General features: G+C 36.1%; 6 protein-coding genes, 3 long non-coding RNA genes and 2 other non-coding genes across 16 annotated transcripts in view; 6 read left to right on the plus strand and 5 right to left on the minus strand.

The window, feature by feature from the left end:
• Window positions 1-1,374, minus strand: part of LOC113311862 — a 3,163-nt gene extending 1,789 nt beyond the window's left edge. For 3 of the 4 annotated variants that reach the window (XR_003341614.1, XR_003341611.1, XR_003341613.1), the window contains exons 1-2: window positions 1,109-1,374; window positions 453-569 (exon numbers count right to left, since the gene is read on the minus strand). This is a non-coding gene — a long non-coding RNA (uncharacterized LOC113311862). The remainder of the gene's footprint in view (window positions 1-452; window positions 570-1,108) is intronic. The other variant, XR_003341612.1, reaches the window with a different exon arrangement.
• A 5,376-nt stretch (window positions 1,375-6,750) lies between these two features.
• LOC113335199 (protein SELF-PRUNING-like) lies at window positions 6,751-8,100 on the minus strand. 2 transcript variants are annotated; one of them, XM_026581327.1, is made up of 4 exons: window positions 7,655-8,100; window positions 7,482-7,543; window positions 7,326-7,366; window positions 6,751-7,158 (listed from the first exon to the last, which is right to left on the minus strand). In XM_026581327.1, exons 1-4 carry the CDS (start codon window positions 7,865-7,867, stop codon window positions 6,974-6,976), a joined length of 501 nt encoding a protein of 166 aa, XP_026437112.1. In that variant the 5' UTR covers window positions 7,868-8,100; the 3' UTR covers window positions 6,751-6,973. The 2 variants fall into 2 exon arrangements, with proteins under 2 accessions (XP_026437112.1, XP_026437108.1); XM_026581323.1 differs by having other exon boundaries at window positions 6,751-7,231; window positions 7,655-8,098.
• Window positions 8,101-8,455: 355 nt separating this feature from the next.
• Window positions 8,456-11,657, minus strand: LOC113357737 (uncharacterized mitochondrial protein AtMg00810-like). The gene is made up of 3 exons (XM_026601187.1): window positions 10,961-11,657; window positions 10,092-10,207; window positions 8,456-8,584 (listed from the first exon to the last, which is right to left on the minus strand). Exons 1-3 carry the CDS (start codon window positions 11,655-11,657, stop codon window positions 8,456-8,458), a joined length of 942 nt encoding a protein of 313 aa, XP_026456972.1.
• A 43,505-nt stretch (window positions 11,658-55,162) lies between these two features.
• On the plus strand, window positions 55,163-60,235 carry LOC113311874 (protein SCAI-like). Of its 2 annotated transcripts, none has more exons than XR_003341615.1 (9): window positions 55,163-55,827; window positions 56,564-56,770; window positions 56,906-57,148; window positions 57,592-57,658; window positions 57,748-57,909; window positions 58,105-58,200; window positions 58,766-58,951; window positions 59,047-59,183; window positions 59,493-59,705. XR_003341615.1 is itself a non-coding variant. In XM_026560669.1 (9 exons), exons 1-9 carry the CDS (start codon window positions 55,282-55,284, stop codon window positions 59,677-59,679), a joined length of 1,827 nt encoding a protein of 608 aa, XP_026416454.1. In that variant the 5' UTR covers window positions 55,164-55,281; the 3' UTR covers window positions 59,680-60,235. The 2 variants fall into 2 exon arrangements, 1 of the variants encoding a protein (XP_026416454.1); XM_026560669.1 differs by having other exon boundaries at window positions 55,164-55,827; window positions 58,105-58,196; window positions 59,493-60,235.
• Window positions 60,236-61,894: 1,659 nt separating this feature from the next.
• TRNAA-CGC lies at window positions 61,895-61,967 on the plus strand. Its single transcript has one exon. It is a non-coding gene; the product is annotated as a tRNA-Ala (tRNA).
• A 4,840-nt stretch (window positions 61,968-66,807) lies between these two features.
• Window positions 66,808-66,880, plus strand: TRNAA-CGC. Its single transcript has one exon. It is a non-coding gene; the product is annotated as a tRNA-Ala (tRNA).
• A 4,032-nt stretch (window positions 66,881-70,912) lies between these two features.
• Window positions 70,913-71,934, plus strand: LOC113335209. The gene is made up of 3 exons (XR_003353223.1): window positions 70,913-70,979; window positions 71,093-71,205; window positions 71,811-71,934. It is a non-coding gene; the product is annotated as an uncharacterized LOC113335209 (long non-coding RNA).
• A 9,434-nt stretch (window positions 71,935-81,368) lies between these two features.
• Window positions 81,369-82,493, minus strand: LOC113357751. Its single transcript, XM_026601206.1, has 2 exons — window positions 82,109-82,493; window positions 81,369-81,904 (listed from the first exon to the last, which is right to left on the minus strand). The coding sequence occupies exons 1-2, from the start codon at window positions 82,491-82,493 to the stop codon at window positions 81,369-81,371; spliced, it is 921 nt and encodes a 306-aa protein (XP_026456991.1).
• Window positions 82,494-105,010: 22,517 nt separating this feature from the next.
• On the plus strand, window positions 105,011-105,466 carry LOC113335216. Its single transcript, XR_003353224.1, has 3 exons — window positions 105,011-105,081; window positions 105,254-105,308; window positions 105,415-105,466. It is a non-coding gene; the product is annotated as an uncharacterized LOC113335216 (long non-coding RNA).
• A 16,132-nt stretch (window positions 105,467-121,598) lies between these two features.
• On the plus strand, window positions 121,599-126,844 carry LOC113311883 (O-fucosyltransferase 7-like). Its single transcript, XM_026560678.1, has 12 exons — window positions 121,599-122,259; window positions 122,404-122,496; window positions 122,668-122,767; window positions 122,875-122,942; window positions 123,318-123,406; window positions 123,499-123,679; window positions 123,757-123,885; window positions 123,973-124,106; window positions 124,325-124,538; window positions 125,401-125,585; window positions 125,680-125,775; window positions 126,111-126,844. The coding sequence occupies exons 1-12, from the start codon at window positions 122,095-122,097 to the stop codon at window positions 126,268-126,270; spliced, it is 1,614 nt and encodes a 537-aa protein (XP_026416463.1). The 5' UTR covers window positions 121,599-122,094; the 3' UTR covers window positions 126,271-126,844.
• Window positions 126,845-127,066: 222 nt separating this feature from the next.
• LOC113311891 (F-box/LRR-repeat protein At4g14103-like) lies at window positions 127,067-130,210 on the minus strand. The gene is made up of 5 exons (XM_026560685.1): window positions 129,084-130,210; window positions 128,168-128,332; window positions 128,013-128,054; window positions 127,588-127,908; window positions 127,067-127,396 (listed from the first exon to the last, which is right to left on the minus strand). Exons 1-4 carry the CDS (start codon window positions 130,074-130,076, stop codon window positions 127,588-127,590), a joined length of 1,521 nt encoding a protein of 506 aa, XP_026416470.1. The 5' UTR covers window positions 130,077-130,210; the 3' UTR covers window positions 127,067-127,396.
• Window positions 130,211-144,179: the final 13,969 nt, after the last annotated feature.

A 144,179-nucleotide genomic window follows, 5' to 3' on the forward strand; every position in this document is an offset into this window, starting at 1 on the left:
GCAATCTAACCGCATTAAAAGATAATGAATGGTGTTAAGAAGTCTATCATCTGACTTTAGAGACGGTGGATGCATCGACGGTGATGAAGTCCACAGTTGGACCAATTAGGTCGTTTGTGTTATGTTGATTAAGCAAAGCTTCTTTGAGATAATTTTCGACTAGATTTACTCCTAATAGTTTTATGTCTTCAAACTTAAACAGCATCGGAGGACACGTGGGGATTATGTTATCTCTAAGTTTATACAAGATAGTAGCGTTTCTTGTTGAGAACTGGATCCAGGATATGGAAGTTCGATTCTTTAAAGCCCTGAAACTAAACCCCAAGACTTTAGGGTTTAGTTTGTCTAAATGTTCATTCAACCATGTAATTAAAACCTTTTCCTCCTTAGTCTCAGTAAATTCTAAGGAAATTTTATCATCATAATCAACAGCTGTAATTTGAATGGAATACCTGACAAATGTTTGTTTGGGACAATGAAATTCATCATTAATTTTGATAGCTGCTGCTCTCTTCACAAGTTCTTTAACCGGAGCTGGATCTTTGTCCTTCCTCCCAGTAGACATTCTGCTGTAATATCAAGAACCTCAATAATGATTCCAATATAGTATCAAAAAGAATGCTGAATGAAGATGGAATTGGGTTTGGCCGTTTGAGTTTTGAATCTCAGGAGGAGAGAAATCTTCTTTGTTGAAATTGGGTTTTGAGAATGCAAGACTCGGTAGTAGTAGAAGAAGAAAGTGATGAAATTAGGATGATTTCTGAATCAAACTTTAAGCATTGAAGTATCAAAGAGATTGCTAAATTCACAGTATGAAGAAGGAGAAATTCTTCTTTTGATGTAATTAGGTTTTGATTTAAGTATGATCTCTAAGAGAATTCAAGAACTACTCGGGTAGTATATTTTGTGAAGAAAACAGACATGGAAAAAGGTGGCGCTCTTTTGTAAAAACACCGTACAAACACAGAATTCATTAACTAAAGGCTAATTCACGTTAAGGGCCACTTTTTTTTCTGACTTTGAGGGTCAACTATTTTGACCCCCAAAATCAAAACCCTAATTTTCAATTTTTAATATAAGAAGAAGGATTGAGACAGATGCATCATACCTTGTCGATGTCCCATCAGCATCATCATCTTCTTCCTCCTCACCTTCTTCATCTTCTTCGCCAATTTCCTATCCTTGGATGGTTCAATGGTCAAATCCCTCCTTGATATCATCATAACCATTCTTCTTCTTCATCTCCTTCTTCTTACGGGATCGATTCGGTTTCTTCTTCCATGAGAGTGGACGAATCTGAATCGGCTTAAAGACCATAGCTGATCGGACTGATTTCATGGACGGATTTTGATGGACGGAGAGCCAGAGACTGAGAGAGCCTGAGAAAATTAAAAATGAAAAAGACGGCTTCTCAATGACCAAGTTTTAACTAGGTGGATAGGTTTTTTTGGACCGCAGCGCTAAGTGGTTGGCCCAATATCCTGGCCTGTATAGGCACGCTCCTAAAAGTAACTTTTGGACAAATTCCGGAAGTAAAAAGTCAAAAGTTTCATTGATAATTTTTTCACTTTTCGCATAGGGAGAGGGTTCTTTTGGATCAAGTGAGTGGAAAATTCGTACTCATATTCAACCAATTAAATAAAACCGACTCCAAGCTATTTATTGAGTCGGATAAATTTGCCATTAATTACTTGTACGGATGTATTTCATGATTCTTTTTAACTCAACCAAAGGTCCACAAGAGTAATCTTCTTCCTCGTATCACTAATCGTGACACAAAATCCTAAAAGTATTTTTGAACTTTATTTTGAACAATTTCACAAAGCATCTTGGCGTTATCTCACACGTTGGACGTGATTTTGCGAATAAAAACACATAACGGATTTGAAGCTACTATATTGGGGACATGTTTCTCTTACAAAACTCGACTTTCCTGCCGAAAATGAGGTATTATGAGACATATAACAACAACATCTACTACTTTGAAAATGAGTCGTTGAAAATCAATTGATTTTTAGCCATTCAAATTAAGATCGGTAGATTGTGAGATTTTATGTTTCAGAATGTGCTTATTTTTGGTAGGCATGTAAAACTTGATAAGAGAACATGACGCTAAGATATTAGCTTCAAATCCTTTATGGTTTGATTTTTATTCACAAAAAATGAGATAGTGTGAGAGTAAAAGTGTGAAGGGATCCTTCCCCTTAAATAAAACCGAGTCTGAACTATTTATTGAATCTGACAAAATTACCCTCAACTACTGTACGAATATATTACGCGATTCCTTTTAGCTCAACCATAAAACCAATCTTCTTCCTCATACCTTTAACAGTGATGAAAAAACCCTAAAAATATTTTTGATTTTTTTTTTTTTAACAATTTCAACCAAAGCATCTTCAGATCATGTTGTTCAAGGTTTTCTCTTATCATTAGATAATCTTGATAAGAACACTAAATTATCCTAACAATTATATTACAGTTGGTTTTGCAGGTGGCTTATGCACTCTCTGGAAACATGGTATTGATTTTAAATTTCAAAGCTCTGGCTTTAATGTTTTGAACTGTGAATTCAATAATAATGATAGGTCTAAAGTTCTTATGACTTGTATGTATGGAGCTCTTCCAAATGGTAACAGGGAAGAACAACATGATTTTTTTTTAGAAATTTTAGCAAAAAAATAAGCTTGTCATGGTTTCTAATTGGTGATCTGAATTTCATCCTTAACAATAATGAAAACAAGAACTCAAATAGAAGCTATTCAGGATCCTACAGGTATATGGATTATAGATAGGGAAGGTATTGCTTCTAATCTATTTATGCATTTCTCTAGAATGGATAAAACTAGCAATCCTAATGTTGACAACCAGTTTTTTGAAAATATTAGCCCATGCATTAGTGCAGCTAACAATGCTAATCTTCTTAAAACACCTTCTAATGATGAAATCAAGTATGTTGTTTTCAAAATGAAACCTTGGACCTCTCAAGGTCCTGATGGATTTCTACCTGGTTTTTACCAGCAAATGTGGGATTTTGCAGGGAAAGATACAGTTATGATGGTTCAAGCTTTTTTCCATAGTAAATTTTTGCTAACTGTCCAAAAACTATTGCTGATTTTAGACTCATTAGCTGTATCTTACAAAATCTATTGCTGATTTTACAAAATCATCTCAAAAATTCTGTCTCATAGACTTGAACCTATATTGAATAAGATCATTAGTCCTTACCAATTTGCCTTTGTTCAAAATAGAGTTATGACAGATAATATAGTCATAGCTCATGAATTAGTTGATACTATGAAAACATAAATCTATTAAATGATTAATAGCCTTAAAACTGGATATGAGTAAGGCTTTTGATAGGATTGAATGGTTTTTTCTTGATAATTGTTTGAGATGTTTAGTATTTGATAATGGTTTTTGTGATATAATTATGCAATTTGTGCCTACAATGTCTACTTATATGTTGTTTAATGGTACACCGGATGATCAGTTCAAACCTACAAGAGGTCTGAGACAAGGTGATCCCTTGTCTCCCTATCTTTTCATCCTCTGAAATGGATTTTTTTTTTCTAGAGCTCTCATTAAAGCTGAGAGTACGTAACAACTTTATAACAAGTATTAAAGTTTCTATAACTAGTCCATCTATCTCTCATTTTTCTTTGCAGATGGCTGCTTGATATTCACAAGAGAAAATCCAAAAGAGGTAAGGCAATTAAACCAAATTATTGAAATTTTAGTAAAATCTCTGGTCAATCCATAAATTTTGACAAGTTTGGACTAGCCTTTAGCCCTAAAACTTGTAATTATGAAAAATAGTTATAACCAACATTTTGAACATCAAAAGAATAGGACTTCAAGACAAATATCTTGGAGTCCCATTGTTACTGTAGAGAAATAATTCTAAATTTTTTTCTCATATGCTTGATAAGTTTGATAATAGACTTCCTACTTGGAAATCTAAGCATCTTAATCAGCCGACTACAATAGTTTTAACACAGACAGTCCTAGGCTCTCTTGCAACACATCATATGTCAGTTTTTCCAATGCCTAAAAAACTTACAAATAGAATGAATTCCATCCAGAAAATTTTTTGGTGGAATAAGGACTATATTGCTATAGGTCTTTATTCTAGGAAATGGACAACTATTGCCAATTCAAAAAGTAATGATGATTTAAATATTAGACAGACAACTATTTTTAATCAATCTTTTCTGATCAAGTTGGCTTGGAGAATGTTGAAAGATCGAGAAGCTGTGTGGGCCCAAATTCTAGAACACAACTACTTCCCTAATGTTTCTCCTCTTTCAGATGATGTTAACACTGATGGAAGCTGGATTTGGAGAGGTGCGTGTCAGGGACTGGAGATCGTTAAGTAGAATTATTGTTGGGAGATGATTGTTGATAGAACCCAAATCAATATTTGGAAAGACAATTGGATACCTGACAATGAAGAACACGTCCCTTCCAAATTTTGGTCCAATAACCTAGAAACTGTATCTCAAGTTATTGATCATATACTAATAACAAGCTTACTGTTATTTTTCCTCCTAATGTTACTGAGAAGGTTTGTAGGATTAAAGTTAAAATGATAGGCAGAGATCAAATTAGGTGGAAAAGGACTGGGAATGGAAATTTTTATGTTAATTCTGCTTATAATATTCTTTTACAGAAATCTCAAGAAGGTGTTCAACAAAGTAACCCAAATTTCTCATGGAAAAGACTTTGGAATATGAAAATGCCTCCTAAAGTCCTGCATTTCCTATGGAGAGGTCCTTAGGATTGTTTGGATATTAGAGACAATATTGTCATATTTTTGAAAATTACTGATGATGTTTTCCATTTGCGTGGGGCTTGTAAGGAAAATATGCAACATCTACTTGTTGATTGCTCTGTGGCTCACAGAATATGGTTTGCAATGGACTCTTCCATTTTTCATATGCTTTGAAGTACAAACTTTAAGGAATGGATATCCAATAGTGTGGAATCTAATAATTTTTCTAGTGTTTTGATGCCGGAAAAGATCGGATTTGTGAGCTGTGTGGCTTGGCATATATGGAAGCTTAGATGTTCAATAATATTTGAAAAAACCCAATTCAGACTCAATGAATTTATTCATACTGTGAAGCAATTCTTGTCAGACATTGAGAAATCTAGTGAACCCATACAGGCAGACAACACCAGTTTCATAAGTACTGTAGAATGGAAACCGCCTAATGGAGATGCTATTAAGTTTTATTTTTGGATGTCTCATTCATTAAAGGTTGTATGCCTATTGGTATTGGAATAATAATTTGAAATGGTGCAGGTACTTACATTGGAGCAAAAGGGAAAACATCATCAGCAGTAGATAAGGAACAAGAAGAGACTATTGCGGCAGTGAATGCTAGTAAATGGGCAAAGGAGATGAACATTAGCTGGCTGCACTTGGAGGGAGATAACAAAAACGCGGTTGAAGCTATCAATTAATGGTTCTTTTAGTCAAATAAAATGGACGACAAACAGTGTCGTACAAGAATGTCTTTATTTACTTGGTAATTTTAATAGTTGAGAATGCACTCATCTAAAAAGAGATGTGAATGAGGTAGCTGATGACCTAGCAAAATCTGCAAGAGTCGGTGTTAATTCCATTTGATGGGATCAACCTCCAGAATTTATCAAGAATAAATCGGAGAAAAATAATGTAAACTCTTAAGCACCCATTAATGAAATTTCTTTCTTATCAACAAGAAGAAGAAAAAAAAAAGAACAATCATAAAATTCTGATTTAAATTCGAAATGAGCAATTTCATCAACCGCTAAGCATTGCTGCTACCATTGTAAAATTTCGGGGTAATTTGCGTTACTTCCCGTGTAAAGATTTGTAATTTGCATTACCTCCCTACAGAAATAAAATTAGCAAAATCTCATCTCGTCAATAATTTCGTTTATTCCAAGTTAGCTGACTCAATACTAACTTACACGTGATTTTTATTTTTGAGGGGTAATTTGCGTTATCTCCACTGTAAAGACTGGGCCTGGTAGCACACATAAGATATTACCTTCACACTCCACCAAAAAACTCTTTCAAATAAACAAACATTTAGGCCGGCTTACCATGGCTAGAATTTCCCAGATACTGTCATTGGCTAATTAAATACTCCCAAGGTTCCGTTAAGTCTAAGCAATGAAAGCTCCCCGGCAGAAAACTGGATTGTGAAAGTATGGCTCAAACTCTAACTTAATTCTTATTGGGAGGTAAATAAGAATAAAGTCGTGTCTTTAAAATGAGCAACCAGTCATCCTTGGAGAAGCAGTGTACAACGAAATACAAAAAATGCTCCACCACATCCCCTGCATTTTTACCTGATGGAAGAGGTGATTGCAAGGAAATTACCGAGAGGACGTCATTCAGTCTGTGGTCAATGGTGTATTTCAGTAGTGATGGTTTATATACTTGGCAAAAATTTAGTTTCTTATCTTCGCGTGGTAATCTACATGCACACTAGTCGTCTCTACATTGAAATTAATAGATATGAATGTATATAGTCATATTGGTGATCGTGATTAGTGATGCTCTGCGAAAAACAATATCAAGGACACTATAGATGAGCAGTTGTACTTGTCTATGGGGTTTAACTGTCAATCAATCATAGGTGTCTATATATGGCTTGGATTTGCTTGAAAATTAATTCTATTAGAAGAAACTAAAACTACCAGACAAGATAGTACTTGATTCAGTTCCCTACCAATAACCTAAATTTGTGGACAGGAGAAACTGAAATGATGTTTGCAGTCCGAAAGGGAAAAATACACACGAATACATACCCATGTCCTTTGATTCCATAATTGGAAAAAAAAAACAATCAACCCTAGCTAGGAATAAGTAGCTAGATCTCATCATGACAAGACAATTATTAAAACAACATTTAATCTAAAGTTATTATGGGAATCAAGTAAATCAGGAGGATTAATCTAGTTAGACAATGCTAACTAATTAATTAACGACGTCTTGAGGCGGTTTCTCTCTGGGAATTGAGGAAAACAGCAGCAACAGGAGTGCCAAGTTCATTCTCTTCTGCAAATTTTCTAACACTGAATTGATCTCTTGATGCTGAAGCTGACGCTGATGAAGAAGAACCAGTACTATTGATTGCGAGTGATTGTTGTCTGTTTTTTTGTCTGTAAAGAACAAATACAAACCTATGAATCCCAATATACGGCCTTGGCATTTCATAACTTATCACTTCTCTTCCTGCATATTTATAACCACAATAATATATGTAAAACCCACCAATATTATTTAAGTTAATTAGTACACGATCTCGCTTGATATTTATATCACCTACCAAATGAAGCATCTGTTGTTCCTGGAATGTCTGTCACAATCCTGCAGTCGATATAGTATTAATTCAAGTAAGTTATTGTATCAAAAAATTTAGATCAAACTGATAAATTATGGCTAAATCTAACCGAAAAAAGAGAAAACTAATAGAGAAAACTACCAGTGGAGATGTTCCCTCAAGTATGGATCACTAGGACCTGGAACATCTGGGTCTGTCATGACCTGCACTAACGTAGAAATTAATTAACTAGCCAAAATGCTAATTGACAGCATTTGCTATAAGAAGAAAACTATATATATAGTGAATGGTGATGAGATAAGTGTATGTATTACCAGAGTAAAGAAAGATCTCAAATCACCACCTTGAATTTCAACTCTAGGTTTAGCAGTTAAGGAAGAGGGATAAAACTCTCGACCATTCTGAACATGTTTGTTCTGGGGGTAAGTCACTACCATCTTTATAGTTGGGGAGAATGAATCATCAATAACATCTCCAATCACTTTTCCAACTACTAGAGGATCCATTATATATCTGCAGCTTCCCATACTTGCATGCAATAATTAATTAGGATAAAAAAAAATAGATTGAGGAGAACTTGAATAGAAGATGGAATAGTAGATATGTTTTGGGAACTCATTTTTATAAAGAACATGTATCCTTTTTGATCTATATATGGAATCCAGTAGTAGGGTGATTAATTAAAAAGACACTCATCAGGAGAACTGGAACATCTTTGTCCTTTGTTGCAAATCCAACCACATAGTGTTGGTAAAAATCTTTAAACAGATGAAGTAAGGCGAGTACAGGTACCAGAACATCGCACTAGCCTGTTAAATAGTTATATTGCACGTGGTTGCTTGCTTGGATTTCAATTATTCGATCGTAGGCCATTTTAGCATTTTCCGAGAAAAGGCAAATTACCTATTGCAATTCCCACTAACCTTATAAAGTGCTGCATTATTTGGATGCCCCTACTTCCTTTTTGAAGCATTTGCCCCATTTGCATTGGACCATTACCGACTTGATCACATCTCATTGAAAGGAAACACAAATTTTGCCATGCAAAAATTTATAGGCCCTACTAGCAAAATGTTTTTTTTGCAGATGTGGTCACTGGCCTTTTAAGCACGCTTTCATTTGTCACGTTCAAGAACAAAATTTTCCACGGATTCATCTGGATTCATGATAATGTAAGGGAAATCTAAAGGTGGAGTTCTTGATGTGTTGTTGAAAAACATTTTTCCAATCTTGTATTTTCTCATCTGCAACCACAACCACAAGATAAAACCACTTTACAGTCTTAGTTTGGTCACGATATCGATAGGTGATAGGAAGTTGACTGTCTTTCTACACCATACTTTTTATCGCGGGGATTCTCACCCACCGAATCAGCCACAAGAAACCCAAACTAATATCTTTACCTGAGAGGTCCTAAATACTGTCTAACTTGATGAAATATATCTCGAGTTGAAGTAGCGTTCAAGTGGATATCAAAAACTATCTATCCAGTTCCATAAAGCCAATGCGAATATAAAATTTATCGGTTGTTGATCAAAAATAAAGCCACAAGTGAAATAATTTGCAATAAACTCCTCAACATAGTTAGAGATACATTTGTAGTATCCGTGTCCAAATAATTAGCAATCAAGTACCTAAAGACCAGCACGGCACCAATTGTACCGCCAAAAGAATGTGGTTTTCCTAAATGTTAAGCCAGTCAAGATATTGATCGGAGGTCGTCTCAGAACAATTAGGTTCAACCCAACTGCAAATTAAGAACTCTTTCAAATTACCATAATCTTTAGCAGAATGCTTACACCCAAGACAGTGGTACAAACCTGTATCAAGAGAGTAATATAAAATTCCATCTTCGTGCAACCTCGGGAAGTAGATTTTGTTCTCCATTTGCCTAGTTGGAGCAATTGCTGATATGCTGGATGTATGGCTAATAAACAACATATGCCTCCCCAAATGTTTAACTTCAACCCAAGCCGTTTCATTGTTGTTCAGTCTAAAAATACGAACCCATTTTCGCAATCGGCCTAATAACACACATAAGAGATTACCTTCACACTCCACTAAAAAACTCTTGTAGATAAACTCACAATTAGGCTGAGGTACCATGGCTAGAATTTCCCAACTAGTGCCATTCTCCAATTTAAATACTCCCAAAGGTCCGTTTAAGTCTAAACAGTAAAAAGCTCCGCGATGGAAAACTGGATTGTTAAAATTTGGCTCGAACTCCAAGTTGTTCTTATTGGGAGGTAAATAAATGTTATCGCACTGATAATTTGTCCAAACTATATCTCCACGTTTAATGAAGGAAATTTCAACCGTTCCTGGTATAAATCTATTGATGCCAAAAACTATGCAATCTGAAGTTGGCAAAGATGAGAATGAGATACCTGAGAAGTGACAATTGTCAGGTAAGTCTGGAAGTGTAACAATTGATTTCGAGAAGGGATTGTAGAAAAACAAGGTCTTGTCTTTTAACATGAGCAACCAGCCATCTTTGGAGAAGCAAATTGTTGAACCTTTTAACAATTCAGGTATGCTCATGAGGTAATTCTCATTATTGTGCATTGGGCTTACAAAATTGTAGACTTGTTGATCATATTTGATAAAAACCAGCCAAGGGGATAGATCAGTCGTCCGCAAAGTCCCAACAGAAAAAGACCTTCTGAGATTTAACATTGATCGATATTTTTTACTCACTGCACGCAAATATATGTAATCCACTGAATGGAGTCGATCAGATATCAAGCTTACCATATCATCGTCATCTATAAATGACGGTCTTGCTTCTCCAATATCATCTATATCGGCATCCTTCCCTACTACACTAGTACTGGTTGCAGTTGCAGTTGCCTTGTCTGCTTCCTTTCCTAACACATGGTTTTCTTGTAATCATCAGCCATTCAGGCGAGGACCACGGGGTTGGTATATCAGGACATGGTTGATGAACATGAGCATAGAGATTCTAATGTAGTTGTGAGAATAATTCTCTGTATATTCATTGATAGGCAAAAGCCTGATTTATACATGTTTGCACAACACTACAAAACAAAAGGCTTCTTGGGACGTTTAAAAAGCGTCCCAAGAGGCCCAAATCCGTCCCAAGAAGATATTAGTGACGTTTTTCTAACCGTCCCATGTTCCACCGTCACTAATACTATTTGGTCGTCATTTCTTTTAGGGACGGTCATATTATTTGCCTTAATTTAAAAATTTGATCACTAATAGGGACGAGTACTCCATGAGCGTCCCAAATAACCCTCTTTAGGGACGGTTTTGAAAAAACAGCCTGTCCCTAGAAGCTACTTATTTTGTAGTGCAACTAGATAAGGCAAATAAAAGATACACCTAACAACTAGATAAGGCAAATAAAAGATACACCTAACAATATCTAGGATATATACAGAAAGAATATATATGCAGTTACAACCAAATAACAAACACAATAATGTCAAGATATATCATATCTTGATCATATCTTAACACCCCCCCTCAGACTCAAGGTGGTGGAGTACACATCTTGAGTCTGGAAATTAAGAATCGAAAACGAGCTGCAGAGTGAGTCTTGGTGAAAAGATCAGCCACTTTAAATTCTGATTTAACATGTGGAAGAGTGATTGTACCTTTCTTGAAATGATGACGAGTAAAATGACAATCTATCTCTATATGTTTTGTACTCTCATGAAAGACATCATTGTGTGTAATTTGAATAGCATCCTTTTTATCACAATACAGTGGTGTAGGAGCAGAAATTAGAACTCCCATATTACGAAGTAGCCACCATAACCAAATGAGTTCAGATGTGGTGTGAGCAAGTGCTCTATACTCTGCTTCAGCACTTGAACGAGAAACCACACTTTGTTTTTTACTTCTCCATGAAATCAACGAGTCTCCCAAGAACACACAATAGCATGTAATAGATTTTATATCTGTAATATCCCCAGCCCTATCGGAATCTGAGTAAGCTTGAAGAGTGAGATCAGACTTTGATGAGAAACACAGACCTTGATGAAGAGACCCCTTGATATATCTTAGAATTCTGAGAACAGTTGCATAATGATTAGATCTTGGAGCAGACATAAACTGACTGACTATGTGAACTGCATGACTTATGTATGGTCTCGTAATGGTCAAGTAATTTAGACTCCCTACTAGTTGACGATACAGTGTTGGATTAGACAATAGAGTCCCATTTGTAGGACTGTATTTTACATTCAATTCAAGAGGTGTGTCAGTTACCTTATTGTCAGATAGCCCTGCACGCTGTAGAATCTCAGATGCATATTTGACTTGTGATATGAAATAACCAGTGGGTGACATGCCAACTTCAATGCCAAGAAAGTAACTTAAAGATCCAAGATCTTTCATCTTAAAACAATCACTGAGATATGATTTGAGTTCAGTAATACCTTGTAGATCACTGCCAGTAATAACCATGTCGTCAACATACAAGAGAAGAATGACAATTCCTTTTTATGACGATCTGACAAACATAGCTGAATCACAGAAGCTTTGTGTAAAGCCATACTGGAGAATTGCATTGATAAATTTCTCAAACCAAGCACGAGGTGCTTGTTTGAGTCCATATAATGCCCGTCGAAGATTACATACTTGATTAGGTTCATGAGGCAAACCAAGAAGAGGTTGCATGTAAACCTCTTCTTGTAACTCACCATGAAGAAACGCGTTTTTCACGTCCATTTGATGAAGTCCCCATTGTCGTGCTGCAGCAACAACAAGTAATGTACGAACTGTAACCATTCTGGTCACTAGTGCAAATGTTTCTTCATAGTCAACACCATACTCTTGTGTATAACCTTTTGCAACAACTCGTGATTTACATCGTTCAAACTCACCATCTGACCTGGTCTTAACTTTATAGACCCATTTGCTTCCAACAACTGATTTTCCAGGAGGAAGGTCCACCATTTCCCATGTGCCTGCCTCTGCATGTGATTCCAATTCATCATCCATTGAGTCTTGCCATTATGGAATGGTTGCAGCTTCTCTGTATGTTTTTGGTTCATAAAATGACAAAATAGAAGACAAGGAACAGTGATACTCTGCATACTTAGCTGGTGGTCTTCGATAGCGAGGTGGCAAAGAATTTTCTTCAGAATCAGGATCTTGTTCCTGAGTTGCACTGTTAGGTTGAGTCGTAGAGTGGTCTTGGTCATCCGTATTTGGTGGATCAACAACTAGAGGATATGGACTTTCAGGAGTAGATATAGGAAAAGTGCTAGGATTGGATTCACTAGGAAATGGATCAGAATAAGTGAAAGACTCAAAAGATGATGATTTGCTGCTTGGAAGTGACCAGAATGGAACTTTCTCCCAGAATGTGACATGACGAGAGACACGAAACTTTCTATTAACTGGATCATAACAACGGTACCCTTTTTGTTCAATACCATAACCAAGGAAGACACACAAGACATTCTTTTGACCAAGTTTATGACGTTAACGTTCTGGAAGGAGTACAAAACAAGTTGAACCAAAGACTCGAAGCTCAGAATAGTTTGGTTTCTTACCATAGAGACGCTCATAAGGTGACATTCCTCCTATGACAGTTGTTGGGACTCTATTGATGGTGTAGACTGCAGTAAAGACTGATTCTCCCCAGAAATTTGAAGGAACTGAGCCAGAAAGTAACTGAGTTCTAGCTGTCTCTATAATATGACGGTGTTTACATTCTGCAACTTCATTTTGTTCTGGAGTTTCAGTACATGACAGTTGAAGAATGGTGCCTTGGGTTTTAAGAAATTCTTTGAATGGATTGGAAATATATTCCCCTCCTTGATCAGCACGAAAAAACTTTGATCACTTTACCAAACTGAGTTTTTATCATGGTTGAGAAATCAACATATAACTTAAGAAAATCTGCTCTAGAGCTGAATAGATATAACCATGTATAACGCGAATAATCATCAATAAAACTGACATAATACAAAGCACCTCCCTTTGACATAATTGGATATTTACCCCAGACATCAGGATGTATAAGAGCAAAAGGTTCAGTTGAGACAAAAGTGCTAAGATTAAAAGAAAGAGCTGGTTGTTTTGCCAGTTTACAAGAGATGCAATTTGGTTCTTTATTTAACCGAGTATCTCCTAGTAAACCCTTATTGATCATATATGAAAGACGATAAAAGGAAGCATGACCTAACCTAGAATGCCAAGACATGAAGGGAGATATTGACACGGGTACAGTGGGAGTAACAGCTACGACATGAATTTTAGATTCCACTGAGAGAGCAAGAGATTGAAGGAGATACACCGACCAACTCTATGGCCTATCCCAACTAGCTTCCCGGTTTTGAGATCTTGTATAGCACAACCAAAAGGAAAACAATATGTGTTATAACCTTGATCACACAGTTGACCAACTGAAATAAGATTCATTGTAATATTTGGAACAAGAAGCACGTCTGGTACATAGAAGTTATTTGAATTGTTGACCAAGCCTATATGACTTGCAGTTACTGTTGATCCATCAGCAGTATGAATCTTAGGGGTGATGACAGGATGAAGACTTTCAAAAAACTTTTGATTAAAAGTCATATGGTTTGATGCTCCTGAGTCGAGAAACCATTCTGTTGAATAAATACCTGAGGATAGAGAAGGCAGATGCAGCTGTAGGGTTGTTACCAATTGAGAGTGCTTGTTTAATCATCTCTTGAATATCAGCAAGGTTTGGTGCTGAACCACCACCAGGTACAACTAATGCAGATGAGGTTGTCGATGTTGCATATGGATCTGTTGCAGATGAAACTGGAGCTGCCGTAAATCTGGTAGGTGTATTGAATTTGTTTCCTCCATTAGCATTGATCCTTCTCATGTTTCTTGAGGTTGGTGAGGTGCAGAATCTAGATGAGTGACCAAATTCCTTACAATACCCACACTGTGTTGTGGGTGTGTCAGGTATTGTGGCAGCAGGTGATGTATTGGCCGATGGGAGATTGCAGTTCCTTGCCAAGTGTCCAAAGGTCTTGCAGTTATGACACTGTACTTGAGACATATCACGTTGCACTTGAGCATTTGAGTTTCTTGGAAAATTGTTAGGGCTGGATCGTGAGGGCACACAAATACTCCTGATCTCCGGTGTGATTCTTTTCCTTGTTTCTTCTGTAATAAGTTCAGACAAAGCAACTTCCACCGTGGGAAGAGGTGAACGATGAAGGACTGATGCCCTAACAGACTCAAACTCATCACGCAAAGCCATTAGAAACTGAACTAAACGTGTTTCCTCTCTATACTTCTGCCACAATTCCAAATCTACGGTCCATATTGGTTCCATGAGTGCTAATTGATTCCAGATTAAAGACATCTCAGAATGAAAAACAGAAATAGACTGATCATGCGATTGTTTCATAGATCTAATATCTTGTTCGAGTTTATACCTCTGAGCAAAGTTGATTTGGGTGTACCTTTTCGAAAGAAAATCCCATGCATCTTTGGCTACCTCAAAACTTGTGAGTTGCATGCTTATGGAAGGAATGACTATGTTTCCAATCCAAGTGAGAATCCTATGATTGTTAATCTCCCATTCTTCTTTTGGATCATTTTTCTCTGTTTCATTTTCTTTCCCTTTTTCAACAGAACTGCTTGTTGTAGGTTTCTTTTCTATACCATCGACATACTTCCACATATTTTTTCCTTTAAGAAAACTCCTCATGAGGAATGGCCAGTGATTGTAATTGGTTCCATCAAAACGGACAGTGATAGGTTGAGAGTCTTCTCTTGACATGATTACTATGTTTTCTCTGGGTTGTATTTTCTCTGGATTGTATTGCAGCGGAAACTGGTTCTCAGATTTTCCAAGCTCTGATACCATGATGAACATGAGCATAGAGATTCTAATGTAGTTGTGAGAATAATTCTCTGTATATTCATTGATAGGCAAAAGCCTGATTTATACATGTTTACACAACTAGATAAGGCAAATAAAAGATACACCTAACAACTAGATAAGGCAAATAAAAGATACACCTAACAATATCTAGGATATATACAGAAAGAATATATATATGGAGTTACAACCAAATAACAAACACAATAATGTCAAGATATATCATATCTTGACCATATCTTACCAATGGTAAACAATGTAAAACACTTTTATCTTCAAATTCATACCTGTACAAGCTTATTTCCCCATCCAGTGTAAAATACACACAACCCTTAGGAAAACCCAACTCTCAGGCCAAGCAAGACAGATGATTATTATCACCTAGAAAAAACACATAGTTGTCCAAACTGTTTACTTCCTCCCAAGCCATAGAAGAGAAATCCAGCTTTCCTATTTCTATGCTGGTTAAAAAGTTTCGGTAAACACCTCTCGGGATGTAATATCTATTAATCATAAAAACTTCACCATGAGACTCCATAACAATACTTCGACGCGAATAACCCAACGCTCCAGCCACTGATACAGACCTAACATTGTAACGGGTGGGAATACCTTCGCTTATCTTGAGGGATTCTTCAATATCAGAACCATGTTGTATTGCTATCTCCAGCAGGATCCGCACATTCCCATTATAAATAACTTCCCTTTTAAGGAAAAATATTGACTGAGGATTAAGTGATTCGTCAACAAACTCATGTTTTCTCAATTCTTTTTCACCAGGGTGACAATAAATAAAAAAGTTACATCCATCATCTCCTATAAGGAAAACAACCATGGACTCTTTTCCTACATTATCATCATCACCTTCACCATCGTTGCAACAACTACTAGTACCACTACTGCTATTACTACTACTCTGAGGAGGTGAAGACAGGACACAATCTATGATGAAATTTGGTTCTGGTTCGATAAAACGATCTAAATTAGGTAACATGATAGTTTCTAGTGATACAGGATTCCATAGGAAACAATCTCCAGGATTGAAATTTGGATCATCATTCCAACGAGTAAGAATGACCACCCATCCATGATGAGATGGTTTCTACCAAAACTGTTTTTCACTTAATTCTGGTATGAATTTGTTGACAGATATTTTCATGGGATTACTTATATCATAAAAACTATGGAACTTACCTTTCTCTTTTCCATGTGGGAAAACAAGCCAAGGTGCTAGCATTGGTGGTGGGGGAAGTTTACGTTTACTTCTTTGGGATGATATCGCTGGTTTTCCCATGGTAGATCAACGGATTTGATTGAAATTGAAAAAAGTTTCTTCTGTTCACTACTTTCAAAAGTAGTTTATACAGGCGAACTGGTTTCTAAAAAAGAGCCATTCTGAGTTTGGTTTGAAATCGGAATGCCAGAATGGTAATTCTAGTTTGACACGAATAAGATGGATGATTATAGATGAGGGCTGAAGGATAACGGGAGTAAGGATAAAAACATCATACACTAATCTCAAGCCTCTGATTGTTCCATAGTTTACTTCTGCACTAATACTTTTAAGTTTTAATCACTGAACTTTCTTTATTTTGCCTGCTCTAGTTAAGTTTTTTGGTCTCACTTCCTGGTTTTGATTTTACAAACATATTCTGAGTTGTACATTCAGGGGGAGGTATGACAGTTATCATTGTAGTTTCTCCTGAATTGATGAAGAACTTTGAGGTGTGAGTTGAGCTGGTGACCCACCTAACTTGCACTTATTCTTTGTTGTTTTTGTATTGTGCAATTTTTTCCTTTTTCTTCTCATATCTATCTTTACTTGTTTCCCTCAAATTATATCATGTTGCATTACAAGTGACTTTATTAACTGGCTGAGTTTCAGATTATTTAGAGATGGACTAATGTCTAATTGGTAACTTCATTTTTGTGACACTTTGTATGCCTAGTTCTCTTCTTAAAATCTTCATACCCAGAGTTGGGCCTAGTGCCCCTAGGATGTCAGTTTTGTGGAAAAAAAAATTGCTCTTGTGAATTAAATTCCTCTCTCAATACTTCACTGTTGACAAAAAAATTCACGAGTGGAGTAAAATTTGGTACCCCATCTTCCATTTTCTTTAGGGAATGTCTTACATGGGCTTACAATATCAAAACTTCTTGAACTGTGTCAATGTATATCCCTCAGTCCCAAGCATATTACAAAGTCTTCTGAATGACAATGTATTTCACAGACAAGAGTAAGCAGGAGTGCAGTATTAATGTAAAGTAATACTTATAATTGAAATTGGATGTTAAATTATAACAAAACACCATGAAATAAAAGTAACCAACCTTCAAATGATGCTTCTTCTACCCTTGGAACAAGGAAGATACAAAGATTTGAGGTTCTTATCTAATAATCTTCAAATTTCTACCCAATTCTAAGATTGGAAATTAGAAGATAATAGATGCATCTCTTACAAATTGAAATTTCTACCCAATTACAAATTGGAAATAACAAAGTGTTGGAGGCTCTTCTCTAGGAAGGATTTTAAGGTTCTTACACCATTTTTCTAAACAAACCAACTTCCAACTAGAAGAGCTAGGGTTTAAACAATAAGTAGTAAACGAAGATGAGAAATAAGGGAAAGAAGAGGATAAAAGAGTAGTTGTGAAATAAAAGGGGCATAAATGGTATGTTTGAAATACCATTATGCATCATCCTTCCCTCCTTAAGTGAAATTCGCCCTCGAATTGTCCATCTCTTCATCCATAGCATTGTCACCCCAATATGGAACCAAGTGCTTAACATTAAACACGTCGGGCGTACGAATTGAGCTTGGTAAGTTGAGTCGATAAGCATTATCATTTACCTTTTCTCCAATTGGAAATGGTCCAATCTTCCTTGCCTTGAGCTTGTTGTACGCACCCATGGGAAAACGTTCCTTAGTAAGAACCGCATAAACAAGATCTCCTACTTCAAACTCAACCACGCGTCGTCTTTGATCAACCTTGTTCTTGTATTTCCTTGATGAAGCTTCTAAATGCTTTCGGGTGCTTTCATGGATAAGGTGAAGTTGAGAAACAAAGTCTTCCGCCTTAGCATTTGGCCTTTTCAAATCCGGTACTAAGGACAAGTCAAGTGGTACTCTTGGATTGAACTCGTACACCACCATGAATGGTGAATAACCACTACTTCGGTTCACCGCATGGTTGTAAGCAAATTCCGCCTTGCATAAAACTTGGTCCCATTTCTTCAAACTCTCTAAAAATAAAATGAACTCCCTAGTGCTTGAACTACTTCCCTTCTTGAAAACTACTCGACCACGATTTCTTCCTTTATAATTACTCACCAAGTCTAACCTCTTGTGGTGATAGTCAAGTGCACACTTAAGAAGCAAAGAAACACCAAGTAGTTTCTCCAACTTTGAATGGTGACTAGCATTATACTTGTCTTCAAAGGAAGCCCAAGTTGGGTCAACATAAGTTAATTTCTCATTTTCTTTGCTAATACTTGATAAAGAGCTTGTTGTTGGGTGAATTTTTCTCTCAAATTTCATCTCTTGAATGACATTTTTGGATATGGCATAAACATAACTATTGGAATCATTAACAAGCTTGCTTACCTTTCTTCTCATGGTACAAATGGTATGGAATGCGTCATGCCTTGTCCTTCGATCATCGTTGTCAAGTTCAACCATGGAGTATTTTTTTATGAAACCCAATCTTTGTATTTGATAACCGGTGATAAAATCTTCTTCCATTTCTTCATTAGGTTCTTCATCAAATATGGGTGGCGACGTAGGATCAAAGTAAACATCATTACCAATCTCACCTTCCTCAAAATTTGAAAAACTATCAAATTTTGGTGGAGACATTTTATCAAATACCATGTGGGCAACATCATTATCAATATCACCTTCCCAACAACTTGAGAAACTATCAAACTTTGGTGGAGACAAATTATCAAACATCTTGTGGGAGACCTCTTGATTCTCATACCTACCGATGGAAATTGAATTCTCTAACTCCATTTCATCTTCATAATCATTAGAGAGTTCAAATGAGTCCATATAAAGACTTTCCAACTTCTTAATTTTCTCTTCTACTAGTTGACACATTTCATCAAACATCTTATATCTCATTTTATTCAATAATCTCATCACTTGAACATTACTTACTTTTACTCCTCCATCCATTTTCATTCTTCTTTTTGATGTCATGATAAAACACCATAAAATTGAAATACCCAATTTAAGAAAACTACCAAGAAAAAGAAACAAAACCCAAAATACTTGATGATGATATTAATAGAGTTGCACATAAGCCGGTACAGTCGGGGTATCTTGTGAACCCGGTACCTATATCTGGTGTTGACCGGTTCCTCACTTTGAGGACCGGCACATGTACCTGTACCTGGAGTTGTACCTGTACCGGTGAGACTGGCCGGTTCCACTCCGGTACCGGGTTTTTACCCAATTCAGATATTATTTCTTCTCAATACACCATCACAAGTCAAAATACTAATCCCAATTCCATTCATTACAACTTGAAACAAAGTAAATTATATATGAAGTAAACAAAGTAAATTACATATGAAGTAAATGATGAGTTTACTTGAGTTTATCAGAACTTGAGTTTCACCGGCATCTCTTCCTTGACCTGAAGGACCAACACATCAAACCTTTCTTCCTGTTACTCAAATCAACATGCAAACCCTAACTACATAAACCAAACTGAACAAACCCCTTCACATGTTTCGATTCCTCACTCAAAATCCTCAAACCCTAATACCCCTGAGATATCAATCCACTGACTAAGACTTGATTTCACATGTAATCTCAAATCTAATACCTTTAATTAACTCAATACCAAATTCTAATTTCAACTTACATCCACTTAAATCAAATCCCATTTTTCCAATTTCTGAAAACACCCCAAACACATTTAAGAACCCTAATTTCTGATAATACTTCAATCAAAATCAACAACTGCAATTTCTTCATCAGCTTACAATAATAATACCAATTCAGAAATAGAATTATACAAACCCTAATTCTATTCATTCTGATTTACCTTTTTCTTTAATCTTCTGAGTTCAATCGATCTCGTCACCACCATCGATTCTTCTATGTTCATCAACATCCCGATTATCAGCTCTCGGTTCAACTAATTCCTTTGAAGCATCTACGAAAATATCTCCATCTATTTTGAATTCTATGAATCGCTAAAGTCGTAGAAGAAAAAGAACATAAGAGAAGGAAAGAGAAGAACACGAGACTGAAGAAGTGAAGAGTTTTTTCTTAAGGAGAATCGAGTGATATTGATGCTTAGTGGACGGTTAAGATTGAAGGTGATCTAATAATCTATGGCTCAGGGTACTACTGGGTACTACCGGTCCGGGGTGGCCGGGAATAAGGTAAGAACTGGTACCTGTCCCGTTCTACACCGGTTCTTGTATTTCATTCCCGTTACCTGTCCCGGCAACACCGGTTCCGGTTCGGTTCCGTTCCGGGTTTTCCGGTTCCAGACCGGGTCACCAGTTTCGGACCGGGTCTTGTGCAGCCTTAGATATTAGTATCTTTACCAAACCTTCCCCAAAAATCAAACCAAAGCTCTTGATACCAACTAATGTAAAGTAATACTTATAATTGAAATTGGATGTTAAATTATAACAAAACACCATGAAATAAAAGTAACCAACCTCCAAATGATGCTTCTTCTACTCTTGGAACAAGGAAGATACAAAGATTTGAGGTTCTTATCTAATAATCTTCAAATTTCTACCCAATTCTAAGATTGGAAACTAGAAGATAATAGATGCATCTCTTACAAATTGAAATTTCTACCCAATTACAAATTGGAAATAACAAAGTGTTGGAGGCTCTTCTCTAGGAAGGATTTTAGGGTTCTTACACCATTTTTCTAAACAAACCAACTTCCAACTAGTAGAGCTAGGGTTTAAACAATAAATAGTAAACAAAGATGAGAAATAAGGGAAAGAAGAGGATAAAAGAGTAGTTGTGAAATAAAAGGGGCATAAATAGTATGTTTGAAATACCATTCTGCATCAAGTATGTAGCTAGGGTGAGGTCTAGTCCTCATCCATCATCACCATGAAACATCTTCCTTCTGGAATGAGTTATTTTGGATTTCCTGATACAATAGACGAACTTCATTAGTATCCAGGGACCAGGATATAGTACTGCTAGCGGAAGATGGATATCTAGCTATGGAGTGGTTTCCTTCTTGAAGGAAAAGATGTTAGGTCTTTCAAGTTCATCAAGTCTCTGAATATTTTGTTTGTTTTTTAAGTTTTCATTATGGTTATCTTAGCAATAACCAATTCTCTTGCCCATTTGCCCATCTTACAGGCAAATGTGCCCATTGTCATTGGCTTCCAAAAAGTATTTGTGTGAAAAATTCCTAAATTTGTATTTATTTTGCAATTTTTATTCTACTAACTTGTATGTTGAATCTTTAATTCTGGCTTCGTCACTGGTCAGATAATAGGATTTATAAGAAGTTGAGAACAAGCTCAAGTGATTTTGGACCATTGAAGGAGTTAAGCTCATAAAGAAATGATGGGAGAATCCACACTATTTCTTTCATGATTAGACGCTGCCTTAATTATAGCTTTATAAGAACACGAGTTCTTTTAGAAGTTAAATGATTCTCAGGAATAAAAGCTCTCATCGATGACAAGAAGATTTTAATAAGTGATTTTCTTTTGTTCTGGGTTTTATAAAAAGGGAATCAGCTCTTCATTAGTGAGTCTAATTTGAAGAAGCATTTCACTAATCATAGATTAGTGAATGCACTGAATTTCAGATTAACATTTGAGCATATTGATTCCTGGAAATCACCATGCACTAATAGAAGCCTCAAAAAAAAACACCATGATCTGTCCGATTCAACTCGACAATGGCACATCCAAATTAGTACTTTGAGGTCCAAAACTTACAAACATCCTCCACTAAAGCTAAGACTTTTAGGTAAAATGAAACGGTAATTATCCCCTAAATCTATTTATCATATCATGATTATCTGAATTTTATACTGATTTTAAGGATAAAAAATGTTAATAATAATTTCATGATAATCTCTTACCGTGTTGCATAATTGCATACCTACTCTCCATTCTTATTGCATCATTGCACGTCGTTCCTGAATTGATTAACGAATGACACCTTCTAATCCCATGTCATAATATAGTATAATGCCAACGACTAAAACCATAGGATTAAAGACAAATATGAGATTAGTAGTATTATATTAGGCAATTGATGTATTTTCTTTTCAAGATATGACTGACATCAAAGAAAAAGAGAGGAAGTCCTTCCACCTGAAAAAGCAAAATCATAAGTTAAAAAAGGAAAGACTTCAAAAGAAGAAAAATGACATTTCATTCGTTGAAAGCTTTCTGGGTAGTGTAAAAATGAGACACCATGTCACGCCTTGGACCCGGTATGGTTTTCTTATTTTCCTTTTTTTTGGCTAGTTGGCTTCATGTGATGTACAAGCTTGTTATGTAAAGTTGCAACTGGTGGTTATCAGATACTATATTGAATCATCAAACTCCATATAATTTGGTTGGGAATGAAAATTCATGACTAGCCGTGGAATTTGACTACACTGATGCACGAAATTTCCATGCCTTTGTGAAAGGAACAACCTTTTACACCTTAGCCCATAAACAACTGTTTTTGGTTGTAATTTTCCATAGTAGGGATCTCTGATTGTTTTCTTGTTTCTTGTCGACGACATATTTTTCTTGTCCCCCTCGTCTTAATAAAGTCAAATTCATCCGGTAAGATTGTATAAAAACAATTAAGGAATTAACCGGCAATTCCTAAATTTCTAATGACAACTCAATCGCACCATCTCTTTCTCGTTTGTCTTCATTTTGTTTGTGAATACTCACAAACTAGAATGTGGCAAAATAACAAAAAATTGCAAGCACAAACTTGAGCCATCCGCACCAAAATATAACGTGGTCCCCTGCAAAAGTAAGTGTTCTTTTATGCGCGACAAATATTCTGGTGCCTTCAGTGTACTACTGTGCTTTCTTTTTTATTTATCCTGTTTTTTTATGTACCAACTATTTCACGGGAGAGTCCTAGCGGCCGGTAACACCGCTGACAAAATTCAAGCAATAATAATCTCAATGTCCCATTGTTGCCGTTCATTTCCTGACTGCACTCGGTGTTAGGTTTTTTTTTGTTTTTTTTTTTTTGAGAATTGGTTGACTTATATTAAATAACCTTGCTTGATTGGGGGATATATCCAATTTTAAAGAGACTCTTTTTAAGGGTTTTAGCGGGAGTCCTAATGGGTAAGTTACAAAACTACCCTTACCCTTTAAAAACCTATTACTCTAAATCAGTTTTAATCTTTTCATTTCATCTTCCCCACCACCATCAAAACTCGTCGATTAATTCATTGAAATCATCGATTCGAAAACTCCGATTAATCTTCATCAATGGATCCACCACGGCGGAAGGGAACTCTTATGAAAGAAGCTAATCGATAATTCAATGAGTATAATCCTGGAATTGCAAGTTTGGTTCAAAAGAAAGTGAAGAAAAAAACCGTCGAAGAAGGAGAATTCGCAACCGCTGAAACACGAGAAATGGTGCGCTAAGAAAGTAAGGGCTTACTTAAACTCACTCTAATATTTCGATTTCATGTGTTGCATGTTAAATTAGGTCAGAAAAATCGAAATTGTGAATTGGCAATTGCGACGCCGGCAAGGTATTATGTTATCGACCTTGCCGGATTTTCATAGTTAGGGTTGGCAGGCAGGCTCTTAGGTTGAAGAGCTTGCCGACTGTTGAATACTTGTAACTGGTACTTGCAGGGCCGGCAAGTTATTCAACTTAGACCCTGCCGGCGGCAGTTTTTTTTTTAGCCGGGTTGGTTATAATTTTTTTACCTTGTCGGCTGTATTTCAAGTTTTTTGTGTCTCCTGATGCCTTGAATTTTTAAAACCGGAATGGTATTTGTATAAAATCATGCCGGCTGTTAGTTGGCCGACAATGTATGGGTAATGGACCTTGCCGACTGGTTTGGTGAAAAATCCTTGTTTCTACTGTATTCATATTTGTTATAAGCCGGCAGGTTATGTGAATAATACCCTGTCGGCTGCTCTTTAGCTGGCATGTAATTTGGATATCGACCCTTCCGGTCGTTGTTCCGCCGGATAGGTTATATACGTCGACCCTGCCGACCTGTAATTTTTTTTTCTTAATTGTTCTTGTTCAGGTTGGAAAAGGAAAAGAAGAAAGTTGTGAAAGCTCTTAGTCCTCCTTCAAGACCTCATCGTGTTGGTGATAAACTCTTGACTTCAACACATCGAGGGGCATACGTTGTGCCGGGAACGCTCAAGATCCGTGTACTGAATGATTCTCAACCACCATCGGAATCCAGTGATTCAGACGAGACTCCAGATGTAGACCAATCAATCCCATCTGGTAGAAGAGGTGATGATGATGATGTTGATGAAAGCACTCCGGCTGCTGGAGGAGGTAACAATGATGATGATGATGGTGATCAAGAAATTCCTAATGTTGGAGGAGGTGATGATGATGATGATGGTAATGGAGATAAATATAAGGATATCGAAGATGAAATTGTTGAAGAGGAAGTGGAAGAAGAAGAAGAAGATGATGGAGATAGAGATGGAGATGGAGAACAAACTCTATATATTGTTCAACAAACTGCAGCTTCAACTTCAACTGAAACCGGAAAGAAGAAGAGGGTGATCACTAAACCAGCTAATTCCCACATGCCTCCCCCTCACTTGATGGTTACACTGAAAAAAGGTGAGCTTCCAAGGGGGACCCCAAGAGATGGTGGAAATGTTCTTTTTGGATACAAAGACTCATGGGCATGTACGATCCATAATACTGTCGTAAGTAATCTCAATCAGTATTTGTTCTTTATTCGAGTGTGCAACTATCTTAAATTTGCGTCAAGTGTTTGTATTTCTTTTCATTTTGTTTTTTTTGGTATTTAGGATCACAAGTATGTCGTCCGTCTCATGAGGCGCCAAGCTTCATGTTCAGTGACTAAGAGTTGGAATCTTGATCTAGAATGTGAGGAGATGAAAGTTATTGTCAAGAACTCCAGGTTGTGGCATGCGGTGGAGAGTTCGAATATTGATCATGATAGAGTTACCGTATATGCATTCTGTGAGAGGTTCTACGGAGAGACTGATACAATATTATTCCCATTCGGTGAGATGGCGATAACTCCCGATGATGCTCATCAAATTCTAGGCCTCGAGGTTGATGGAAAAGCAGTCAATGAGGGATTCAATAATAAGTTTTCTTTCAAGGATACTTACAAATGGAGCCAAAAATTGTTCGGTTGGAATCAGATTGAGGCGGAGTCTATGCTTGAGAAGAAGGATGGTCGTCTAAGCAAGAAGTTTAATCTGAAGAAGTTGAGGGACACATTATGGGAGACAAAGAAAATCTTTGATAAGGAAGGAAGGGTGAACCCGGTGCGAATCAATGCTACCGCGTCAGCTTATTTGTTATACGTCTTGGGAAAATGTATCTTCCCCGACAGTTCCGGAAGCTTGGTCAATGCCAGTTACTTGCAACTATTGGATCCCTTAGATAAGATGCGTGAGTATTCTTGGGGTACTGCGGTGGTCGCCTTCTTGAACAATGAGTTGAAAAAGGGTTCTAGGGCACTCACTGCGCAAGTTAACGGAAACACATGTCTCTTCCAGGTAATTTTATTGTCTAAATTATTTATATTTGCAAAATTCTCGTAAGATAAGATTCTTACTAAACTTTTTTTTTGCATAGGATTGGATATATGAGCACTTCCCTTCTTTGTTCAAAACCAACTCCTACGTCAAAGTGGATGCGAATGTTGTTGTTGATAAGCCAAGAGCGCAAAGGTACAGTTTTAAGGGTACTCAGGATAAGGACATGCCGTAAAATCTTATCAAACTTCGAATCGCCATCGACAAATTGACTGCGGAGGAGGTGATATTTGATCTGTATCGAGATGCTAGAAAACAAGGTTTAATCCAAAGGAGAGATGAAGTTGCATTATACTACGGACCCTTGTTGTGCTCACCGGGATATTCAATGTACGATCCACATCGGGTAATGCGACAATTGGGTTACGTCCAACAAGAATGATAGGATTCTGGGAGAATCCTATATATAATAACCGCAATCGCACGGTGTCTAACTAGTAGACAGAGGCAAGTACGGGTCGAATCCACAGAGAGCGGTGGAAATACTATAATCAATATCTCTAATAAAGCTAATAAATTAACCAGGAATAATATTTTTGGATTTTTAGAATAATAAAAACAAAGAAAATAAACTAAACTAATAGAAAGAATCCAATTGAAAAGTAAGCAACCAGGGTTATATTGGTATCCACCATTATTTCCTTGCAACTACTGAAATGAAACATAATTATGAATATGTGTTTATTGTTCGTTTTATTGACATCACCTATTATATATATTAGAGTCACAAATATCACTAGTATACCCTAAGCATGGCACATCAAAAGACCAAATCCAAGCATGAACCATCAAATTGCATCAGCGAGAAACTTATATGAATCTAAATATAGGTTCACAAGCATAACTCATCAAAGTTTTTAACAAAGCATGGATCATCAAATAATAAGACAAATATATTTGTAAGACTATCAATTACGCACATAGGTTTTTAAAACCGGTGGAGCAATAACTTATTTATTCGATCAATCAATAAACATTATTCAATAATTAATCAAATCAAATCATAATGGTTTAATGCTATATAATCATTTCAAATTAGCCTAATATCCAAAGTGATTTAAACCATAAACCCTACTTACATAAAGTCTAACAAGACATGGCTTTCTCAAAAGTCATAAACATATAAAAGAAAATCCCTCGCAAATCGAAACGGAATCGAAAAGTAAAAGATTGCAAACCCTTCACTGTTTCTCCCTATAGAACTGCCGTCGTCGGCCTCAGCAAAAGAACTCTCAAAACCGACCTCCCCTTTATCTCTGTTTGTTTTTGCTCTTTATAGTGCTCCGAAGAAAACCCCATAAGACCTAACATCCATCTGCCTAATTGCTAAGAGCGTCCACAGTGGGAGAGTAAACCCAAATATTTGGTCTTTTGAACAGACGTAGTGGAACGTACTATCGATCAAATTTTGATCAACGACTAAAACCCAGAGTATATTTGGTCTGGGACCAAGACTAAACCAGATATAGTCGAGCATTGATATACTTCACGCCCCACCACCAGGCGGACATATAGTGCACGTCCCACATCAGGCATTGGTATAGTCTATGCCCCACACCAGGCGTTGGTATAGTTTACGCTCCACATGGGGCGTACGTAAAGTCTACGCCCCATTTTTTTTTTTAATTATTTTGTATGGGGCGGGCATTATACCCCCGCCCCATTCTTTGTTTTCAAAATCAATTTTGTGGGGCGGGCTTTATACCTCCGCCCCACTTCTTTCATTTTTTTTTTTTAGTGCACGTCCCAATCAGGCGTTGGTATAGTCTACGCCCCACACCAGGCGAACGTATAATGTACGTCTGACCAAATTTAGTCTTTCCACCGTAGCGTCACACACCATACTAAACCCAAAATTTGATCTTTTTTTCCCTCTTTGGTCTTTGGTTATACTCGCACCACTGCAGTTGCTCTAATGGGCCCAATCCAAATCCATAAGTTAACTTCCATTTTCTGGCCCTCCACGTCCAGCTCATTCCCCAGACTGACACAAGCTGCAGAGTCCGACCACAACACCTGCCTTCCGGCCATAGTTCGACCAAGCTTGGGCAAAGAACATAATACGAAACGGAACGAACATAACTCCTCCATCTTCTCATGCGCCAGTTCTTCTAAATCGAGCTCCAATTCTGTCAGTCGAAACCTTAGCTTCATGACTAAACTCGAGCACCAATGACCGCAAACTCTGGTCACATCACCACTTCTTCTCTTCATCTCCGACACCACCACCGACTACACATCTCCATGATCATCCCCAGTTCAAGCCATACACAACACTTTCTCTACCTCGCTACAACTCCATTAGCCCTTAAATACGAAGTGTCTCTCAGTACCAATTCATACCTGGATTCGATCACCTCTAGCTTCACTCAAGCTTGGCCACAGCAACAACCTTTGCCTGCAACCAATGTTTCAGCTGAACTGATGATGCTTCATCTCCTCTTTCATGATCAGCTTCATATTCAGCACAATCATTATCCATCATCACTGCACCAGTCCTTGGCAGACAAAATCCATCACTGTCATCATCCAGTTCAGTTAAGCCCCATTGACTCAACAGTGTCCTGCGAAAACCCATGAAATCCCCTAAGTTGCATCTGTAACTCCACTGGCTGCAAAAACAGCACCCTTTGGACCCTCACCAGCAACCATTATGTTCGTCTGTTTCTCATTAGTTCTTCTCTGTGCATAAATGATGTCCGGCACACAATTCAGGCCATCATCACCAGCAAACCCCAAAATATGCTTGCATTGTTGCAAGTGTTGAACATTTCAGCCATTAGGACAATCCGATACCTTCACTACCAGCACCCTTTCTTCGCCAACTTCGTCGCCTTCAGTTTGAGAACAAGATCGATACCACCTCCATTCTCGTCTACAATCTTTACATAGACACCACTGACGAAACCGACTCAGCCGACACTCATTTCCGACAATGGTTACTAGATAATAATCACCAGTGAGATTGGTTCCATGTCGAGAACCCCTAAGAAGTGTTGTCGTCGAATCATCACCATTGCATGCACTACTGGATTTTCTGTCACAACATACTTTCTCCAGCCTCACTTCCCGTTTATCCAGCCATCACCATCTCACGTTCAGCCTTCTTTAATTCTTAGTGGACTTGCATGAATATCCACTAAACCATCTTCTGTGTGACCTCCAGTGGGATTGACGTGCTAGCTTGATCCATTAGCTATCTTCTAGCCGTGAAATAGTTGGTTAATGCCGCCACATAATTTGTAACCTTGGCAGCCAAATTAAGCTCCAGACTCCCTTGATGCAGCAAGTAACTTTGGTGATTTTGTAGCAGATTAACTTAGATTCACATTTTTGTTGTTTATTCTTTGGATGATCATATTCACTTGTACTTTCTACAAAGCACTAAAATAGCGTCATTCGCCAAAATATTGAGCCCTAGCTAATATAAATATGGGTACAAAATGTAGCACTACGTGCTTATCAAAGAACCTCATTTCGATGAAGAAAATACGTTCTTTACTTTGTTAAAGGATGACTGCTCCACGTCCCAAAAAACTATTAACGTCGCTTACGCTCCACCGCCAGCTCTAGAACATTGGGACGATAGACGTGGCCGTAACATCGATGTGAGTCTTCTGGACGAGGTGACCACCGGTAATGAAGCTAGTGAGAGATACATGGCGTGGTACTTGGGTTGGGCTCGTCCTACTGTGATTAGGTAAATGACTGCTGAAGAATTGGCTCGTAAGAAGAAGATGGCATCGAAAGACCCAACAACAAGTCTTAAGTTCTTTGTAAGTATTTTAGAGTTGCTCTTACTATTTTAAGATTACATTATCGAATCATTCTATTAATTGTTTGTTGTTTAATTGAAAATAGAAGGAGCAGTTGAAGACCTTTGTGAAGGTGTTGTGTTGCGCGAAAGACCGAGGAGAGCCTTTGTCGACTGAAGAGCAAAGCAAGCACATTGACTATGCTTGCAATATTGACAATGAGGATGCCCATGAATTGTTCAAGCAAGCTGATGTTGAAGTAAAGAGGGAAGAAAAATCCAGGAGGGAAGCACAAGCCAAGCTGAATGCTGACAGAAAGAGGGCTCGTAGCGGTCGTGGTGGTGAAGGTAGTAGTAGTGGTAGTGTTCCTAAACGGGGACGTGGTCGTGGTCGTGGTCGTGGTGGTGAATGAATGCTTTCCTAGTTTATTTCTTTATGTTTTGGTGGACAAATGTTTAAGTTAATGGTGTAGACAAATGTTTCTTTAAGGTTTATGGGACATGTTTTCGTATTTTGGACAAAAAGTATTGGATTTCTAGTTGTTGAATGAATGGTTTGTTTAGCTATGTAAAGTTTCAATCTTTATACCGGCATGCTTTTTTTAATATACAGTGCCAACCGCACCAGGGACGGCATGGTTTTGAACTGTCATACTGTCGGCCCTGACACCCGTAATTATTTGCATACCAGGGTCGGCAGGGTATTCACATCACAACCTTCCCGGTTGTTACGCAGCCGGCAGGGTTTTACATTATCTACCATACCGGCTATTTGTTGCAGAAAACACCTTCTCCTGATGTCTAAAATCATCATAAAGTCGGCATGCTTAAAAATATGTTTCTTGCTGACCACATCATGGTCGGCACCCTAGTGACCAAATATCGTTCCAACGGTTTAACAGAAAATTGCATGTTCTCTTGATGCCTAATAGGCATAAAGTCGGCATGGTAATAACTTTCATACCCTGCCGGCCATATCAAAACCGGCATGCTAATGACCAAATACAGTTCCAGCGGATACACAGAAGAAACTGATCTCCTGATGCCTAAAATCATCATAAGGTCGGCAAGGTAACAAAATTCCGACCATGCCGGCCTGACTTAGTCGACATATTGGGGAAATAAAACAGTGCCGGCAGATTTAAATTTCAAATTTTTGCAAGTACAATTGCATTGATTGACTTGTACTTATACACTATAACGGCCAAATTTGGGCACCATCCTATAAATACACTATTTATCTCCACAAAACAACACACAACTATTTGCATATACTCTCCAAAGCTCATGTCATCATACACTCCATATAACTCACCCAATACCTCTCTACATACATATAACAATGGCTTCATTTGATTCTAATGAAGATTTGGCAATCACGCTTAGTATGCGGAAAAACAACTTAGACGTCAATCCTCTGAAGGGGTGGATTCCACAACCTTTTGGGCAAGGGTACACAACAAATTTAGCCAAGAGTTTGGGAATCCTAATGCAAGAAGTGTTCAACAAGTCCATGAGAGGCACCTAGTCATCAAAAACGCGATACTTGCTTTTTTAGCTCTCCAACCTCGGATTTTTAACACTCGCCCCTTCACCTTGTCCATTGCATAATTTTTAAGTAATTTTGTGGTTTATTTTACGTGATCCATGTTGTTTTATCTTCCAATGAAACACCACTAATAATGTAAGTTTGTTTTTTTGTTTTTGTAGCACGAAGTCGTAAAAGCGCGCTACTTGGAGGAAAAGGGGGAAGCATTCGCATTCGATGCAAGCTATCACTTCTTGGCAGAAAGAATCCTGGAGGATAACCCGGACTACTTGGATGTTGTATCGTCTTCGGAGGAGGAAGATTGATGGATTTAGAAGTTTTTGTATAGGTTTTGTGGGTAGACCTCTATGTAAACCCTCACGAGACTATAACTCGTCCACTAGGGTCGCATAGGGGTTCAAAGGCTTGATGCACATGCTAAGTGCATTCGTTTTTCCGTCAACAAGGAGTTGTATTTTATGTTTCAATCAATGTATTAACCAAAATTGCATGAATAAAGTGAATTGCATCTATTAGAATTCAGTTTTTTTTTTTTTTGGGATAACCAAAGTCGACAAGGTTATAAGATTACTACAGTGCTGGATAAATTCTAGTCGGCAAGGTAAGAAAGTTAATAAATGCCGACTAAAAAAATCCGGCAAGGTAATAAATCAATACCATGCCGACTACCTACGCATTTATAACAGTCTCCTTTGTGTCAAAAAAATATTGCAGTCGACTTCTTCTTCATTTGTATACCTTGTCGGCCATACTAGGTCGGCACTTATTTCTTCATTCGTCGACCTTATCGGCCTAGTATGGTCGGCATGATCTTCATTAGTCGACCTTGCCGACCTTTCAAACTTTCAGAATTGAAAGTGTGGATTTTTTTTTTTTTGATTTTAAGTATGATTTCATACAACAGATTTGCAATCACCTTTTAGAAGTGTTTCGTTTATGTACTTCATTTTCGTTGCAAGTGATATTCTCAAAAAAAAAAAAAATTCTCACCAAAAATCATCCCACAAAAGTTCAATCAAAAACAAAATTTCATAACTTCAATTCCTAAGTTTTAATCTATTCAATCAATCTAAACTCAAATAATTAACCTAATCAAAAAATTTAGTGTTAATTAAACAAGGGCATATTAGCCATTTAGAAAATATAAGGTTAAGAGGTGGCTTGGTTTTACTTCATAATGACCATATTTTGTCTTACTGGGTATACCCCAACTAATCTGGGTATTACCCCAATCAAGCCAGGTTAAAAAAACCAGCTAGATGATTAAAAGCTCATTAGAGTTTGCCCCGGACAGGGATGGTCTCCAATAAGCTCCCAAATCACCAACTTCAAATGAAAAACATAAAAAGTAGATGTAAAGACCTCGGGGAAAAATTGGACTTACACATGTTGCCTCGTTAAAACCTTGACAAGGAAAACCCACTGTGGTAAAGCCCTGACCAAGGAAAGAGTACAACTCTCCAAAAAATATGACAACATTAAAACTACCTAAAAAGAAAAATTACATTTATAATCCTTCAGAATCATAGGAATTCGTCGTTCTCCATCGGTGTCCGATGAGCTGTCTTCTATGGTTGGCAATATGTATGTCGCCACAAGTAAATTGTGGAAGTTGAGCGTCCTCACTCGTGATAGAACTATCAATATATGGTCCTGAGCCTTTCTATTAATAGCAAGACTAATAGAAATGTCACGATGGCTTATCCAGGATAAGAAATTCGTCCTCTTGGAGATTGAGAATGACGGTATAGCCTTTTCTGCAATCAAGAACTTATAAGATAGTTTCGCTGAAGATTTGGGTGTTCTCTGTGTCAACAAGTTCTCAACTCCCTCACTTCCTGCTAGGAGTACGTTAAAATGAAAAAAAATTGGTTCAGCAGTAGTAGTACTACTACGCTGGGCACTTGCAATGGCAACACTATTTTCCGATATCATACGGCGGATCCAACTCTATGCGATTGCGCGTTCTTCATTTTTAAAGTGTTGTGTTTTTCTGAATCGAAAGGGTGTAATTTCTTAAATAAGTTTTTTGGTGACTATGATTTTTTTCTGAGGGGACCATGATTTGATAAGGCCATCTAACCTATAGTTATAAGGGATGTCCTAGTAAGTATTTTACTTATTTGTTTTATCTTTTTTTAAAAAAAAATTAAATTCTTTTTTTTTTAATAATGGTTATGTTAAGAGAAAAACAAACAAATCTAGTCGAACTTGAGGTTCTGCTAGGAGAAAATAAATAAAAAAGTAGTCGAACTACATGAATAGAAAAAAGTTCAGCTAGCGAAAAAAATGTGCACTATCCGAGCTCAATATAAGAGTTTACAGAGAATAGTTTATCCAAAGAGAAAATATTTGTGAACTATTTGTTATGGTCCTTATGCTTCTCTCTGGATGATGGCAAAAGGAATCATTAGCCAAATATTTTTAGCTATAATCTTGTGTTGATTTGATCTTTATTCTTCCAGTTGATCTCTGACATTGCAGTTGATTAGGAGGTGATCCACAATCTCAACTTCACCATTGCATAGGCTGCACATAGTGTCGCCAATCTCAAACCCTCTTTTGAGGAGGTTATCAATTGTTGGTATTCCATTGTGAATAAGAAACCATACAAACATGTGTGCTTTAAAAGGGATATGTTTTTTTCTCCAGATATACTTGAAAGAAAAAATGCTTCATGTTTGAAAAAATTGTACATGCTATTTGTAACCCTCATTGGTGGATGATAAAATTTTAATTGTTATAGAAAAAGGTTCGTTGAGACTTGTGAAGATTTTCGATTTTAGACTTAAAACTAAAAATAAAGAAAAACTAAATTCAAAATTGATATCAGGATTTTAAAACTAGACCAAGGCTCCAGATTTCACTATAACACATGATAAGATGATGATAAAAATTTCAAAACCCTAATTATCTTTTAAGTCCTTTTATTCCTTAATTCACAAATAATCAGGAAAATCCTCAAATATTAATTGTATTCCTTAAGCATAAATTATCAATGGTTAAACAAAGAATAAACTATCAAGTTGAGTCACAAGTAATTTAGAAAATTATGCAAACAATTAAAAACTCTGCAAAAGCAGTGACTGAGTGAATTATAAATTAAAAATTAGAGAAAACAAAATAGTTACCATCATTCATGCGTAAATTGCTTCCTCCGTCGCCTTGATTACGTGAGAATTAACTCATCATGTTGGAAACACGCTCAAAACTCATATTTATTGCTCAAAGTGCTCAAAATTCATGATCGAAAGAGAATAAAATAATTAAAACTGGAAATTTGCAACACTTATATTCGTTGCAAAAGAACTATTACAAAAAACGTAAAAAATAAACTGTCGCAGAATTAGCGACTGTCTTCATCAGCACTTTTTTTTCGTGTTTTTCCTCCTTATACAGCAGCAGAAAAATATTTTTTGCAACACTGGTTATCCCTATGTTCTTCTCCCAACTCCCCTTACCCTCTTTAGACTTCCCCAGCACCTTATAAATACTCGTCGGACCAAGAATAATGTCTCATAACTCAACAAAATCACCCATAACTTAACAGTAATGAAAAATCTTCTCCAGAATGTATTATTCATTAATTTATCTCCTCGATGTATTCTCGTGCCAAAATACTCCCATCGCGTTCAGTAATCTTCCAGAAGTGGTCAAACACGCAGCAGGCACACAAAAACTTCTCGATCACACACTCAAAACTCGGAATGGAACCCGAGATACTCTGTTTTCTTCCACGCGAGAATCTTATCAATTTTAACCAAAACAATCAACCATACCATGCTTGTTAAGACCAATCAATTCATCCCAACAAGTCTCAGCTATTGAGTCTCCTTCAATCCTGTCCAAAATACGAACCCTAATTCTGCCCCTTGACTGCATATTTTCCCGCCAATTTATGTATTCAAATGAAAAAGATGAAGGGTGCCCCTTATCCTCAGAAGGGGTCCCTTTAGCAGTTGTACTGCAGTAACCTTAGTAATTCGGTGGGTTCCTTTAACACTTTTGGGGGTGCCCCGAGTACTTTTCTGGGTGCCTTTTAACATATTCCTGGGGTGCCTTTAGTAATTTTCGCGGGGGGTGCACAACATTATTTTTTTCGAGCCAATTTTTCCACAAGAGTGTATTTCTCCGGAAAACACCTACACATACATAAAACACCATAATAAGGACATAATCGGGCACTAACATTACATAAAATTGATAACAAATCAGATACAAAAAAGTGTCTATCAGTGGAGTAACCTGCATGTAAAGAGGATGATATGGTATTCTCTATGTCATTTAGAGTCGGAGGCAGTCCAATTACACTAAGTATGTCATTCAGTTCAGCTACAACCTATGGAGAAGGACTCTCTCTTAGTTTGGTTCTCCACGCACCCTGATGTATTAAGTCAGCCGCTTTGGCTTGCTTTTGGTTTTTAGCTTATAAGCTTTCCTGTGAATTTCTATGAAGGGAATGGCTCCCTTCCATGCATCTTGATAGAACTTGACCTATGTCCCTCTGCAAATAGAGAATTTGGAGTTCCATTGCATAATACCCTCTGCATTTTGTATACCTTTCCAGAAACCTCTCACATGAGTAGATTGGTACTCTTTATGACAAATATCATCCTTATCGGATCTAGTTTTATGTTGTATCGACCACCTTTCTCCACAAGCTTTGTTTTCCCTATGTGTACTTCCAACTCCACTTTGCAACATAGTGGTTGTTTTTAGACTTCTTGTCTCTAAACCTCCCAATTCTTTAGGCACACAGATTTTTACTTTGTTGTTTGGAGTACGATCCAAATGAATTATTATTCACATGCGTGAATCTAGAAGTCGAAGGCGCACGGATACTAACGAAACTAAGTAGCTAGGGGTAGTCTGCTTGGTCTCAACTATACGAAGTTTGGTATTAGATTTTGTATAGCTGCTTAATTCTGAGAGTATTCAAAACTGGATTAGGTCTCGTGGTTTTTCTACATTTGCGGTTTCCTCGTTAACAAAATCTTGTTGTGCCATTTACTTTATTATTCCGCAATTATATTTAATTTATATAATTTAAAGTAAATTGTACTTGTACATTAATTCCGTAACACTTTATATTGATCCTATAGAGTTTCGGTTTAACACTGTACCTATTATCAAGTGCACACTTTGTTGTCGTATCGTCTCGATCTTGTATTCATAGTCAATCACACAAGTGATCTTGTTGTTGTATTGTCTCGATATCGTATCCATAGACGATCACATGGAGTGTGAACCGAATCTGTTGTATTGTCTCGACTATGTCCGTAAACGATCACATTCGGTAAAGGACTTATATGTGGATAATTAAATATTGTGGTGTATTTGGGTACCCTCGTCTTTTCATGTCGTAATACAATCTTTTATGTGCAATTGAATAAAAAATTGGTTAGATCTTTTTTGTTGTGGTGTATTTTTCTTTTTTTTTTAAACCCCTTGGAATCCTGGCTCCGACTCTGACTGTGTGCATGTTGGTGAAATGACCGTAATTGGTTTGGTTCTTTTATTTCTTAATATATATGACAAAAGAACAAGTTCTTCACTATAGCTTTCTTTGTCTATTTTGCAATGATTGTTGTTGCATTTTCAGAATGGCTTTATATGTTGAGATGACTGTGAAATTAGTAAAAGACCATCTGATTTTATCTTCATGGTTGGTTGCAGATCTTATGTTTTGTTTATGTTGTTAACTGAAGGTGGATTGCATACCAGAGTTTAGTACGAGGGTCTATAAACTCATCCACTTTCATATTGAAGTTGTTGTTGGAGTTGGTTCCTAATTTTACATCTTTAAGAGTTATACCTTCTATCAATTTGTATCTAAAAGCTTCAAAAGTTTTGTTATTTCCAATCCGCCAAATATAAAACTAGCCCATTCAAGACAACAACATATCTTGTTCAAAATCCAATTATCTTTGCGGCTGCTATCATCAAGCATAAAATTTGAACCCACATTGATTCCTCCTCATTAATCGTTCTCCAAAAAAGCTTTGATAACATGGATTCATTGAGAATTCTAATATTTTAAATTTCAAACCTCCCTTCTCTTTGGTAAGCATATAGATATCTAAGCTTTGAAATAAGGACCTTTACTTGAATATTTTATCCCACCGGTATTTTTTTGAAGGCTTTCAAACTTGTTAATAGTTTGTTGAAGCATTTTAAAACAACTCATCTGGAATCGAGACATTGTACTCTAAGCTACATGAATTTCAGTACTCTCCTTCCTGCTTGGTTGATAAGTTGATTCATCCTACCACTGTTGGAGTTTGTTTTGCATCTTTTTATAAGTTTGATGAAAAAATTTATTCTTATCTCTGCCAATGAAAAGGTTGATGCCAAGGTTTTTTTTTTCTCTAATTAATGGCATAACTTTCAAACCCATGGTTCCTCTAACATCTTTGTTATCTTCTTCATTTAGATTTTTACTGAAGTGTATACTGGATTTACTGAGGTTAACCATCTGATTAGAGGCTTTGGTAAATCGTTGAATGATTTTTCTAAGGTTATTGAGAGAATTTCCCGAGGTTGAGTTGAAAAGGATGCAATCATCTGCGAAAAATGTTGGTGTTACATCATGCATGGAAAAACTCAAAAATATATTGATAATGTGTTAATATATTTTTTAGTTTCTTCATTAGTATCATAAAAGTGAGTTTTATGTGTTAATAATACAGTGTCTCGTGTTGCAAATATGTGTTTTTGCATAATATTAATATTTGCAAATTAATATCGTTATATATATAATTCTTCTTATGCAACATGATTTTTTTTTTTTTTGCATATGGATTCTTTCTTTCGCATATGACGATAATTAATCAAACAAATTTTTGGTTAGTATTATTTAATTGTATAATGTAGACAAGTAGATAGATCGTTGTTATTCAATGATGATTAATTGGGGTTATGGTTATGATACATTATCTTCGTACTTAATATGAACCTAAAAGTGTGCTTTTCGATTTTGAGATATCTAATTGTTCATTGTATTTTGTTGTTAACAACTTGAATTCAATATAATGATTAGTTCAGTAATGTAGAGATCATTACAAGAGAAATTTCCACATCTATGTTATGAGAATGTTATGGTATCATTCTACTTGTTGTATAAATGTGACCGAAAAGTGTGTCTGTTAGATTTTGAGTTCAACTTGGATTATCTTATGTTATGGTATCTCTTAGATTTCTACTTATTCTCTTATAAATGTTATGGTATCTTTTACCGGTCATTATCTTGTGTTGTGAACAACTTGAATTCAATATGTCTTTATGCTTACTTAGGTAAAAGAGATAGACTATCATTTGATTGTTATAAACATGGTATTAAAAGTGAGATTTGAGAGTTTTGAGTTAGTTTTGTTGTGCATTCTCTAATTTATACATTTATTACCAGAAATCATTTGACCGCAGGTTGGAGGAACAAAGGGACTGGTGTGTTGAAAGATTGTCCAGGAAAAGAACCAGACTCTCTCATGTTGATACTTACAGGGATTCTCTGGAATTTCATAGGTGGGAGCACGAAATAAAGATTAGGGTGTTGCTCGATATATTCTATAGTGTTAGAGTTTAATCATGTGAAATATAGAAACATGTGTTTTGGGTTGCTTGGTTATAGTTTTTGATTCTTACAATTTCTTACGATCACTGAATTATATTGAATTGACTAATGATTTACAAATTCTGATCCCATGTCATATATAATAAAATTCCAACGACTAAAATCATAGGATTGTAAATAAAAAAAATGAGATTAGTATTATATTAAGGATGGGTGTATTTTGTTTTCAAGATACGACATCAAAGAATAAGTTAGAGATAGGAAGGCCTTTGACCCGAAAAAACAAATGGAGAATTTAAAAGAAATAAAAGACTTTAATTGAAATTTTCAAATGAAGAAATGATATTTTACTATTTTGATCGGTAAGGAATCTGGTGCTGAAGATCTTCGAACTCAGATTACTAGTATCGTCGCCCAATAACTTTACTATTATATTATCATGATATATGCTGAAATGACATTTCATTCATAATTTTTAAATGACATGTAACACCCCGTGTTTTTAGAATGGCACATGCTGAAAGATGCGCCATGGCATGAGATGAAGCTTCATCTCAAGTTTCTGTCGTGTTAAGAGGAATATTGGCCTAGAGCCAATATTGAATCATGATGATGCATTAGGCCAGTTGGACAGGTGGCCTTGAACGTTGCAGCGCAATCATTGCGGATTATGAGGATGATTGGCTTATGGCCAATATTGCTCAATCAGTGTGCATCAGGCCAGAGAGGGCTAGCCGAGTGAATATTGCACCATCATCGTGGAATAGCCAGAACGAGTATTGCGTAATCGTGGGGCGCAATCATTGTGCGCAATCATTGTACACAATCATTTTACATGAATAGTGAAGCAAGCATATCAATCCTCTCCCCTTTTCTAAGTTGTAGAAATTGCAAGTTAACATATATAGGGAGGGGTAGCTGGTTGAAGGTGCATATGCGGACTATGCGCCAAGTAAGCTTCATAGCTTAGCCGAAAGAGTATAAATGATGCGTAAGCCTAATTTATAGCTGTGTAGCCTTGTGAAGAGGGCATTTGATGCTTAGGCATCACTATTCCATGTCGCGTACCCGATAATGCATAATCATTGTGCATTATGACGGAATGGCCTATACGGACTAGGCCATTACCATTTTTGCTAGACCACATCCTTGCAAATGAGTTTTCTTAAGTTTTTGTCCCTTCCTTGATGAACTACGGTCTGTGTTTGATCCCTTTGGAATAGGAAAGGGTACGTAGGCAGCCACAATGAGGTGCTGCATTGCCAGTCCAGCACGTTGGCCCCACATATCATCTAAGCTCGGTAGCTCGATGCAAGAGATGATTATGGACAAGCTTGATGACGTTTAGTTGCATGCCATCAAGTGGATGCTCATACTTCCTATCAAGTTACAAAGAGTTGTAAGCGAGGTAAGGTATGGAATGGAAAAAGGCTTAGAGAGGCCTAAGCATAAGTTCAAGACATATCCCTTATGCTTGGACAAGACTCGGCATTATGATGGTTTCTCAGCTAGATAGAAAATTCAGTAATGAAATTCCTACGTTGAGACAAAGCCGGTGATGCATGCAAGATGCACTGGCCTTGGCCTTATGGCCTTATATCCTTTTGTGGACAAGGGTAAGTTTGGAACGGTGTGGAAGCTAAGTTAGTTGCGTCATGATTGCGGAGCATGCTTGCAAGGGAAAATGGACGTGCATTTGCCTAACTCTAAGGCCCGGACTGTAGCATCACCATGGCGCATTGGGGAAGTTATGGCCTGCGTGCTTAGGCCACTAGGCGTAATTTTCCGGTCCGTCATAGTTGGTATCAGAGAAAGTTGCGAGATAACTCTAGCGACTGTCCGGAGTGGACTCATTAGCGACTATTTTCCTTGAATGGAAACTTTAAAGTTGGAGAGTATGCCAACTTTTGTGCAGAAACGGTTTGTAACTGCTATGCCAGTTACTTTGCAAATCAAGTAGAACTTGTTTATCCGTTGTGAGTTTGCCAGAAAATTCGTCTGGGACAGTTGGCTGGTATCATACTACCACTGGCATAGGGATTGACCACCCCTCATCCGTCTGGGACGGCGTTCATTGTCATGTTGAGCTAGCAGCCCATTATGATGGTTAAATGGAAATCCGTAAGGGACGGTGGCTTGTATCCCACTGCATTGGCATTAGAGTTTGGTCCTCACAGTGTTACGTTCAATGACACATTCAACCTCGTGAACTTCAGGTATTCCTGAGTGTGTAGTATGTGATGCACATTTAGGATTACCTTTGTTTATGCATTCATGGTGATGCATTCATTGTTGAGAGTTTGGTCTTCGAAGGACATAACTTTCCTGATGCGTCATGGTGATGCATTCAAAATGCATTGGCCTTGGCCTTATGGCCTTATATCCTTTTGCGGACAAGGGTAAGATTGGAACGGTGTAGAATCTAAGTTAGTTGCGTCATGCTTACGGAGCATGCTTGCAAGGAAAAATGGACATGCATTTTCCTCTCTCTAAGGCCCGGACTGTAGCATCATCATGGCGCATTGGGGAAGTTATGGCCTGCGTGCATACGCCGCTAGGCGTAATTTTCCGGTCCGTCACATGACATTTCATTGTTTAAAGATTTTTAGGCAAAACAAAAAATGAGACACCATACGTTACCTTAGACCTAACATGGTTTAATGCACGCAAAGATAATTGTTCCCACTGGCTTACTTATTTTTAGAGTTTACGGATCTACGCACAATTTTCATAATTTTTTTATTTTTTTTCTTCTTTTTGTCTATATTCAATCCTAGCTAGCTTTGCTGGATAAGGGTTTTATACGTGGGTATAAAATATTTAAGGACATTACCAAATCCCATTGAATTGGATTGTTGAGTTTTTCGAGTTGGGACATGGTATAACACTAACACCTTTGACAGAAAATTAATATCAGTTAATTGTATCAAAAATAAAATAAAATTGATATTGGAAATATTTCCTAAGCTTCAAGAGTGGGAAAAAGATAAAATCATATTCTTGCACTTAGGAATGCCTTTACGGGTTAAAGCAAACTCTAAAGCTATTTGGAATCCTATGGTAAGATTCGATGAGAAACTCTCAAGTTGGGAGCATGTCATGTTGTCGAAACGGGATAAGCTGGTCTTGATTAAATGCATTTTAGCATCACTGTTTTATACTCCTTCTCGTTATTGAAAGCTTCAATCTTAGTAACCAACGTTCTTGAAGCAAAGACGTGTAGTTCCTTTGGAAAATAGGCTTAGTGCTAAGAGCTTTTATTTAGAAAATTGGACAATTATTTATTCATGTAATAACCTTAGTGGTCTTGGTGGGTTAAATGTATGATTAGTAAATCAAGTAATGTTGAATAAATGGTATTGGATGTTTGGAATTAAGAAATCGCACTTGTCGTTCAAAATTTTATTGCATTTGTTAACTCTGAGTCTATTCACAATGTCAAATGTCAAAAAGGATCAACTTTTAGTTAAGTATTTGGTAAAGAAAGTCACCCCTGTTTATTACGTTGATGAATTTCCACGCCTCAAGAAAAGTTTCAGAAGGTATATTATTCTTTTAAGAGTTTCTAACGTTGGGTTTTTCGAGTTGGGACATGGTATAACACTAACACCTTTGACACAAAATTAATTGCTATTGGAATATAGACCTAGGAATATATGATCTGTAGCATAAAATTAGTTGAAGGATAGGCATGTAGTTGGCTCCCATGCCAGAAAGATTAATACCAGTTAATTGTATCAAATATAAAATAAAATTGATGTTGGAAATATTTCCTGAGCTTCAAGAGTGGGAAAAAGATAAAATCTTATTCTTGCACATAGGAATACCTTTACGGGTTAAAGCAAACTCTAAAGCTATTTGGAATCCTATTGTAATATTCGATGATAAACTCTCAAGTTGGGAGCATGTCATGTTGTCGAAATGGGGTAAGTTGGTCTTGATTAAATGTTTTTTATCATCACTGCTTCTATACTCCTTCTCGTTATTGAAATCTTCAATCTTAGCAACCAACTTTCTTGAAGCAAAGACGTGTAGTTCCTTTGGAAAAAATAGGCCTAGTGATAAGAGATTTTATTTAGAAAATTGGACAATTATTTATTCATGTAAGCACCTTAGTGGTCTTGGTATGATTAGTAAATCAAGTAATGTTGAATAAATGGTATTGGATGTTTGGAATTAAGAAATTGCACTTGTCGTTCAAAATTTTATTGCATTTGTTAACTCTGACTCTATTCACAATGTCAAATATCAAAAAGGATCAACCTTTAGTTAAGTAATTAGTAAAGAAAGTCACCCCTCTTTATATCGTTGATGAATTTCCACGCCTCAAGAAAAGTTTCAGAAGGTATATTATTCTTTTAAGAGTTTCTAACGCAGGATACATTACAATGGAATTTACTGAAACTGTTAAGGAAGATGGTCCTATCAAATGAATGAATGACAGTTTAAGAAAACTAGCTATGTTGGGTAAATTGGCACCCCTAGCGCAGCGGAGCACATGATCACAAAGGGAAATTGGTGTTTCGAACTAAATACGGGAGAAATAATAAGAGAGACGAAGGTAAACACACAACCACAACACAAGATATACGTGGTTCACCTTAATATGCTACGTCCACGGCCAACACCAACAGAAAGACTTTCATTATAATCAAAGATCATTACATGCTCTTTCCGCGATCCATATTAGAAACTAAAAAAAAAATAGTAGCAAGACATACCTGAGAACACCATTGATGAAATCATAGAACCAAATCTCTAAACCATTCTTCAAACCATCCTCATGTCTTCTCTTCTACACCTTCTTCATATCTTCAAGTAACAAAGGAGAGACATGGAAACACTAGAAACTCAGTTTAGGGAAAATCCCTAAACCCTGGACACTAGATCACCAAAATCCTCTCTCTACAAGTTTTTCCCTCACATCGATATCCACCCATAAAGAGACCAAAATCCTGACCACAAGGATTCACCATTCGTCTAGGTTGGATTAATTTCAACCTCCAATTTTAATCCTTTATATAGAGAAACAAACTTGGCCCTTAAGGAAACTTTAATTTGGAAACAAGTTTTCCTAACTCGGATACTAAGTTCCTAAATTTTAGGAACAATATTTGCACGTTGGTCAAACTCACCACCGACTAATCCCATAATTCTCCACTTCGGATCATGCTTTCAAGCATGAGACGATCAAACAAAGAATCACCTTTATCCAGCTGCACATCATCTCTATATACTCGTAGAATTACTTTTGAAACTCATATCCGAACTTCCATCTTCGTAGAACCATCTCTTCGACCAAAAATACCATGACGTTGATAAAATTATTCAAATCATATTCTTTAGAAAGAACACTTGTGAAACTGGCCACGCTTCACAAACACCGTGAAAATCATCAACAACCATCAACGAATCCTCGCACAAACTCCACTATTGATCACCAAGAGAACCGTTCAGAAGAATCACCATTAAGTCTACCTAATCCGTAAAATCTAACAAATTATTAAAATCTAACCCAGAAAGAAACAATTAGCTTCAATATCATACTCCACCACATGTCATGATTATCATGTATCTGAAATAAACCATGAGATATCTCCAGTGTGATTAATAGGCTTAATCCTTTGAGCGATTCCCAAAGCGATCACCAATCTGACATACTCTACACGACATACTCGCTCAGAATATATACCATGAGAATTCCCATATTACTGTGGTACATGCTTTCGAGATCGGGATCATTCTTGATATTACGTGAAAGTCATCAAGAGTATTTTAACATTGACTTAAAAACATAATTCTAAATATCTCATGCATAAATTCGAAGCATTGCTAGACTTGCTTCTACATGATAACTCACGACCTCATCCTTTCTACAATCTTAATTTGTAACCCATTCTTTCTAGTGTATAGTTACTAACACCCTTCAAGAAGTACATATGGATTCTACCTCATTCGTCCTTATTTTGCATCATAAACTACATCATAAAATCCGAACGAAGAATATACACTTATACCAAGTTGAACCTTCGATTTGTAAATCACATCACAAATCCATCTTTGTGTAAATACAGGTTGAAACATTTTATCTTCAAAAAATATATTTCTCCAACCGAACAATTGTTGGGTAAATTGGCACCCGAGCGCATAGGAACACATGATCACAAAGGGAAATTGGTGATTCAAACATATGGGATAAATATAATAAGAGAGACAGAAGGTAGACACACAACCACAATAAAAGATATAAGTGGTTCACCTTTATAGGCTACGATCACGGCCACCACCACCAGAAAAACTTTCAATATAATCGAAGACCATCACGTGCTTTTTCCGCAACCCACAGAAGAAACTAAACAAAAGAGTTAACAAGGCATACCTGAGAACACCATTGATGAACCATACAAAGCAACTTTCTAAATCATTCTTCACAACTGCTAGTAACATAAGAGAAATATAGAAATACTAGAAACTCAGTTTAGGGAAAATATCTAAACCCTAGACACTATATCACCAAATTCCTCTCTCTATAAGTTTTTGTCTCACACCGACGTTCACCTTCATGGTAGCACTCGACCCTCCCCACAAAGGGACCAAAATCCTAACTGTAACGATTTACCATTCTTCGACGTTGGATTAATTTCAACCTCCAATTTTAATCATTTATATAGAGAAACAAACTTGAACCTTAAGGAAACTTTACTTTAGAAACAAGTTTTACTAACTTAGCCACTAAGTTCCTAAACTTTAGGAACAAGCTTTGCACAATATGTAGTTTGACCAACGGTCAAATTCACCACCGACTAATCCCGCAAACTAAATCGTAGTTTCTTTGGGTTTAGTTTTCGGGTTTTATGACTTGAGACATGCATCCAGAGAAGAGACCAATAATGGTAGGTCGACCCATCTTCTTTTATTACTACATAAGGATTGTTAGAACACTGCCTGGTTGAACCCATCAGTATTAGTATGCCGAACTTGTTTCAGTGTTAGATAACCAAAATTATTTCTTGATTTATTGTAAAATCAGTCTTTCACTGGAATTATACTTAAGTAGTTGAGTTTCAGAAATCACCAAATACCCTTGAATACTGAAGATCACGAAGACATTAACGAGAAGTTCATCGACAAATGTATGTGGAGAATGACTATCCTATTTTACTCATTGTTTTTACATATCTATTTTCTGAGATAAAGTCGTATAGCTTTAGTAAATGACATACAAACAAGAAGTTGCGTGTTCAAACTTGTACTTGACTAATTTTGAAAGATAAACTAGTTAAATAGTGGATGCTTCACGGACTAATCGCATTTGAGGTTGAGAACAACTTGTTTGTTCAATAAAATATGCTTGGACAAGAGGTACCTTAAACTGAAAATTGCCTTGGAATTCGCGAGCAACTTTCAGAAGTCCGTAAATTTTGCAATTTTAGAGCTTTTCTATTTATATACAAAATTTCCTGGAGTTTGCAAAATCATCTTTCGTAGTTCACAAACTGAGCATTCAAGGAGTTTCCTGTCGACATACCAAATTACCTATAGTTCGCGGACTACTTTTAGAGTTCACTAACTATGCAATTCAAGGTGTTTTCTGTTGACATATATATGGTAGTTGGATTATAAAAATGATGTTGTGACCATTCTTTGCAGTATCAAGATTGATCATTATCCAAGTAGTGTCGAATATTCTTGCCCATTGTAAACTCTTTCATCGAACTGGAGGCAGTGACAAAGTCAGAATTGGACAAACGATCCCATAGTCGTTGTCATGTGATTCTCAAAGTGTATTTATGTATAGATTATGTTAAGATAACGTCCAATCATTGCATTGGGAATGTGCAAAAACGATTACAAAAATAAGAGAGATGTTTTGAACTTGCATTGGAGAATGACCTTGGGTCTTAAAGCCACATCATCATTTTTGTCTCTAAATTCAAATAAATTTTGTTAGATAATATCTTGGAGATTGGAGATCAACTTAAGGTAAAAAGTTTTGCAGTTATCTTTCTTTGTCATTTAGTAATGACTCACACATAAAAATGTGTTAATAAGACCTCCACGTAGGATGACCTTGACCCTTTACAGATGCTCTAAGACGACCAACACTAAAGTGATTTGTACCATTTAAGTAGCTAGGCTCGTAAAGAAATGATGGAAGAATCTACAAGGCCGCTCTATCTTACATAATTAGATTTCTTTATTGTGCTTTACCTCTTTATAAACCACTTCTCAACAACATTGTTTTTTTTTACTAAGAAAGAAGAAAGAAAGATTCCCAAGATAAAAGCTAATGAGAGCTTTGATTAGGTTTTATAAAAATAAAGGGGGTTGTTGTTACTTTTCCACTGTCAACTAATTGGCTCTTCATTATAATTTTTGAAGAAGCATTTACATATTCTTTATTAACTGAATTCTAACATCATAAAGTTGTGATTAGTTTGATAAGTAGTTTATACACTGAATTTCAGATTAACATATGAGCAAAATGAGTCGTGGGAATCAACATACACTAATAGAAGTTCTCAAAATTATGCCATGATTAGTCCGATTCAAGTCTGTCAACCGAGTCTCGGACGATTCTCCTAGACAATGGCGCACATCCAAATTAAATGGTTTTTGTGGTTCAAAAATCAAGAACATTCTCCGCTACAGTTAAGACTTTTAGGTTAAGGGGTAACCTAACTAAAGGGTAATTATCCTCTAAATCTATTTGACTATTTGGGCCGACCAACCGGAGGGCCCGAAGGAAGGGAGTCCCTTTTATGACCACTTTTTTGTAAATTGAAACCTAACAAAAATGTTTAATTTCATGAAAAGATTTTGGTAGTGTGCCCTTTATAATACCAAAATATCCCTCCCTTTTAGTCCAATTACTATGACTCCTCATGTATCATATTCTTTAGGGTATAGTTGGCAACCAAACTTTAATATAACAAATCTAAAAATCCGTGCCTTAGAATTTTACAAATTTTATCTCGTTGGAAAGATTATAAAATAATCTAAGCAACGAGTACAAACAACAATATCAAATTTATAGTTTTTATGAAAATTCAGAGATATTTATCATTTTAGGCATAATTTTAGAAAATTATATGTATATATCTATTATGCAAACTACCACAAAGGATACATAATACTTTATGTAGCCATATTTTGATTTATGCATCCAACTAATTTTCCGTTGCAACTAATAAAACGATGTACTTTCCACGTTTCAAGAAAATTGATACTTTCACTTTAGACATAATTCTCGAAAATTGAATGCATAGCCATTATGCAAACCACCACAAATGATGCATAACACATAGTGCAACCATATTTTGGTTTATGGATCGACTAATTTTCCGTTTCAGGAAAAATGATACTTTCATTATGTTTCCGAAAAAGTGATACTTTTGCTACCACTTTTTCTGAAACGAAGCGAAAGTATTACTTTTTTCCCGAAACGGGGCGAAAGTATCACTTTTCCAGAAACATGACGAAAATATCACTTTTCCCGAAACAGGGCGAAAATATCACTTTTTCTGGAATGGGCGAAAATAATCGCAGACAAACTATATCTTCATATTCTTCTTCGGTCGGCCCTCCCAGATGGCAACCGTTGTGCTAGTTATGATATCACAATTATTTTCATTTTTTATTGATTTTAAGGATACAAATGTTAATAATAATTTTGTTATATTCTCCTAAGGTGTACAATAATTGCATGTCTGTACTCCACGCTTGTTGCATCATTGCACGTCGTCTCGTCTCTATGAATTGATTAATGAATGACAACTTCTAATCCCATGTCAAATTACCATACAAATCCAACAACTAAAACCATTTGATTAAAGACAACATGGGATTAGTATTATATTAAATGATGGGTGTATTTTCTTTCAAGATATGCATGACATCAAGAAAAGGAGAGGAAGTCCTTCAACCTGAAAAGGCAAAATCATAAAAGGAAAAGACTTCCGTTGAAGTTTGCAAAAGAAGAAAACGACATTTCATTAGGTTAAAGATTTTTTTGGGTGGGAAGTAAAAATGAGAGATGCCATGCCAAACCATAGACATAGCATGGATTTCGTTGTTTATCTTTTCTTCCTCACCTGGGAAGGCGTTTTTCCTCGCTTGCAAACTGGTTTTCAAATTTTATCAATGCATAATAATTTATATGTAAAACTTGTTCCAAACATTGAGTTTTCCCAGTTTTGGGTGTCTATCATTTCTCTTGGCTCAACCAAGTAGCGTTGTTACAGGAATTACCAAATTTTTCAGGAAAAGACTGGTTAAAAAGAAAACTGGTAATCCTGTACAATTTCATTCTGATCCACACACAAACAACTGTGTTTTGGTTGTAATTTTCCGGAGTAGGTATCTTTGTTTGTTTTCTTGTTTCTTGTCGCCATATTAATAAAGTCAAATCCATCCGTGAAGATTCATCCATAAAACAACAAATAAGGAATTAACAGCTATTTTTCTAAATTCTAATGACATCCCGATCACCACTATCTCTTTCTTTCCCAAACCATCATCTTCTTCTTTTCATTTGTCTTGATTTTGTTGAATTCTATGGACATGTTTAAAGATAGGGTATGCTATTCACAATCTAGAATGTCAATCCTACTAGCAGACACTAGTATTCCAAGAGGCGGGAATACCCTGGCCCGTCAATACATACAAGATAAAATTCTACTCCCTCCGTCCCACATTAGTTGAGTCATTTGTAATTTGCACAATTTTCAAGGTAATGAAAAAAAAGGAGTATGTTTAAGTATTTATTACAAGTATGCCATTATAAATAATAACTTGTAAAACTTTAAAATGATTTATCTCTTAAATTATACCACGGTTTTCTGTAAACTTTATACCGTTGAAAATCATTTTAAAACACCTACACAACCAATATAAACATGACTATTAAATTATACATATTTCTTATAATAACAGCAATCAATTAAAAGGGTAGTTTTAGAAATACCTCCTTGATTAGTGAAATGGCTCATCTATTTATGGGACAAAATTTAAAACCAAATAGCTCAACTAATCAGGGACGGAGAGAGTATAATTTATCTTTTAGAGATTATTCAGGTGCTCTAAGAGGCCTGAATATCGTGGCAGTCATGTCAAAAAAAAAAAAAAAATCTTATAATTTTAGTCGACAAAGAACATGATAGCAAGCTCATACAAGGGCCGGATAATACAGGTACACACCAACGCCAAAAAAACCGATATTGATTTCTTTCGATACTCTGATGAACATTTCAAATCAGAATTATATACGTTGGAGTTTGCTGTTCAAAAATAAAACGCATACTTAGCCCAGTTTGAGGAATGAATGAAACAAAAACAACGTGGTCCTGAAAGCTAGCACGTTGTTTCAGGCGCGACAAGTATTCTGATGCCGCAGTACAAATTCTTTTAATTATCCTCCTTTGTTTTCTTTGTTCCAGTACCAACAACTTTTTCACGGGAACTAAAGTCCCAGATTTGGCCGATTATACCGCTGACAAACCAGCGACAACTTATATATGTATCATCAGCACCGTTCATTCTTCAACTAAACTCTTTTTATTTGCGGCTTTCCGTAAACAACGCAGAAAATAGAATCTTGACTGTCTGTCACGGTTGTTTGGCTTTCAAAAATCCATCATCACACACTACACCTGGTGTTGGGTTTATAGCTTGGCTTAAAAAGATGCCTGGCTTGATTGGGGTATACCCAGATTAATTGGGTATACCCAATTTTAAAGGGACTCTTTTTAAGGGTTTTAAGTGGAGCCCTAATGGGTAAGTTATAAAACTACCCTTACCCTTTATATACCTATTACCCTAAATCAGTTTTAATTTTTTCATTTCATCTTCTTCTTCTCTTCCACAACCATACCGGCTCCATCACCCCCACCACCATCAAAACTCGTCGATTCAAAAACTCTGATTAATCTTCATCAATGGATCCACGATGGCGGAAGGGAACTCGTATGAAAGAAGCTAATCGAAAACCCAATGAGTATAACCCTGGAATTGCAAGTTTGGTTCAAAAGAAAGTGAAGAAAAAAACCGTCGAAGAAGGAGAATTCGCAGCCGCTGAAACACGAGAAATTGTGCGCTTAAGAAAGTAAGGGCTTACTTAAACTCACTCTAGTATTTCGATTTCATGTGTTGCATGTTAAATTAGGTCAGAAAAATCGAAATTCGCAATTGGCAATTGTGACGCCGTCAAGGTATTATGTTATCGACCTTGCCGGATTTTCATAGTTAGGGTTGGCCGGCAGGCTCTTAGGTTGAAGAGCTTGCCGACTGTTGAATACTTGCAACTGGTACTTGCAGGGCCGGCAAGTTATTCAACCTTAGACCCTGCCGGCGGCAGTTTTTTTTTAGCCGGGTTGGTTATAATTTTTTTACCTTGCCGGCTGTATTTCAAGTTTTTTGTGTCTCCTGATGCCTTGAATTTTTAAAACCGGAATGGTATTTGTATAAAACCATGCCGGCTGTTAGTTGGCCGGCAGTGTATGGATAATGGATCTTGCCGACTGGTTTTGTGAAAAATCCTTGTCTCTACTGTGTTCATATTTGTTATAAGCCGACAGGCCGGCTTTTCTTTAGCCGGCATGTAATTTGGATATCGACCCTTCCAGAGGTTTTTCCGCCGGATAGGTTATATATGTCGAACCTGCCTACCTGTAAATTTTTTTTCTTAATTGTTCTTGTTCAGGTTGGAAAAGGCAAAGACGAAAGCTATGAAAGCTCTTAGTCCTCCTTCAATACCTCTTCATGTTGGTGATAAGCTCTTGACTTCAACACATCGAGGGCCATACGTTGTGACGAGAACGCTCAAGATCCGTGTACTGAATGATTCTCAACCACCATCGGAACCCAGTGATTCAAACGAGACTCCAGATGAAGACCAATCAATTCCATCTGGTAGAAGAGGTGATGATGATGATGTTGATGAAAGCACTCCGTCCGCTGGAGGAGGTAACAATGATGATCTCCTGATGCCTAAAATCATCATAAGGTCGGCATGGTAACAAAACTCCGACAATGCCGGCCTGACTTAGTCGGCATACTGGGGAAATAAAACAGTGCCGGCGGATTTAAATTTCAAATTTTTGCAAGTACAATTGCATTGATTGACTTGTACTTATACACTATAACGGCCAAATTTGGGCACCATCCTATAAATACACTACTTATCTCCACAAAACAACACACAACTATTTGCATATACTCTCCAAAGCTCATATCATCATACACTCCATCTAACTCACCCAATAGCTCTCTACATACATATAACAATGGCTTCATTTGATTCTAATGAAGATTTGGCAATCACGCTTGGTATGCGGAAAAACAACTTAGACTTCAATCCTCCGAAAGGGTGGATTCCACAACCTTTTGGGCCACGATACACAACAAATTTAGCCAAGAGTTTGGGAATCCTAATGCAAGAAGTGTTCAACAAGTCCATGAGAGGCACCTAGTCATCGAAAACGCGATACTTGCTTTTTTAGCTCTCCAACCTCGGATTTTTAACACTCGCCCCTTCACCTTGTCCATTGCACAATTTGTAAGTAATTTTGTGGTTTATTTTACGTGATCCATGTTGTTTTTATCTTCCAATGAAACACCACTAACAAATGTAGGTTGGTTTTTGCGTTTTTGTAGCACGAAGTCGTGAAAGCGCGCTACTTGGAGGAAAAGGGGAAAGCATTCGCATTCAATGCAAGCTATCACTTCTTGGCAAAAAGAATCCCGAAGGATAACCCGGACTACTTGGATGTTGTATCGTCTTCGGAGGAGGAAGATTGATGGTTTTAGAAGTTTTTGTATAGGTTTTGTGTAGGGTTGTTCATGGTCGGTTTTGGTTCGGTTTCTAGCCAAACCAAAACCGAAACCAATACTATTGGTTTCTAAAAATCTAAACCAAACCAATCCATTAACCATTGGTTTGGTTTCCAAATGATTCCAGTTGGTTTCGGTTTGTCCCAGTGGTTTTTGGTTAACCAATAATTATGTCAAACCAAAAAAAAAAAAAAAACACAAATATACAGATAAAAAAATCGTAGTTGCCGATAGTATTGGTTTACACAAATTTACAGACAAAAAAAATACAAAAAATATCAAGAATAGTTAAAGCTTACTCTAATTCTAGAGATCAAAAGAAGATATATAATATATCTTAATTTAGTTATTGAAAAATAAAAAAGAAGGAAGACGGGAAGAAAAAAGTCGAGTAGCAGCGGCTGTAGTTGGGGGTGGAGAAGGGAGGCGACTGAGAGAAGGAGAAAGAGAAAGAGAGAGAGTATCATAATGAAATATTAGTTTTAGGTTTTCTATTTATCCTCTAAATCAATGGATAGAATCTAATACTTGTAAATTAAAGGTAGAAACTAAGTTTAAAAATTAATCGGTTTTCTAATGGTTTTTGGTTCGGTTTTAGAGGTCAAACCAAACCAAACCAACATTATCGGTTTTCCACTTTCTACACCGTAACCAATCCATTAATAAATGGTTCGGTTTGGTTTCTTCCTAATTGGTCTGGTTTGGTCCGGTTCCAGCGAAAAACCGAAACCATGTTCAGCCCTAGTTTTGTGGGTTGATCTCTATGTAAACCCTGGTGAGACTATAACTCGTCCATTAGGATCGTCTAGGGGTTCAAAGGCTTGATGCACATGCTAAGTGCATTCGTTTTTCCGTCGACAAGGAGTTGTATTTTATGTTTCAATCAATGTAGTAACCAAAATTGCATAAATAAAGTGAATTGCATCTATTAGAATTCAGTTTTTTTTTTGGGATAACCAAAGTCGGTAAGGTTATAAGATTACTACGGTGTCGGCCAAATTCTAGCCGGCAAGGTAAGAAAGTTAATAAATGCCGACTAAAAAAGCCGGCAAGGTAATAAATCAATACTATGCCGACTACCTACGCATTTATAACAGTCTTCTGTGTGTCAAAAAATATTACAGCCAACATCTTCTTCATTCGTATACCTTTCCGGCCATACTAGGTCGGCACTTTCTTCATTCGTCGACCTTGTCTGCCTAGTATGGTCGGCATGATCTTCATTAGTCGACCTTGCCGACCTTTCAAACTTTCATAACTGAAAGTGTGGATTTTTTCTTTGATTTTAAGTATGATTTCATACAACAGATTTGCAATCACCTTTTAGAAGTGTTTCGGTTGTGTACTTCATTTTCGTTGCAAAAGATATTCTCAAAAAAAAAAAATCTCATCAAAAATCATCCCATAAAAGTTCAATCAAAAATAAAATTTCATAACTTCAATTCCTAAGTTTTAATCTATTCAATCAATCTAAACTCAATTAATTAACCTAATCAGAATTTTCAGTGTTAATTAAACAAGGGCATATTAGCCATTTAGAAAATATAAGGTTAAGGGGTGGCTTGGTTTTACTTCAAAATGACCAGATTTTGTCTTATTGGGTACACCCCAATCAAGCCAGGAAAAGATGGAGCTTACCTCAAAGGCTTTCATTTACGTGGCATAAAACAAATAAAAAAAAAAACAGAAACTCTTAACTGACTGAGAAAAAAACAGCGCAAGAAAAACCGCCTTTCACAACCCACCCCTGCACGTCTCCTGAGTGGGCACAAAAAATAAAAATAAAAAAGGAAACTGTGAGAGGCGGTTTTAGCCTGGTTTTAGAGAAGCAAGATTACAGGACCCAAGCAGGCAATGTCACTGTAATGCAGTGTTAAAATAACTGGGAGATGATATCATGGTTTAAGTTTGAAACTCGCCTGATAAAATAATTTAGTTGAGTTAATCTTAATCTAAATTAGAATTTTTCCTTTTACTTATAGCACGTTTCTAGAAGCACAACACAAACTCAAGAATCAGAAATAAAAACATTTTGCTTCACAGAAAATAAACTTTACTTCTAGAAATCGTTTTAAAATGATATTGATTTATTGCATTTTGACTTCTAAGATCCTAAAAACTATTACTTTTCAGTGTAATCCGAACGCCCTATTACAAATCAACAATTAGATTTTTCTTCAGATTATGTTCTGCATCTCTGTTGTTAGATGGCGTAAAATTGTATGTTGTCTAATTGATCTTGCTAAGTCAGATAAAAAGTATTCGGATCAGTCGTTTATTCCTACGCAGTAATAATTTTTCACCGATGGGTGTTTTGGTCAACAGTATATGCCGATAATTACCACTGTAGTACGCTGCTGTACAAAACCAACCAACAAAAGCAGAAGTTGGTCAAGAAAATCAGCATCTTGTTTTTCATTTTACAACCCAACACCTAGGAAGAATATGTCAACGCCGCCATTATTAAACCCCCCTCAAAAAAATAATTATATTTCCAGTCATTTATTCACTCACACTTTACTCACACCTCCCCACAAACAGCTCATTCATATAATCTCCTCCTCCTCCATCATGGCAGGCAGAGCCTACAAAATTCATCATAGAATAACTGTCTGCACAAACTAACGTGCGCCATGGGCGGCGACGGCGACAACAACGACTCCGACGACAGAGTCACGGTCGCGAGGAAATTCCGTCTACTCGTCGAGAAAGCAGATCGGAAATTCGTTCGAGTTCGTGATATACCAATAAACCCTAATAAATTCCCAAACCATTACTACCGCAAAGTATTCAAAGTGTACACACAGTTATGGAGATTTCAGCAGGAGAATCGGGCGAAACTTGTTGAATCGGGTTTGCAGAGATGGGAGATTGGTGAAATTGCGTCGAGAATCGGACAGCTTTACTTTAATCAGTATATGAGGAGTAGTGAGACGAGGTTTTTGTTAGAGTGTTACGTTTTTTATGAAGCTATTTTGAACAGAGCTTATTTTGATGATCAGAGTAAAGGAGTGATGAGGAGTGTGATGAAGAAGAAGGATTTGAGTTTGAAGTATAAGGAATTGAGGTTTTTTGCTAGGTATTTAGTTGTTGCTTTGATTTTGAATCGGGTGGATACTGTTAAGCTTCTGGTTGAGAGGTTTAAGGCTCTTGTTGATGACTGCAAATCTACTTTCAAGGTAAATTCTTCTTCTTCTTCTCTTTCTTTGAATTTGTGTAATAATGGTAAATTCATTTGAATTTTTTTTGTTGTTTTTTTTTTTCATTTTCGGATGTTTCATAATTGCATCATTAGTAGTGAAATTTGATTGAGAATTTAGGAGAGTTGGTGGAAAACTGGGAATTTGGAATTTGGAGTTAATTTGTTCAATTTGTGTTTGGGTTGTATGTTCTGTTGAATTAGATTGATTATGATCAATATTTTTATTACTGAAATTTGTGATGGTAGACGAAATGGAAGAAGCCAAAGTATATATCTGTTAAGTAATTTTGGTTTTCGTGGATTGGTTAATAAGTGAACTTGTTTGATTAGATTTTCTTACAGTAGGTTTAACAGCAAAGGAATGTCCCAATTAGAAATTTATAGACTTTACTACCTACATCTTTAACCGAAGCAGCAAATTGAAATTCTTTCTTGAGATGTATTTACCATTTAGCTGAGATGTATAATGACGTGTGAGTCTGGCGCCATGCTTTTAGCACTCTGCAGAGTTCTAATGAGTAATAACCATTTATACTAGCAAACTACATTAGTCAGCATATAATGGAGCTATCGACATAACCACTGTACAATGATTTTCTGTTTTGGTTCTTTAATCTAATTTGTTCCATTTGTTGTATTTATTTGTTCCATTCCTTCAATGTGAAGTATTTGATATAAATCGAGTCTCTTAGTAGTGATGTTTTTTCTTCCAGGAGACTAATTTCAGAGAATGGAAACTAGTGTTGCAAGAAATTGTCCGCTTTTTGAAGGTTGATACAACGTTTATGGATGCCAAGCCTTTGAGATACTGTGCTAAATTTGACACTTATCCAGCCTCACTATCACATGTTGCTCGTTTTCATGCAAAGAGGGTTCTGAAGTTGAACGATGCATTACTGACGAGTTATCATCGTAATGAGGTACTAATCTATGCTTACACTGAATGTTAATGAACGACACATCAAAAAAAGGAAAATACTTATTGTTGTATGGCTGAAACATTTCGTTTGTGCAATAGAAAAGTTAACTGTTGACATTACATTTTCCACTTTCAGGTGAAGTTTACAGAACTTACCCTTGACACTTTCAGAATGCTGCAATGTTTAGAGTGGGAGCCTAGTGGAGCTTTCTTTCAGATGCGTACAACAGAACCAGACAATCATGTTAACTCAAACGGTCATACTGAAGCCTCTGGTCTGATAGACATAAATCTTGCTATGGACATGACTGATCCAACTTTGCCATTGAATCCAAGGAAGGCAATTCTTTATCGCCCAACAGCAACACATCTGGTCTCGGTATGTTTCGCAAAACTTAGATTTCTGGTTGATGGGTTTGTGCCTACAGCCCACTTTCTGCTAGACATCAATATTTTACTTCACCTCCTCATTAAACAGTTTGAACTTCCAATAGGAATCCCCGGAACTTAGGGATTCCCTCCATATAATTCACCCGTTTCACTGAAAGACTGAATCAATTTGTGTGATAGGATATCAAGTTTAAGATTTATTTCTAGTTCTCCACTCACTTATCCGGAACAAACCCAAAGCGTTTTCTTCTTGTGAAACACATTTCTGTACATATCTCAATGTTGAAAGTAATCATCGTGTTGTCCTAGTGACAGTTCTTTAGGTTCATCAATTTACTTGGAAATAGCAAACAAAACAAACATCTATTTTATTTCTGTCGAGATTTCAGTTCTTATTGAAGTTCATTCTAAGATTTGATGCTCTATTGGCAGGTCATTGCGACAATTTGCGAAGAGTTACCTCCAGATAGTGTTTTTCTGATTTACATATCAGCCTCAGGTTTGTTTTTCTTTCTCGATATCCAATTTCACAAGCTCTTAAAGTATTCGAGCAAGTTTTGTTGACTCACTTGGATGAGTTTCTTGTAGGAAAATCTGGAAAAACTACTACTTCTCACATTCAGACTGTTGGAGCTTCAAGAAACTCGCTAAACAACAAAGTTGACTCTCAGTCCTTCCGTGGAAGTGATGAGGGAGACTCCTATGACTCCGGTGAAGATTACCTGTGGTTAGGTCCTAAAGGAAGTGCTGGTATGATTCCTATACTGTGTGTATGATTTCTTTTCAGAACACGAAGTGCTTGGTTTTAGAGGATTCCGATTTTCACATTTTTTGTCTGGGTCACACTAAGAATAGAAATTCCAGAATGAAATTTAATTATTGAAGCTACATGTCTCATGTTCTCGCTTTTAACCGCCTCTAATGAAGATGAACTTTAATTTTCAGGTTCAAACAACCTCTACCCTGGTGATTTAATTCCATTTACTCGGCGGCCACTTTTCTTAATAGTGGATAGTGAAAATAGCCATGCATTCAAGGCAGGTTTGTTAAAACTTATTTATTACTTTTTAGACTAGTTCGGCTGATTGTATATGTTGATATATTATAAGCTTGTTTTCTGAGTTTTTCTGAGTTTTGCGAAATCAAACTTGTTTTCCTTTCTATGCATCCATTTATACTTCATCTTCTATTGCCTTATTGAAGATGTTATCATGTTTTTCGTGCAAAATATCTCATCTAATAGAGCTACTTGAGAGGGATTAGTGATTTGATTCTTGAAACACTTGGTATTATCATGTTGTTACGAGTAAACACGAGATTAAAATTTGAAATGCACCTTGATATGAAACTCATGGCTACTACTGTCCCAGCCACTGGGGAAAAACTTGGGAAACAAAAGAGGGAGATAGATGAGTTTAGTAGGCAAAATGTCGTTACTTCGAAGATTTCAATCATGACTTCTTAAGATTTCGAGCACATTCCTAATCGATTTTCCACGAAGATAAGATTTTCAAGGATTCTGAAAACGTAGAATTAATTAAGAAATATGTAAATGGCGAACCTTATAGATCGGACCTTTTCATTTATCGTGGTAATCATTTTCCAGGCTTTACATGGGGCAGAACGGGGAGAAACAGCTGCACTACTTCTTTCTCCTCGAAAACCAGCATTCTGGGGTTCATCGTCTGCTGGTGAGCCTTCGAAAGACGGGAGTCAGTTTACATTATTCTTGACAGCTCCTTTACAAGCATTCTGCCAATTGGTTGGCCTCTCTTGTTCAGACATTGATAAGGTTAGAGACTGACGAACTCTCAAAAGTTGCTACCCATTATTGTCTCCTGTTAATCTGGTGTACTCATGTGTTCTGCCATGTGTTGGTGATTGCAGGAGATCTACAGCCAGGCTGATGAAATACTATCCTCTGCATTCTCTAAGTGGGAAATAAAGCTCTGTAAGCCATATAGCCTGGATTTGGTTTGGGCTCAAGTGTTACCCGATCCCTTTCTGAGGAGGCTTATTCTTAGGTAAAAAATTTCACCTTTTTAGAATCTTGCATATCAAAATTGTGGTCAATTAGCATGCTATACACAACTCAGTATCATTAATTCTGTTTTAACATTGGTAGAGAAATCCAGTCCTGATAGGAGCCCAACCCAATTCATTATACATTGCACATATGCTATCTTTTTCATATCTGGTTAGGTTCTTATAATGAAGTTTGGTAATACCCTTTTTCTAGTCAGTGAAGGGATAGAAAATGGTCATTATCATGTACTTTGATGGACTGAATTTTCGTAACCGTTTCAGATAACCTAATTCATGTTACTCTTTAGGTTTATATTCTGTCGATCTTCCCTGTACCTATTTTGCCTTCGGGAAGACGGTGAAGAATATCTGCCCGATTGCCTACCCAAGCTTCCGGATGACGTTTCTCCAAGTTCTGAAGCCATGCAATCTAATATACTTCAACTTGCAGAATGCCTTGGGGTGACCAACCATTTTAACTTTGATATATGCTGATGTGTATTATACTCCGCAAGGGTGAGATTAGGAAGATTGTATGGAAGATTGTAGATAAAATGGTGGTCCTTACAGAACCCTGGTTTTCTCGACTCAGTCGATTGATCCTGGTTCGCGGACGGCTCCAAATCGGGAACATAATCCAGTGTAATTTGTGAGATAAATTTAGTTCTTATGTAGCAGAGTCATCCCACGACGGTCTTCACTCTCTTTTTTTCTTCTATTCTTTTTTTTTTTTTTTTTTTTTTTTTTTTTTTTTTTTTTTTTTTTTTTTTTTTTTTTTTTTTTTTTGATTTCATGCTAGTTTGCTGGTAGACGGTTTATGTCGAAGCTGTGCAGGATCTTTGTGGTTGTGACTGTGAGAGTCCTATATTTATCCGCGTGTTAGTTACCTCCTAAGGAGCTTCTGCTGTATAATTAATTTGATTGCAACTGCGTACCTGGTAGGTAACTGCTGGTTGTAACAGAAAATAGAGCTAATTTTATTTATTTTTATGTATACCCTTGTAAAAGAACTCAAGTAATACAATGATGAAAAGTAATGATTTTTTTGTCACCCAGTTTTCGCTATCACAGATGAAATTCAGTTCCGACATGTTTTTATTGGTCGGTGTTCTCGATCTTACTTTCTTCCTTTTGAGGTTGTATTGCATCTTTTGGCTTTAATTGGACAACTCACAGGTATCATCATTGGGACCAAGTTACTCCCGGTTCCACACGGTATGACAGTCAGCCTCCTAGTAGGGACAATGTCAAGTATGAAATGGAACACTTGAAAGTTGAAACAGAAACGATCAATTTGCAAAGACAAAATATATGCAGACAGAGCATAGAGCAGAGACAAGTATAGCATAAATGATAATACTGCATTGTTCACCGTCAGTTTCACTGACTAAACATCAAGTGTCCCTTTGTTTCAGGAAAAGCGATAGTTTTTCTTTTTCATCTTGGCCTATTTTAAACCAAAAAATGAAAAAGTTTTGAAAGTATCACTCTTCTTGAAACGGAAGCTGTATTATGTTAAGCTAGATTCCAGAACAACAAAAGACTCAAAAGCAACTTGTAAATAACATCATGCACTTTTTGTAGCAACTAGCAATGGATTCAAACCTCTAACCTCAAGTATGAGACTTAGGCCACTGGCCTTATTACATTGTTGGCTATCCTTGGTTAACTTGATTGCTTACCATCTATGAATTTCGTCTTGCACGTCCTTGCCGCATCTTTTGCAGTTCAGGATCATATTCAATGTGGTCAAGTATTAGAAGTCTTGGTCCAGGAGGGACTCCCACTTCTTTAAGAATAGTTCCTGTAAGCAAAGGCATAGTAATGTCTGTCAACAAGCCTTTCTCAAAGTTCTTCTCGTAATTCTCAAGGCCAAGGTTCGATAACATGCATTTTGTTCTGGTATACTCCACTGGCAACTGAGATTTTTTTCTACCTAGCTGAAATATAACACCTCCAATAAGCGCACCGACAACCCCCATTACGGCTTCATTGGATAGGACACAAGGATATCCCCATCCGAGAAACCAATCTACACATGACTCCAGCACCAAAACCTGCTGCCATTCGAGTCTGGACATCGTCTTTCCCTCTATTGTTTCCCATGATAAAATGTATGCAGGCATGGGTGCCTAGCACAGCAGCGAACATACGAGCTTCTGCCATAGGACTAGCGAATTTAGCCTTAATGGCAAGTGAATAGTGAATGCTTTGGAAAGATATGGGCAGCAGCCAGAGCTACGGCTCCGACAGTACCACCGAGAGCAGCTCCGTGGATTCCAATGGCAGTAGTAACAACAGTCGCTTGAACAGGAATAGATTGTTTGGAAAACCAATTACCGAATCCGTTTCCTAATTCAGTTAATTTTCTTGAGATTGTTTGAAGCTGATTTATCATTTGATTATTGTTGTTTTTTCTTTAGATATCCTCACCACTTCTCCTCCTCCTCCTCCTTGTCCATCCATCCTTTACTAAAATCTCTAATCTCTCCTTTCTTTCTGCCGTAGCTGCAGTAGACAATATTTTGATCTCCGTAGGGCAGTGGTCTTTCGTTTCTTTTCGGTCATTCATCAACTGTTTCGGCCACCAAGTTGTTTTTGGGCCACAAAGCCCATTTCGGATCCCTAAACAGTAATGGGGCTATTGGCTGGGGAAAATTATGGGAAGCAGCAGATTTGTAAGACCACGTGGCCAATTAAGGTCAATAGAGGGGGTGTAGCTCATATGGTAGAGCGCTCGCTTCGCATGCGAGAGGCACGGGGTTCGATTCCCCGCACCTCCATTTTATTTTTTAAAATTTTACCTTGAACAGTACCAGAGCTTTTTGATTTCATGAACCACACCTTTCTGTCTATTTATTTTTCCTTTCGCAGTTTTACAAAGAGAATCTTCATTTCCTCTAAATAGATGTTTTTAACACTACTAGAGCTTTCTGATTTTATGAACCACACCATTTTGTTTCTTATTCTTAAGGTGGATCATCATCTTTCTACATTTTTCGATTTTAAAATAATAAATTTCACCTTAAACAGTACCAGAGCTTTTTGATTTCATGAACCACACCTTTCTGTTTTTTTATTTTTCCTTTCACAATTTTACAAAGAGAATCTTCATTTCCTCTAAATAGATGTTTTTAACACTACTAGAGCTTTCTGATTTTATGAACCACGCCATTTTGTTTCTTATTCCTAAGGTGGATCATCATCTTTCTACATTTTCCGATTTTAAAATAATATCTCTTTGCAACTTTAATTAAAAGATTATATGTAAAAAGTTTGTGAATAGAATGGTACAACTTTGGTAAAATAATTTTAACTTTTCAAGCGATCTATGTGTCAAATAGGCATGTCTCTAATATGTGATTGATAGACATGAAATTGTTCGCACCATGAAGAGGAAGAAAGACTAGATGGGCATCATGGGCCTTAAACTTGACATGTCCAAGGCCTGATAAAATATAATGGTATTTAGTGTTCTAGCAATTTGATGTCTTTGATTGATGCGCTCAGTGCTTGTTCAGGTCAAGACATAAATGTGGAAAAAAATAAATTAAACGATTATTTAGTCAAGTCAAGAAAATATACGCTTGTTCAGGTCACCCTGAACTTGTTGTCTCTCTCATCAGATTCCTTAAGTCAGGAAAGTTGACCTTAAAGATAGATATCTGGGCACTCCTCCTTTTATTGATAGATCTAGGACTAAGTCTTTTGAACATTTACTTTGTGTGTTTGGCAAAAGAGTCGCCAGATGGAAAGGAAAACAAGTTATTCAAGATGATACATGAGGAGGTCGAACAATTTATCACATTATGGTCCAACATGTTCTGAAATCATTTTCAATTTATCACATGAATACATGAGGAGGTCGAACAATTTCAGTATTCATGAAGTATCAAGGGATCTAGGTTTTAAAAATCTGAAAAGATTAATCATGCTTCACTTTTTAAGTTGGCCTAGAATCTTGTTCACTCTCCCGATGACCTTTAGGTTGGATTCTTAGATGCAAAAGTTTCAAAAATATTCGTCCATTGCATTACAAGAACTCGTACAATTCATATTATATTTGGAGAAGCATCTGTGTAAGTCTCTAGACATCATAAAAGACAATCTCACTAGAGAGTTTAAGAATGGGAAAAACATAGATGCATTCAATGATAACTGACTTCATAAATTTTGACACTAAAAATTGAAAATATTTTTAAGTCTCTACCCTTATCTTTTCAATATGCTTTGAAAATATTTTACCTTCCAGGGTTAAGCTGAACCAATACGGTACAACCCCTATAAACCGCGATAAATTAATATCCATGATAAATTAATATATTTCATCGGTCCCGAGTCGACCAAGGACAACGTGCTAAATTAATATTTCGATTAATTTATAAATTAATTAGAAAATTAGACTTTATATGTCTGTTCCGATATATAAATTAATAACTCCCTAATTTCATTGCGATAATTCAGTCATTTGTTAAATTTTATAGTTCTTTAATGCCTTCGTTATCTAACACTTCACTTGAATTTGTTGACGCGGTGTCATCCACTAAACGAACACATATTTTCCAATACGGAATGGCAAGGTTTATCGTGTCTAAAACATTTATATTCTCGTGATTTGTTTCTCCTACTATATAACCCTCCAAAATACTACAATAGAACCGTCAACAATAATGCATCCACAAAGCTCTTATAATGTATGTGTCTCAAAGGTTGAATTTTTGATGTAATGGTTGGTGGAAAGAATATTATACAATATTTTCATAAATTAATTATTATTATTTTATTCATGATTTAATATCGCGATAAATTGATAAAGTTTACCGGTCTCTACATCGTTATTTTATACAGGTTATACTGTACATAAACTTCCAAGAACCATGTTGCTTATGTGATAAAAATGCCCTTGAAACTACAGAGCACCTGGTATTACATTATCCTTACGACAGGGATGTCTGGTCTTTTTTTTCTGTGAAACAAGCTAGTCTTAGGTGATTCTGACTCTAACATCTCTATCAAGGACTGGATTATCAAGTGGTCGAATAAAAACCATAATTCCCATTCTTAACAGATTGTCTTCACAGCAGCATAAGTGATAGATGTTTCAAGGTGTTTTAAAACATATTTGTAGTTTCAGCTAACACTATTAATTTGTCTATGAAACTCCCGATGGACCTTGAACACCAGAATGATTCTCCCTTTATACAGATCATTGATCCCGACACTACTTATACTGCTTCTGTCTTTAATGATCTACCTAATAATTGTTATATTTTGAATTGTGATGCTTCCTTTGATGAAAACACTAAAGCTAGGTCTCATTCTTACTGACAAAATAGGAAACTTTCAAGGATGTAAGCGTGTTGGAGGAGTATCCTGAACCCCTGAAGAAGCTGAATGTCTTGCTATATATGAAGGGATACATCTAATAAGAAGTAACAACATATAATGATTGTGCCTCTGCATTAATGCCAAAAAAAAGTTAATTTTATTAGGAACAACAATAATAAATTATGATGGTTTAGCGATACCATTGTAGATGATTGTAATTAGTTTTGAAATTCGTTTTCCTTAGTAAGAGTCGAATTTGTAAGAAGAAATTAAAACTCTTGGGATGATGTTGCAGCCAAACATTGTAGAAGACACAATATCTATGGAGAATGGGGGTAAATACCACACTTCATTTCTTATGGCATGTAACTGATTTCTTTGGATATAATCTATTTTTCATAGCAATTTACTTTTTGAGGTCAGTAAAGTCAATATCGACGATTCTACACTGGCCGGGAGTTTTTTTGTTGTGTAAATAAGTTATGGAATAAACCTAAAAATTGTTCGGAAGTGATTGTATTATTTATATCTGAAATTTCCACCGGAACTAACTCTTTGTAAATCTACCATTTAGATAATAGATTTTGGATTACCAGGTAAAATTTAAATTACAGTGCAGAATGTCGGTCACATGGAATAAATAATTTGAGTTTGTTACATGAATGTTTTATTTCGTTTCACGGGAACTTACAAAATTATGAGTCACAACTCGTGTAGTGCCTTGCCAAATCTTGGGCACAATGACAGGATTTGAGTAATGCCAAATACAATCCAAAAATTCCTAACGTACCGAGTGAAAAACAACTTAGAAACCGGGGCTCTCACAAATCTTGATATGGCGGGGCCCAAAACTAGGACCCCTGTTAACTCCCCAGGGCACAGGGCCCACCATCATGTGAGAGACCCGATTTTTGCTTTTTGCTTTGTTTTCTAACGCGGTTCGTGTAGAATCATTGAATGCAATTTGGGTTCCATAATTCCACCTAAAACTTGGGATCTGGATCCTGTACTGCCGACATTTGACCCTTAGATGAGTGCATCCGCTGTCATGAAGCATATAATCAGTCTATCGGGTTAGTGATAAGACTGACTGATAATTGTAGTGTGAGATCATTTATTGATGATGGAATTCTTTAGTGCTACACTGGGATGCATTCATTTTTATTATTTTTCGGTTAAAATAGGATTGGTAATATCTGCTGATATCTTTCTTATTCTTTGTTTATTCATAATACGGAGATTATATTAATGTCGCGAAAAAAACATGCGTGACGGATGCACCGACATGTCAAAGAAAGAAAAGATGAACTATTTAGACAAAAGTCTGTCTGTGTCTCTGCATTTTTGGCACAGCTTGTCTCATCCTGTGCATAATCGTGAGCTCGACGATTCATTTCCCGGCTATCTAGTTTGTTTGAATCAGATATGTAAGTTCGATACCGAACCAAAGTTATTCGGATCGGACTTGAACTCGGTTTGGTGATGCTGGGTTTTGTTGAATGTCTCATCAAAAAATTAATATCGGTATATTAGGATTTGATTTGATTTATTTTTTAATTCGTTACGAATATTTGGATATAGATGTTATTACATGAAACTAGTTGGAAGCCTAAAAAGCTAAGCTCCAACGACATACTACTACATTAATTGAACAGGTTGTTGTGTTAGCCTATCAGCGAGCTTCATGACTCGAATTTGGGACCTCCTGGAACGCATCAAATTTTGAGAAACGGGGATGACCAGCTGACCAGTCGGTATATGCATCAAGATATTTCTAAAATAACATTACCCCAAGACTCAAGTTATAACACCTCGCAAATATCGTTGGAAGGAGACTAGGACATTTCCCCTAAACGTCAGTCACACCACGGTCAAGATTGACGTGCTGATTTTGGTGAACCTGAATATAGGATTTCTGGTTGACGGTTTCTGATAACAAGAATGAGTGAAACTTGTGGATTAGTCTTCCAAATATGCATGAAGAGATTAGTCTTCCAAACTATGACCAGCTAGTGTTAAGCCTACTAGCAACATTTTTTTTGGAATTGTTCCCTACTACTCTCGTAAAATGAGGTTAATTTTAAAAGGAGTAACATGCTGTCTAGATGCAGAACAAGGTAAACATGTTTGGTGACTTTGATACGGAAGAGATTTTTTGTTTCTTTTCGGTGGTAATATTCATCAATTGTTTCGGCCACCAAGATGTTTTTGGGCCAGAAAGCCCATTTAGCTCATGGATTTTTTTTTTTAGGAAGCCGTATATTTAGTGGCATGTGGCTAAATCAGGTCGGTAATGGGGGTGTAGCTCATATGGTAGAGCGCTCGCTTCGCATGCGAGAGGCACGGGGTTCGATTCCCCGCACCTCCATCTCATTATTCATTTTTCCCTTCGAGATTTTTGCAAAGAAAATCTTAATCTCCTCGGAGTAAATGACTTGAACACTATTACAGAACCAAAGTTTTTTGATTTTATGAGCCACACCTTTCGGTCTCTTATTCCTTATCGTAATTAGAGAGATTTTAGAACATATATTTCGAGTTTTCGAGTCATTGATGTGATCTTATTTTACAACGTATAAGATCTACAAGTATTTTTGGTTTATGAAATAGTTCGGCTTGTAATACATATAAACATAGTATGAGGTGTCAGGAAGGGAGATCCCTTCATATTTTGATTTTTGGTTTCGCGACATTAAGTGATGTGTCACGAAGGGAGATCCCTTCATATAAACGTAGTAGAGGTGTCATGCTGTCCAGGGCAATCTCTAGATGCACAACAGGAAGGGAGGATCTTTAGTGACTTTGCTAAACCGATTATATTTGTACAATCGGTTTAGCAAAGGGACTAAGGTGTTTAGTTGATTTTTGGTTTGCTAAACTAAAATGGAAAAATTGTTTCGGACAATTGTTTCCTTGGTAACACATCAAAATAAAACTACTTGTAATTTCGGTTTTTGATATTGGTTTTCAGAACATGGTGTGTGGAACCCTCGTGCCTAACTCTACATATTGCAAGTCTATTTTGAGATTTGTAAGATTCTTTTCGTGTTGTCCTTTATTTTTTCGTTTCTTTGTCATTTTGTGACAAAAAGGGGGAGAAATATATGGAGTGAACAAGTGATATTGGCATTGATTTTATATTGATTGGTATCGCTAAGGAAAAGAACATTGGTGCTTAAACGTTTTATCTACACGAAAAAGTGAAAGCACAGACTAAGGGGGAGTAACATATCATATGAATTGGTATTAGAAAGACGTGCGGATTGAATATCTACCTATCTTCCTTAGGGGGAGTATTAGCTTTGTTATTATAACGTCAACAGTGGCATTTTCAAGGATTGAATGTAAGCAGTTTACTGTGCTGTTGAATCGGAAATCAAGCGTATGTGTAATGAATTCTTGTAATTTGTTTATCCATATGATGTAAGAGTTTTGTCACTAAATTGACAAAGGGGGAGATTATTAGAGCATAGCTCGGTTGAACCCACCAAGCGTTGGTATGTCAAGTTTGGTTGTCATATTTTAGTGAATCAAAACTCACGCTTGATTATGTACTAGAGCCAATTTCGTATAGGTTAGCTTGAAAGTATTAGGATTTGAGACTTTACAAGTATTGCGAAAAATTGAATATGTGAAGAAGCAAGGAGCTACAACGACAATAATCATCCTTCCACTTGAGGTTAGTGATATTTGACTTGAACTGTTTCATTCCCTAACATATCTTTCAAGTCGTGCATATTGAAAACAAAACTGCGAAGCATATTTGAACTCTAGATAGACATAGTATTAAGGAATACAATACGAGGTTTATTGCTTAACCATTAAACTTTGTAGATAAGACATCGCCATAATCATTTGAATGCTATTGTGATTATGTATGTGTACGAGGTGAGGATTTCATCCTAGGGAATAATGTTTTACATGTGTTCTAAGGAAGTAAGTTCATAAACTTGTTTGTGAATCGAAAAGGAAATCGCCAGGCGTTATTGGTTTTGTTATTCATTGCATATCTTATGAACAACCAATATGTGTGATTGAGTATAACCGTTCACGACTTGTTGTGTTCTTGGTAGAACTATTCACAAAGGCCTAACTTATGTATTGGTATGACTTTTATTAGTGAAACCGATCTTAAGTAATCACCTGAGATGGTATGATCGGGTTTGTGATTTTATGTCTGACCAAATATGGGAAAGGGGAACCGATCCTAGTAAGAGGCACTACACCAAAATCAGGATTTTGTAACAGCGCAACCTGTCACAGTTTATTTTTCAGTCACAGATACACCTGTGATAAGTCCTGCAACAGTTATAACTGTTATTAAATTTTGTTTTCGTGATAATAATTAGGAATATTAAATTCTTTTATTAGTCTTAATAATATTTATTGACAATTTTACAGACAATCACAATTATAATTCAAAGTGATAATTCCACCCAAATATTTCACCACATCTAAAACAACCCCAAAATTATAACACTTTGAATTTTACTTGTCACTAATTTTCCCACATTTGTACAAACTAACAATTATTTTCATTTCTATAAATCAAAATACATTTTTCTTTTTCTTTTTAATTTTCTTAATATTAGAAAACAGGATCAAGACCAAGTCAACAAGTCATGACTTTATAGAAATTTGACTTTGACATATCTGCTTCTTTCGAAGACGGTGAAAATTACCAGACTACCCTTATCGGAATAAATGCAATAAAAATTCTGAAGATTGTGAAAATGACCAAACTACCCTTATCGGAAATAAGTAAAGTAAATATTACAGACTGTTAAAATGACCACATTACCCTTAATGGAAAAAAGAGCAACAAAATATTATGCATGACTACCCTTATCAGAAATAAGTGAAGTAAATATTACAGACTGTGAAAATGACCATATTACCCTTAATGGAAATTAGTGCAATAAATATTATGGAAACTGTGAAAATGACTAGACTACCCTTATCGGAAATAAGTAAAGTAAATATTACAGACTGTGAAAATAATCATACAACGCATATAAGAAATAAGTAAAGAAAATATTACAGTTTGTGAAAATGACCATTTTACCCTTACTGGAAATAAGTGCAATGAATATTATGGAGACTGTGAAAATGACCAGACTACCCTTATCGGAAATAAGTAAAGGAAATATTACACATTTTGAAAACGACCATATTACCCTTACTATGAAAATAACCATATTACCCTTACTAGAAATAAGTGCAATAAATATCATGCAGACTATGAAAATGACTATATTACCCTTACTAGCAATAAGTGCATTAAATATCGTGGAGACTGTGAAAATGACCAAACTACCCTTATCGGAAATAAGTGAAGTAAATATTACATACTATGAAAATGACTATTTTACCCTTACTGAAATAAGTGTTATAAATATTCTGGAGACTATGAAAATGACCAGACTACCCTTATCAGAAATAAGTAAAGTAAATATTACATACTGTGAAAATGACCATATTACCCTTACTGGAAATAAATGCAATAAATATCACGGGGACTATGAAAATGACCAAACTACCCTTATCAAAAATAAGTAAAGTAAATATTACAGACTGAAAATGACCATATTACTCTTACTGGAAATAAGCGCAATAAATATCATGGAGACTATGAAAATTACCAAACTATCCTTATCAAAAATAAGTAAATTAAATATTATGAACTATGAAAATGACCACTTTACCCTTATTGGAAACATATGCAATAATATTATGGAGATTGTGAAAATGACCAGACTACCCTTATCGGAAATAAGTAAAGTAAATATTACAGACTGTGAAAATGACCATATTACCCTTACTGGAAATTAGTGCAATAAATATTATGGAGACGGGGAAATGACCAGACTATCCTTATCGGAAATAAGTAAAGTAACTATTACAAACTATGAAAATGACCATATTACCCTTAATGGAAATTAGTGCAATACTGTGAAAATGACCAGACTACCCTTATTAAAAATAAGTAAAGTTAATATTTCAGACTGTAAAAATGACCATATTACCCTTACTAGAAATTATTGCAACAAATATCATGGAGACTATAAAAATGACTGAACTGCCCTTATCAAAAATAAGTAAAGTAAATATTATAGTCTGTAAAAATGACCATTTTATGAAGACTGTGAAGCAGGAACAATTAGAGGTTTATTTCTTCGATTGCATAAGTCTGTCTAATTTATTTGTATTTGGTCTCTGAAATGTTTGTTTTTTGTTTTTGTTTTGGGTGATCCAGCTCTTGGAATCGGCAGTAAATGATGCTAATGACTCTTGGGTTTTGAGATGATATGGTACATTTGACTAATTAGCGTTTTATTTTCTCAAAATGTATGCTACAAAATCATGTTAAGATAACTGTGATTGAATTCCATTCAGGGTTCTGGTGATGATGGTGTGGTGGTGCTGATGAGAAAAAAGAGTAATCTGTTTTAGTTGAAAGATCTGAGGTGAGGTTAGTTTAATAAGTGGGTTTTATTTTTCTGGGTTTTAGTTTTCAATTGAAAATTTGGTTTTTTTTTTGTTGATTGGTTTAATTGTGTGTTAGTTTTCTCTTCTGCAGTTTGGCCTCGTACTTTAAGGAAATTGAGGTGTGGAAACAAAAGACAATCTTGAACAGAAGACCAACATAACTGCACATTAAGTAGAGAAAAAGCCTGAAAGTACAGAAAAAGGGTAAAATTCTTATTGCATTCTTTATTTATTTCAGTAATGGTAGGGCTGCGATGTTGGTGTTGCATGATAATCTTGCAGGCTTTGGTTTAGTCTTGGGACTTGTTGGTTTTAACTTGATTAGGTTATTTGTTTTAAGAAAGAAGTTGCATTCCTAATTATATTTTTTTTGGCAGGTCATCCTTGGATTTCAGAACTACAATGATATAACAGTACCTACTGATATTCTAATATTTAGGCTCATGAAATCATGTATGTGCTCATCATATCTATATAAAGTTACATTAAGAGTGAGTACTTTAATATTCTCGAAATTTGCTTTATTATTGATCATGTCTCATAATTTGGTTTGTCCACTACCCTTGCTTTTCTGGCATTGTCCAAGAAATTGACTGTAGATGAACTCTGAAGGAGTAGTTTGCACTGTTAGAACATAATGTTGGGGAATATCTGGACGGTAAGTTGAAGAAAGAAAGAACAGATAGAGCACTTATTTGGTTTATGATTACCGGGTCTCCTTTGAAAGATAACACCAATCATTATTGTCCACCTGGATTGTAAATATGCATATGTTAACTAACGTCTTGTGCTTCTGTAATTTGAATCAGGTGTGGATGAAACAGGACATGATGTTGCACCATAGATGTTACTAAGTAAGTTTGTTTTCTTTCACTTCGTATTTGTGTGCTTACAAGGTGACCAAAATGCCCAGAGTGGTTTAGTGCAATGATATGCTAATAGCGCACTCTTGCAGTGGCATGCTGTGGCTTAGTGCAATGGATCTGCTGTTGTGTGTCTGTAAGAGAGTATGTAAGAGGAGTAGAGCATTAACATGTGTCTGCAGTTAACCATTATTCTTGCTTATGTTCTGCAATTCTCTTTTGCTCATGTAATTCTTCATGATTTTCCCTATTTCATATCCCCACTTTTCCTATTTCCCATCCCTTTCACAATTTTGAAAGTCAATTTATTTTTCAATCCTAGTTTTTCCTATGTACTATCTATAAAAGTCAAATTGATTATGACTATTATATTTGTCTTCTTCTTCACTAAACTCTCTTTGTTACTAAAAAAAGACAACGAAAACTACCGAGATATAAATCACGGAAGACTCTGTTATTGAAAATTTAGGATAAATATCTCAACCCTAGATGAATCGAATATCTATGAAGATTACGTTAATTATATTCATCTGTTGAACAAGGTTCAGTGGTTATTAATCAATTTAATTAATCATTGATTTCCAAACTATCCCACAACCCTCATGTTATAAATGAATGATCAACCAAATTATCATGCATTTTTCGATTGTGAAAAACTAATTTGGATCCCCAACATGACTCTCTAACCTATATATGTTCTATTGTGTTAATCCTCTTAGTAAAAAGCATAGCTTACTAACTTAAAGCCAACATGTTACAATCATTACTGATGGTGCGGCCAACGAACACAAATGTGCAGGTATCGGAGGAGTCTTGTGGAGAGATGAGGCACTCATAGTTTGCTGTCTTAAAATCCATAAAAATTGTATTCGCCGTAATGTCTCCACGGTGATGCATATTTCAGTAACTTTGTTTATTTATTTATTATTGACTTATAAAAGAACTGGTGATGATCTATTGAGAAGGAGCAGAAGAGATAATGGTCAATGGTGGAAACGGAGGAGATGGAAATGTGAGAGCGTGGAAGGGATTCTCAGTACAACTTACCGAGAGTAATCTCTGTTAACTTCAAATGAAAAACAAAGATTCATCTTCATTAGCTTCTCGTCCTTATCTCCCAAATCTATCATGTTATGTTATCCACCTCGTTGGAAGAATTTCTTAATTATTATGTTACCCATCTGGTATCTAGAGATTAAATGTTTCTTGTTCTGATTGTTGTACCATTCTTGTGCAGTTTTATGACAAGTTCAACATACGTCATAATATTACTGAACTTCTGGAGTACTTGTGGCAGGTTGTTTAAAATCATATATGTATTCTCTTTTTATGCTATATATATTGGATTGAGGAGTTTTACCTTCTGTTGTTGCACATATTTTTGCTTTCTCACTTTTTCTTGTTATTGTTATTTCAGATTGCCAAAAAAGAGGAGAAGGGAGGTGGATAGCATAACAGAAAGAAGGTATCACTTGAATAGTTTTTCTTTGGCTACAATACACAATCTTGTATCCGTCATATAAGTTTATTGGATGTTGGTTTGGTGTGTACTGGTTCATCTTCAACAACTTTCCTTTTTGAGGGTCATTAATTTGTCGTGGAGTATCTTGTCAGGAATCTTTTGAAGCTTTACGTTGACATTGAGTTTACTGGATCACATACTCAGGGTAAGTGTTATATATATCTTATTTTGAGAGCGTGGAAGGGATTCTCAGTACAACTTATCGAGAGTAGTCTCCGTTAACTTCAAATGAAAAACAAAGATTCATCTTCATTAGCTTCTCGTCCTTATCTCCCAAATCTATCATGTTATGCTATCCACCTCGTTGGAAGAATTTCTTAATTATTATGTTACCCATCTGGTATCTAGAGATTAAATGTTTTCTTGTTCTGATTGTTGTACCATTCTTGTGCAGTTTTATGACAAGTTCAACATACGTCATAATACTGCTGAACTTTTGGAGTACTTGTGGCAGGTTGTTTAAAATCATATATGTATTCTCTTTTTATGCTATATATATTGGATTGAGGAGTTTTACCTTCTGCTGTTGCACATATTTTTGCTTTCTCACTTTTTCTTGTTATTGTTATTTCAGATTGCCAAAAAAGAGAATGGAGTGTATTTGAACTTTCTGAACTTCCTGGTCAGCCAAAGTATATTTCTTCTAGCCGAAAGTCTAAACAGAATTCTGGAACTGAAAGAGATAGAAAAAGAGATGGCTAATACCGTGGAATGGGAAAGAAGATCAGCTCAAGAGAGGCAAAAAACAACCCGGCAGTTCCATTCTCAAAAGAATGTGAGTTTAATTTATTTTTCCATGTGAAAATTTCATTTTCAACATCCACCAGTACTGTCAATTCTCAGTCTGAGATAATTTAATTTTTGTAGATCATCCTAATTGGCGATGGAAGATGTAGGCATGCTAGCACTTACTTCAGAACAGATTACAATGCCTTTTCTTCTTCCAGAGATAGTAAGGTGTCTTTTCAGTAAAGCATATTTCCTCTTTGGAAATTAGGATATATAAGTTGTCAAATGTCAAGCCTCATTCCTCGTCTCTCTGCATTCTAGGTTGAAAGAGTGGCAAGTATGCTTAATTACTTTTTGCTACAACTTGCAGGCCCTCAACGGAAATCTCCTACTCTAAAGGGCCCTAAGAAGTACGAGTTCCATCCAAAGATACTGCTTAAGCGGGTTAGTAACTACATCGAGTTTCACTTCTTGATGCATTGTTTTAAGCTTTCCTATAAAGCTGGCTTTTAGTGATTTTGCTCTCCTTTTTCTCTCATGTATGCATTATAATTTACTGATATATTGCATATTTTTCCTGATTACATGTGTTTGGCATGAAAATGTCCAGCAATAACTATATGTGGATTGATTGGCATCTGCTTGTCGCTGACGAATGCCATAATTCTCTAATGGAGAAACTGATGTTTTGAACATTTTTTGGTTTCTTTCCATTCAAACAGTCTCTTTCCCAAATGATGTGTTGATTGTTTAAGTGGTTTGTTTTACAGGACCTCAAAATTGATCCTAGTGATGCAGTTGTACTACCTCATAGGAGTTTGTGTTATGTCTACTGAAAATGTATGTATCCTGTTAGTGGTTTAAAGCTTCAAAGTGAGTTTGGTCATTTAGATCGTCTAAGGAAGATTCTCAACAAGGAAGTGGTGGCAGAACCTTTCTTCTCAATTGAGCGAGTTAGTTAGCGATTGAAGATATGAATGGTGAAGTGTGGCAGGTAACATTCTAGACTGTATGAATAATTTTGAACTTTTTTCTTTCAGATTGAGCATTGTTCTTTTTTTGCTGAGCATTATTCAGATTGAGCATTATTCCAGTGCTGAAAATGTCAACTTGTTTGCAGGTGCTGTTGGTAAGAAAGGTGGTGGTGAGCATCAAGTGACTTAACCCATGGAAGGAAAGACCAAGTAGAGGCAACAAGTCAAACAACTCTCAAAAATCTACTGGGTCATTTTCATGGAATTTTTGTAAAATAAATAAATTTATTGTGTTAGTGGTGATTATTTTGCAGAGTAAAGACATATCAATAGAACTTGCAAGTTCAATGCCTTCACTAATTTTAACTAGTGTCTGACATGAGTGTTAAAATATGGATAGTTTGCGGATTGAGAAGGCGTAAGGCCTGTATTTAAGGTTTCATTGTATTGCAGGCCTGTGTTTCTGGATAAATTGTGTTGCAGGCCTGTAATCTGGAAGTCCAGGCCCGTGATAATGGACCTGGACTATCAATTTTTTTTAATTGTAATTCAAAGAACTGTCACAGAAATAATTGTAACAAAAAGTGTGAGTTAAAAAGAATACGTGTCGTCATCTCAGTGTTGATGTAAAAGGATGACACGTGTCATTCAAAGATTCGTTACAAGAATAGGTAACACTTATAGGTGTTATTGTAGCCGTCACAAAAACAGACATGTGTCCTCGACAGAATCGTTACAAAATTCACTCACACCTAAAACTGTTGGAATTATTGTGACAAATTGGACACGTGTCGCCACCTTAAAATTAGGTCAATCGTTGTTGTTTCATTATGTAACGGTTAGTAAGTGTGAGTTTAATTAGTTACTGTCACACAAAAAACTGTTGCAAAAGTTTACAACAATTAGTTATCACAGCGTTTCTCCAACGGCTTATATGTGTTACAAATGTTTTTAGTAACAGATATGCCCTGTGACAAAAACTTGGATTTGGTGTAGTGAGGTGCAGTACATCACAAAGGGGAACCAATCCTTGTATGAGGTGCAGCAAGGTTTATAGCAGAAAGGGGAACCGATCCTATGGACATGTGCAACACATATAAGTTAGATACCATATATATGTGGGGAACCGATCCTAATACCTAGTCAACCGAATTTTGGAAAGCTAGTGTGACTATGCACAGTACTCACATGGAAGGTAGAACCGAAACTTGTTTTGGTAGAACCGTTAAACCCATGATTTGTGATTGAGTGTTATTTGATCAATCGCATAGCTCTTGAAAGTCAGATGAACCAATTCTAAACTTGTTTGGAAGTGTGGAAAATCGGTTTCAAGGTTGGAAGTGTGAAAGAGAACTTACAAAGTTAAGATGTCGACATACTTTGAACACGTGCTATGAATGTTTATTTATTTAATTGTTCAAAGTTATTCCTTAATAGCTAAGGGAAGAGAATTCCAGGACTGAAACGTAAATAAGTTAAGAATCTTTTAATTAAGGTATTTAACTTTATTTTTAGGAAAATAAGAATTAGTAATGTGCATTTACTAATTAGATATTTTCTGAGAGATTTCGGTCATTATTTTAGGACAGAGCGTTTCCAGGAATTATGGAAACCGAATTTGTGCTTTAATGAATATCTTGAGAATATTTTCGGTTTTGAAAATTCCTTGGTGTCCAAACTTCCTTGTCTATAAATACTTGAAGTTTGTCTTTCTAACAAACTAATCCTTCGTAACAACAAACTTCCTCTTTGTTGTGTTGTTACTGGTGTATCCGCCTATTCGGAGAGGAGAGTAACTTAATTAGGCGAAATCTCTTACGGCCGCTCAGTTTAAAGTCTTCTTTGGGATTGAGAAGCTCTACGAGTACCGTTGGTGGGAAACTTTTTTTTTTTAACCAAAAAACCTTTATTTTATTAATATTAAAAACGGTTACAAAGGAAACTGAAACAAAACTAAAAAGAAAGCTGAAACTGCACAAAGGAGGACAACATGTCCCAGGCCCAATAAAAGAGAACAGCAAACTAATATTGGGCGGAAATACAAAATATCAAAAGTAAGAGCAGAAGTAGGCAATGAAGGAATTATGCAAATTTATAGTATGTAGTGTCTTGTAGCTCCATCCTCTGCATATTTGCAGATCTTGCTGAGAATTTTACTACTTGCTTTCTTTGAAGATGGCACTAGAGCTGGCAAACGGGCGGGTCGGGGATTGCCCGTTACGGGTTACACGGGTTCGGGTTAATACGGGTTAAAACCCGCGGGTCAGTTTTCTTAACGGGTGGTCAATTCTTCAACCCGCGCCCGTAACAGGTTAATCTTGCGGGTTCGCGGGTTACTTAGCCCGTTTCTGGTTACTCAACTGAGTGACTGAGTCAACTCACCAGAAACCAATTTGACAGAGTTTCCTCCGATATCTGGTCTATTTCCGGCCATATTCAGGCCATCTAAAGCTCCTTCTCTGCAACCTAACAATAAGCTCTAATTCATTTGATATTTAGATTCAATTCAATCAACTTATCAACACTTCAACCTAATTGTCGCACCAAAATTTAAGATCAAGAAAATTGAAATACTTAAGTAACTTAACCACATTAGTTTTGTAGTTCTGCACTTTAAAAGGAACACAGTACAGTAGTACACTAATCATTAGTTCATGATATCTTCAACAAAGAAAAACACCCTTCAAGACTGTAGTAATACCATTGTTTGTACTTTGTGACTTTCCAACAATAAAGATATTAATAACCACTTCCTGCACAAAATATATATTGTGTTCAATCAAAAAAAGTGATAACTGTCCAAAAAAAACATCTCCAATCTCTTTTCTATACAAATTGGAGAGACTGTGATAACTTTCTGTCCAAAAAACATTCTCAATTTCTCATTTTCCATGTCTATCTTTGAGTTGCTCCAACTATTCAATATGAATATGTCACTTCAAGCAAAAATAAATCAAACAAAAGAAAAGATTCAAGTCAAAAACATGAAATTTGCATATTTACCCTGCTTTATATTGAAGAAGTACGCATACTAATTAGACGCATAAGAACTTACTTCGCCATCCTCCACAGCTCCATCCTCCACTGCACCAAGTTCAAATCCTAATACATCTTCTCCAATAATCCCATTGTCCTCATCCCAATCTTATTTTCCTACATGGATTAAAAACAATCAAAGTTATATCTGAAATTTAGACATTCAACTAAATGAACTATTACTGACTAACGCGGCGCCACGTAGGCACACTTACCAACTCCATGGTCCCAATCACGAGTTGTTATCACCGCCTCAGCATTTTCAGGTAATAAAGAACTACGAAATCGATCAATTACCCTACCACCAATGCTAAATGCAGATTCTGAAGCGACGGTTGAAATAGGAATTGACAAGATATCCCCTGCCATTCTTGAAAGTACTGGAAATCGTTGTTCGTGGCCTTTCCAGTACATTAGGATGTCGAATGGGACATTTCGTTGACATCCATATTTCTCACTAAGATATAAATCTAACTCTGACAAGTCATATTGCAGATCACCACCATTTTCCTGTGCTGCAGCATATTCCTGCATGAAACAAGCAAGAAGTTAGAAATGAGTACAAGGAAGAACATCACAGATTCACAAACACACTTGGTTAAAACACAAAACAATACAAGACCACATGTACTCCATAAATAAGCTTTAAAATTACCTGAAACCACTCACTTCCTTGATGGGAAGAATTCCCACCAGTTTGAAGAGTTCACATCAAGTTATCCAAATAAGAACCAAAACCAGAATCAGCTTGATTCTGAACAAACATACAATAACCCAAGTTGTATCTCATGATTCTCAATTTCTGATCAAAATCAGATAACCCCAATTATCTCAAAAGATTCAAAAGAACACAGATCTACAAATACACAACATTAACTACCAAACTAAGTAAAACCCACTTATGAAAACACTAGATAACAAACATTTAAACATCAAACGGTCAAACCCCAAACCATACATGAATGATACACGATTAAAATGAACAAAAAAACAACAAAGTGACATACAAACATCAAAATCAACTAATTAACTTACTTGTTGCTAGTCTCCAAACATTGTTGTTGTTGTTAATTTTAATTCTCGAACAAGAAGAAGATGAAAAAGATGAGACGAGAACTGAACTACAACTGCCGCTGCGGAGAAAGAAAAGATTAGATTTAGTTAGAGTTTTTTCTTTTTATACCTAGGAGACACATATAGATGGGAAGGACCACGCGTCATTAGCATAGAAATTCTGGGTTTACGGGTTTTACCCGCGGATACACTGGACGAGTCGGGCTTACCCGTTTTTTCACGGGCAGGCATTTTCCTAACCCAAACCCGACTTGTTTAGAAACCAGCTGATCCGGGTTCGGGTTTTAACGGGCCGGGTCGGGTGAACCCGCGGGTTTTGGGCTTGTTTGCCGGCTCTAGATGGCACCCTTTCTTTGCAAAAAAATCAACACAGAAGTTTACTTTCCTGTACACATGGTTAATGGATCTTCTTGAATGCTTTTCATACCAGTTCCCATCTAGCCAATGCAAACCAGGGAAAGTTGTTGTTTGTGAAAACTGTTATGGAATCCTTTGAATCAACATTCACAATTACCTGAAGCTTATTGTGTTGTACTGCCCATTCTAATGCACAAAGGGTTCCCATTACTTCAGCTACAAAGTTTGTTGTTATGCCAAGACCACCACTTTCAGCAGCAACAAAATGTCCATAACAGTCTCTAATGACAAAACCATAACCAGAGATGCCAGGATTACCTCTTAAAGCTCCATCACAGCATAGCAAGATGTAATTCTCCTCAGGCAGATGAAAGAAGCATTCAATGATTTTAGGCAGTTTCATTTTCCTGTAATTGATCTCAAAGAAGAGAAAGATTGAATTATCATATCTGGAATTATTTGTATAGCCCTTAAGCCTCACTTCACAATATCTGATCATTCTGAGTATTCTCTTTTTGGAATTTACCACATTGGGAGTTACACTGTCAAAGAATGCTCTGTTTCTTGTGAACCAAATATCCACCATAAAATTATAAGTAGCAGTGAACCATATCTCCTGCACCACTGTACTTTTTAATTTGATGCAATCTAGAATGTCTTCAAAAGATTTTGGATTCTTGAAAGCAAAAATGCCACCAAGCCAATTCCAAAGGATCTGACCATATTTGCACTCCCACAAGAGATGATTCATGGAGTCTTGATATTCATTACAGATATAGCATCTTGAGACTAGCTGAAAACCCCTTTTATTTAAATTTTCATCTGTGGCACAAGCACCTCTAGTGATCTTCCAAACATTACTACAGGTTGATGGGTGTACACATTTTTTCCAAATATGCTTATACCATTTAAGTTTGGGAAAAGTAGTTCTAATAAAAGAGATTGCACTAGCCACAGAAAATTTACCATTTTGAGCAGCAGTCCAAATCAATTTATCTTTACCAGGAACAATAATTGGAAAGTCATAAGCATTGAAGAACTGAAGCATTTCCCCAGGGATCATCCATTTGTTGTTAACAATTAAATCACTTACCTTCATATGGATATGATGTCTGATATATGCATTATCAGGGAAGACTTTGATGATACTATGTTCCATAATCCAATTATCCCTCCAGACATAAATTTGCTCACCATTGCCCACAATCCATCTAGTATGCTCATGGAAATCCTGTAATATCCATTTGATTCCAAGCCACACAGAAGATTGTTTATAGTATGAAATCCAGCAATCATGTTTATCTCTATATTTAGCAAGAAAAAACCTGGCCCATTCTTCATTTGAATTTAAAATTCTCCATAAAAGTTTTATCAACAATGCTTTATTTATATCTTCAAATTTTCTTAATCCAAGAGCACCTTCTTCTACAGGAGAGCAGACTTGATCCCAGGAAATAGTTACACACTTCTTGTCTTCTGCATTTCCACTCCAAAGAAAATTGCGAATAATTCTTTCACAAGCTTCCATTACAGAAAATTGTGAATAATTCATCCATTAGGCCACTTGTAAATAGACATGTTATACAGGGGAATGCTACTTAACACAAATCTTATAAGAGTTAGTCTTGCTTGAAAAGCTAATAAATTACCAATCCATGCAGCTAGTCTTTTTTATAACATTGAATTAACTCCAGGAGGAATCACTTGAAATTTCCAACAGTATCTTATAGCTTCAACCAAATCTTCTTGAATAATGTCCCATGCAAATCTATAAAAAATACCAGTCAACCCATCTGGACCAGGGGATCCATCTTAATTTAATTCAAAGACTGCATTTTTAATTTCCTCTCCAGAAGGGATGCATTCCAATAGAGCATTATCATCATCATTAATAACTTGGGGAGTAGCATTTAATATAGTGTCAGAAATTTCTACTGGTTGCTCTTTGAATTTGTCTGAAAAATAGCTGATAAGATTAGAAGCAATCTCATTTTTATTAGTTATCAAAGTACCTGAAGCATCCTCCAACTCAGCAATGGCATTTCTAGTTTGTCTCAACCTTATGGAAGTGTGAAACCAGTTAATCCTTGCTTTCTGACATAGCATAGTATGATAATTCTGAGCTGCTATATCTCTTACACCCCTAGCGGTGACATAGTCATTTAGAAGTTCTAAATTTTGAGGATCTGCATCAAAAAGTATATTTGTTTCAGTAACCTTCTTCTCAGCTTCACTTAGAGTAACCTGAACATTTCCAAATATCTCCCAATTCCACTTTTTTAGAATACTTTTCAAGTGTTTTAATTTGGACATGAAAATCCATGCATCAATTAAAACTTGTAAGAAACCTGGATGAGTAATCCACATTTGTTGAAACTTAAATGGACAATTTAAGGGCTTCTGGATTTCTGAATTAGATCCAATAAGAATACTATGATCTGAAATTCCTCTTGCAGTTACATGATATTTCCACCCTGGATATTTCTATAACCATTGTGATTTAAATAGACATCTATCCAGATTACATAAAATTCTCTTCCTCCCACATCTACCATTTGACCAAGAAATCTGAAGTCCAGTTTTTGCAGCATGTAAAAGTTCACAATTATCAATACATTCATTAAACTTTGCAACAGAAGAATTAAGAGGAACTCTGCCACCCTTTTTTTCATCTAAACTAGAAATAGTATTAAAATCACCCAAAATTATCCAAGGTTTGTTTGAAGTACTGAAAGGAGCTAATTCAGCCCATAAATCTCTTCTGTTGATACATAAGACATCAGCATGAACTCCAGTTACCAAGACACCCCCCACTTCAACTGTAATACTTTGTCTAGAAGAATGAATCACTATAGAGGCATTTATTGAGTTATTCCAAAAAATCCATAAGTTGGCTTTCCTACCATCAACAATATTATGTATAATTTTATGTCTCATCCCAGGGAGCTTTATTCTATTCTTAGAATTACAATGTATTTTGGGTTCTGCTATAAAAACTAAAGAAGGATTCTGATGTGTAACTAAAGCTCTTAGTTTATCTTTGGCCTTCTAGCTCTCAATGCCTATGATATTCCAAAAGACAAGTCTCATATTGAGAAGAGGGATGAGGAGGTGTAGGACTCCTCTCATTTGGCACAGGTTTCAAAAGATCTCTTCTAGTTTTTCTAGTAGTTGGAGCAGCCTTAACAATCTTAGCTGGAGGTTTCTTCTTTTCAATGATTGTGTGTTTAGTAAGAACAGTATGTTCCACAGAGGAAGAAGGTTTCAAAATGGTAATAGGTTGTGAAATTGAACTAATATTAAGAAGAGTAACAGTATTCACCTCTTTGATTTCTCCATCCTCAGAGCTTGAATAGTCCATAGATTCTTCTACTTCAGCAATAAGGTCAAATTTATTGAAAGAAATAATAGTTGTAGACTCAGAGTGTAACTCACCAGGTTGTATAATATTCTTGATAACACCATTATGTTCCCCAATATCAGTAACTGTAGTAGGAACTTCAACTGGAGCTTGAGAGATTTTAGAGGACTGAACCAAATCCACAGAAGAAGGAATATCTGAGTTAACTGTATTGTCAGTTGCAGTTCTTTTTGGAGATGGACAAATATCAAAACCTACATTAGTTGTCTTCTTAGCTTTAACTCTCCAAACATTCCTTTTAATAACATGAGTAAATCCATCAACATCTACATGAGATTATTCATGAAGATCTTTCTTCTTTGATCTACATTCAACCACTAAATGACCCACCACCTTACAATGATCATAGAATTTAGGAATTCTTGGAATTTGGATTTCCTGTTCAAAGCTACCATACTTTGTATTGATTAAAATGTGATTTGGAATGTGTTGTGCCAAATCAATTTCAACAAGAACACTAGCATAATATCCAAATTCTTTCTTCAGAGTAATTTCATCAACCTTAATAGATCTTCCCAATCTTTCACCTAAGTCTAGAAGAATTTTTTTCCTTCCAATATTCCATACCTAGACCAGGGAAACGAACCCAAATAAAAGTAGTAGTATATTTTTGATTAACTGGATTAAAATTTGGTTCCCATTCTCTCAATTTCAGGGTTTGTGAATCAACCATCCAATACCCTTCCAAATATAATTCATACCAATCTCATTATCTAGCTTTATGATAAAAAAACCTTTACCAATAGGAATTAGATGAACTGTACCTTTACGCTTCCATTGATTCTTCAGAGAAGTAACTGCAGTTTCAAATTTTAACTTGACGAAATCCAGTCTACCAATCAAGCTAAACTTTCACTCATTTAGGCCTTCATCAATATCTTCATCAGAAATGAATAGAGTTGGTGTAGGGTAAACCTTGTTCGATTCATCAGATTTGTCCGCAGAAGTATCAGATGAAGACCTAGAATTATTTTCAGCCATTGTCGAACCAAAATTAATTGAAGAACTAAAAAATGATGATTTAGACATTAAAGATGTCCAAATACCATTGGAATTTAACTCCAATCATTGAAATATTAGATAGAAATCGAGATCTGTGTATAGAAATTAAGAAGAAAGAGAAAAAAATAACTGATTTGAACGCCAGTTTGATCGCCGAGTTGTCGCCGATCCGCAGAGCCAAACCCTATGGATATCAGCAAACCAAAAATCAACTAGTGGGAAACTAGATAATTGCGTTTTATCTTTTGTTTTCAATGATTTGGTTGACTAACGGTGGTTGATCTTTGATTGCACCTAGTTTGTTTATGCTTGAGAATCTTCTCTTCTGATATAAGATTCACTCAAACTAGTTCAGAGTTTCGTCAGGGATCTTTAGACTGTTGTTAGTTCTAAAGACGATCATGTGATAATCCATTGTTAATAGACTCCGTTCTGCGCATGATTGATCACAAGAGATTCAAGTGATTGTGTACATGTTTTTATTGAAGATATAAGAAGATCTGAAGACGAAGAAGATATTGAAGATTTCTGATTTGTTGGTTCATATTCTTTGGTATGCATAATACTTGTTTCGTTAAAAGAGGATCCAATTAATAATCGGTTTATCTTTATGATAGATTGGATTGATTAATTAAGTAGATCAGCATCAACAAAATTCTTTGGATTAATAGTGTTGTTGGCTTAATCTTACACGAGTACTTCCGTAATTGAACATAAGATAGATCTAAGGACCTGACGAAGGAGTTTCTGTTAAGATAAACAGAAGAGCCTTTTTCCAACTCATATCACTTGGTTAAATAGAGTTGATACCAAACAGATTTGTTGTTCCTTTACTGTTTGGAATACGAACCAAAGGAATTGTTCCAAGTACGTGATTTATTCATAGGTCGGAGGCGTGGGAATACAAACTGAACTAGGTGAACTATAGGTTTAGTTGATTGGTCTCAATTATACGAAGTTAGGTGTAATTTTGTGCAGCGGCTTAATCCTGAGAGTATTCAATTCTGGACAAGGTCCCGGGGTTTTTCTGCATTTGCGGTTTCCTCATTAACAAAATCTTGCTATGTCATCTACTTTATATTTCCGCATTATAATTGTTTTATTATAATTAAAGTAAATCACACAAACGTTAATTCATATTTACTTGATAAGTGAATCCTATTGTTTTTGGTTAAGTCCGAACCTTTTTATCAAGTAACATACTTCGTTGTTGTATTGTATCGATCTCGTATCCATAGACGATCACACGAAGTGTGAACCGATTAGTTGCATTGTCTCGACTCAGTCCATAGAAAATCACTTTCGGATAAAGGACTTATAGGTAGGAAATTTTTTAGCTTGAGGTATATTTGGGTACCCTCGCCTTCTCACTTTGGTTCATCATTCTTCAATGCAAATGTTTCAAAAATACTCATCCATTGCATTACAAGAACCCGTATGATTCATTTTATGTTTGGAGAAGCATCTGTATAGGCCTAGGACTCTATACATCATAAAAGAAAATTCCAATTCGAAGGTTAGGAATGGGAAAAACATAGATGCATTCAGTGATAACTGATACCCATTCATGTAAACCAATTACAATATCCACTTCCTAATTCAGTTAGTTTTCTTTAGATTATTTGAAGATGATTTATCATTTGATTATTATTATTTACTTTAGGTATCCTCACCACTTCTCGTCCTCCTTTTTGTCGATCCATCATCCTTTACTACTACAAACCCTAATAATCATCACTTAACTCTTTTTTCTTTTTGCCTTAGTTGTGGTAGAAAATATTGATCTCCAGAAGTAAGGAACTGATAAATTTCTCTATTGAGAGCATTTCATAGCCAGGTTGAACATCTTTCCTCAAATCTCTACCTGGATAACTTGTCCAACTGGTATCTCGTCGACTTTGGTCGATTATCATATTATGCAAAATGATGCAGCTGAACATTTCTTTTTGATTAAACGAACGACATGGTCCAAATATTATATGAAATTCTTTTTCAGTATTCCAAATGCTCTTTCGACATCCTCCATACACTTCATCTTTTTCTGGTTAAAATACCTTTTATTATGGTTCATCTCGTATTTGGGTATCTCAGTGTATGCTTGAACTACAACTGACCATGATGGGTAATTAAATTCCACCCGTTAGAAGATACCATGTTATAGTTATTGCCATTTTTAGAGCATTCCAATCTCAATGTTATATGTACAAGAGTATATCTTGACTTCAAGTCTACTAAAGTTAAATCTCATACTAGGATTATAATATGGCAGTTGAGTATCAGATATCACCAAGTATCTTCAAAGATTCAAAATTGAAGAATAAACGAAGATATTTATGAGAACTTCATCAACAAATAGGTATGTGAAGACTGACCTACCCTATACTCATTGTGTCTACCATTGTATCTTATAAGACTGTTATGTCGTATGATTTTAGTAGATTTAATATTTAAAAGAAAAAAATTTAGTTCAAGTTTGTCATGTTTAAAATCTCGAAATATGATATTCAAGCAATGGATGTTCGTAGATCCTTAACAATCTTAGTTAGAACAATTTATTCACAAACTATTATTTCCTAAGCAACAACGCATACTGCCTATGCTATTGGGATTGTTTCATGAATTGTGAGAAATATAAAACTACTAGGTCCAAGGTACACATATACTTGTATGTTTTACCTAGCCAGTCTGAATTCTGTGAAATGTTTATATAGGTTTGCAAACCCGGTTTGCGAACCCCTACCATTAGACTTCGCGAACTTCCAATATTTGCAAACTCCTATGGCCTAAATTCTTGAACTGCCAAAGGTTTGCACACCTGTCCAGTTCCAGTTGAGCAGAAAGAACGAACTACTCTATATGACTATATTTTCTTTTGGTACAACTATCATAGAGACTAAAAAGCCACCTTTATTCACAAAATTACTTTGGACTTGTGGATTATTGTTCAGTCTTGAGTATCATTGAACACCGCTATTGTTAGAGCATAGCTCGGTCGACCTCGCATGCGGTACTATCTCAAGCATGTTTGTCAATGTTAGTGATCAAAACTATGAGCCTTGATTTCTAGCCTACATAGCTAAGTCTCAGACTAGGATGGAAAAGTGTAGTTGAGCTCAAGGACTTCATGGAGATTCATCATACAACGACGAAGATCTATTCATTGAACTGTGGAACTTCATCAACAAAAAGGTATGTGGAGACTTGAACTTATGTATCACTCAAAAGTCTATCTATTCTATCTCCTACTTCTTATGAGACAAAAAGTCGTATGCTATATAGACTGGATCAAGTTTATCTTCACCTAGTGACGAAAGTCATGAAAAGTTTCAATTACTTTGAGAATTGCTCTGACGCGAAACGGTCTGTGAATAACGGCTATATAACGTCCTCTGAGAATGTCTCAATGATTGGAATGAGAGTTTAGATTACATAACCATGTATTCCTTAATCCGAAGTTTTCGAACTTTGTTGATTAAGAGAAACAGGAGGAATTGGCTTTTCCAAGTCCGCGAATTCAGTTTGCGGACTCAGTCCGCGAAATGACGGAAGTTCTTGTACCGAGAATTTCTGCTGGGATTTTCCAAAAACTCGTTTGCGTGTAAGTCCGCGAACCTAGTCCGCGAACTGGCGAAAGTCTCTTTGCCGAGATTTTTTGTTGAGTTTGGAAAACTCCACCTGTTGTCCTAAGTCCGCGAACTTGTTTGTGAGCTTAAGAGGTTATGATCTAAAGATGTGCTCTGAACATGAAACTTAAATTACTAAGGAATGCTTTATGCAAACCGTGGCTATAAAGTTCATGAGCCGATTCAATCGAATCGAATCATCTTTGTTTCAATTGTGTCTTGTGTAGTTACATAAGATCTCATAGCAATTGAACAACTCTTTAACTAGTCCATTTGAGTCAATTGAACTAGTTATGGTGAAGAAGAACAAGGTTGATATGAAATGCTCATATGGTTAACCTTTTGGGTTACTATGTTGAACCAACATACACGTACACGTTTGGACATGGTTTTCACAAACCCAGTAAATGTCTACCCAAGTGTGTGTGACAAGCTAAGTTTTCGATCTAACGGTTGAGAAATATTAGCTTGAATCTAAATCAGGTTTTCATCTAACGGTGAATATGGATTGCTTTGTAACTAAGGGAAAACCCTGATTTGAAGACTATATAAAGGAGACATCTAGCATTGTGCAAAACTAATCCCCACACGTTTGTGTGATACTAGTGCGCTCGCTAGAGTCCATTCTCCTTTAACCTTTGGTTTTCTTCTCTAAAACCAGGTTAACGACTTAAAGACTTCATTGGGATTGTGAAGCCAGACCGATACTACTTTTATCGTAGTTGTGTGATCTGATCTTGCATCTTCTATTGTACTAGTACAATATTTAATTGGCTTGAGATCGTGAGAGTTCTCCGATAGGCAAGATAAAGAAGTCACAAACATCTTCGTCTCACTGTTTGTGATTCTTCGACAAACCGCCTGTGTAGTCAGGAATTGATTAATCTAGGATGTTCTTCGGGAATAAAAGACCGTATTATCAATTGGTTCATGTTCACCTTGATTTCATATCTTAAGACAGAACAAAACCTAGGGTTTATCTGTGGGAGACAGATTTATCCTTTAATAGACTTTTCTGTGTGAGACAGATTTGTTTATTATCAAGTCTGCGATTTTGGGTTGCAACAACTCTTGGTTGTGGGTGAGATCAGCTAAGGGAATCAAGTGCGCAGTATCCTGCTGGGATCAGAGGCGTAGGAGTACAACAGTACCTTGGATCGGTGGGAGACTGATTGGGGTTCAATTATAGTCCAGTCTGAAGTTAGCTTGGAGTAGGCTAGTGTCTGTCTCGGCTTAGTACAGTGTGTATTCAATCTGGACTAGGTCCCGGGGTTTTTCTACATTTGCGGGTTTCCTCGTTAACAAAACTTCTGGTGTCTGTGTTACTTCTTTTCCGCATTATATTTTATATAATTGAAATAATACAGGTTGTGCGTTCGTGATCATCAATTGGAAATCCAACCTTTGGTTGTTGATTGATATTGATTGATCCTTGGAAATTGGTATTTGGTACCCTCCAAGTTATTCCTTGTATTTGATAAATACTCGCTATTGATTTTAGCTTGAGTAAAAATCAAATCAAGAGAGAGATATTAACTCCTTGAGATACTTTTATCTAGATTGGGTCTGAATGTCTAGTTGATTCTCTAGCAATGTATTTCGGAGTTAGTCCATACAGATTGCTAAGCGATATATTAGGTGGTGTTGTTAGACCCACTTTTTCAATTGGTATCAGAGCAGGAAAACACGCTAAGACCTCATCAGTCTGTGTTTGTAGCGATCTGACTCTATGGACAGAGGTGTTATCTCTATTAACGTACCACCAGTCTTCGATGGCTCCAATTACTTATGGTGGAAAATTTTTATGCGATCTTTACTTCAATCGCGTGATTTTCAATCATGGGTATATGTGGTTAATGGCTATGATGATCCCGTTGTGGCAGTCGGTGATGTAAACGTTCCCAAACCTATTGGTGAATACTCCGTTGTTGAGATAAATGATGCAAAGAAAAATTCCGACGGTTTGAATGCTATCATACATGCCATTACCCCAAATCTTCAGCATCATGTGACAAACTGCACTATATCTAAAGATACTTATGATATCTTAGAAACCGTATTTAAAGGCAACTCCAGTGAAAATGATGCTAGACTTCAAAACCTTAATTCCGATTGGGAGAACCTTCGTATGGCAGGTTGAGAAACATTTGATGAGCTTAATCACAAAGTGTCTGAAATTTTTAATGCATCTTTTGCATTGGGTAAGACTATTCCTGAAAAGGACATTGTGATGAAAATTCTCAGATCGCTGCCATCTAGATACGAGTCTAAGAAGCATGCCATCGTTGAGGGGAATAACCTCGATAATCTTTCCAGAAACACCTTGGTTGGAAAGCTTAAGATCTTTGACCATGAGCATACATCCAAAGTCAGTAAGGATGTTGCCTTTAAAGCACAGAAGAATACTAAACTACTGGTCAAAGGTAAGAGTGTTCATGTCTCTGAGGATGATCAGTCTGAGAATTATTTTTCGGATGAAGATCTTGAAAAATCAGTCTCCTTGATTACAAGACAGTTTAGGGATCTTCTGTTGAAGAGAAGTAAACGGTTTTCAAGAGACAAACCTAAGTCATCAGACAAACCTCAAGGTCGCATACCTCCTAAAAACAGGGATGCTAACGAGGCTGATGACGAGGACATGCCTCTGTGCTTTAAGTGTAAGGGTTCTGGCCATTTTGCTAAATAATTCCCAAATCATAGAAAATACACTGGGAACAAAGGTCTAGCTGTAACACTTGATGAAATGGCTGAAACCTATGATTCCGATGAAGATAGGAAATCAAGTGTAGGGCTTCTTTGTGAAAATATCGATTTTGATACTTGTAGCAATACATATATCAACCTCAATGGGTTCGGAGAAGAGGGAAACCCAATCAAGATAGAAGATTCTTTGAATCCGATAACTGGAAACCCTTTCAGTGATGTTTCAGGATCAAATATATGTCTGTCTTCTTGCACATCTCAGATGCCTGAATACTATCCAAGTTTGACGTGCTCGTTTTGTTCGATGAAGGGACACGAACTATCAAGGTGTAACAAATACAAGCACCAAATAAGACATGCCAGCAAACTTCAACGAAGAGCTGATCGATTAGCAAGGAAGCTGAAACTTTCTCAGAAGACCGCCGAGGTATGTAGGATCTTATCTTCGTCTAAGAAGTTGGTTTCCAAGGATAGAATGATACCATTTGAAAAGAAAATATGGTCAAATCGTTTTGATAGACAAAGATCAGAGGATTCCTCCCATGAGGAAAAAGATGGACAAATCGTTGTTCATCGCAACACAACTTGATTGTGTTGTTGGGAAAATCTTGTCTCATGTGCCTGTTCGAAAAGAGACAAGATTGAGTGTTGATCCAGGCTTCAGAAGAGTTTTTCCTTCTTTTCTTAGTTTTGTTATTTTTTGTCTATCAAATAAAAGAAAGGGTTATTATCGACAATTGTACTCTTTATAGGGTTTCAGAGTTGGGCGTATACGAACCTGTCAATAGGTTTCAAACCCTACATTCATTTTTCCTCTTGACATCCTATATAAGACTGCTTGTTGAGTTAAGCGATTCAATCACACAAATCCAGTTGTTTATAACTGTTCTCAAAGCACTATGTCGTCAGATAGAAAGGATGTCAACATGATTGTTAAGTCTTCAATCAAGGAAAAAGAAAAATCTCATGTTTCTAAGTCCCTGAAAAGAAAATAAGGAATACAAGAAAACCCAGGGCTGTTCCTTCTAACTCTCAGATGTTTTCCGATGTTCTTGATGAGTTAAAGGAAATAAGAAGAGATATTTATGAAATAAAGACGTTCGTGTCTAAATCTTTGGAAATTCAGAGGACCCTAATTCGACCTCTTCATCCAAGACAGTTCGTGGGTATCGATACTTATCTTCGTGAACCTTATGTCCCGATGGTTTTCGATAACAACGAGTCGGGAATGATAAAGAATTTCTCAAAGGAATTGTTGCCTAGTATATCTTCTTTTTGGTTTAGTTGGAAGAATAACAAGTGCTTTGAATACCGATGATTGTGACTACACATAGCTATTTTTGTTTCCATCTTCTTATGTTATTTTTTAGGTTTATTGTTTTTTAAATTCTAAAAATATTTGGAGGATGATATTATTGCAGTATTAATCTGTTTTGAAGTATTGCAATATTTTTATGGGATATGTATTGTTTGCATCCGTGAACTTGAAGGTCACATATTGTGTCAAAACTAAAGTCATTCATAAATTGATATTCGTATTGATGAAAGGACGAATGGACTTTTGACAATTAAAAAAGTTATGCCTATGCAGTCAAGTATTTAATGGAAAATAGGATAAAATCTTTTGTTTGACAAGGATAAAGTCTATTATGTTGTTATGATGGAAAATAGAATAGATCCTTGTATGTTATCCACGGTATTGATCTTCATTGATCCATTTTGTTATGTTTTACCGTGAAGGCTCCATTATGTGTCTTATGTTGAGCACGATACAACTAAGTCGATTATTCTTATTGGCTTTGTTGGTTGTTCCATAAGATGCTATATGTTGAGCATTATGAACTAAATTAATCATCTTGGTTGGTTATTTAGTTATTTGCTCCAAAAGTCTTCTTTTGTTGAGCAAATCCTTTGATAATTAAATTGATTACTTTTGTGATTAGTTTGGTTGTTTGTATTACAATTAGATTAATTATAAGTTCTCTTATAATTAGTCTAGTTGAGTTTTCATATATTCCACAAGTTCTTGTGTTGAGTATATGAACGGCTATACTAATCATGTTCTATTGGTTGATGTAGTCGTATATTCCGTAAGGTTTTCCTTATGTTGAGTATTTGAACGATTAAGGTAGTCATCTCCGTTTAGTTATCTTAGTCGTAGCTCCGTAAGTTTACTTATATTGAGCACCTTCAATTAAATTGATCACTTTTGTGGTTTGATTTAGTTGCGTATTCCAATTAAATTAATCGTGGGTTTTCTTGTGATTAATTTGGTTGAGTTTTGGATATAGAAAATCATTTCTATGGTTTTTGGTGTCCAATTTAATAATCTTTCTTTTCTTTCGAAATTAAGGTCGCTCTTGTTGTTCTTTCGGGAATGACATCTAATGGGGGAGCGTTCTTTTGAACTTGTGCTTAATGGTAATATCTTGCGGGGTGTGCGGCTGTGGAATTTTATAGGGGTTATCTTGTATCTTAAAACTCCTTGATAAATGCATTTAGCTTCGGCTTTATGATTGCATCTAAATTAAGTTGTTATGTATTTTTCTTTTAGTCCATGAAACGTCTCTTGTGGAAATTTCATTATGATCCCGTTCTTGTACCTTTGCCAATTTTATTGACAAAAAGGGGGAGAAATATTTTAGTTCACACTACAAATACATATGGTTTTTGGATCATTGTGTAAGGGGGAGTGGTTTCCATGATCGAGATGGAGTATTGACTAAGGGGGAGTGATACATATCACCATAGTATTATTTTTAAATTCGTGATACAATTGGACTTTGATTCTACATAATAATACTATGACACCGTATAATAATGAACGAGAATCTCGATTTCTCTCATTGTTATAGCTACGGATCTTCAACAACGGTGATGCTAAAATTACAACCTTTAGGATCATTGGAGTACTTGGAAGGACGAAGATTTCAGGGAACGTTGAAGATTATACTATGGAATAGGAGCCACTAAAGTTTATCTTTTTTGTATTCCATATGTATTAATAGTTTTGTCACTAAAATTGACAAAGGGGGAGATTGTTAGAGAATAGCTCGGTCGAACTCGCATGCGTTGCTATCTCAAGCATGTTTGTCAATGTTAGTGATCAAAACTATGAGTCTTGATTCATCATACAACGACGAAGATCTACTCAAGGAACCGTGGAACTTCATCAACAAAAAGGTATGTGGAGACTTGAACTTATCTATCACTCAAAAGTCAATCTATTCTATCTCCTACTTCTTATGAGACAAAAATTCGTATGCTATATAGACTGGATCATACACATTTGATATTTCGAGCCGAGTATATCTCGCCTATCTATATCTCGAAATCATGTGTTGGTAAAGCGTTTCGCTTTGATCAAATTTATCTTCACCTAGTGACAAAAGTCATGAAAAGTTTCAATTACTTTGAGAATTGCTGTGACGCGAAACGGTCTGTGAATAACTGCTATATAACGTCCTCTGAGAATGTCTCAATGATTGGAATGAGAGTTTAGATTACATAACCATGTATTCCTTAATCCGAAGTTTTCGAACTTTGTTGATTAAGAGAAACCGGAGGAATTGGCTTTGCCAAGTCCGCGAACTCAATTTGCGAACTCAGTCCGCGAACTGATGGAAGTTCTTGTACCGAGAATTTCTGTTGGAATTTTCCAAAAACTCGTTTGCGTGTAAGTCCGTGAACTCAGTCTATGAACTGGCGAAAGTCTCTTTGCCGATATTTTCTGCTGAGTTTGGAAAACTCCACCGGTTGTCTTAAGTCCGTGAACTTGTTTGTGAGCTTAAGAGGTTATGATCTAAAGATGTGCTCTGAACATGAAACTTAAATTACTAAGGAATGCTTTATGCAAACCGTGGCTATAAAGTTCATTAGCCGATTCAATCTAATCGAATCATCTTTGTTTCAATTGTGTCTTGTATAGTTACATAAGATCTCATAGCAATTGAACAACTCTTTAACTAGTTCATTTGAGTCAATTGAACTAGTTATGGTGAAGAAAAACAAGGTTAATATGAAATGCTCATATGGTTAACCTTTTGGGTTACTATGTTGAACCAACATACACGTACACGTTTGGGCATGGTTTTCACAAACCCAGTAAATGTCTACCCAAGTGTCTGTGACAAGCTAAGTTTTCGATCTAACGGTTGAGAAATATTAGCTTGAATCTAAATCAGGTTTTCATCTGACGGTGAATATGGATTGCTTTGTAACTAAGGCAAAACCCTGATTTGAAGACTATATAAAGGAGACATCTAGCGTTGTGCAAAACTAATCCCCACACGTTTGTGTGATACTAGTGTGCTCGCTAGAGTCTATTCTCCTTTAACCTTTGGTTTTCTTCTCTAAAACCAGGTTAATGACTTGAAGACTTCATTGGGATTGTGAAGCCAGACCGATACTATTTTTATCATAGTTGTGTGATCTGATCTTGCATCTTCTATCGTACGAGTACAATATTTGATTGGCTTGAGATCGTGAGAGTTCTCCGATAGGCGAGATAAAGAAGTCACAAACATCTTCGTCTCACTGTTTGTGATTCCTCGACAAACCTCCTGTGTAGTTAGGAAGGATTGTAGAGAGGTGATTGATTAATCTAGGCTGTTCTTCGGGAATATAAGACCGGATTATCAATTGGTTCATGTTCACCTTGATTTCATTTCTTAAAACGGAACAAAACCTAGGATTTCTCTGTGGGGGACATATTTATCCTTTGGTAGACTTTTCTGTGTGAGACATATTTGTTTATTATCAAGTCTACGATTTTGGGTTGGAGCAACTCTTGGTTGTGGGTGAGATTAGCTAAGGGAATCAAGTGCGCAGTATCCTACTGGGATCAGAGGCGTAGGAGTACAAGTGTACCTTGGATCGATGGGATACTGATTGGGGTTCAACTATAGTCCAGTCCGAAGTTAGCTTGGAGTAGGCTAGTGTCTGTAGCGGCTTAATTCAGTGTGTATTGAATCTGGACTAGGTCCCGGGGTTTTTCTGCATTTGCGGTTTCCTAGTTAACAAAACTTCTGGTGTCTGTGTTATTTCTTTTCCGCATTATATTTTATATAATTGAAATAATACAGTTTTTGCGTTCGTGATCATCAATTGGAAATCCAACCTTTGGTTGTTGATTGATATTGATTGATCCTTGGACATTGGTCTTTGGTACCGTCCAAGTTATTCCTTGTGTTAGAGCACTGCTCGGTTGAACCCACTAGCGTTGGCATGTCAAGTTAGTTGTCAATTTTAGTTTCCAAAATGCATTCTTTATTTAGCATACTAAAGATAGTTTCGGACTAGATTAGGTCTAAGAAGTTGAATCGAAGCTATCCTTAAAGGATGAAGATTGAAGATTGAAGACTACAAGAAGACATCAACAAGTACTTCATCAACAAATATATGTGATTTATTTCATTTGGATTCTTGTTCAATTCTACCTTTCTAATCTATCAAGATATATGCTCACTACATGGAACAATTCCGATGACGGTAAATGTATATTTATGTATATATATTTGAGGTTATTTGATTCATGACCTTAGTTATAATAACCTTTATCCTTATAAAGGATCTCATGTTATAGTGAATGATCTTGTGAATCCAATGAGCCAAGAATCACTCAATTCCGAGTTATAACGACAAAGTTATGAGTGATTTAAGTTCATTAGTAGGAAACATTCCATGGGCTTTGAAGTGGTCCGTGAACTTGGGCCCAATACGTGACTAAAAGGGATTTTTGGTCAAGTTTGTGATGTTTCCTTATCTAGGCAAGTTAGCTATTGGTCCAAACACTTTTGATTACCATATTAAAGTGTATGTGATTCCTGCCTAAGTTAAAATGTGATTTATTCACATAAATATAATTTTTGCTAAATAAGTTATTTATTTAATTATTTTGCAAGAGTTTTAACTTAGGAAAGACTCTCATATTTAGGAGAGTTTTGTAAAAGGAAAATAGCTTTGCTTAGCTTCCAAGCTATTGTTCATTATAAATAAGGAGTTCGCGAGTTTACAAGTTTTTCATCCCTTTGGAAAATTGGCGTAAGCTCTGCTGGTTGTTTTCCATGTCTTCCGTTCTTCGTGAACGAGAGTGAGATAAAAGTCTTTGTATTAGGGATCACAAATCCATGTTGGATTTAATCTTCGTGATTGATCATACAACTTGTAATCTAGGTTTTTCACCTCTTGTCTATTCTAAGGTTTTCTCTTCTGATATAAAACCATTCAAGAGTTGTTGATCATAAACCCTAGGTTTTGATAGATTTCAGTTTCCGATCGTATACCAACACTTGTTAGTCGAAATCGGAGACTAGAAAGAAAAACTTCTTTTGAGGCATCTCGTAAAAATCCTTGAGAAGTTTTAAACAAGATATCTCTAGATTTATTCTAGTTGTTCTTTTGGTAGATTTATTAGGGTTTCCTTAACTTGGAGATTGATCTTTGGATTCACCCAAGTTTACTTACGGATTCAGGTTCACGGACTCCTTATGTGTACGCATACTGATTGTAAGTTAAAACCCTAATCTACAAGTTTGTTTTGATATTACTTTTACCTAGTAATTGTCTTTATCAAAATAAACACAAGATTTCCAAAACCTTGATTCACATCTAAAGGGAAATCAAACTGGTGTTTTGTGCAAAAAAAATATCAAATCGTATCGATCGTTGTGGTGTATCTTCTAAAGAGAACCTTGGATTCTGCTAGAAGATTTGTGTGAAGAATTCCTAAAGAGAATCGGTATTCTGCTAGGAGTTATACAAGTGCTGAAGAAGGTATTACATCTAGTGCGAATAGGTAGTAGGAAATTGGTGTAACAGCTTATTATCAGTGTGTGTTTATTCTGGACTAGGTCCCGGGGTTTTTCTGCATTTACGGTTTCCTCGTTAACAAAATCTGGTGTATGTGTTATTTCTTTTCCGCATTATATTTTATTTATATAATTGAAATAATACAGGTTGTACGTTAATCAATCATAGTTGTTAAATCCGACCTTGTTTGTTGGATAAGACTTGATTGATCTTAAACAATTGATTTTGTTATTTTCACATTGTTAGATCAGTCTGGACTAACCCTATTTCAAGTGGACACTGTGTTGAAATATTCCTTTAGTGATTGTTACTTAAAGAGGTTTATACACGGTGGATATTGAATAGGTTGTGATTAAAGCAAAATACTTTGTTTCAAGAGCTTCACACTAAAATCAGGTTTACAGACTTGTTTCTGTTTAACTTTGATTGTGTTGAAATAGAGATATTAAACTCTTTGATATACTTTACTCTAGGTTGAGTTTGACTGTCTAGTTTATTCTCTAGAAAGTATATTGGAGTTTGTCTATTCAGATTGCCAAACGAAATATTGGGTGGTGTTGTTAGACCCCCGCTTTTTCAATTGGTATCAGAGTAGGCAAACACGCTAAGACCTCATAAGTCTGTGTTTGTAGCAATCTGATTCTATGGACAGAGGTGATATCTCTATAAACGTACCACCAGCCTTCGATGGCACTAATTACTTATGGTGGAAAATTGTTATGCGAGCTTTTCTTCAAGCACGTGATTTTCAATCATGGGTATATATAGTTAATGGCTATGATGATCCCGTTGTAGCAGTTGTATATGTAAAAGTTCCCAAGAACATTGGTGAATACAGTCCTGCCGAGATACTTGTTGCAAAGCAAAACTCCGACGGTTTGAATGTTATCATCCATGCCATTACCCCAGATCTTCAGCACCACGTGACTACGTGCAATAAGTCTAAAGATGCTTGGGATATCTTAGAAACCGTATTCGAAGGGAATGCCACAGAGAAAGAAGCAAGGCTTCAAAATCTAGCTTCTGACTGGGAAAACCTTCGCATGTCTGATGATGAAACATTTGATGAGTTTAATCACAAAGTGTCTGAAATTGTTAATGCATCTTTTGCATTGGGTAAGACTATTCTTGAAAAGGACATTGTGATGAAAATTCTCAGATCGTTACCATCTAGATACGATTCTAAGAAATATGCCATTGAAGAAGAAAACGATCTTTCTACACTCTCCAGAAATACTCTTGTTGGAAAGTTAAAGATCTTTGATAATGAACACGCTTGAAAAGAGGTGATTTCTCTTAAAGCTGCAAACAATTCTGAATCCTCTAAGGATAAATCTGGTTCGCCAGATACTAAGGATGTTACTCCTCGACAATTTAGAAAATTCTTGAGAGACAGGAAAAAGAGTTTTTCTAAAGGTGCAACATATCCTAATGATGATGTACAATGCTATAATTGTCGAGGTTTCGGGCACTTGTCTGCACTCTGCAGTATGTCCTAGCTGGAGCCGTAGACAATCGGCATATGCAGCAGATTTGCCTACTCTTGATGGTGGACCTGAATATTATAATCCTCAAGATCTCATAGGCGAGGTTGCATTAGCTTCTGGAAAAATTCTTTCTGATACTGATTCTAATTCTGATGAAGAAGTGTTCCATGATGATCCAGTAGCTAATAATCTTCTTAAAGAGAGTCATCGGAAACTCTCGGAGGCTGAAAGCACCATATTCAGTGAGAAAGTTAAATATGACAGACTTCGTAGTCGTAATAAAGACTTGCAAGACCAACTTGATTCTATTAGTGCAAGAGATTATCTCAACGAAATACGAAAGCTTAAAGAAGAAATTTTCGAAGGTCGAGATCGGGAAGTTACTCTTCAAGCAAAGCTAGATAACTTGGAGAATATTGAGATGAACTTGTTATTTGATTCGGAACAAGAAGATCTCAAAGTTCAATATGAATCATCCAAGAATGATCTAGTTACTGCACTTGAAAAGGTCAAAAGGTTGGAAGAAGAAAACTCGATCTTAAAAGAGAGTTTGTCTAGAAATAGCAGCTCCGACAAATTAACCTCGATATTGGGAGCATGTAGAATTCATCGTGATACACGAGGATTGGGCTATGAAGGAATAGACACTCCTAGTATTTGCAAAGAGGTAAAATTTGTCAAAGCTAAATATTCTTCTCAACCAAAACCTTCCACGGTTGACAAAAGTAAAGTATCTCTACCAACTACGGATGGCGAAAAGAAGAAATCCTGCCAAGCTCCAAAGAAAGCACATACACATTCAGGTAATACTAAACATAACTTTTTCCATTATACTAAACATTATTTTTATTGTGGAAAACCAGGTCACTTGCAAAGGAATTGCAGATTTCTTAAACGAGATAAAACCAGATATGATTCTGTTAGGATGACAAGATCTGATGTTCCAAACTAGAGAAAAACTGAATCTCATAATATCAGTTCTTTATTCCCCCAAAGAAGTTTCACAATTATATTGGGGAGAAAAAGAAATATGTTGCACCAAAAGCTACTCAGTACCAAAGAAGACCAATAAAGCAACGAGTTCTATTAAGGATCTCCCAGACAAGAGTTTGACAAGGGATAACATCTTAGAAAGGTATGGAACATTTATTGAAAGTTTAAAGGAAGTTTTTAAATTCCTAGAGTCCATGCATGATTTTGTTTCGAATACCTGTAGTGAGCAAGATTTTGCTCACCTCAACACAACCTGATTGTGTTGAAAGTGCATCCTCGCCAAGAAGCCCTAATAAATGCGGTGAGGATTGCAAAAGAATTGGGGCGCACATATTAAGTTGGGAAATTTCTGAATATGTAGAACAATTTATTGTTTCGAGCTGAGTTTAACTCACTTATATATTCTTCGAAACATGTGTTGGTAAGCTTTCGCTTCAATCAAGTTTATCTTCACCTAGTGACGCAAGTCATGAAAAGTTTCAATTACTTTGAGAATTGCTCTGACGCGAAACGGTCTGTGAATAACGGCTATATAACATCCTCTGAGAATGTCTCAATGATTGAAATGAGAGTTTAGATTATGTAACCATGTATTCCTTGAACCGAAGTTTTCGAACTTTGTTGATCAAGAGAAATCGGGAGGATTGTGGAATTGGCTTGCCAAGTCCGCGAACTGTCAGAAGTTCTCGACCGAGAATTTCTGCTGGATTTCCCAAAACTCGTTTGTATGCTAAGTCCGCGAACCCAGTTTCTCTTTCCGAGAATTTCTGCTGAGTTTGGAAAACTCAACCGATTAACTTAAGTCCGCGAACTTGTTTGTGAACTTAATAGGTTATGATCTAAACATGTGCTCTGAACATGAAAGTTAAATTACTAAGGAATGCTTTATGCAAACCGTGGCTATAAAGTTCATGAGCCGATTCAATCCAATCGAATCATCCTTATTTCAATTGTGTCTTGTGTAGTTACATAAGATCTCATAGCAATTGAACAATTCTCTAACTAGTTCATTTGATTCAATTGAACTAGTTATGGTGAAGAAGAATATGGTTTATATGGAAGTGATCATATGGCTAGATACCACATGTATGAGTCTTAATTACCTAACTTGATTTGTGATTGAAATTCTTAAATTTAACAGGTTAGAAGCAATTATCAAAGCCATGGATGTTGGTTTTTATTGTCAAAGAAACTTTTTTATACTCTTACGGTAACCATTCTTGGTGTAAATCCTTGTGGAAAAGTTTATTCTTCCTTCTAACACTAGTGGAAAATGGGGTTTTTATGACCCACATCAGAGACCCTCATTGACCGTAGCCGATACGTTGACCAAAGATAACGGTCTCTGATTCGGTAAATACATGTAAAAATTCCGAGAGCTTAATAAACCGTCTCTGAGTTAGAAATTTTATTTACCGTTTTGCCATCATAGAACTACCGATTCAACGACCCTCAAACTCCGATTCAGATCTGGTGAATGACTCTGGGCCCCACAATTTCTGTGGTCACGATTTGCTAAACTTAAAAGAACGGCTGGATGATTACAATCTCTCTCTCGTTTTTATCGTTTCACTACTAAAGAAAAAATCCTCTCTCTTTCACCGCATATCATCTCCCTCTCACCTCACCTCTTCCCTCTCACCTAAAGAACCAGCACCATGGAAATCCCTTCTCTTGATTTTTCTTCTGATCAATAACCCCAGATGCCGCTAATTAGATCTCAAACCTGCTGGAAATATATTTACATCATTGCTCCTTCTCAATTTAATTTCAATTTATTATCGATTGAATCCATGTTTTTTTGTTTTCATTTTTAGGGGTTTTGTCGAAATCTCTAACAACTTCTAAGATGTTTTTTGATTTCTTCGGTCTATACAGATATAGCTTTTCATGTTTTTGTTAGGGTTTTTATAAACGAACAAGAACTAGGTACCTTTGCAAGAACCTGCAGTTTGGTAAACAAAATTTAACAACGCCGATCTTCTTCTTGTTCTTGTTCGTTTTCTAGTTTTTTTTACCAAACTTCAGGAACAATCATTCGTATCTAAATCCAAAAAATCAAAACTCTAATTTCATTTGATAAGTTATCTTATTTTCTTATTTGCAAAGGAAACCAGTAGATCTGAAATTCTGCTCAGATTTGTAATAAAATTAAGGATTTGATTTGGGGGTTTTGTTAGGGTTTCACTAAATTGTGTTTGTAGAAATTTTCATTGGGTTTTCTTTTGATTTGGTATAAAAAAAATCTGGGTCGTGTCTGATTTTCTGCAAACGAAGCCATTTAATTAGGATTTGATTTCTTCAAACTATATCAGGTGATGTAATTAGGCTTTAGAATTTTATTTTTTCCTAATCTCACTATTTAAGTTAGAGTTTGATTTTGTGAATTAGGATTTTGTTGTTTAGTTAATGGTGGATTTGTTTTTGATTTGCAGAGGGATTGTATTTACTTCTATCTGTGGATACCAATTTTATGCAGATCTTTTGGTGGCTGTTATCTTAGCTACAGAGGCTTTAAGGTATTGAGTTCTACCTATTACATTATTATTATCTTCTTTTTCCCTATGGATTGTTATAGAAAGTTAACTCATTTGATGCTAAACTCCCCTTTCCAACTTTGAAGTTGATTTCAGTCACAATGTCATAAATCGTGATGTCGTGTTGGTGCGTTTAGTTTTGTTTGTTTGTTTCTTTTTTAAATCTCTTTGTTGTTCTTATTTTTGAAGATCAGTTGAGCTAAATTCTTATATGTTTACTTTTTTAGCAACAACTTTAACCGGATTCCACCTCATTGTGACTACGTTAGTGGGTATGGTATGGTTTTTAAATCAACTGGCTTATCAGCATCCAAGCATGTGCCTTTGTGGGAGATTCTTAGGTTCTCAATTGTTGCTAATATCACAGGAATGAGTTTGAGACTTATGCTAAACTCTGTTGGATTTTACCAGGTCTGAATTACATTACATAGTAAAAATATTTCTTTCGCTTAAGAATCTGTTTCCATATGCTGCTGGATGAATTTGCTGGTGACTATTGATGCTTTATCGAATACTTGTTGATGCAGATGAAAGGAGACTGTCCATTGAAGCCATTTTGGATGAGACATTGATATACTTTTAGGTGTTACTGGATGGTTAGTATGTCAACCACTTAGTTTGCTTTTATCAGACTTGGTTTTTGGATATATAAATGTTTTTGTGTGAAGATTGAATGCAGCCATCCAAATTTAGTTTTCCATCATAAACAGATGAATGAATTGAACTTTGAGATGGCCTATTACATGCTTGTTAAAATCACCCAATGAGTTCCGTCTTTCAAATATGGATTTTAGTTTTGAATTGATGTACAGATTTCACCTTGGTTTCATGTTTTTACCATTAGTTTCCATATATTGTTTGTAAAAAGGACTCACTGAGTTCCATGACTTCCCTCCCCTAGATGGGGTAGTTAGTTGATTCCATGTCATTTTGCTTTGTTTTTGCTGCTGGAATCTTGTACAGAACCTCTACGTGGGTTGTAAGCCAAACTTGGTGGTGTTAGTAAGATGGTCTTTATATGCATACATATATATATATATATATATATATATATTATGATGTCTTGTCTCCTCTTTTGCTTGTATTTTTTAAAAATGTGATCTTGCGACAATATTAACTAATTTTATTTATCGTTTCAAGAATGATATAAGTGTATTAGTCTTTTTTTTATGATAATGTATGCTTGATATTTGAGTAACTTTTCTCATTATTCAGTAGCAGGAAATTTAGCTAGGTCATATTAGGTTATACTGTGTAGTTCTGTTTAACATATATACTGCTTCCTCTACGAGTGTATTCGTAGTTTGTTACGCATTAATGAAAACTGGATCTTTCAATATTTATGTATAGTGACTCTAACTCTCTACTGATTCTCGATGCAGGTACGGTGGGGGCATCAGTTCAGCTAAAGTCGCTCCAGAGACTGACACTGTAGGGTGTAGCTTTCTAGGTACGTATACTTTACTTCTTCCATACTGATGAACTCGGCAACTTTCAACGGTATTCTGTTCCTTGGGTCTGGTTTCTTTTTTTGTAATTGATGAATCTCCAAATTATAAGTGTTTATACTTACACCTACTACATACATTATTGCTATCTATATATTACCTTGAGTTAATGTAGTCTCCTTGGACAAGTTCCGCGATAATGTCTTATGAGATTTGCTCATATTGTTTTTTTGAGTTTCCTTTCCAGGGATAGAATATTTATGAAATTACAAGACTCTATCTTTGGATTCCCTGAGTTTGACATTCATCCATGTGTACTAATTTTGGTGTGGTAACAGGCAAGAGGGTTAAAAAAGCATTTGAAAAGGCTCAATGCGCTTAAGCATTGGATGCTTGTCAAGATTTGTGGTACCTTTGTAAGAATCAATAGTCCCTTTGTCCACCTCTTTCCATTTATGTTGCTTAACTTTGACGATTCAGCTAGTTTTATGCACATGTATTCTCTACTTGCACAGATTTTTAGATAGTATTATGGAAACTCAAGGAGTCCTGATTGTAGCTGCAAGCTTGCAGATCATACTGGGATTTAGTCAAGTATGGGGGCTTTCTTCGCTGCACACATTAAATTTGTTTCTAAAGATTGTGCTGGTATATAATCTAATTGCAGCTTACTTACTTAGTTCTTCGTGATTGAATCACAGGTTCTTCATCCCTCTCAGTATAGCACCTGTAGTTAGATTGGTTGCAATAATGATTATTGGTAGAGGTGAATATCTTGTCCTTGTCCTGTAGCGTTTAACATTTGGTAAGTCTTGGGCGTGTAACATTTGGTAAATTCCATGTCTGCTTGGATCAGTTTGTCTCAGTTCCCTGTTTTCGGTTCTGTCCTGTTTTAGAGTCCTACAGTAAAAGAAGGTTTTGTTCTTCATCAGTATTTGATGTTTTATCTCTGCATCTATGGTATTGTTGATTTCATGTTGAATAAGCACTAAGATAATCCGTCCCTTAACCAGGTTGCATTCATCAGAAGTTCTGCAACTGGTTCTAAGGTGATGGCCTCTGCATCTCAATTGGTTAAGTTATGTTATGGCTTTACCTTGGAATTATGTTAAGTTTTTTTATATTTTTTGAGCCTTCTCATTTGGTATGTGACTGTGTAGCATCCTGTCTCTATGGAACTTGGTGGTAAAATTCCAATTGTAGGTTTTTGAAGTTACAGATCTTGATAAAGGTTAGTTTCAATGGCCTAGAAGCCTTTTTCATATCGAATTTCCCTTACTGTAAAGAAGTATACACAGTAATTTCATTGTGTATCTTAACTTTCAATAAATCCTTTGTCAATTCTTAATTGTTCCATCCAAACCTTGAAAGTATCGGTACTTATAGGTATGGGCGTTCATAAATTTGTTTTGTGTTTGTAACAGTTGCCGAGATGACTATTTTTGGTTTCTTTTGGACAAATGGACAAATCTATAGTGCAACACCTCCCCTTCTACTGCATGTAAGTTTCAGAAATGGACGCATTTGTTTCTCCTTGACCTTTATCTCTTGTGCGAAATTTGGATTTATTTTCCCTGGAACCATCTACATTTAGTTTGTCTTGCCAATCAATCCAAAAATAGCAATAACTGACCCATCTCTTTATGCATCACTAATGAAGTTTCTGTGCTTAGGGCCTGCAGTGGTGTACTAAGATTCGTCATGGAAAGTGGTAACAAGGGTTGTTAGGTTGTTTCCTTAACTGTAGAGTAAGTTGTTCATCTTTGCATCTTGTAATATTCATGACTGTTACGTATCCTTAACAGATTCTGAATTGTTGTGTTTTGATATGTAGGTTCTCTTGATATCCTGGTTACTTTGGAGCTTACACCTTAGTGAGAGGCATGTTAGTCTCAAAGAATTTTTTATATGTTTCTTTTGGTTTGGCATTAGCTCTGCAGTTTTAACATTTCAATTCTTGCCTGTCACACGTTGTCGGAACATCGTCTATTGGTTTATCAATTAGTTTAGCATGTTGTTGTTTGAACTTACTAGCTAGCTTGGGCATATATTGTTCTGAACTCAAAATTTCCTCCTTTTTTGTGTAATTTTAAACCCAATGGATAAAATGAATGAATGTTAAAATTCTCAGTTTGATTATAAATTTCAGTCAAATTTGAAGTTGTATTTGAATTTCAGTTAGTTTGAAGTTGCATTTGAATTTCAGTTTGACTTTAATTTGACTTGACTTTAGTTTGACTTCAATGTCAGTCAGATTAATTCAGATTCAGGCATTTCAACTGATCTGAATCTGTATTTTTTTATATTATAATTCAAATCTACGACTCACGCGTATGGGGTCAGCATCTAGTTACCGTAAGAAACGGTCTCTGTTCAGAGACCCACGTGTAAGGGGTCGTGCAATTAAAAAACGCTTTATCAACGAACCATTCATAGAACCCTAGAACAGGTCGTTTAACTCTTATATATGGCCTGTTCTGAGGGTCGCGGAATGTCTGTTTTCCACTAGTGTAAGTATTTCAAATCTTGTTCATACAAGTTTGTATCTTAGAAAATATGATCACATATTGTGTATTGTTACCATGAGATAGTTCTAAACTTTTTAGTAACATGATCTCATGAGAGACTTTCAATGATTGGTTCTTAAATCATATCTCCTTGTAGGATTTCTAAGATCCATTATAAATCCTTCTCTCTGGAGTAAATTAATCATCTTGGTTGGTTATTTAGTTATTTGCTCCGAAAGACTTCTTTTGTCGAGCAAATCCTTTGACAATTAAATTGATTACTTTTGTGATTAGTTTGGTTGTTTGTATTCCAATTAGATTAATTATAAGTTCTCTTGTAATTAGTCTAGTTGAGTTTTCATATATTCCACAAGTTCTTGTGTTGAGTATATGAACGGCTATACTAATCATGTTCTATTGGTTGATGTAGTCGTATATTCCATAAGGTTTTCCTTATGTTGAGTATTTGAATGATTAAGGTAGTCATCTCCGTGTAGTTATCTTAGTCGTAGCTCCGTAAGTTTACTTATGTTGAGCACCCTTCAATTAAATTGATCACTTTTGTGGTTTGATTTAGTTGCATATTCCAATTAAATTAATCGTGGGTTTTCTTGTGATTAGTTTGGTTGAGTTTTGGATATAGAAAATCATTTCTATGGTTTTTGGTGTCCAATTTAAAAATCCTTCTTTTCTTTCGAAATTAAGGTCGCTCTTGTTGTTCTTTCGGGAATGACATCAAATGGGGGAGAGTTCTTTTGAACTTGTGCTTAATGGTAATATTTTGCGGGGTGTGCGGCTATGGAATTTTATAGGATTTATCTTGTATCTTAAAACTCCTTGATGAATGCATTTAGCTTCGACTATATGATTGCATATAAATTAAGTTGGTATGTATTTTTCTTTTAGTCTATGAAATGTCTCTTGTGGAAATTTCATTATGATCCCGTTCTTGTACCTTTGCCAATTTTATTGACAAAAAGGGGGGAAAATAATGTAGTTCACACTACAAATACATATGGTTTTCGGATCATTGTGTAAGGGGGAGTGGTTTCCATGATCGAAATGGAGTATTGACTAAGGGGGAGTGATACATATCACCGTAGTATTATTGTCAAAGTTATGATACAATGAAACTTTGATGCTGTGTAATAATACTATGATGGATCTTCAACAAGTACAGGATGAACACATGAAGAGTTGAAGAACCAAGGAAATCAAGACTGTCGTTTTTACTTTTAACAAGTACAAGCCATATGTAAAATGGTTTTGTCACTAAAATTGACAAAGGGGGAGATTGTTAGAGCACTGCTCGGTTGAACCCACTAGCGTTGGTATGTCAAGTTAGTTATCAATTTTAGTTGCCAAAATTCATTCTTGATTTAGCATACTAAAGATAGTTTCGGACTAGATTAGGTCTAAGAAGTTGAATCGAAGCTATCCTTAAAGGATGAAGATTGAAGACTACAAGAAGACATCAACAAGTACTTCATCAACAAAGGTATGTGATTGATTTCATTTGGATTCTTGTTCAATTATACCTTTCTAATCTATCAAGATATATGCTCACTACATGGAACAATTCTGATGACAGTAAATGTACATTTATGTATATATACTTGAGGTTATTTGATTCATGACCTTGGTGATAATAACCTTTATCCCTATAAAGGATCTCATGTTATAGTGAATGAGCTTGCGAATCCAATGAGCCAAGAATCACTCAATTCCGAGTTATAACGACAAAGTTATGAGTGATTTAAGTTCATTAGTAGGAAACATTCCATGGGCTATGGAGTGGTCCGCGAACTTGGGCCCAATACGTGACTAAAAGGGATTTTTGATCAAGTTGGTGATGTTTCCTTATCTAGGCAAGTTAGCTATTGGTCCAAACACTTTTGATTACCATATTAAAGTGTTTGTGATTCATGCCTAAGTTAAAATGTGATTTATTCACATAAATATAATTTTTGCTAAATAAGTTATTTATTTAATTATTTTGGCAAGAGTTTTAACTTAGGAAAGACTCTCATATTTAGGAAAAAGTAAAATAGATTTGCTTAGCTTCCAAGTTATTGTTCATTATAAATAAGGAGTTCGCGAGTTTACACGTTTTTCATCCTTTTGGAAAATTGGCGTAAGCTCTGCAGGTTGTTTTCCACGTCTTCCGTTCTTCGTGAACGAGAGTGAGATAAAAGTCTTTGTATTAGGGATCACAAATCCATGTTGGATTTAATCTTCGTGATTGATCCTACAACTTGTAATCTAGGTTTTTCACCTCTTGTCTATTCTAAGGTTTTCTCTTCTGATATAAAACCATTCAAGAGTTGTTGATCATAAACCCTAGGTTTTGATAGATTTCAGTTTCCGATCGTATACCAACACTTGTTAGTCGAAATCGGAGACTAGAAAGAAAAACTTCTTTTGAGGCATCTCGTAAAAATCCTTGAAAAGTTTTAAACAAGATATCTCTAGATTTATTCTAGTTGTTCTTGTGGTAGATTTATTAGGGTTTCCTTAACTTGGAAATTGATCTTTGGATTCACCCAAGTTTACTTACGGAAATGAGGTTCACGGACTCCTTGTGTGTACACATACTGATTGTAAGTTAAAACCCTAATCTACAAGTTTGTTTTGATATTACTTTTACCTAGTAATTGTTTTTATCAAAATAAACACAAGATTTCCAAAACCTTGATTCACATCTAAAGGGAAATCAAACTGGTGTTTTGTGCAAACAAAATATCAAATCGTATCGATCGTTGTGGTGTATCTTCTAAAGAGAACCTTGGGTTCTGCTAGAAGATTTGTGTGAAGAATTCCTAAAGAGAATCGGTATTCTACTAGGAGTTCTACAAGTGCTGAAGAATGTATTACATCTAGTGCGAATAGGTAGTAGGAAATTGGTGAAACAGCTTATTATCAGTATGTGTTTATTCTAGACTAGATCCCAGGTTTTTTTTGTATTTGAGGTTTCCTCGTTAACAAAATCTGGTGTCTGTGTTATTTCTTTTCCGCATTATATTTTATTTATATAATTGAAATAATACAGGTTGTACGTTAATCAATCATAGTTGTTAAATCCGACCTTATTTGTTGGATAAGACTTGATTGATCTTGAACAATTGATTTTGTTATTTTCACATTGTTAGACCAATCTGGACTAACCCTATTTCAAGTGGACACTGTGTTGAAATATTCCTTTAGTGATTGTTACTTAAAGAGGTTTATACACGGTGGATATTGAATAGGTTGTGATTAAAAAAAAGACTTTGTTTCAAGAGCTTCACACTAAAATTAGGTTTACAGACTTGTTTCTGTTTAACTTTGATTGTGTTGAAATAGAGATATTAAACTCTTTGATATACTTTACTCTAGATTGAGTTTGACTGTCTAGTTGATTCTCTAGAAAGTATATTGGAGTTTGTCTATTCAGATTGCCAAACGAAATATTGGGTGGTTTTGTTAGACCCCCGCTTTTTCACCTTGTATTTGATAAAGACTCGCTATTGATTTTAGCTTGAGTAAAAATCAAATCAAGAGAGAGATATTAACTCCTTGAGATACTTTTATCTAGATTGAGTCTGACTGTCTAGTTGATTCTCTAGCAAAGTATTTCGGAGTTAGTCCATACAGATTGCTAAGCGAAATATTTGGTGGTGGTGTTAGACCCCCGCTTTTTCAACTATGTAATAGTAATTTTAAAGGCATACTTGATGCTATGAACCGTCATTGTTCACGGTTCTAAAACTAAGAAACTATTTGCTTAAAGTAAAAGCCATCTGGAGCCTTGAAAATTTATAAATAGAGAGACTCTTGCCTGGTCTCTCGTGTCCTAGTTGAAAAATATAGAATCGTACGATGTAACCTATGTTATTCATAGAATTGTATTCTAGGTTACGACTTTGAAGACTTCACTTACGGATTCATGAAACCCGGTCAGATTATATTTTTACCTGATAGTTCTTGTATCCGAATCTTGTTTTACTGGTTATTTAACTTCACGGACTGTAGATCAGGAACAAGATAGATAAAAATCACAAGGTTCTCTTCGTCTCAGACTTTGTGATTCCTCAAGATAGATATCTAAACTATTCTTTGATTTCTTTGGATTGTTGTTGAGAGGTGGTAAGTAGTCTAGGATTATCCGATAACAAAGTGTAAATGTTCTGTATTCGTGAGGTTTGATGGGCTTCCAAACCTAGATTAAAACATATCAAAAGGGAAACCAAATAGAATTGTTTGTTAGAGACATATAGGTATCAAAGGTCTTCAGTGAGGTTCAGGCAACTCTCATGTAAAGGACGTCAGCTAAGGGAACCAAGTGCGTAGAATCTTGCGAGGTTCAAGAGAAGTAAGAAAGACGATTGCATGCAACTGAATTGCCTGAAGGGTTAATTCAGTATCAACTACATTTAGTCCTAAGTCATTAATATAATGTGGTGTTCAAAGTTGTACGAGATCCCAAGGATTTTTTGTAGGTGCAGTTTACCTCGTTAACAAAATTTCTAGTGTCTTCTGCATTATATTGTTATCTTTATAATATGAATAACACAAGTAATATGTAATCAAGATAGTTTAGATACTTATTATTTGAGATCAAAAACAAAACTCATTCTTGTTGAATTAATATCCTAAAAGATAGATTGAAAGCACTTGTTAGCATTCGGACACTACTAGATTGATCTCAAATATCGATTTTTGAGATCGTCCAATAAATCTTCTACACGATCAGGTACATAGACCTTTGGTCTATACATGTTTACTGTGGAAGAGAAAGAGAAAAACTATATATACAATCTTCTTCAAGGGTCTTTGCTTTGACATTCTTGTGATTGTATTAGGTTTTTTCCATATATGTTTCCGAACGAAAAAGTTGGTGGAGTACTTGGTACCTTCTCATTTTCAGCCGTTATTTGCAATTGGAGCAATTCCATACTTCGGATAGTCAAACAAATGCGACATATGCAAGATACTGATGTCGTTATTTGAACCCGGGAATTCAAAAAAATCAATGTCATATCCAACAATCATAAGAAGCAACTTCTTCCAAAACAACAATTGATTTTGTGTAGTAGCCCTTATACTGACCTTTCTAACTATAAGGACATTCATGCCACACCCAATGCATGTAATCAAGACTACCCAGCATTCTGGAAAAGCTCATCTTCGCATTTTCAATTACTAGTCATTCCACACCATCTTGCATTGGTTGTTATAAAAAAACAAGGACCAAAATGATTGACTCGTGTTTCGGAAAACACACGTATGTTGTTGTTTTTTCCCGTACAAATGTGCTCTTCACAGACATCCTCTAATAAACCATAACCTAGAATCCTTAAGTCTGCAGTGACCTTTTGTTCAGGACTATGTCCTTGTACATTTCGTGCATCAAACTGATAGTGGAATTTAGGCTTACCCGACAAAGATCTCCAATAATCCTAATGACCAAGTGGTAGCGGTATGCGGAAGCGAGTTGAAAATTTTATCAGAGTATACCTATTTGTTGTTAAAATAAGCATGCATCATTTGTTGATGTCTGTCCTCTCTAAATCTCCACATATATCTTCTTGTCAACATACTTATCTTGGCTCTGGAACTTCCGGTATTTTCCCTGTATATACTTGTATTATCACGTTGGTCATTCTTCTATCATCTTCTGAACCTTCACCTATTTGATCAAACTGCTGCATAAATGCTTGTTGGTGTTGGAGAAAAATTAGGGTATATGTGTGTGCATTTCTTCATTTTCCAAATTAGGATCCATTAAAAAAAAAATCTTGATGGAAAAACTGAAGTAAAAAAATAATATGTTGAAAAAGTTGGATAAGTTCTCGTGAAATAAATTGAAAATAAATTGAATGGATCATCGAGTGTGTGTCAATTCGTCAATGAGAAGGGAATTATATAGATAGAATGGTGATATAGCCGTTGGGCAACGGTTAAAAATATAACCGTTGTCGACCAACTCATGGACTACCGGCTTTAGTTCAACCAATGAACGACTCAATTTGGACGGCTCTACTCGGGACGATCGGCCAAACCATGACCCGTCGAACCATCCCAAAAAAACCTTTTATCCACGGTGAGAAACTGAGTTCACCTATTCACGTAAACCATCAAATAGATATTTTTATATGTCTCCATAGGACTTGCTCTTAGAAAGCGATTTTATCATTGAGATAGGTAATGGGCTAAAGTGATTCCCAATTTATTTCACTTGGAATCTCTGGCCGACGTAACTCTGCGTAATTCTATCATTTTCATGCAATATTTAGTCACTCGCAAAATATGGATGATAGAGCATATCTTGGGTCGTTGGTCAGAATACGTTGTAAATTCTACATTACAAATTAAACATAAGGTCACCGAGTAAAATTTAAGTTACAATGCGGAATTTAGATCACATTCAAAAGAGTCTTGTGAACGCATTATTTTGTTTCACAGGAGCTTATTTTAGGTCTAACAGGACATGTAACGCCTTGCCAAATCTCGGACACAATAACAGAGTTCTGAATAATGCCATCTAAAAGACTAAAACTTGGGATCTGGATCCTGTACTGCCGACATCTGACTCTCAGATAAGTGCACTATCACGATGCATATAATCACTCTATTTTGTTAGTGATGATAATTGTGATGTAAGATCATTTATTGATGATCATTTGTTTAGTGTTATATAGTAGTATGCATTTATTTGTGTGCTGGTTAAGTCGGATCGCAAGCATCTGCCCATATCCTTCTTCTTTGTTTATCGACAATTTGAAGATTATATTATTACCGTGAGAAAAACATGCGTAACGGGTGCACCGACGTATCGAAGAAATAGAAGAAAACAGAATTAGAAGCCACGTGTATTTACACAAGTCTCTGTCTCGGCATCTTCTTGTACACAGTGGTTAGCTAGCCGCTCGACGATCTGCTTTTCCGGTATCTAATATTGAGATCGGATTTGTTAGTGCAACAATGTAATTGAAACAACATCAGTGGAAGGAGATTATGACATTTCCCCTAAACGTCACACCACATGTATTATTTTTTACCAACAGAAATCGGATTGACGTTTTCTTCCAAACAAGAATGAATGGAACTTGTGGATTTGACTATGTTTTGTTGTTGATTTAGAATCTTGACTTTTGGTGATCGTTTTCTATATGTTATGCTCCTACCATCTATTCTAGTCTAGTCAATGAATTTATTTCTTGATAAAAAAACATACATGGAGAGATTAGTCTTCTAAACTACGACCTAATGTTAAGCCTAGTATTGGCAACATTTGCTTGGAAATGTTCCCTACTGCTCTGAGGCTAGGTTTAAAAATCCATGGATAGTACAATGCAAAGATAGTCATGCTCTCACACTATTACGAATGAGTGCATAACAACAGATAAACATATACTTCTGAGCTATCAGATTCTACATTTATTTACATGCATCTCTTTGATAATAATGCTTATTTCCCTGCTTGGTATTTTTCAAAACGTGAATGTTCACCAGATTCACAGTGCTTGTCATTGTAAAAGCCTGCGAAAATCGGTGAAGTTTACGGTAAAATTGCATCTCCATTATCAATGTGAATTTTAATAAGAGACCAGGCAGAGCAGAAGCTGCAGAACTTCATTTTAAGTGAAAAAATTGGATATATGAAGTCTGGAATCCAGATCCTATGCTTCCCGTATGTGGGTCTCTCAGGCTGGGGTACTGCCAGGATGCATGTATCAACCTATCTATTTGGTTGCATAAGTTCATTTATGGTGGATGATGGCATTCTTAAATGGCATATATCATGAACCATGTGCATTAAATATTTTTATTGGTTAAAGAGAATTGCACATCTGGCTTTGAAATATATCTATCTTCTCACTGGAGATTATACTACACCACATGAAATGAAAGCAACCAATATGCGTCCCGAATTTGAGTTCGTAGTTTTAGCCTTATTAGTAGAAAAATTTTCATAAAATTGGTTAAAAACATCGAAATCAACAATTTCTGGATGAAATGGACAATTAGATTTTGATACTGTTTAAATGACCAAAAATATAAAAATAGGCAGGATGTGACCAATTTCATCGTGCCTATTTTTAAAAAAAAAAATCTTATTTTTAATTTAAACAGGATGTATCCAGTTTCATCCTTGCTATTTTTAAAATTTAAGATAGGATGAAACTTTTTTTTTGTCATTTCACCCAAACTATTTTTTACCTGTGCATTTGAACCGTGATTTAAAAATATTTGGACAAATGATCCATTTTCGGAAAATTCTTATAGTGACCTAGCGATACATTCCATTGTGCCTCGTGGCTGTAAAAGTTGAAGCTCGCTCAATGGCTACCTTAGCAGCTAATCTTAGACCACGTCTTGAAAGAATTTCTAAGAAAAAACTTAGAAGATCAATGAGTCAGTTTTCTGGTAATTTTGGTTTGAATCGGATTCATAAACACAACCTAGTTCTGAGTGTGTTGATGAGGTAGCGGAATGTCGATCGATCGACTTGATAAACATCAATTCATCATCGACTAAGACATTCACGAAAGAACACTACCTCAAGTAATACCTCACTCACAATTATCAATGGGACCGAGTCAGTCCTAGTTCCACACGGTGTTGACAGTCAGACTCGCAGTCGGTAGAACGTCAAGCATGATATGAAATGGAAAACACTTGAGTCAATCAACTCTGAAAGACAAATATATGCATGAAGTAGAGACCAACTTGATCATCCTCTCAGCGTCACCACTGTCTAATTAATATTCATTTCTTCTGAACAGAATTCCGATTCACGTGTGAACTCATATTTGGGATTTTTGATTGACGTTTTCTCGAAACAAAAATAAACCAAACTTGTGGTTTTGACTATATTTTTCTGGTGTCTTAAATTTTGACGTTGGTTGATCGTTTCCTATTATATCATACACCTACTATCTATTATCTAGTCGATGAATTCGTTTCTTGATTATTTTATTTTTTTTAACATGCATGAAGAGATTTAGTCTTCCAAACTATGACCACCTAGTGTTAAGCCTATTAGCAACATTTCTTTGGAATTGTTCCCTACTACTCTCATAAAATCAGGCTATGTTTAAAAATCTAGATATGCCAAGAATACTAAGTTGTCCTCTTGAAAATGCAAAGATAGTCATCCTTTGGAATAATGGAGTACACATTAACATATTTAGCATATATTTTTAAGTCGTCGGATACTGCGTTAATGCACGTGCATTTCAAACTGGTGGCTAAGAGATGCATGCTAGTGAGTAGTGATTACTTTGAAAGTTTTGTTATCATCTTTATATATACTTGTGGCTGTGTGAGAATCCATAAAAATGTGATTGAAGTGGTTGTATAAGAAAATGAAATATGCACCACCTACAAGGAATTCCGTGAGGGTAGTTGCAGTTTGGATATATTTTCTTTTCTTTAAGCTTTTAGAATATATTTTTGCCAACATTCACGGCGTATTATGGGATCTTGTATTTAAAGCTCAAAACAACCCCCACTCTCCAGTGATTCTATAATAGTCGTGAGTGACATAAGATATTCCCTTCGAGCAGAGAGCAGCCTCAGAAGCTTCAGGTTTCGAATTATATAATTTCCTTTTGCCCGATCCCCCATATCACTTCCTTAAATTCTTTGGTCCTTCCTTCCATCCCGTACCACATACGACATCAAAAGTCAGTGATGTACTTTCGTCAGCATTAACAAACACACAGAAACCCCCGCACAAACTTTGAGTAAAATTTTCATTCAGTCGAGTCAGCTGCTCGTATCTAACTCCGCCCGTTGCTGTAATATTTAGAACTCGATCGATTCCAGAAAGTTGAATTGAAACAGAACCCGGGCCTACGATGAAAAACTTTACAATAAAGAGTCAAGTGAATTTGACTAGTAGTAACAAGTTAAGACTTGTTTCTGACCAAATGAAGTACGTAAAGCCTTCAGAGAAGGAATAGAAGTAGTCTCTAGAGTCACGGGAGCAGTGAATGAAATTGGATTGTGTTTTTTCTTGTCATTTTCTCTTGTACCTTTTATATGTGCACCACCACCAAACACTGCCATATAAAAGGTCCTATAAATGAAAATGTTCTGGCTTCAAAAAAACACCTACATTCCAAATTAATACCATATGTAAAAAGAAATTAAATTTATAAAAACTGCCGGAGAAAGGAGAGAGAAAAAGCACCATGTTCACTAATGAATATAATAAGTTCTATTCTTTTTTACCTTCAATCCTGACTTCACAACTAATCTCCCCAGCTAATTAATCCGAAACCTAAACGATAGTGATGTATTGTTCACCTGAAAGATTCCAACTCCTAAAAATGATGAATTTTTGTTTGGGGGAGAACGACCATTATCTACCAGTATTTTTTCTAACATTATTTCTTTGGCAAGCTGGTGGGTGGTGCGGGTTAATGCTTTTCTTTTTTCTTGACAATCACGTTTCAATTCATTCAAATCAAAATTTTGATTGCACAGTCGCTTATAAAAATATCAAAACACCTTGAACAGTATCAAAATGTAGAAGTTTTTTTCACTCAGGAATTCTTGATTTTGATCTTTTTAACCAATTTTGTGCTTTGACAAGCCGGTGGGCAATACGTGCCTATGAAATTTCAGCCAGTGAACTCCCTTCAAAAAAATAAAAATGTCAATTTTTCTTTTTGGACCATTTCTTAGTTTGTGCCTGCCATCTTTACGCAACGGCCATGTTAATCTTTTATATCTCGTTCCAATAGAATCGCCTCGATCATTTTCCGGGTCTCGAAGGTCGGTCACAATCATTATCATACACTATGTAAGAACACTTTTTTTTTTCTATCTTTCATTATCATGTGAGCATGATTGGTCTTGTCAACTAATCTAAAGAGAGTCTCATGATATTTCTCTTTCCGTGACACTGTTTCGACAATAGCTCTCCAACTCTCAAGTATGTTGTGCCTGAACAAACCCTACCTCCACAAACTGGCCGGTATGTAAATACGCAAGAAGACGAAGATGATGTCTCGGGAGAAAATGAAGATGAATACGATCTTAATTCTTATTTAGTTAAATTTAATTTAATTGTACTTGTTTATTTAAAATTATTTTTAATATAATTATCTTAATTTTAATTTTAAGTGTAGTCGTTTAAACAAACAACTTTAAGTAAAAAAATATATTAATTAAAATAAACAACAACACTAAATTTAAATTGAAAATAACATCTATCTGTCTCTCCCTCTGCATCTGCCTCTGCCTCGCCCCCGTGCATCGTTTCTTGATCCTTTTAAAGTCCAAAGGTGCTTAATTAGATCTTCTCTTAGTTGTCCATAGATTCCCCGGTTTTGGAGTCTGTCTGTGGCAATTCTATATTGTCTTGCCGGTCGCCCATGCTCCACCACAAGATCCGCCACCAAATCTTCATCTGAAAAACTCGTCCACGCTGGGCACGCCTGGTTTCTTCAATGACCATGTTATGCAGAATGATACAAGTCAGCATAATTTTGTTCATTTGTTGAAGATCAAAAAAGCGTGTCGGCCCAGCTATGATGGCGAATTTTCTTTACAGTGTGCCAAAAGCGCGTTCAACATCCTTGCTGCATTTCATTTGTTGGGTGTTCAAGTACGTCATATCCTTCGAAGTCGCCGATCCAAAACCTATTCGTCATATCCTTCGAAGTCGGTCGATACGAAATTTTCCTACATTTCCTGATATGAGACGGTATTGGTCGTTTTGTATAAAATTTAAGGGTAATTTTGGCGAAGAAAGTCTTCCGGGTGGTAGTAGAGGTGCATGTAGCTCTCGAAGCAAGTTTACTAAAGTTACTCTTTTGTTTTTTTTTTTGATAAAATTGATGTTATCTATTATATTTTATCCGAAATTGTGTGGAGAAATGTTTAATATAAATTATAGTCTCTAAATCTAGAACCGATATTTCAACGATAATATCCCCGATATAAAATCGTACCAGTGTATCGGTCCCGGCCGAGATGAACCGATATCCGATATTAACTACATTGCACGGGTTACAAGAATATCTAACAAGCCAAATACAAGAAGGTCTGTTGCAATGAAATCGGTAAAACCTACTTTTCTAACATTTGTTCTTGACAAGCCGGTGGCAATGTCCGCCTAAATGGTCTGTAAACATTTAGCCAGCGGTATCCCCTTTGAAAATAAAAAACAATTTTCTCTCTGGACCATTTCTTAGTTAGCGGGTGCCATCGGCCATGTTAATCTACTATGTATCATTTTCTGGGTCTCGAAGGTCGGTCACAATCATTTTCATGCATGCATTAGCTAGGAACACTATTCTTTCTTTCTTTCATTATCATGTGAGCATGATTGGTCTTGTCAACCATCTAAAGAGAGTCTCATGATCTTTCTCTTTCTCGTGTCCATGTTTTGACAACAGCCCGCGCTGATTTTGTTGTTAGTTCTCTCAAGTATGTTCGTTCGGGTCATGTGGACTTGTACTACTAGCCAAGTCCACCATGTGCACTTGCTCCGGCAAATCTAAATATTTTAACAGTGGGCCCTTCATGTTTCTAACGTAATGTGTACTTAAGTCGGATATGTTAACACCTGTCCAACCAATTACATCGTTTTTAACTCCATAACTCCACATTAATCTGAGTCCTTTTTTATTTAATTAAGAGATAAGATTAATTAGTGATGATAATTACTTGGTGTTGAGAAAGTGATTAGTGGGATAGCGGCAGGAGGTCCACGCGCAAAAGTAAACAGAATTTTTTGGTGGCGTCGTATGATTGGCCAGCTGTTTTAGTTTAAAATTTTATATTTCGAAAGTCACGTGATTATGTGGGACACGTAGCGCAATGTGATCTTGGACGTGTCAGAGATTCAGAGAATAGATAAAACAATTTTGATCGACTCAAAATTTTGAAAGGGCGTGGGCAGTGGGCACTCTGACTGACTTGGCCATGGTCACGTGGGTCTACGAGATAATCATTTTTTTAGTTGACTTGAATCGAAGGCAATGTTTGATGTGGTAAACTTGTGTCCGGCTAATTGGGATCCTCCGGAAAAATGAGTCGGGACGTGGATTTAAGTTGTCCCTTGTAATCTTGAAATTTTTTGTGGGTTATGGTTTTAAGTTATCTCCAAGAATCCTGTAAATCATTTTGGGACATGATTTTAAGTTGTTTGTTCTATACTCAAAAAAATCTACCCAAAATTACCTGCTTGGTAGGTAGTTGTGGACACAAGAAAACATCTTCACAGTGAAAGCAATCTTCATTTCCTTTGAAAGAGAAAAAGACATGTACACAACAAACCATTAGTCATCACCTTTTTTGTGTTGCATATGAACGAATATAATGATGATTTTCAAAGATAGAGTTGTTGGTGATGATCTCTCTTGGCCTCAAAAGTATCTAAAGGATGCACTTTGTAGCACAAGAGCAATGTGATGCACTTAGTCACCCACACTTAACATAAAACGTGACCACTTTAAGGTACTCAATATGGACACTTTGGAATGTTAACGTTACCCTAAAAGTAAAAACCAAAGCAAATCTATAACTAGTAAAGAAAAAGGAAGGCAGGATCGATCACGAGATTTTACAAATTGAAAGGTAAAAAGCAAACAAATATTGTCACAGTCCACATCATATCTTTTTGTCATGTTTCGCACTCTCAAAATGAAGGTTTGTGGAACTATTAGAATACGAAGAACACAATTTTTTGTTTTTTTGATTTGTTTCTTGCTTCATTTACAAAAAAACGTTTCCTATATAAATAAGTCTAGTGCTAGAAAATAATTCATCATCAAAACAAGATCTCTTAAGCTAGGCAAGATAATATGCAAGATATGCACAATATATATCATAAACTAGGTAAGATATTATATACAACACATTGCCAAATATACGTGAGAGATATTTGGCTAATACAAAATCTCCCAACCACTGCATGCTCAAACCGGAAAAATAACAGACATCAAGATCCGTGTTTCTGAAAGCAAAAATGTCAAGAATCTTAAATTTAAATCTTCGGCATGTTCAACAATACAATGTCAAAATGATATGGAAGTAAACAAGTTTACTTTTTGTAAAGCAAAAATTTTCATGGCTTCCGATTTTTAGGATTAATTTTTACTTTTGGGAAAACACAGACACTTCTACCTCAGACGTTGTGTTAATATCAGACGTTGATTCAGGCATGTTGGTGGGTGTGAAATTAGTATTTGGGACATATACATGTGTTTAGTTGGTTAATAAAATCCAAACATAAGTTAGGCTAATGTTATCTCGGTGCAAGAGACCTAACATGATTTGATTTTTAATAGAAATAGTTGATGTACATTTTCAAAAATTGAAGATGATGTTCCAACAATCTAGTGAAAGATTCAATCAACGGTCATGAAAAGATAGATAGTACACCAAAACACAAGACAACCATTCACTATGGAAGAAACAAGTACTGTTTGCATTTAGTGTGTTGTTTTTCACACAACGGTCACATTTTTACTAAAAACCGTAATTATCATGATTTCATCATTTGAATGTCAATTTTTTTACCAACACAACAAAAAAAAGTTAATCAAATTTGTGGCATAATTAAAGTGCACATTCACCAAATACTTGGAAAATCCCTTTTTCGGAGTATACACGTAGAAGAAAGGTAGACGAAAAAGGGTGTAGATTTTTCTTTTGATTTTTGAGTATGAAATATGAGGAGGACTAGTCTATTCTAGCTGCAAATGAAAATGTGCTTAGTTGGGAATATTGAATATGATTATCATTTTAGTTCTATAATGTTTCGTGCACCTTTTAAGCTTAAGTGCAAATGATAATTAAGCTGTAAAGCATAACAAAGAATTTGTCGACATTGATTCGTCCCCCCACCCCACATAAAAGAGTTAGCTATAGAATTTCCATCGAGTATATGGACATAGACCACACTTTTGAACTTTGTGCGGTGCTTACTCATTAAGTCTACCTCTACTGCAGTAATCAAATGCTGGAAAAGCAGATGTTTGGGTCCAAGAAAAATCTCTTCACCTACCTAATCACCGTCTTAGAACTGCAAATCCACCGAAAAAAAGTGTCTTATTGGCAACTCTGTTATTTTACAATGCAGGTTGGGAATTATGGTGTAAATAATACAACATTGATAAATGCTAGATTAATCAGAGGGTTCTTTCTAAGCGATATGCCACTTAGTAGAAAACCGAGCGCACTTTAACTCATTATATATCCCAATAATAAAGTATTTGTTTAATCTGCAAGATTTTTATCTGTCGAATCTACAATTACTCTTCCTTTTATAACAAGATTTCCAAACACGGTTCTGAAATCATTTTTTTGCCGATACTCACTAACCTGAAGTCAAAACTCATCTTCAAAAACATACAAACGTGACTTATTATGTTGTTTTCATCGTGTTGTCAAACAATGAAAATTTGGCCTCAATATAAATATCAATGGTCACTAGAAGTATAATAAAAGCCATGTGGTTCCATATTTTTATGCAGTTGGCAACAACCTCGAACGAACTAGGTCCAACCAAAGAATGGGTTCACCATTGACAAGGTCCATGTGAACTAGTTCTTCTTCTACACACCACGTCTCGTCGTCTATAGATTCAATTCCCCCCTCTTTTTCTCAGTTTCTCACTCATCCATCTCCTCCCAAAACGGTTTTTTTATTTTTTTTAATCTTCTTTATTAAATAAATCAAGATACTCCGAACTAATTTTAAAAATCAAAATTAAAAAAAATAAAGTGAAAAAGCTAAAATCTGAGAAGCCAGAGTAGAAGAAGAAGAAGAAGAAGAAGAAGAAGAAGAAGGAACGGTAAGTAAATACCAAAAAAGAAATTCAAAAATCCTTCTTCTTCTCCATTCTTCTCCAATCATAAATACACACATTCTTTATTGATTTTAGTCTCACACAGAAATATGGTTCATTCTTCTTCTTCTTGTTTTGTTCTGCTGAGGTTATAGAGATACAAAGAGAAAGTACATACTAATAGATTAGATTAGATTAGATTGAAGAACAAGAGATGTTGAAGAGGAAGAATAACAGGAGTATAAGTCTGATAAGAACAGTCATATCATGTACAATCTTTCTGATTTCAATTGCAACTCTTCTTTCTGTTCATCTTCATATCTTTCTCTATTCTAAAGTTCCTGTCTTCTCTGATCCTACTGCTTACAAGCTCCCATCGGTAATTCAATTTTTAGGTTTTTTTTTATTTTATTTTCAGATTTCATTTTTTTTTTATTTGAAAAAAACAACAACCTAATTTTGATCTTAATAAATGATTTCTCTTATTGATTGAGATTGAATCGATTTTGTTTCGATTTTGCAGCAACATGAAATCGGGCATCATGGGAGTGAGTTGAGCTGGACTCAGGAATTAACTCCTCCCCAATTTTCAAAACTTCCTCCTCCTTCACAAAAGGTCTCTCTATTTTTTTCAGTGCCAATCAATCTAATGTCTTACATTGAAAATCGATGATACCAATAATTCATCATGACTTTTTAGGGTTTAGGATAGGATTAGGATTGTTTCATTTATAGCAAAAGTAGTCATACTTCTTTCATGTTTTCACTCCTTTAGATTTGACGACAGTTGAATGTTGCAAATCGGAATCGGGATATCGATAAGCTATGGAAGGCTCCCCAGAATAAAGATTTTGTGCCCTGTGTTGATCCTAGTCCTGAGTATTCACGTAAGTAACCTCAATTTTTCGTTTAGTACTTGTGTTTGATTCTGCTGTGTAATTCACTTTTGTCGATATGTGATTGTTAATTTGTTGCTTTTGGTTGATTGATTCAGTTCCTACGGAGTCTCGTGGTTACTTGCTTGTTCATACAAATGGTGGGCTCAATCAGATGAGAGCTGGGGTCTGTATTATTCTTCTCCTTCACTCGTTGTGTTGTGTTCAATGGTCAATTGAGTAATAATATTCAGCTAAGCAACTGATGTTGAAACTCGAACGCCTTGCCGCATCGAATGATTATTGATATGGCTAGTTGGTCTTTTAAGTAACCCCACTTCAATAACATTTTGACTTCTTTCTGTCCCGAAATTGGACTCCTGAACCAGTAAATTCTGTTTCTGTACAGTAGAAGATTGGATATACATGACTATCTAGTTTGCAATAGGTTTTTAATCCCGTTGTTTTGCTATATTATCATGAAATTAAAAGAAGAGTTGGGGAAACTCATAGCTACCATAGTAATTTCGAACTGACAGCAATCGTTATCATCATATGGCAGATATGCGACATGGTGGCAGTTGCTCGAATTATTAATGCAACTCTTGTTGTTCCTGAACTTGATAAACGATCTTTCTGGCAAGATACAAGGTGAGAGTGATTCTCATGTTCTGCTCCAAGCATTTTGTTACAGGTGATAAAGTAACTGATACCTGAAACTATTTTATTTTTCTGAACTGCAGCAATTTCTCAGACGTTTTTGATCTCAATCATTTCATAAGTGCTTTAGCTAATGATGTCAAAATCATAAAAAAGTTACCAAAGGAACTGGCTACTGCTACCAGAGCAGTTAAGCATTTCAGAAGCTGGTCGGGTATAGAATACTACCAAGATGAGATAGCTCGCATGTGGGAAGATTACCAGGTGTGTTCAGTTGGCTGCTTTCATTGTAAATAGATTGATATGACTGAATCTAAACTGGATATCTTTTTTTTTAATAGATTATTCGAGCAGCAAAATCCGATTCTCGCCTAGCTAATAATAATCTACCTCCGGATATTCAGAAGCTTCGTTGCCGCACTCTTTATGGTGCTCTTCGTTTTTCCCCTCGGATTGAAGCTATGGGAAAGGTAGTTTAATCAATCGTGTAATTTCCTCTTTGAATATACATTGGGTATATGGCTTTAAGGATTACTGATGGATCTTTCCTTTATCAGCTGTTGGTGGAGAGAATGAGGTCCTATGGTCCGTATATAGCCCTGCACTTAAGATATGAGAAGGATATGCTTGCTTTTAGTGGATGCACGCATGGTCTGTCTTCGGATGAGGCCGATGAACTAACCTTGATCAGGTATGATCACGTAATGATATGTGTACATTCTCAGATGAGAAACTAAATTCTGCCTATTGTATTGTTTATGTTAGGAAAAATGCAAGGTCAATCGCAGAATATGTGATTGATTGAAAGGAGATTAGGATCTTAGTCGTCTGCCACCTGGTTGTGCCATTTTTTTTTGGTTGCTCTAACATCACCCTCATGTTTGACCCCATCTCTTATTTCTTATGCAGAGAGAACACGCCACACTGGAAGGTGAAAGACATCGATTCCAGGGAGCAGAGGTCCAAAGGATATTGCCCTTTAACACCAAAGGAGGTGGGAATGTTCCTAACTGGTTTGGGATATCCATCAAACACACCCATATACATTGCTGCTGGGGAGATATATGGGGGTGATAATCATATGGCACATCTCCTGTCTCGATTTCCGTTAATAATGAGCAAGGTAATGACTATCTAGTTTGTCAATGCTTATACTCCTTTTAGTTACATTTGAGTTTTTAGTTATGGGAAGTAAATCAGCCATTTTTCTTATATGCACGGGCATCATATGTACCTTGATTCCTAGTTAGCATCTGAAATTGATTAGGAGACTTTTCAAACCTCAGAATGGACGGTGAAAATGCTTAATCTAATCCTTGCTAGATATCTGTTTCCGGGCAAATTAAGAGAATTTGCTAAACTTAGGGTAGACAAAGGAGATAGGCTCAAGTAATTCAGTAATTCTTTTCCAGTCTGACTATTGGGTACATAGGCCAGGTTGAATTTAGCTGTCGTCCACTGAGCTTTTTATGTGCTGGATTCATGCTTTTTTTGTCATCAAGTGAATTGGATTTGTTTACTGTACATTAGCCTACTTTATGGGGATGGTATTTCTGTTGTATACATTCCCTTGAGCTGCGACCCTTCCCTTCATTAGCACAAGTCCGTGAGTGTCTTCTTCTCTTGTTTCTGGAAAGAGTTGTCTTCAGATTGCTGATCGGCTATCTGTTGGATGCCAAATGGAGCTCAAATATTCTTCTTGGAAAAGATTGCAACTGGACTTTCCAATCAGTTTTTCGTTCTAGTGTTCTCTGTATCTCTTTTGGTTCCATAAATTTCACCCCTCCTGAGTTTTTTTGGCAAACATCAAACAAAATAAAAAAGAAGCAAGTGAATTATACTGTATGTGTCAGGATAATTATCTCTCTTGATTCGTATGTATACAGAGTAAAGCAATTGTGAATAATATTTATCTCGAACCTATTATTACCATAATTTTAGCAGCAAACTTAATGGCCCCCATTATCGTTCTAACTTTTTCGCAGGAAAAAATAGCATCAGTTGAGGAACTTGAACCATTCATATCTCATGCATCCCAAATGGCTGCACTTGACTATATTGTGTCAGTTGAGAGTGATGTTTTTATTCCTTCTTACTCTGGAAACATGGCAAGGGCAGTTGAGGGACACAGGCGTTTTCTGGGGCATAGAAAAACATTTTCTCCAGACAGGTAAGGAGACTCCACTACAAGGCGTGCATATAATTTGAACTATCTTGACAACTTATTGTTGCTAAAATGAAATTTTTTTTCTCACTTATACCAGAAAGGCGCTCGTACATCTGTTTGATAGAGTAGAACGAGGATCACTTAAGGAAGGGAAGAAGTTAGCTGATCAAATCGTAGAAATCCATAGAAGACGGTAAGAGTTTTTCCTGTTTCTGAACCTTCATACTTTAATGGAAAACAATGCCACGGAACAGGAGTACACATATTTTATGATGGACATTGTAACAGCATATCCATGATCTGTTGTTAGAACTCTGTAGCTTCAAAAGCTGACTGGACTGAAAAAAATTGAGTTTCCTACAACATATCTCATAAATAAATTTCTTACAACATCAAGAATTTACCTGCTATTATCACATGACAGAGGACACTGAAGGACTGTGGCACGAATTATTAACTGTATGATTGCACACCATAATTCGCGTTATCTAATCTGCATCTGTCTAATTCATTGTTTTGATGGAACAGGCAAGGGTCTCCAAGAAAGAGGAAGGGTCCCATCTCTGGAACAAGAGGTATGGAGAGGTTTCGGTCAGAAGAGGCATTTTACGTGAACCCTTTACCAGATTGTTTGTGTCAGATGGAGCCTGCAAATATAAACAATTCTTATACTAGTAGTAATAGGTAGATGAAGAAGAAGAGTACAGTAAATCAAAATTAATTCTTTCCTAGGTAGTATAGGTTTTGTTCCAGAGGCTCGAAGATACAGGAGCAACGTGTAAAGAAAGAACAGCTAGAAGCAGTAGACTAAGAAAAAAGTTCCAGCTATAGATGAACTTAGAGAAATAAAAGTGCAGCTAATATGATAGTAGGTGAGGTTTTATGAACTAGAACTGCTGAATATTCACTTAGCCAGAGAAAGAGATCAAGCATGGCAACTAAGAATCCGAAGCTGTTCAAAAACAACAAACGTTAAATGTTGAGGCCCCTTTCACAAGACATTATATAAGGAAGGGAAGAAGGAAATTTGAAATTTTTGACCGGCGACAAAAACTTGTAAATGAACTGATTTTTTATGTAAAGAACACCCTATTATTCATTGTAGGGTTTCCACGGAGAATCTGTTCGATCATTATTCTTTTTCATCAGATTCTCTTTGGATGGTAAACTGTGATTGATTCATAGTCTTATTTGGTTGTAATTAGTTTGGAGATTTTTTCTTCTGAATCAATATATAACCTTCAAGAAGGAATTCGTTTTCATGTCTGAAGCAAAAAGTGAAGCTTGTAAATATGCAGTTAAACATTGCCTCCTAAACTACTCTTCCCTTTCAACAACGTTAGTTTAGCCGTAAAGTGTATGAATTATGGGTTTAAGTGGCATAAAATGATGATAACATGTCCAGGGAAATAGAGTAACCCTGCCAGTCACAAGATTGGAGGTTGCCCATAAAGAGAAATGACAACCCAGCCAGTCACATGTTATGTTCTATAACATTAAATTGAATTTTAACATCGAAAATAAACACCAGCAACAGCTAGAACTATGAGTTTTGATACATGTCATTGTAACTTGGAAAGAGATTTCAGCATCTATAAAATTACATAATTCCTCCGCGAAAAAGAACAATAATAATCTTCTTATACCACAAACTTCAAGTACCAAAAGATAATAAGGACTGGCATGATTGTATCAGGATTTCAGAAACTTAATACTACATAGCAAAGGTTCGGAAAATATTCCCATTGCATTAAATTTCACAATTTAAGAACTCAAAAACAGCTTTCTGTGCCCAACCACCTTTAGAAAAACACCTAAAAAGAGTGATTGAAAAATTAGAGATATATGAAGTCCTCAATAAAATTTCTCTGGGGAGACAATTATGGTCTAACAGGAAAAAGCTATCATTCTAGCAATAAAAATGAGACAACCTTTCCCCGATATTTAGATTAGAGAGTGCATGAAAAAAAATAAAAACGAAATTGATATGACAAAGTCAACTTACTCAGGAGTTTAACAAGATAACGATTTTCTTAGAGACTGTAGGGAATTTTCGCAGCATCTCACTAAATTTCTTCATTTGTTTCTTCCTTCGTGAGTCTTTTTCATTTGAATCACTGTCGAGTATCACCGACTTAGTTGAATAACTGTTGAGTATCACTTCCTCCAAGACCATGGCATGTTTCAACAGAATCTCTAAGAACTTCAGTTCATTAACCCATCCACGAAGACCTTTAATCTCAACAAACTTTAGGTGCAATATCATGCACGACAAAGACAATCCTGCGTCCCAGTAGTCTCCTATGTTTTCTGGATTAAATTTTACCTACAGAACAACCAGATATGATATTAGAACTAACCAGACTTTATTGCTTTCAGATTTGGGGTTCAATAATTATGAAAAATTCACATGAAATGCTTGATGAGTACCTCGTCACAATATGGATATACTGGAAACGCATAGAGATTTAGCTGGATATTAAGCAGTAGCAAACATTGAATACAGGCACTTATCTTGAATTAAAAATGAGTTACTTTGGGTGACATGAAAAAACAAAAGTAAAGACAAAGAATTTAGTTGAAACCTTTGATATCTGCAGGGAAACAGATTCTATATTAGGAGAAATCTTCAGTACGTAGAATATTGAACACAAGCAGTCCCTAGAAAGGTAGGTCTCGAGCTCCAAATGTTGCAAATTGCAAAATTTAGGCGGCTGAGCGTCTAATATACCTGGAGATCCACCTAAAGCCTTGGTGCATAAAAAAAGAAAATGAAAGAAACATCATTCAGATTATATTTACACTGCCAGAACCCACTGACACAAATTATTAAAAATATCAGAGCTTAGCGAGAAAATGGAAGAGAAATCATTCAGATTGTACCTACACTGCCAAAACAGAAAAACAACAGTTTATAACTATGTAATAGGCAGGTAAGTTTGCTTGATATGCATCACTATCGGTAGCAGAAGTAGCAACAACGCGGTCATGCATCCTTGTCTAAGAAGCATGCACTATATTTGTCGAAACGGATCCAAGCCGATGCCTATGCCTGTTCAGATTTCAGAGGGTGGTAGCATTGCAGAAGCCTAACTTCCTTGGGTTGACACTAGGTGGGTGCACTTAGGTGCTCACTTAGAGGCATCCCAAGGAGATCGGTACAAATTTGCCAAATAAAGAGTAAGATGTTGGTTTTTTAAAATTTTGTTGTTCCGTACTGCTTGATGTCTTGCTTTTTCTTTACATACTAGATTGTCTGTTTGGTATACAACTATTAGTAATCTGGATAGCTTGATTAACTCCTATTTTATGATAACATTTATATAGGCTTCGTACACATAACACATGCAGACAACTCTTAACAATATCCTTGTCCTAGGCGCTCATAATGCATCACCTAACTACACTTAGCAGGACTGAAAAAAATGGTTTCATACGAATATTATATTACAGGCAAAGAAGGTTAGAATAATATGGAAAACGAAGAATTAGAGGTCATACCTTGATGAAAGCATTTCTTAATGTCAACACTTTCACTCTATGAAACCTTCTCAAAAATCTCATACAACGCTGTGCATAAAATTCTTCCATACCTTCATGAATCTCTGAATTACTTGGTGGCCATTGATCTTTTATATAAATTTTTATCTCAATATCAGCATTTACTAGAGATGGTAGACTCTCTAGAGTGAAACTTGTTGACAAGTAACTGTTGAATACGAAGGATACGAGACTTGGAGCATGCAGTTTAACCTCACTATAGCTTTCAAAATTCCAGCACTCAAATTTAAGATACTCAAGTTTAGGCAAAGAAATATTCAGATTCATATTGATAAATCCGTCTCCGAATTCCATGATCAACGATTCTAGACAAGGAAAACTCGAAAAGAACCTATTGGTTAAGTTTTCATCATGAAACGATAAATCATTAAGTTTCAAACACAATGATTTGAGTCGAGGTAAGCTCATTTCAGTAGGTAGAATGAACTTGTTCTGATACTCACCATCACCTTCATCAAAACGCAATTTCAGCTCCAATTTTGTCAAGGATTCACAAGTACATAGACAAGGAGGAATCTCAAAACCGTACATAGGGTCGGTCTTAATATAAACCTCCTGAACATTGTGATTGACAGCGGTTTCGATGAATTCATATATTTTCCTACGAGATACATGAAAATTAGAGCATTTGAGTTCAAACCTCTGTATATCGGAGTTGTTGTCACGAAGCTTGAGCACTCTATCCACAAATTTTAAGAAACCCTTTGTGCGAAAATATGGCTCTTCATAAAAATCATCATCACTTGCTTCCCAATCGCAAACATAATTGTTGCTGAATCTTAGAACGGGCATCGAAGTCCAGATATATTGCCATCTTTTAGACAACACACATGTCTGAACTGCGTATGTTATAGACATGAAAGATAGTATGTGGTGAATTAGGGATTCAGGTAAGATGCTGATCCTGTCTTCTTCTGAGTTTCCTCTTTCCATTTTGAAATCGGATTCAACAATTTACACTCAAACTGAAGATATGGGTAAACCTCACCTACATTTTCCTTCCTCGGTGAGATTCTGAATTGATATAGAGAGAATCAACCGAATGAATTGCAGTGTTTGATTTTTAATTTGGGGAAAAACAAAAGGCGGAAACATCAAGAGACTCTGTTTATGTATTTAATTCTAGTGTTGACTGTTGACTAGTTTGTTGATATTCGCTCCGGCGAATGTTGCCCCTCCATCTTTATCAGATTATCACGTCATTCACTGCCAAATCGGAGTTCGATCGAAAGCATAGCTTAGCGGTTGGGATTGGAAATGAGAAGCTGGCGGCAGAAGTACAAATGTGTGGCATGGTTTCTGCCGCCAACTGGACGGCCGAAAAATAGACAGGCACCGCAAGATTTCACCTGAAGAAATCCAACTGGCATTAGCCCAGTTGGCCAGGGGTTGGGTTTCCAACCTATAAGTTGCAGGTTCAACTCCAGCGTTGATCGCGTCAAAAAAAAAAGGCACAAGCATAGGTTAGCGCTAGGGTTTGAAATGAGATATTGAAGACAGAATTATAATCAGGAGACGACCAGTGCAAGATATAACTCGTGCACACATATAACCGTTGGCGGTTGGAAATGACCCGCTAGCAGCCGAACTAAAGATGGGTAGCATTTTTTGCCGCCAACGACTACTAATGGGAAGAAGAAGAGACGGACGGCACAAAATTTCACTTGTGGCCCGAGCTTAGCCGTTGAGGTTGGAACTAAAGCTACGGAACTAAAGTCGCGCGACATGGTTTTTGTTGCCACCGATTATAGGGCGGCAGAAAAGGATCGACGGTGCAAGATTAGACTCGTGGAGTAGGCATAACTTAGTCGTTGGGGTCGGATATGACCTGATGGCAGCAGAACTAGAGCCATGGTACATGGTTTCTTCCGCTAATGGCTATTGGGCAACCGAAGAAGAGACGAACATCGCAAAATTTCACTCGTGGTGAAAGCATAGCTTAGCGATGGCGGCGGAACTAAATTCAATAACATAATTTTTCGGATAGTCATATCTACTCACTTCATGTCTATTTTTCACTTGCTTAAGAAATCGGTCAAACTCTAATTAAACTCACCGTCAAACTCTTCAATAGAGGTGGGAAGTGAGGGATGAGCAGTAATTGCAACCGTAAAACCATCATACTCAGGATCAAGAATTCTAGGCATTAATAACAAAATCAAGATCAGAAACCGGTTGGGAGGCTGCGGCAGTATGAATCAAAAGTATTTTTTGTTTTGGAGAGATAGTTTGTAATGGTAGAGTTTTTTTTCTGCATATGATGCAATTGATTATGCAACTAAAAATGTACGAGCAATATTGTTAGAAGCAAAAGATGATTCAAGATAACTACATATTTATCTAGCAGTTTTCAAACCGAAAACTTGAGCAACGATGGGTTGTGTCAAGGTAACATTAATCCATGACAAGATGGGTTGATTTGTAATACCCTAATTTCGGCAGTGGTTCTTGGACTGGAATATAAGTAATTGCTTTTCATTTCATAACACCGAGGCCTTTTCAGCACAATTGGCTCCAGAGTTCGCAGAAAACTCTGCAGTTAAGTGTGCTCGAGCAGGAGCAATCCGGGGACGGGTGACCTCCCGGAAAGTTGTTGCTGGACTACCGCAGCGATGCCCGTATAAAATCTCACAATGCCAGATAACCACAGTGGCTAAGTGGGGACAGTAGCGGTGGAGGGTCGGGCAATTACAAATGGTATCAGAGCCAACGACGGGTCACCTATCGAGGGTGAGAGAGTACCCTGGATGCGATAGGTCAGGTACTAGTCTCATGAGGGGCAGGGATCGTTAGAGATCTGGGCTTAAATATATTCCGAAGCCGAGGTCGGCTCCAATTTAAGGTGGTGGTATTGTAATACCCCGACTTCAGTAGTGGTTTGCTGATTGGAATATAAGTAATGGTTTGTCTTTTCATAACACCGAGGCCTTTTCAACACAATTGGCTCCACAGTTGGCAGAAAACTCTGCAGTTAAGCGTGCTCGGGCGGGAGCAATCTAGGGATAGGTGACCTCCAGGGAAGTTGCTGCTGGACTACTGCAGCGATGCCCGTCTAAAATCCCACACTACCAGATAACCGCAATGGCTAAGTGAGTACAGTATCGATGGAGGGTCGGGTCATTACATGATCATTCTTGCACCGCTTGGATTATAAAGTGGTTTTTGAGTTTATTGATTGATGGTAGGATCTATGAGAGTGGGTTTTTCAGTTTCTTGATTGGTGGTAGGATCTGTGGGAGTGGGTTTTGATATGAGAACTTTTGGATCAATAATTTGATATTGATCTTGACTATGAAGGAGGGGAAGAATTTATCTTTCCACAATAGGTAGTTTTATCTATCAAGTTTAATGGACACTAGGCTTGTGATGTTTTTAAAAGAAGGAAAAGTAGAGGATGGAGGAGTCGAGGAGGTTGCATAAGAGAATAAACAGATAAGCGAGTTAAAGTCGGCTCGAAATAGATAAACGATTTAAACTCGGCTCGAAAAATGTGTATAATTTAAAAGTTTATATAGCTATATGACTTAGTCTCAATAGGAGATAAAATATAATAGACTTATGAGTGATAGATAAGTTTTAGTCTCCATATACCTTTTGTTGATGAAGTTCCTCCAAGCTCTCCTTAGTAGATCTCCGTGTTCAAGCGATGAACGCCGTGAAGTCTAAAGCTCAACTACACATTTTATCCTAATTCAAGACATAGCTTTAAGTAGAATAGAAATAAAGACTTATAGTTTTGATTACCTAAGCTTGACAAAATAGCTTGAGATAGCAACAGATGCGAGTTCGACCGAGCAGTGCTCTAACAATCTCCCCCTTTGTCAACTTTAATGACAAAACTATCAATACATATGGATTACAAAATAAATAAACTTTGTAGCTTCTCATCCAACATGATTGATTTCCTTGGTTCTTCAACGTTCCTTGAATTCTTCATCAGTCCAAGTACTCCAGTGATTCTGAATATGTTCAACTCAGCATCATTGTTGTTGAAGATCCATAGCCATAACAATAAGAAAACAGTTGTTCTCAATTATTGTTATATAGTGTCATAATATTATTAGAAAACATCAAATTTCAATTGTATCAAAACTTTGACAATAATATTATGGTGATATGTACCCTTAGTCAATACTTCATCTCATAATGAAAACCACTCCCCCTTACACAATGATCCGTAAACCATATGTATGTAGTGTGAACTACAAAATAATTCTCCCCCTTTTTGTCAATACAAATTGGCAAAGATACGAATACTAGCGGCATCATAATCAAATTCTTAAAGATATTATTCATGACTAAAGGAGAACATATCAACTCGGTTTCGATGATTTCACATAGTCGAAACTTAGTGTATTCTCAAAGAGATACAAAGTAACTCCTACAATATTCCACAACCGCACTCCCCACAAAGATTTGGTAATTAAGCACATGTTCAATTAAGAACTCTCCCCCATAAAATGTCATTCCCGGAAGAAAAACAAAAGCGGCCTTACTTTTACGAGAAAAGAAGGATTTCTTTGGACTTTAAAAAATCACATGAAACATGAATTTGTATCCAGAAAAACTCGAATAAATTAATCACAAGAAGACCTTATAAATTAATTTAGTTGAAAATTCTCAACATAAGAAAACTTATGGTGCCATACAGTACTTTCACATAGAAGTGGATCAGGGAAAGATTAATACCGCGGACTATTCAAAAGTCCATTCTATTTTTTATCAATATTTGCATAATGACATAATAGACTTAACTTTTGACACATATGAGATAATCATAGTTCACGGATGTAAACACATATATCCCATAAAACATTTTTACAATATACAAAACCAATAAAGATTAATACTGCAAAATCATCTTCCAAATAACTTAGAATTTAAATAAATAAATATAAAATATTGCAAGATGAAAATCATTGGCAATAGCTATGTATAATCACAATATTTTTTATTCCAAACACTAATTATCCTTCTTAAAACATAATAATAAATTCTCATAAGAATTTTCCTAGACATTAAGATTCTTGAAAAATTCTTTATCGTCCCCGAAATCCTTATCGTCAACAGACATTGGAACATGAGGTTCATGAAGAAAGGAGTCGATTCCAACAAACCTTCATGACTGATGCCGCACCAGGGCCTTCTGAATATCAAGAGATCTTAGAACAATAGCTTTTATTTGCTGAATCTCCATCCTTGTTTCTTTCAACTTTTCAGGAACACCAGAAAACTTCTGAAAATTTGAGGGGTTAGCCCTTGGTTTATTCATATTCTTCAAATTTCTCTTCAAAGTTGTAGAAGAATGAGATTTATCTTTTTCCTTCATGATTGATGGCTTAACAATCATATTAACATCTTTTCCATCAGAAGATATGATGCTTAGAGTCTCCATTCAAATATGGAATTGTGATAGAAATACACAAAACTAGCTCCACAAGCAATCTTTTGATAAAAAGAGTTTTCAGGGAAGGAAAAAGGAATGTAGGGTTACGAAACCTATACACAGAGTAAGTAGGATTCACGTTCACACAACTCTCAACCTAAAAAAGGTAGAATTGTCGATTTTAATCCTCTTTTTATGATCAAACATGGAAAACCTTTTCCATACCAATTTTGGATATGAAAATATTTACAGAATTCCAGAAAACAAAAAGAAAAAATAAACAAAAAAAAATTCTTTTCCTAAAACCCGATTTGTGCATAACTCTTGTCTTTTTGAAATTGGGCACATGAGACAAGATGCACTCTCAACATAATTAGGCTGTGTTGGGGTGAACAATAATTTGTCCACCATGTAATCCATGTATGGAATTCTCTGTAACCTTTTTCATAGATCGTTTAGACCTGGTTCTTTTCTATAAAGGTCTATCTTTTTCTTTAGAAATTAACTTTTTCGGAGATGAATGAAATTTACATACCTCAGATGTATTCGAATTCTGAACAAGTTTAAGCTTGTTTGCAAATTGATTTGCTCTTCATTGAAGTTTGTTGACATATCTTATTTTATATTTATACTTGAAAAAATTAGAGAGTACATGACCCTTAATAGTACAATAAGAACATGTCAATGTGGAGCACGGTTCAAGCACCATACACGAGTATGCTGCTAAACAAATTGAGGTACCTGAAATATGTGAGATAGAATTTTCAGTAGACAATGTAAAATCCATTTTATCCTCCAAAGTAGTCGAAGAAGTTTCTCCAAGAAGAATATCAAGATTGATGTACGTATTGCTACAATTATAAAAATTAATATTTTCGCTAAGGAGTGCTACACTTGATTTTCATCTTCATTTGAATCATAGTGATCAGACATTTCATCAAGAGTTGCAGCAAGACCTTTGTTACCAGTGTATTTTCTAGATTTGGACACTCATTAGCAAACTGACCAAAACCTTTACAATTGAAGCACTATGGCATGTCCTCATCATCAGTGTCGACAATGTCCCTATTTTTAGGAGGGGAACGATCATGAGGTTTAACTGATGACATGGGTTTATCTCTGATGAACCGTTTACTTCTCTTCAAAAGAGGATATCTAAACTGTCTTGTGATCAGTGAGACTGAATTGTCAAGATCTTCATCTGATGAATCAGTCTCAATAAGATCAACTACAGATTTGCCAACACTCTTACTTTTATCAAGTAATTTAGTGTTCTTTTGTTCATTGAAAGCAATATCATTTCCAGATTTGGATGTATGCTCATGATCAAAGATATTTAACTTCCCAACAAGAGTATTTCTTGAAAGGGTTTCAAGATTATTTTCCTCAACGATGGCATGTTTCTTAGAATCGTATTTATCTGGAAACGATCTGAGAATTTTCATCACAATGTCCTTTTTCAGGAATAGTCTTACCTAATGCAAAAGAAGCATTAACATTTTCAGACACTTTGTGATTAAACTCATCAAATGAATCTTCATCAGCCATACAAAGGTTTTCCCAATCATAATTTAGGTTTTGAATTCTAGCTTCCTTTACAGAGGTATTCACTTACGGTTTCTAAGATATCCCAAGCATCTTTAGACTTATTGCATGTGGTCACATGGTGCTGAAGATCTAGGGTAATGGCATGGATGATCGCATTTAGAATTTTGCTTTGCAGCAAGAATCTCGTCAGGTTCACACCAATATCCTTTGGAGCAGTTACACCGTTTACTGTAACCATTGGAGGATCATAGCCATTAACAACACGAACCCATGATTGAAAATCACACGCTTTGAGAAAGGCACGCATAAAAATGTTCCACCATAAGTAATTTGAGCCATCCAAGACTGAAGATACGTTTATAAAGATAACACTTCTGTCCATAGAGACAGATTGCTAGAAACACAGACTTATGAGGTCTTAATGTGTTTGTCTGTTCTGATACCAATTGAAAAAGCAGGGGTCTAACAACCACACCCAATATTTCGTTCGAAAATCTATATGGATTAACTACAATATAATTCCAAAAGAATCAACTAGACAGTTAGACTAAATCAAGGAAAGATATCCAAGAATTATATCTATTTCTCAAACCAATCAGCAAATCAACAGGATGGAATCCGTGAACCGATTGGTATGAGAATAACTTGAACGGTACCAAAAACCAATATTCAAGTATCAATCAATTTATATCAACAACCAAAGGTTGGATTTATCAGTTGATTAAACTACACACAACCTGTGATATTTCAATTATATAAATAAATATAATGCGGAAAAGAAATGACAAAGACACCAAAAGTTTTGTTAACGAGGAAACTACAAATGCAGAAAAACCATGGGACCTAGTCCAGTTTTGAACACCACACTGTATTAAGCCGCTACAGACACTAGCCTACTACCAGTGAACTTCAGACTAGAATTTAGTTGATCCCTAACCAAGTTTCACACCGATTAAGGTACAATCGCGTTCCTTACGTCTCTGAATCCTAGCAGGACTCTACGTACTTGATTCCCTTAGCTGATCTCACCCACAACTAAGAGTTTCTACGACCCAAATTCGAAGACTTATAAACAAATCCATCTCCCACAGATAAGTCTATTTTGATATATAAATCTGTCTCCAACAGAAGTACCTATGAAGTTTTTCTTCCGTCTTTTGATAAATCAAGGTGAACAGGAACCAATTGATAATCCGGTCTTATATTCCCGAAGAACAACCTAGAAATATCAATCACCTCACAATAACTTAACTATATGGTAATATAAGAAGTTATTGTGGAATCACAAAGAATGAGACGAAGAGTTTTGTAACTACTTTTTATATCTTACCTATTGGAGATAAATCTCGAGCAAATCTTAGAGAAGATAGTACTCAATACGATAGAAAAAGTAAGATCAGAACACACAACTATAAAGAAAATAGTTGGTTCTGGCTTCACGAATCCCAAATGAAGTATTCAAGTTGTTAACCTATAATGGTTTTGGAAAAACCTAGGTCAAAGGAGAATCGACTCTAGTCGCAACTAGTATCACACAAAAGTGTGAGATTAGGTTTTCCAGTTTCTAGAGTTATCCCTTACATAGTCTTTCAAATCCGGGTTTCTTACAATCAAAACTAGGTTAGCTTAGAAACAAAGCATTCAATATTTACCGTTAAATGAAAACCTGATTTAAGATTCAAGCTAAGTTTGCTTAAAACCAAAGCAATATCTCTCCACCGTTAGATGGTCTTAGCTTGTTACACACAAATGAAATATAACTTCATTTAGATATGGGTAACCGTACCTAAAAGTGTATATTGAGTTGACTCAACAATAGTTAACCGAAGTTAGCCATATGAACACTTTTGTATTACCACATTTATCTAGCATTTCAAGATCAAATATGATGATCAATCAACTATGAAAGATAATCAAATGATTCTAATTGTGTTACTCATAAAGTTGTTCAATTGTGTATATCTCGTAGAAGTATATAAGACACAATTAAAACAAAATCGGATTTGATTCATGATAGTACAAAGTACTTATACAAGAATCAATTCATGAACATTAAGCCACGGTTTGCAAAGATTGCATTTCTTAATTTATTAATGTATTTGTTCATGAGTATGAAAACATACTTAACCGATTTTAGAACTTTAACCACTAAGTTTGCAAACGGGTACGTAAACTTTAGTTCCGTACTTTGGTCTTGTCCAGCAGTTTGCAAACTAGTATGCATAATTCTATCCCGGACCATAAATCAGGTAGAACCGTTCGCATACTTGTATGCAAACTTGATTCCCGAACATTAACAGTTAAAACTGTTCGCATACCGGTATGCAAACTTGGTTTCTGGACCTGAATCATACCAAAAAAGTTTGCATACTGGTATGCATACTGTGTTGTACCCAGACAAGGGTTACTAAACTCCCATTTCAATAATTGAAACATCCTTAGAAGACGACAATAGCTGTCTCATACAAACTATTAACTTATATGTAATTTCAAGTGACCGAATGATCAATACGAAACATTCTGAGTCGACATCAAATGACTGTCTCATACAAATCATGTAAGATGTTTCAAGGAAATTTTCATATGATCATCTTTTGACTTATTATTTAGTTTCCAACAAATAAATTGTTTCCAACTAAACTCGCCAAGAATAATGATGAACGTAGCTAAAGCAAAAGGCTTTCAACTCGTATTTCGAGAAATAGATAAGCGAGTTAAACTCGACTCGAAATATCAAATGTGTATAGTATAAAAGTCTATATAGCTATACGACTTAGTCTCAATAGGAGATAAAATAAGATATACTTATGAGTGGTAGATCAGTTTTAGTCTCCACATACCTTTTGTTGATGAAGTTCATTCAAGTTCTACTCAGTAGATCTCCGTCTTCAATCGATGAACGCCGTGAAGTCTTAATCTCAACTACACATTTTATCCTAATCCGAGACATATCTATAAGTAGACTAAAAATCAAGACTTATAGTTTTGATCACCTAAACTTGACAAACAAGCTTGAGATAGCAACGCTTGTGAGTTTGACCGAGCAGTGTTCTATCAACACTGCTTCATGGTACTAGACCAGAGTTGTTTCTTTTTATTGCGTAGTCTCCATGTTGTTTTGGGTAAAAGAACTTTGTTGAAAACAGACAAATCTCGGAAACCCATACCACCTTGTGCTTTGTCTTTGCTTACAGTTGGCCAAGAGATGAAATAAAGTCCTGGTGGGCCCGGGGAAGCGTATAAAATTGAGCGAAATGACGCGGGCCTACAGTAATACCGCAAGTGCACGGTCGTCGGTTGTAGCTCGTGCAAGTACGGGTCGATCCACAGAGATTGGGAGTGTTTTGTAGTGTTCTAGCTATTTGGGCTCTAAATTGCTATTGTTGGGCTTTGAATACCCTTTGAGTAAATTGGGCCTAATGGGTTTGTTTTTAACAATGAAATGAACTGAGCTTGGGCTCAGTTGGTCTTGAAGTGCACTAGGCTTTGGGCCTTTGATTGAGTTCAGGCTTTTGATTAAGCCCACAGTTGACTGAATTGGGCTTTTAGCCTTAACCTAAACTGTGGGTGGGCCTTAATGAACTGGGCTTTGAGCCTTAATGAAATGGGCTTCAGTTTGTACAAACAATGGACAGTGGGCTTAGAACTGAGCTTGGGCTTTTGGGATTGCTGTGAGCCAAGCTCAGTTGCAGCAGCAGCAGCAGTGGAAGGGAGGCAATGCAGCAATGCAAAGGAAAGCAGCAGCAGCAGGGTTGCAGGGCAGTGGAAGAAGACAGCTGCAGTAGCAAAGAAAAGAAAGCAGCAGCAGCAGCAGTGCTGCACAAGCAATGCAAGGCAAGTGCACAGCAGCAGGAGTACTGCAGGGCAGTGGAAGCAGAAGCAAGGAAGAAAACAGGGCAAAACAAGGCAATATAGCAAAGAAGAGATGGCAGTGAAGAAAACAGTGAAGACAATAAAGAAAACAAGCAGAGAACAATGCAAATGAACCAAGGCCTAAGCCAAGGGCAAGGGAGATGGTGAAGCTAACAGAGCAAAACTAAGGCATTCATCTAGAGTGGGAAGAGAACTAGCTTGCTCATTGTCACTAGTGAGCACTAGTTTCTCCCCACTACTCAATCAACACAATGCATCAAAGTTTTAATCTAACAGTTCATCACTTAACAGTGAGTTACAACTAACAGTGAACTAAAGAGGGATAAAATACTAACATTAACAATGAACACAAACATCAACAGGAACATCACACATTAACAAGACACATGTAAACAACATCTAACAGTAACAACACACATTAACAGGACACATTTAACAGGAATTGATTGGAAACTAAAACAAGCACATTAACAGGAACATAAACAGGATATGAAAATAAATGAAATTGAACTGAAATTGAAAATTAACAGAACTTGAAAGTCCTGGACACTGGCTAGTCCAGCATAAAGTTTTACAACAACACCCACAAGGCTATTTATACCCACAGACACAATTAGGGTTCTACCCAAAAAAAATTCCCAAATTAACAGTAGACTAGGGTTTGATTTTTTACCTAATTTGATGTAGCAACATCAAATTAAACTCGACCCATTCTTCCTCTGACTCTCCTGGTGCCTTTCCCATACCTTGATTTCTTTTCTAGCTTCACCTAATTCTCTACCATGTCTATCAATGCTTTTCTCTATTTTCAAAACCCTAGACTAGGGGAAAACAGTGAAAAGAAGTGAGAGGCATGTTAGAGTGATAGGGGTTTCGGTGGTTGAGCAGGTGGAGAGTTGGTGGTAGCGGACATGGAGGTACGGCGGTGGTGGCAGTGGAGTTGGTTCTGCAAACAGGGTATGGTGGTGAAGGAGAGCTCGACTGTTTTGGGAAGAAGGGGGTGTTTGGTTAGGTCATAGGGTTCGGGTGCTCCAGTGTGTGGCGGCTTCATCGATTTTTGATGTTCAGCGAGACTAAGCCGTGAGATGTGGAGCTGGTAGGTAGATCGGACGATGATGCGAGGCAAGCGAGGAGCGACCGTCGGATGAAGTGATACAACGAAACGAACGGTGCTAGATTAGGTTAGGTGCTGTAGTGTAAGGCGGAGATATCAAACTTTGATGAACAGCAAGGGAGCAACCGTTGGATTCAACTACCATCTAATCTGAAGGCTTGGAATTTCAGCGCTGTGGTGCTTGGCAGAGACTTCAGATTTTGATGCTCTATGAAGGAGCGACCGTCGGATGCTTCTGAGAACTGATCTGATGGCTGAGAACGGAGGCGTTTTTGTGTGTAGAAAATGAGGTTGTGCGCACCATTCTTCGCGGCTTCCTTGCGTGATTTCTCCCGGCTTTTCACTACTTTTCTGCTCTTTTTGCTCCGCAAGTCATCCAGACTTTATTTATTACCTAAAAATGCAAAATTAATTAATAAAAATATTTATTCTTGAAAACAATGAAAATACAGAATATGGGATAAAATGTAGAATTAATGCAAAAGATGAGTTAAATGCCAACAAAAAGGGATAAATATATACAATATTTGGCACTCATCAAATACCCCCAAACCTGAATTTTACTTGTCCTCAAGTAAAACAAAACTAAGGAAATCCTAACTATACCACTGTCGCTGGTCTCTCGAATGCATTTAGCGTATGCACTAAGCCTTTTAAACCACTAAGTGTCCCTAGTGGACGAGTTGAAGTCTCGTGAAGGTTTGCTTAGAACGTACCTACAAAGTTCTAGGTCAAAATATAAGCTCAGATTCCATCAAATGTGACATGTGCAAAACAGTTTAAGCTCACAGCAAAATGGAGATGTCAATCTAGCTATCGAAGGCACAATCCTAGCACTGATAACAAAAAAAGACATGTGATAAGAGTGTAAAGTGTATCTACACATGTGTAAAGAAAGATCTGAAGTTATGACTACTAATCACCAAGAGATAGTTTCTCAGGCTAAGAACTGAGGTCGAAATCTAGCTAGCTGTCCGGACTTTACGAGAATTGTGAATGAGTTGGAGGTATTTCACAATTACTCGCGTTGTACATCAATGGCATACACCCTCCTTGCTTATTACAATAAAACAACAAAATGACTCTTTACATGACTCTTATTTACATTGACTATTCTTTTTATTTTTGGAACAAGAGATGATGGAATTGATAAATACTTGATTTTTTTTTTTTTGTATTTTCTGATTTTTTTTTTTTTTTTTTTTTTTTCTGAATATATACATCGTTTTTTTTTTTTTTTTTTTTTTTTGCAAGGAAACACTTTTGATACATATACAAAAGGAAACAAAAGATTACATGACACTTTGCAAGAGGTAGCCCTTTTTGATGCACCCAGTTAAATTCGATGGTTGTCTTTCTTAATGTAACCTCCACCTTCTATCCCAACCAACCAAAGAACAAGCTAGTCAAGTTTCGTTCAGTATTCTAAAGTGATTGGCAATCGTAACTTCCTATCAAACACCTTGAAGATCGAGGCCATACATGTATTGGTAGATCGTGCGCGTGCAAATTTCTTATCACTATGTGAATTGTGCTAGAATCAGGGTGCCTAAATATCTAGACTAAGACTCCTAAAAATACATATTTGCACAAGAGTCAACATTTCAAGGTAAATGAGCTCCATTTTTATGATTTTCATTTTTTAATTTTTAATTTTTTTTTTTTAATTTTGATTTTTCAATTTTTTTGGAATTTTTTTTTTTCAAAAAGAAGAAGGAGTTCGTTTTCAATTATGGCAAATTATCATGGTATCTACTCTATACCCCCAAACCTAAACTAAACATTGTCCTCAATGTTTCAAAATATGGAAAGAATTAAAATGCAACATATGGAAAGGGACATGCTGAGTAGAGTAAAAGGAGAGAGAATACCCGATTTCGGCGAAAGCAGAATTAAAACTCCGTTATTCAAGGCAAAAATCCAACATATTTCAGCCGAGATCATATTGGATTAGCAAAATATATACAAAAGGAACAAAAGGGTTTTTAAGAAATTTTATCTACTGGATTATATACAAAAAATTCACCATACACAAAAGTCTAAAGAGTTGAGGATCAACCCAAAAGAAAAAGTGTAGAGACATAGAAAGTTTCAAAACACTAAAATTGGACTTAAATGGGAGTGAGAGTGAAAAACCGAATGAATCACCCCTAAACCAAAATTTTTCAACAGGTTCACTTTTAAGCACAAAATTAATTTTAGGGGTTCAGGATTCAAAAGGTCTAACTCATAATGGACTGTTTTCGGGATGGGCAAAGAAATGCATTCCAACTGTGGCTCTTTAAAAGTGTTATATTTTGAAGCAAAATAGTCCAAGAGGACTTGGGAAGCACACAGTTCCAATCCTAGATTAGGAATTTTCAGAAAAATCGGTTTGACAATATGGGTACAAACCAAATCTAGGGTGGGTGGAAGGCCATCAGATTGTGACTTAGGTAGGACGATAGGCACATCATTATCAATCAAATCAAAATCTCCTAACTCATCTACACATGTCACATCATGCTCACAATCATCAATCAAATTGGCAAGATCACAATCAGAATCATCAATATCATCAACAGATTGATTCTCGTGTATCGGCACATCAGGGGAAACATCGCATGGAATACTAGAAGAAATATCATGCATTAAGGTCGGGGCAGAGAAGCCTAATGTATTTGAACCCAAAGGTTCCATAACATTTTCAGTATAGACATGTTCTTCTAACATAACATCATAATCATCATCATCATGATAGGGATTTTGCAATCTAGGATAATTTTCAATCCTAAGGTCGGAGCTATTACAAGAATAAAACTCTAATTCATGGGGGTGACTCATATCATGTGGTGTTGTTCCTGTTTCCCTAACGGATTCCCATTGATGGGTTTTCTCTGCAATCTCGGCTAAAAAATTCCATGCATCATCCACAGATTTATCAATAAACTCACCATTACACATAGACTCAACCATGGTTCGAGATTTAAAGTCTAGTCCCTCATAGAGGATGACGACAAGTCTCCACTTCTCAAATCCATGGTGCGGACATTCACTCAACAAATCATTAAAACGTTCAAAATAGTGAAAAACAGTTTCCTCATCCAATTGGACAAAACAATTGATACTTTGACGA

The sequence above is a fragment of the Papaver somniferum genome, chromosome 1, assembly GCF_003573695.1.
Source record: "Papaver somniferum cultivar HN1 chromosome 1, ASM357369v1, whole genome shotgun sequence".
In the NCBI taxonomy this organism is placed as follows: domain Eukaryota; kingdom Viridiplantae; phylum Streptophyta; class Magnoliopsida; order Ranunculales; family Papaveraceae; genus Papaver; species Papaver somniferum.

What these genes read in the sequence shown, in the direction of transcription:
- LOC113335199 (XM_026581323.1), bottom strand. Translation starts at nt 7,867, where the DNA reads ATGGGAAGCTGCAGATATATAATGGATCCTCTAGTAGTTGGAAAAGTG. An exon ending in TTGAGGGAACATCTCCACTG is followed by an intron (nt 7,367 to 7,481) that starts GTAGTTTTCTCT and finishes TATCGACTGCAG; the next exon opens with GATTGTGACAGACATTCCAG. An exon ending in AACAACAGATGCTTCATTTG is followed by an intron (nt 7,232 to 7,325) that starts GTAGGTGATATA and finishes ATAAATATGCAG; the next exon opens with GAAGAGAAGTGATAAGTTAT.
- LOC113357737 (XM_026601187.1), bottom strand. Translation starts at nt 11,657, where the DNA reads ATGTCACCCACTGGTTATTTCATATCACAAGTCAAATATGCATCTGAG. An exon ending in TCGTCATCATTTCAAGAAAG is followed by an intron (nt 10,208 to 10,960) that starts GTACAATCACTC and finishes ACCATGTGTTAG; the next exon opens with GAAAGGAAGCAGACAAGGCA. An exon ending in TTATAGATGACGATGATATG is followed by an intron (nt 8,585 to 10,091) that starts GTAAGCTTGATA and finishes TTGTGGTTGCAG; the next exon opens with ATGAGAAAATACAAGATTGG.
- LOC113311874 (XM_026560669.1), top strand. Translation starts at nt 55,282, where the DNA reads ATGGGCGGCGACGGCGACAACAACGACTCCGACGACAGAGTCACGGTC. An exon ending in CGAGTTATCATCGTAATGAG is followed by an intron (nt 56,771 to 56,905) that starts GTACTAATCTAT and finishes TTCCACTTTCAG; the next exon opens with GTGAAGTTTACAGAACTTAC. An exon ending in AAAATAGCCATGCATTCAAG is followed by an intron (nt 58,197 to 58,765) that starts GCAGGTTTGTTA and finishes ATCATTTTCCAG; the next exon opens with GCTTTACATGGGGCAGAACG.
- LOC113357751 (XM_026601206.1), bottom strand. Translation starts at nt 82,493, where the DNA reads ATGAGACATAAAATTATACATAATATTGTTGATGGTAGGAAAGCCAAC. An exon ending in TCAGATTTCTTGGTCAAATG is followed by an intron (nt 81,905 to 82,108) that starts GTAGATGTGGGA and finishes TTACTCATCCAG; the next exon opens with GTTTCTTACAAGTTTTAATT.
- LOC113311883 (XM_026560678.1), top strand. Translation starts at nt 122,095, where the DNA reads ATGTTGAAGAGGAAGAATAACAGGAGTATAAGTCTGATAAGAACAGTC. An exon ending in GCATGTGGGAAGATTACCAG is followed by an intron (nt 123,680 to 123,756) that starts GTGTGTTCAGTT and finishes TTTTTTTAATAG; the next exon opens with ATTATTCGAGCAGCAAAATC. An exon ending in GTAGAAATCCATAGAAGACG is followed by an intron (nt 125,776 to 126,110) that starts GTAAGAGTTTTT and finishes TTGATGGAACAG; the next exon opens with GCAAGGGTCTCCAAGAAAGA.
- LOC113311891 (XM_026560685.1), bottom strand. Translation starts at nt 130,076, where the DNA reads ATGGAAAGAGGAAACTCAGAAGAAGACAGGATCAGCATCTTACCTGAA. An exon ending in TAAGAAATGCTTTCATCAAG is followed by an intron (nt 128,333 to 129,083) that starts GTATGACCTCTA and finishes TTATGCACCAAG; the next exon opens with GCTTTAGGTGGATCTCCAGG. An exon ending in TTTCCCTGCAGATATCAAAG is followed by an intron (nt 128,055 to 128,167) that starts GTTTCAACTAAA and finishes CTTAATATCCAG; the next exon opens with CTAAATCTCTATGCGTTTCC.